The sequence below is a fragment of the Berghia stephanieae genome, chromosome 1 (genome assembly GCF_034508935.2).
Source record: "Berghia stephanieae isolate SIO BIC M18660-M18661 chromosome 1, UCSD_Bste_1.3, whole genome shotgun sequence".
In the NCBI taxonomy this organism is placed as follows: Eukaryota; Metazoa; Mollusca; class Gastropoda; order Nudibranchia; family Aeolidiidae; genus Berghia; species Berghia stephanieae.
The window spans coordinates 87,969,603-88,090,957 of NC_088360.1; the positions used below are offsets into that span (position 1 = coordinate 87,969,603).

General features: G+C 34.1%; 6 protein-coding genes across 16 annotated transcripts; 4 read left to right on the forward strand and 2 right to left on the reverse strand.

Moving 5' to 3' along the window:
* Positions 1 to 6,205: 6,205 nt before the first annotated feature.
* Positions 6,206 to 14,659, reverse strand: LOC144960685 (RRP15-like protein). 3 transcript variants are annotated; one of them, XM_078893970.1, is made up of 5 exons: positions 14,577 to 14,659; positions 9,396 to 9,739; positions 8,776 to 8,861; positions 7,990 to 8,149; positions 6,206 to 6,432 (listed from the first exon to the last, which is right to left on the reverse strand). In XM_078893970.1, the coding sequence occupies exons 1-5, from the start codon at positions 14,608 to 14,610 to the stop codon at positions 6,256 to 6,258; spliced, it is 801 nt and encodes a 266-aa protein (XP_078750096.1). In that variant the 5' UTR covers positions 14,611 to 14,659; the 3' UTR covers positions 6,206 to 6,255. The 3 variants fall into 3 exon arrangements, with proteins under 3 accessions (XP_078750096.1, XP_078750112.1, XP_078750102.1); XM_078893986.1 differs by having other exon boundaries at positions 14,391 to 14,604; XM_078893976.1 differs by lacking the exon at positions 14,577 to 14,659 and adding an exon at positions 12,908 to 13,009.
* A 4-nt stretch (positions 14,660 to 14,663) lies between these two features.
* Positions 14,664 to 49,047, forward strand: LOC144960626 (two pore calcium channel protein 1-like). 7 transcript variants are annotated; one of them, XM_078893879.1, is made up of 21 exons: positions 14,690 to 14,810; positions 22,870 to 23,177; positions 25,175 to 25,234; positions 26,681 to 26,763; positions 27,207 to 27,327; positions 27,874 to 28,002; positions 28,251 to 28,373; positions 28,614 to 28,732; positions 29,129 to 29,230; positions 29,858 to 29,984; positions 31,419 to 31,620; positions 34,653 to 34,797; positions 37,426 to 37,590; positions 37,871 to 37,935; positions 38,447 to 38,528; positions 38,888 to 38,957; positions 39,113 to 39,338; positions 39,991 to 40,081; positions 40,872 to 40,988; positions 42,015 to 42,190; positions 44,385 to 49,047. In XM_078893879.1, the coding sequence occupies exons 2-21, from the start codon at positions 22,935 to 22,937 to the stop codon at positions 44,516 to 44,518; spliced, it is 2,580 nt and encodes an 859-aa protein (XP_078750005.1). In that variant the 5' UTR covers positions 14,690 to 14,810; positions 22,870 to 22,934; the 3' UTR covers positions 44,519 to 49,047. The 7 variants fall into 7 exon arrangements, with proteins under 7 accessions (XP_078750022.1, XP_078750005.1, XP_078750030.1 ...); XM_078893885.1 differs by lacking the exon at positions 14,690 to 14,810 and adding an exon at positions 15,162 to 15,261; XM_078893915.1 differs by lacking the exons at positions 14,690 to 14,810; positions 25,175 to 25,234 and adding exons at positions 15,178 to 15,261; positions 24,520 to 24,543.
* A 1,189-nt stretch (positions 49,048 to 50,236) lies between these two features.
* On the reverse strand, positions 50,237 to 74,583 carry LOC144960653 (uncharacterized). 2 transcript variants are annotated; one of them, XM_078893924.1, is made up of 16 exons: positions 74,445 to 74,580; positions 72,847 to 72,909; positions 71,167 to 71,329; positions 70,719 to 70,862; positions 70,273 to 70,414; positions 69,617 to 69,835; positions 67,477 to 67,630; positions 66,942 to 67,082; positions 66,242 to 66,406; positions 65,443 to 65,590; positions 64,976 to 65,114; positions 64,323 to 64,421; positions 63,719 to 63,848; positions 60,702 to 60,806; positions 60,182 to 60,225; positions 50,237 to 59,084 (listed from the first exon to the last, which is right to left on the reverse strand). In XM_078893924.1, the coding sequence occupies exons 1-16, from the start codon at positions 74,507 to 74,509 to the stop codon at positions 58,978 to 58,980; spliced, it is 2,028 nt and encodes a 675-aa protein (XP_078750050.1). In that variant the 5' UTR covers positions 74,510 to 74,580; the 3' UTR covers positions 50,237 to 58,977. The 2 variants fall into 2 exon arrangements, with proteins under 2 accessions (XP_078750050.1, XP_078750059.1); XM_078893933.1 differs by having other exon boundaries at positions 58,836 to 59,084; positions 69,644 to 69,835; positions 74,445 to 74,583.
* LOC144958061 (uncharacterized) lies at positions 54,935 to 55,252 on the forward strand. The gene has a single exon (XM_078889703.1). It carries the CDS (start codon positions 54,935 to 54,937, stop codon positions 55,250 to 55,252), a length of 318 nt encoding a protein of 105 aa, XP_078745829.1.
* A 166-nt stretch (positions 74,584 to 74,749) lies between the features above and the next one.
* Positions 74,750 to 91,922, forward strand: LOC144960665 (BRISC and BRCA1-A complex member 2-like). 2 transcript variants are annotated; one of them, XM_078893951.1, is made up of 12 exons: positions 74,750 to 74,840; positions 77,139 to 77,272; positions 78,517 to 78,587; positions 82,048 to 82,145; positions 83,713 to 83,895; positions 84,857 to 84,931; positions 85,367 to 85,467; positions 85,804 to 85,903; positions 86,878 to 86,948; positions 89,063 to 89,145; positions 90,072 to 90,222; positions 90,612 to 91,922. In XM_078893951.1, the coding sequence occupies exons 2-12, from the start codon at positions 77,148 to 77,150 to the stop codon at positions 90,673 to 90,675; spliced, it is 1,122 nt and encodes a 373-aa protein (XP_078750077.1). In that variant the 5' UTR covers positions 74,750 to 74,840; positions 77,139 to 77,147; the 3' UTR covers positions 90,676 to 91,922. The 2 variants fall into 2 exon arrangements, with proteins under 2 accessions (XP_078750077.1, XP_078750070.1); XM_078893944.1 differs by lacking the exon at positions 74,750 to 74,840 and adding an exon at positions 74,969 to 75,149.
* A 6,584-nt stretch (positions 91,923 to 98,506) lies between these two features.
* On the forward strand, positions 98,507 to 111,461 carry LOC144958119 (uncharacterized). The gene is made up of 6 exons (XM_078889836.1): positions 98,507 to 98,898; positions 99,230 to 99,404; positions 99,827 to 99,913; positions 101,076 to 101,137; positions 101,955 to 102,171; positions 111,412 to 111,461. The coding sequence occupies exons 2-6, from the start codon at positions 99,341 to 99,343 to the stop codon at positions 111,459 to 111,461; spliced, it is 480 nt and encodes a 159-aa protein (XP_078745962.1). The 5' UTR covers positions 98,507 to 98,898; positions 99,230 to 99,340.
* The last annotated feature ends 9,894 nt before the right edge of the window (positions 111,462 to 121,355 follow it).

A 121,355-nucleotide genomic window follows, 5' to 3' on the forward strand; every position in this document is an offset into this window, starting at 1 on the left:
TAGATCTACAAAATTATGGCTGTTGATTTTCTTATCTTCTTTATTAATGGCACAGAAATGCAAAACAAGCAGCAAGAGTTTTATCATAAAAAGCCTGGTAGTGCAATATCTGATTTGTGGTACACCGCATATCACCCAACATTGATCCCTTTATATAAAATAATACTAATTTCAATCTGTCCCTCCAGGAAAATGCCATTATTCTTCCAAGCTATGCTACAAAAAAATCTTGAAATTATGCCACATTAATGCCCCAAAAAAAACGTTGGGATTTGATGTGTTGTTGTAAGCCATTTGTACGTTATTCACATAAGCCTTGAACAGAACACTAATCTTCTAAGTACAAGCAATATACAAGAAGAGAATATTGAAACGATTTTCACAAACATGGTTACTTGATTAATTTGGAAAAAAATACCAAACACATCTCAGAAAAATGCCAAACTTCTAAGCATCACATATTCCGCTAAGATGCACACATAAAATTTGGCAAAAAATACTGTACATATCTTAGAAAAATGCCAAACTTCTAAGCATCGCATATTCCGCTAACTAAAATGCACACATAAAATTTGAAACATAAATTATAATATTCGTATCTCATTGCCCTAAGTCTGTGTCACTGTCACAATGTGATAGAAATTTAAAGTCTTGCCAATTTAAGGGTGAAACTTTGTATATTTTGTGAAATAAGTGTAGATTTGGTTGTGAAATACAGTGGAACCTCCCCGATTACGAAAATAGCGACAACCTCCTGATAATGACATTGACTCGTGGTCCCGATTTTTTTTCTATTTAAGATCAGTAAAAAAAAACCTCCAAATAGCGACGCACTTTTTTATAAAACCTCAGAATAACGACATTTTGGCGATTTTCGGCAGTTTTCGTAGATATATGATACTAAAAATACCGAGTATGAGTACTCAAAAGTTTATAAAAACGATTCCTGCTTGAACCAATGAGAACGCAGCTTTTTTTGACGAAACTTGGCTGATATGCATTAATAAAAACCAAGGTATAAATGCAAGTGTAAGCAAGTAAACACAAAATCTTGGAAAATGTGATATTATGTGGTGATAGAAGTAGTAGTAGTAGTAGTAGTGTTTTTGTGGGAGGAGGAGGAGGAATTTTATCTAACTCACAGCGTCCAAATTACCTGTATCTGTTTTAAAGGGTTTTACAGCGCTTGTGACACATCTATGTCATATCAGCGCCAGTAAAAAGGAAGAACATTGGATAGTAAAAAACATTCTAGATTTACAATTGAAATGACATAAGAAAAAGTAAGACAAAGGGGAATGGTTTAAATAGGGAACAGATGTAGATTCCAGGAGCAAACTGTCAGTGTACTCAGTTCAGATCACCCAAAAGTCTCATCCAGACACGCGCACAAGAACCCTCTAAGAGGAATACACTACAATGTTTTGTTTGTTTTGTCAATGTTAATAAAAACTGGTCCAGCGGGCCTTACCACGCCCACTTTGTCCACTGTAGGTAAAATTACATGATTTGAATTTTTTTTAATGCAAAAATGCCAGACTCGATTTTTTGTCTTCTTGCCAAACATTCAAGTTTGTTTTTGTTTTTTAAAATTTAGCATTTAAAACACCAAATTGGTAATATTGTTCACAACAAATTAATGGCAGTAAATTTATTTGGATGAGACAATTCGGCTTTGCAAAATACCGATATCTGGTTACTCCCATCGTAAAAATAAAAAAATACAATAAGTATAATAGAACATGCTCTCGACACCTCATAAGCACATTGTTTTATTCTAGGTGACAAATCATCTTTGCCGTCTGCGAATGGTGGAATTTGTGGTAGTTTAGATATTGGTTGTGCGATCATGTTGACAGATGGGGAAGAGGAGGAAAGTCTAGCCATTTCCAATGTTGCATTCTATCTTTCTCTTTCTCTTTCTCTGCTTCTATCTTTGCGAGTTTAATCTTCATTTTTGCTTCTTTTTCTAGCTTCTCTGTTTCCATTTTCATCTTTGCTTCTTGCACTAGCTTCAACTTTTCCATTTCGATTCGTCTTTCTTCAGTTAGTCTTTCTCTTATATACAGTTTTCTCTTCTCCGCCGATAATTCCATCACATCTGCTTCCTTTCCATACCTCGCCAACGTTCTAACATTTCGATATCCAATTCCAATCACAATAATAATCACAATTAATTTTCAATAAATATAACTCACCTTTTTAAAGGTTACGATTATTTTTGTAAATCCAATCTTCGGACGAGCCCTCAAATGTAACGACTCAGCTTAGACTTCGTTAATTCAATTTGTTAATTATCAATTATATGGTAAATTTAAAACACATAGGCCTACATAATACGACCTGCTAGGACGGAGTTCTTTCAGTAACTAACCTAACACAAAACAATTGTCTTACAATGTTTTTAAGTAACAAAAAGTGTTAAAACATTCACGCAGTCAACATTCATACTCACATGCAAAACATGCACAAAGAACTGTAACATAAATAAACACAGCCGAACAACTACATTCACACACATCCAAACAACTCCATATATTACAATACATGCTACACACCTCCCATGGTTCCGGGTTCATTCCCCATTGGTGCCCATATCCGGTGGTCCCAAGTTCACTCCCCAGTGATGTCCACCTCTTATAGCATAGCTCCAGTCTCACTCCCCACTGGAGTCCAAATTCAATCGTTTTGAGTTTACTCACAAGTAGTGTCCACCTCTCATAGCACCCGAGTTCACTCCCCACTGGTGTCCACCTCCCATAGTCCTGGATTCACTCTCCACTTGTGTCCATATTCTATATTCCCAGGTTTACACCCACTGGTGTTCACTTCTCAAAGTTCTGGGTTTACTTTCCACTTGTTATATTAACATCTCTTAATCCCTGGTTCACTTCTTGTCTTACATTCCGTATTCTGGAGTTCATTCCCCACTACTGATGGATTACATCCCCGGGTCTCTTGGTTTCCTCCCTCTAATATTGACGTCTCATTACCCTTGGTATAAACTTCATGGGTGTCCATCTTAAATGGTCCCTTGTTCAATCCTCACTGTAACCTTCCAGAGTCCCAAGGTCAATCCGCAGTCATTTTGATACGTTGTAGTGAAACAACAGATGGGCCACGCTTCTTTATTCTCTGATGAAAAAATGAACAATCTAATGCAGTGTAGAAGTTGGGAGCAGCATGGCGATTATAGAGCTCTTTTCGATAAAAAAAAATTGCTTTGCAATCATTTCATTTGTTGAAAAAATTGCCTTCCTTTTTTTTTGAAAAAGTAAAAAATTGCAGGTCGCGGCCACAACAAACGCAGATGCTAGAATTGTGGACCAGGGAGGTCACTTTAACTAGCTCTTCTGACCACATATATCTAGTCCTTTCCATTCAGCTTTCTGCCTTTGTCCTGTAATGATACCGTACATTTGGTTTTGCCTATTCCATAACTGGGAGTCTTTTTTGTGTCAATGTGGTCTAGAAGAAATGGGATCTGACTCAACAATCTAAATTACGTAGGTTGTTCCAACAAGTATTACAGCACCTCAAAGGTAGACTCTTGGGAAAGGCAGTTTGCCCACAATTTCCTCATCCTATCAGAGATAAATGTTTAATCTGAGATTCCCCTAGTGTGAACAACAGCACTCACCTAATAGGCTGCACGTCTCCTCCTATGAGTTGGAATGTATGCGGTTCTATCATGGAGAGATTTTATAAATAATATGAGCTCTTTATAAAAATTTCTTGTACATTATCTCTTTGTTAAAACATTGTTAGATTTTAGAATTTATTTTGTAAGAAGCTTATATGAGTGAATCCTTTGTGGGGTCACCCTGTGTTTATACAGTGATGACAATGCCAAATTGTCAAAAAGGAGGAAATGTTATTGATCCAGACCGTAAGGTATGTAACATATTTCTATGTCGGCCTACTACTAGTGCACATCCATTAGATATATAACTTTGCTTTTCGTAAATATTCAATGAATCGTCTATTCCACAAAACGAGTTTTAGGGTCTACAATATTTACTTCCACCCACTACATCAAGATATTAATGATGAACTTTTGGCAAAAAGTCTCAAAACATTTATGTCATGACTTTATATATAATGAGAGTTTTTTTATAGCGCAATATCGACCCAAAGCGCTTTACAAGGGGTCCCTGGCCAACAGCAACACGTAACATGTGGAATAAGACATGACGTTTGTTATAATAATATAGTAAGTTACAATTTCTTTGCTAATGCTTTCAATGGGTTATGCAGCTTATTAATGAGACTCATGAACCTTTAGTTAATTTCAAAATATAATCTAACACTAACAAAAGACAAAAAAGTGAATTAAAATCAGCCTTTCAACAATTTCCTTGGTTTCCTTAGTCCATTATCCTTACTTATCGTTATTATTTCTCTATAAATTAATTATAAATTAGATTTAAAAAGTTGTTATGAATTCTATTTTTATTTTTTTATTATGTGTGAATAACAAACAAAACAAAAAGAAAAAAAAACAAGTTCCAGGGAAGCCAAATGATTTTTGAAAAAAAGAGAAGCATCACATCTCACATAAAATGAACCTAGTAAATCAGAAACAAAAACATTTCTCTTAATCTTCTCCTTTCCTTTACAAGTGCATAAAACCTTTGTTGCATCAATTCAAATACATAATATTTATCATAAGAAAAGGGACCTTCTTGGAGACAGGAATAGCTACTGAGGTGTGAAAAAAACAAACCTGGAATAAACATTGAAAATGGGGATGTTCACCAAAATTTGTTTAACTGAGCATATGTTTAAAAATATGACACACAAGACATGATGGTGATTTTATGTGGATTCTTTGCTCCCAGGCATGAGGTTTATCACTTGTATACGTTTGATGTGGCGAAATCAGTAGAAAATCCCCCAAAACAGCAGAAAATTATCATCGCTGGTGACTAACTTAAGTATAAATAATAAAATGTGTAAATTATAATCTTAAAAGAGCCGCTAATGATTAATGATTGTAAGGATTCATACAAGAGAAACAAAACATAACAAGCATTTCAGCATTTGAAATTTGTCAGGGATGAATGACAATTGCAAAAGTACTACAAAATCATTTCATGACTTTTTCTTTTTTTTTTATTTAAAGGTTGATTGGTGTGGAAGGGTGGGGGTACTACAAATGGTATAGTGATTACAAATGAATTATGTGTCCCAAAAAAAAATGAGAGAAACTGAAGTGGCGTCTTGAAAAAATTATTGTAATATAGAAATTACAACAAAAATATTTTTTTATTTAAATTGAAAAAAACAAAAAAACTTAGCTTTCATGTTATATCCATGCTTGTCTTTGACATTTTGAAACTGAGTGTTTTAGTTCATTTTTTTTTTTTAATTGTACTTCTGTAACTGTCTGTCGTCCCCGATTGGCAGAAGTTTGTTTTGTTTTGTTTTGCAGGAGCCCTTGTACATTTTTTAAAAAATGTCAGTGGCTGGGCATGACTGAAATTATTTCTCTTCTCTACTTGGGCAAGTTAATTAGGCCCCTTTGACCTACTATTTCTTGAGTACCTATTAGCGAGGATTAAATATGAACTTATATAGCACAATATCCACTATTGTGAACTAAATGGACTGAGTACTAATGCACAAACACACACAAATTAAATTCTCGGTTACACATACACACAAAAATTAAATCCTATGTTGAGGATCACACAGCATGTCGAATGAGTCAATTAGACCTCTCAGTACAAGGTGGTTCTATTCCTTCTTGTCTTCACTATTAATTCAGTTCATCTGTTGTTTTCATATCTCAATGCATATTTCATTTCTTAAAAAATGATAAACTACCATAAATTGTGATGTTTTGTGCTATACCACTCATCATCAGACCATTGGTCCCTAGTTCGAGTCCCCTTGGGCAGCCCAAAATTGAGTCTTTGGGAAATGCTCTTTATTAAGATTCTCTCACCTCACTCAGGTGTAAAAAATTAGTACCTGGCAGGCAACAGCGTTGTCTCTGTTGAAAAAAAAGTTATAAAACCGCCTTATTCTTTATCTTAAATACTGTTGTTGGCTGGGGACAACTTGTAAAGCACTTTGAGTACATTTAGCTATATTAAAGCTCTTTTTTAAAAGCCATCAGCGGTCAGATTTAAAACTCTCTCTGAGAATGCAATACATCATTTTTTTAATCAAATTTTTTATAAAAAAGAAGCAGAGATAATTTTTTAATTGCATATATACATTGAGTTTATTTAACTCCTTATAAATAGTTCATTCTGACATATCATCATCACTCATGGGTTCCTCTTTGAATTCGTCATCATCACTTTCTGAATCATCTTCTTTATCCCAGTCCTTCATTTTAGCTCCCATCATAAAGTCGTCCTGTAAAATTTTCCATTTAACATCGTCCTTATCATCTTCTTTTTTGACATCATCTGAGTTAGCCTGTGAACAAGACATTTTGAAAATTCAAATTGAATTAAGATACACTATGAACTATTTTACTACAATATTTGATATTTAGAAAGAATTCATTTTACACTGACTTAAAATATACTATAAACAGATCAGAATGAGTGTGGAGCAGGCACTTGTATCAAGGTGTCAGAGAGCCCACCTCGCAGTCCAATTGACACAATACTCTTCATATGGCTAAATGAGAGAGAGAGAGAGAGAGAGAGAGATTGGTGAGCGGTTGCAATAGCCACTGAGCCATCCAACCATACTAATAATATGGTACCCATAATGCAGCCTTTCTAGTCTCAACTGCTAAGGGAACCACAACACATCAATATAGGATGAGTTTTGAATAAATATAAATTTAATATTGCTGTTTAAACTTTAAAAATACCAATCAATTGAATCATGGGTCTTATTATGTGAGGTACATAATCATATACTGAAAAAGAAAAGTGAGTAAATTTTATAAGAATCTGATCCATTTTGACTTGATTTTATGTCAAAAAAAGATATCAAAATTCATTGCCATACACCCAATAAACAAAAACTTTAAAAAATAAATAAAATAAAAATAGAAATAAAATTCCTTTTCTTCATCCCCATGGGGAAATTTGTCTTTAGGGTCTATTCCAAGGGAAGACTGGAATAACCCAGGCATCAGCTGCAACGTGAGCTAGGGCGAGATGACTAGCTCAAGGCCACACAGCGCAACAGCGGGTGATCGAACACTGTAACTTTCGGGTACGAAGCAAAGACCGTACTGCTGAGTCACGCTGTCCCTATGTACCATAATAATGTTATGGTACAACAATCATAAAATAGCAGAAGCTAGAACTTATGACAAACAAATCTTTGATTAATCCGTGATAAGAGCCAGAAAACTTTAACCTTTTGTTTTTTTCAAAAATGTATAACATACATATTTATGAAAGTATTTAGGAAAGCTGTGCTTTCAACAACAGCCAAGGTGACTTTTCTTATAGCATGTTGACTCACCCTTCAATGAAGACATCAACTTATGGGATCACTCCAAGAAAGGGAGATAGTTGACAGCATATCTCTCAGTGTTTTATCTATCAAGTGCCTAAGAATTGTTGTAAATTGAATTGAAAATCATCCCCTTTGAGGGAGGGGGTCTCCTAGCTGATGGGGACTTTTGAAAGTCTAGGACTAGTCAAAAATGCATATCAATGCTGAAATTTAATTCTGTTCTTTATTTAACTAACTGGCAGATCAAAAAGGAAAACTATTCAGCAATCAAGGATCAGCTTCATAGTGCTTTAATTAATTCAAGTTTTGCTGTACCTTTTTCATGCCATTATAAAACAAGAGAATTGATAAGTTATAATCTTTCATAATTACTCTTTAGAGTCAAATGGCTAAGAGGTTTACTGACCCGTGATATTGTAAATTTTATCACACCCTTCCGTCCGATGCCATTGCCTAGGCATTCCATGAAGGAATATAGATAATCCATCAAACAAACATCTGATGTCAACAGGAATCACTCATGTTGTCCAAAGTGGGAAAATTAGGACTTACCTGTGATATACTTTTACTTTTCAACACATCAAGGAATCTCCTCTTTGAAAATTCTGCCATTACTTTGTCTTTTTTCCGATCCGATGAACCAACTGATGCAATTTTTTCATTCATTGCCTTCTGATGGTCATGAACTGATTGAAATAACTGTACCATGCCCCTGGGGGGAAAAAAAATCATATCAAAAATTGGCAATAGTCCATTTTTTACTGAACAGTTTACAAAAGATAATCCTAGCACGGATGTCATTTGACTGCACAGAAGATCTGGTTTTCTCTTTAACATCAAAAATTTTAATTGATGACCTGATATTAGAGTCTGAAATCCAACTTAATGGTTTGTTGAAAGGCATTTTCAAAAATATTTCCAAACAATAGATCTTTCCAATCTTAATCTAAGTTTTAGATTTGTTTAGGCAAATTGGCACAAAATAAGTCAATTAAAAGCTTACCATTTGAGCAGTTAAATAGAAACATAAAATACCAACATCTCTACCAATTTCTCATAAGCATTTGTCAATTACGTCTTTCTTATTCCTAAATTTAAAGCAATGCCAAAAATAATACCGTACTTTTCATATTTCGCAATACCTGTTATAAACAGACTTAGTCACATGTCCTTGTTTATCAAAAAAAAAAAAAATGTCTTGAATCAATAATAATTATCATTAATATACTAACGACAATAATAATAATAAGAAGAAGAAGAAGAATAGTAATACCTATTACTATTATTATTATTTTTATAAACAATAATTTCTTTCTTTTCAAATAATAATAAACTTACTGTGTTGCAATTCTTCTAAGCTTTATCTCTCTGGAGACATCCATTTCAAGCGCTGATTTTCGACTCATTTTATCCCATAATCTCCTCTGTGATTTTGATGAAAAAGAAAAAAAAATGCATGAGAGTGATAGAGAGAAGGAGAGAGAAAGAATGTTTGCCTTGGAGACTGCTTTGCTTGTTTATCTTTCGCCTAAACTACATTCAAAAGAAGAATAGAGATTTTAAAATAAAACGTCAATAATAATATTTTAAAAGATTTCATAAAATAGACATAGAAGGTGGCCTGAAACAAACCCAAATTGAAATCATTGATGGATCTCTGATGTTCTGTACAGAGCACATGTGTGTATTGCAGTATATTATTTTGCAGAATCGACAATGAAGTCTTTATTTTAACAGACATTCATGGCGGCAGCTATAACTTTGTCAAAATTTGACAGAATTAAAATTTTCAACTTTTGGTTTAAAGAGTACATGTGTAAGTTCAATTGAGCCAAATATGACATCGCATGAAAAAGAAATGAACTCAGCAGGACATTTGTCCCATTACTTTTTAACTCACCCTCATATACAATGCTAGTTAGCCTTTAAGAGGATAAGATATAATGTAGATGACAAACCTTTTCCTCTCTAATCCTCTGTTCTGCTATTGAAAGTTCTTGATCGTCAAGTTCTGTTTTAGGGGTTAAAGTACCATCCTGCTCCTTTCTCTGCCTTCTTCTGGTAATGTCATCTTGAATTTCTTTATTCGTTTTCCCTTTTGCCAACAATGCTCTATTACTTTTTGAGGTGTCTTTTGAAAGAATTCTTGAAATCACATTTGCCATGCCTGATTTTCTTGGAATATCAGCATTAGATGTGTTTTTAGACTCATCACCACTTGAGTCCTCATCAGCAAAATCACCATCAGATGATGACTCTGCACTAGACAATCTGTCTTGTAAACTTTCCATATTTTCTTTTGCTGTAGAAAAAAAAAAAAGAAAAAAAAAGATGAGGATAAAAAAGGAATTGGATTTAAGATTTGCATCCATTGAGTTCTCAGTTACTTATCTTCTATCATATATGTGAATCATAGATGTGGCATTAATGACTTCTAAATGCAACATGTAGAAATGATGATATAATAACTCTTTTACCAGAGATATCAGTGTTAAAATGATGCTATGGAGACATAAGTCGTCATTAGAATTTGACAGATGTTGCCTGTGAGTCAGATGTTTTTCCCTTTTGGCACCTCTATTTAAATCATGAAGACCACCAAATAAATGACATCCAATTTTAACAGAATAAACTAGCTGCTCATATATTCAGTGAATATTTTAACACCATCTTAAGCCATCTTAAACACAAAAGTCAGATTAATAATATTTCACTTGAGCCAACACCATGTTTTGCTTTAGATCACATCAGTTCAACCAATTTAAGAAAAATATAAGATTCTTCACCAATTCAAAAGTGCTTTGTTTATTTTTTATTTAAAATCCTGTTTCATAATTTCACAGTTAAAACCTTTCAGTGGTAGACTTGGATTTTAACCAAAACTTTACCAAGCAACAAATGTTGGAAAAAGTTTTTAAAATATAACCCTCTGATTTTCTCTTCATATTTTTGCTTAATAGACGGTCTGGTCAATCAATTCATGAAAAATTCAGAGACTTTTATATGTTTAGTATGTACTGTTATAAAAATTAAACAGTACAAATCACTGGTACTTTCCATCTTACTATATGGCTCTTAGTCATGGACATTAACTGCAGAATTAGAGCGTAGAATCTCTGCTTGAGATGAAAAGTTATTGAAAACTCCTGCGGGTGCTGTCAGAACACAGAACCAATAAAGACGTACTGGAAGAGGTGCAAGATCGTGCAGGACGACATGAACCCCTTATCACCACAGTTAGAGGGAGGAAACTGTCATGGTTTGGCCACAATGAGAGGCATAAAGGTTTGTGTAGAACGGTGATGGAGGGTACCCTTGAAGGAGGAAGACAAAGGAAAGTTTGGATGGAAAATATCAATGAATGATCAGGAATGAAGATGAAGGAACTCTTGGAGAAGGCCAACAATAGAGAAGAATGGCGGAAAGTGGTGAGATCTGTATCCTGTGTATTTTTTTATTTTTTTAACCCAGGCCAGCTTATCTAATGACCCTTTTAATTAGTATCAATTGTATAAGTTAGATTTAATCTCAAGATGTTAGATGTTGTTGGGACTCTCGGGTGACTTCTGTCACTCTATGTCACCACAACATTCTTTTAATATTGTTATTTATTCATTTATTGTAAAAAAAATTTTTTAAAATTATTCCTGAATAAACTTTTGAGGATTGAATAGGTGAATAGATAGAAATATTATGGTGGTTGGGGAGTTCGTGGGAGGGTTAGGGGCTACATGGGCGAATATTAGGGGATATATTGGGCTGGTATTTTGTAATGGTGTTATTCTTATATTCAGATATATAGTAACATGAGAGGTAGGTACGGTTAGATGGGGAGGGGGGGAGGTTGTTGTGTTGTTCTGATTGGTGGGTCGCTGGGAACCAATCAGTTTACCGGTTTATTCCTGTGGAATAGCATAATAGAGGGGCGGGGGGTGGAGATCACTTGGTTTAGTGGGTTTCTGATTGGTGGGGATGTCAGGGGGGTATCACATTGTCGGATTATTCAACGGAGTGTCTACGTACACAGTAACTTTAGGCAGTTTAGTGAGCAGCAGCAGTGGGAGTCAAATTGTGACCCAAACTTGCCCATAAGAAAGTTGTGACTGGAAATTGCCGTTCGCTTTTACTAAAAGTTTTAGGGGGGTTCAATTAAAGATGCAGATATTTTGGTATCATTATTTTCTTTACTGACCGGGCACCTAGCCTCAGGATCTACGTACACGGTAACATTTATACACGGCAACCTTGAATCTCGCCTTTAATGGGTTGAATTGTATTGTCACCCCTACAACACTCAACACAAAGCTCTATGGTGAGGCTGAGGACCTAAAGCGGACCACAGACTTCATAGCAGATATCGGACTGCAGCCATAGATGTCCATCAGAGGAAGGAAGAAGAAGAAGAAGTATTGTTTGATTTTTTAAAATAACACACACACACACACAGGCCTGTAAATGGTTGGTGAAAAAATTGTCGGAACTTTTTGAACACGCGAAAATAGACACAACAGGACAAAATCTTGATTAATTAATAAACACAGTAGCAGGCAGTGAATACATCCACGTCCAGCGGAGCGTGTAGGTGGCATGATAATATTATAGCTAACTGATAGACGGCCTAGTTTTGTTTTGTCTTTGATGCGACAAATAAAAAGATTTTTTGTTTTTGTTTTAAGTCGGCATTTCAGATGGAATAAAATCTGATTTTTCGAGGAATGAAATAAAAGTCTTTTATTTTCTTTTTTATTGGTTCTGTTCTTTGACTTTACGAATTTTATTTTTACTATTAATTTTTAAAAAAATAAATATTAGCACTTATAGAGCAAAATCATACTGTTGGAAATCCGACAATAGTCAGAAGATTTACAGTACAGGCCTGCACACTGCACACATATACATACAGAGCAGGTTCCATCCATTGCTAGTATTGTAGTGGCAAACCTGTTACCCAAGCTACCATGTACGTAGATCCTGAGGCTAGGTGCACGGTTACCGTGTACGTAGACACTGCCTTATTCAAATGACAGAAAGTTTTGGAATTGCAGTTTTTAGAGTATATTACTGGTGGGAAATAATATCGTAGTGCTTTTATGCACCTCCATTGACGATGTATCTTAACGGATTATTATTATTATTATTTCTTCCGAGTCGGCCTCGAGTGTTCCCGGCTGCATCCTGTGTATCTCCACGACGATCATCAGATCATGGGATTAATGAATGAATCAAAACTAGGCCCACAATTGCGTTCGGATGTCGGACTTGCATAATACACGTTGATAGCAGTCAAAGAAATACACAAATGAAAAAATAACTCATATTTATATTACTACACTACACACATCACAAAATGAGAATAATATGTTCTTGTGCAGGCAATAGAGAGCTGAGCCGGTGTTACCAATACTTAGCTTCTATAACCAGGACAAATCATTCGTTTGGACAGGAAAATAAATAAAAACTTACCGCTTACCGTCAAAAGCAGTTTAGATTTGAAGATGCATTTGTTTTCTATCAAAAAACATTCGGTAATGGACAATCCTTGATGAATTTCAAAAGTTGTGTTGAAATTATATCCTAATTGTTTTCATGATTAATTCCTCGCGAAATCGTGTGGGCCCCGTTTCTGTTATCAAGGTTCCGCCTAGCCAGGCAGGGTTGCCAGATCATTTTTGAGTAAGAGACCAAACTAGCTATAGCAAGAAGCCAGATTCCTCTGCAGGAGCCCAAATACCACCAAACCCACCTTAGCCTCGCGAAAACTCTTTAGATTTGTTAAACAATTTAGATAGGATAAGGAAAATTCGTATATATAGAAGCATTAGCAAATGCAATCTGTGGCGTTAGCACGTGTTGCATTTAGATATTTAGATTGCCAAATAAAATAAGTTTTACCGGTACCAGAGTAAAACGATATAACGGGGAAAGTCAGAGGAAGCCAAAAAGTTGGTTACAGGAGGCCAAGTGGCCAAACCAAATTTTGGGAGGCCAAATGGCTTGGGAAAAGGCCAAATTTCTCAAATTTGGCCACCAGGAGGCCAAACTAGCAACCCTGGCCCCAGGTTTAAAAAAAAGTTTATTGGGAAAAAGATACGGAACAAAGTGTCCATAGATAGGTATGCAATTTGGTGAATTAGTGCAGTAAAAAGGCCTTTTTTTTCTTTTATTCAATAAACTTGACTGCTGGTGGACCCTAGGCCTCTCTACAAGTCCAAGAAATAATACTCACTTTTTCTCTGCTCCAACGAAAATATCTACCACCTACCGGTCTAATTATTTGTAGCAGACGACAAATTTCTCAAAACGGTCACGTGACACTGTAAAAACAACACAGGAAGTCCATGAAAGTGAAAGCTTATTTACGGCATTTCCTTTGAACCGTGTAAACAACAAGATTTCGTTTTCATTCGACTCAACGGGTCAGATTGGCCGGTATTTTTTAACGAACTAAAGTTCTGAAAAATCAAAATGTTTCTTAGAAAGGTGAAAGATGCTAGTTTTTGAAACAGAGGTAGGTTTTTAAAAAAAAATCTTTATATTTTACGTGAATGCATGCTCAAGGCGAGTTGGACGTGCAGCGGAGGTTGGTCGGCCAAAGGCGAGGCTCTCTAGTCAAATTCAAATTAGGAAACTTTATTAAACTTTCACTTTCACTTCACAAAATCTAGAGTAGCGTTTTTAAAATGCTTCTACTTCTTAAATTTAAATATGATGACAAATTGAATAAATAAAGACCTGACAAAAGGTTCACGGTGACGGTGGAAATGGAAATACAAATTGAAAGAATTGCTAGAGCGGGGAGATTTCGGAAGGCCTCCCTTTTTTTTTGTAGTATCTTAGATAGATAGAATTGTTAAACTCCCTGTTTTATTATTATTATTATTATTATTATTATTATTATTATTATTATTATTATTATTATTAAGCCCTAAAGCCTTAGAGTTGCCTTGCCTTACACTGAAAAACTGCCACCACTTAGACTTAGGACTTCAAACGATAATTTTCACAGGATTGACCTCTCAACAGTGCCAACATACAGTACAGCTCAGAATAAGGCGACAGGCTTTGCTCAATATTAGCTATAAAAATTAAAGTTGGAAAGAAATACAGTAAATTATTGATGATTCAAATCAAAACACTACCGTCGTTGTTTCTCTCCACGTGAAATGCAGCCATTGTTGTTTACTGGGTTGTATCCAAAAGTTTGACGTGTTTTGGAGCGAAATGTCAATCAGAGTTTTGACACACCCCCTAACCTCATTCAATGGGCGTAGTTCAGACTCAGTTGCTTTCAACTTTACCTTATTTTTTGTTTAGTTGACGTGCTTGTAAATTCAGACTTTATTTGAATCCACAGGATATATTCCGTTATTAAAGTAAGTACAATAATATCTTAAACTTTGTATAGACTAATTTCAATCCTATTGCTTTTTTTGTTATTGTTGTTTCTATTCTCTCCGAGTGAGCATGACGCGTGCTCCGCTCTCAAGCATCTACCAGTAGTATAGTATTTCATGTATCTGACTAAATAAATGAGAGTAAACTAAATCAAATATTGGGTAAATTTTGACTAATCTTGTCTTATTTTTAATTCCATTTCCCCGTGGTTCTAATATATCTCTCACCTTTTCCCCTTCCTCACAAAAAAAAAAAAAAAAAAAAAAAAAAAAAAGTCCCATGTGTGTCGTCGGTAAATCAAAGAAATGAACCGTGACTGCATTGCATTGCTTTAGAAAACCTGTCAATCGAAACAAATGTTTTGAAGTAATAGGCATAGATACATTGTGATTTAAATAAACAAGGATCCATGTTGCTTTAACATAACAAGTAAGAATTATTATTACACCATTATTTCATTACGGTTTTATGAGTAATAGTAATTATATGAATACTTTGAGTCTCTTAACCTCTCTTCCCCTACCCATAGACAGGGATACACAGTAACCCTCTCCATTATCATCAATTACGTAACCCAAGTACCCTTACTTTACGTGAACAGAGAACTCATTGCTCTTACTCCATTAAATCACGCCTATAATAAACACCGTCTTCACGACAGCTCATGCTCGTCTTCTTCTTCTTCTTCTTCTTCTTCTTCTTCTTCTTCTTCTTCTTCTTCTTCTTCTTCTTCTTCTTCTTCGTCGTCGTCGTCGTCATCACCATCACGACTCTGTCATTAATGTGGTAGTTGTGATCGCCGTCGTCGATCTCCTCCTCCTCCTCCTCCTCCTCCTCCTCCTCCTCCTCCTCCTCCTCCTTCTTCTTCTTCTTCTTCTTCTTCTTCAAATAAAACGACGGACTTTATCAGACTAACTATTAATGTCGATGTGCATATCTCAGAGAAAAAAAAATGTTATGGTGCTTTCCTGGTAATATGGAGGATCTCACAAATATGGAGGAATATTAAAAATTTGATACCCCGATTGCCTAGGATGTATTTTGCTCGACTTCGTTTTGTTTTGATCTACTACTCTATGAGGCCATTTTTACCGAGTTGTTATTTTTATCATTAGCTCTTGCCTTAACTTTTACTCCTTGCTAAGGTAACAATCATAACTGTTTCATATGTGCGTCTGTTTTGCATGTATCTAGTCATTTATAAAGTCACTACTTTCTTCTCTTTCCATACTTTTTCCAAAAAATTTATATTTGTTTTTGTTTTGTTTTGTTTTGATTTTTTGTTGTTTTAGTTTTTGTTTTGTTTTGTGTTTGAATGTTAGGGGGGGGGGGGGGTGGTGTTTTTGTTTATATTTGTGTGTGTGTGCGTGCGTGCGTGTGTGTGTGTGTGTGTGTGTGTGTGTGTGTGTGTGTGTAGCTCTGAGACTGAACAACCATTTTCCAGTGTTGGTCTTAACTAGAAGTCACAACCTATTTTTTAAAAATTCCTCTCGTTACCAGTCTGAATACGCTTAACAGCTGTGACGTCACTTCTCCCGTAATGACGCACAGTAACTTAGCAACTGGTTTTAAACTGTCGGAACAATGGCGGATACCCTTATGAAATACTTCTCCAACGAGCATAAATGTGTGTCCAGAGGAGAAAAACAATATAAATCTGATCATGTTTTGACTTTTATACATTCTGATGACATGACACGTGAAAACGGTTTCGCCAGCATGGAGAATAAAAAGTGTCGATTTCTTTGTTTAGAACCAAGCTGCTCGTTACTGGGCGGCGTGACATCAGACTATTGAATCCTATTGAGGGGACAGGGATTACACAAAACGAACCGGTTCTTGGGGAACGTTTTGTTTTGCTTTGTCGAAGCTGCGAAAAAATGTATTTGATCTACATTAGCTCATAATATCCATAGATCAGTTCTTGTCAGCCTTTTTAAAAAAAATGAAATCGCATACATTATCAACTTTAACTTAAGATCTTGAAACCCAAGTCACATGCACTAAAATTGCATTGATCTCAAAGGGGGCAAAAAATCAATATATGGTGTTTCCATTATATGAATTTGCTTTTGTAGAGAGACTGTTGATGCTGTGCGTTTAGGTAAAATACTCATAACCATCCCCCAGTCCAGTATAGATAGTGTTCGCTTGTCTAAGAAACTCACAACGTTGCCATCCGGAAATAAAACGGACCAGCACACAAACCTATGTGTAATCTTGAACGTTTATAATATGGTTAATACAGTTTAGTGAGAATTACTCATAAATATCGATGGCAAAAATTAATAACAAAGACCAGAGTGAGCCCTTCTTCTTCTTCTTCTTCTTCTTCTTCTTCTTCTTCTTCTTCTTCTTCTTCTTCTTCTTCTTCTTCGTCTTCTTCTTCTTCTTCTTCTTCTTCTTCTTCTTCTTCTTCTTCTTCTTCTTCTTCTTCTTCTTCTTCTTCTTCTTCTTCTTCTTCTTCTTCTTCTCTTCTTCTTCTTCTTCTTCTTCTTCTTCTTCTTCTTCTTCTTCTTCTTCTTCTTCTTCTTCTTCTTCTTCTTCTTCTTCTTCTTCTTCTTTCTTCTTCTTCTTCTTCTTCTTCTTTTAAGTGTGTAACTTCAGATAAATTTGAAGATTCCATAGACCACAGTATTATTCTTTCATTGGAGATATGAGAATATTCCACTGCCTTAATAATAAAAATGTCGATGGTATGAACGAGTACAAGTGTGCATCCATTCTTGAGTGAGGAACCATAATCTTGGACTTGGATGACTTCCTCATAATTTGTTGAATATCACCGAGGGGTAATTTAACTTGATCGTTTAGGCCTTTGCAAAATATTGTTACTTTGTCACGCTTTCTTCTCTGTTGTATGTAGTGTTTCGAGATTTAAATCAGTTTCATGTTTTTTTTTTATCTTTGTTGTTTTGCTTTATAAATTCCACTGCTCTGTTTTGTATTTGTTCAATTTCTTGGATTTCTGATTTGTGGTGAGGGTCCCAGACAGAGCTACTATATTATTCCAGTGTAGGTCTAACAAAGGTTTTGTAGCACTTTAACTTTATTTTCCTCCTGCTGTCGTTCAAATTTCTTTTGAGGGAGCCTAATGCAGAGTTTGCTTTTTTTTTATTTTATTTTTTTTGCATATGTTTATAACATGATCTTTCCAATTGTTAGTTATTGTTGCTCCTAAATATTTCGCCTTAGTCGCCTCTTTTAGTGCAGTGTTATGAATTGTGTATGATGAATGTATGATTTTTCTGTTGTTTGTGAATTCTAAAACCTGACACTTCTGAGGATGGAAGTCCGTGCTATTTTCTATTTCCCAGCATTGTAAGCTATCTAGATCGGCTTAAAGAATTTCTGTGTCAAGTTTAGTTCGCATTGTCCGATATAGAAGGCTGTCATCTGCAAACAATCTCAGTTGAGTTCCTGGTGTAAGTCTTTCTGTCATCTCATAAATGTATATTAAGAATAAGATGGGGCCGAGAACTGTGCCCTGAGGAACACCAGACACCGCGTGGGCTGACTCTGATGACTCACCATCCACGACAACTACTTGTCTTCGATTGGTCAAGTAGGACATAATCCATTGGAATGTTATGTTTCGTATTCCATATATCTATAATTTCAGTGCCAATGTATGATGGTGGACTTTGTCGAAAGCTTTGCTGAAGTCTAACAAAATGGCACAGTTTGTAATTTTTTATTTATGCTTTATGCTAGGTCATTGATTGTTGTGATCAGTTGTCTTTCACATGACATTTTTTTCCTAAAACCATGTTGTGATTCTGTTAAAAATTTATTGGCCTCTATAGATAGTATGCAGATGACGTCACTCATGCCTTTGTTATTGTTTTTGCCATCCGCGTTTGTGAGGTGTTCTCACTAAACTGTATTAACCAGACTATAAAAGTTCATGGTTACACAGAGTTTGTGTGTTGGTCCGTTATACTTCCGGATGGTAATGTTGTGAACTCCTTGGCCAAGCGCATTCTATCTATATGATTCATAATGTTAGAAAATATGACATGTTCCAGTATTTTACTGGTGATTGATGTAATAGATACTGGTCTATAATTCTCTACTTTAGTTTTTTCTCCTTTTTTTGTTTTGTTTGTAAATTGGTGTTATTTTTCCTTTTTTTCAAATCACCAGGTACTTTCCCTTGTCTATCTATATTACGTACCAATACACAAAACTGTTTTGAACCTTGAACATTTATAGTCTGATTAATAACCAATCATTAAAGTGGCTGATTAAAAACAAACAAAACGAAAAAAAGCCGAGTGACGTCAATTTCGTTCCTTCTATATTGTTTCATGCCGGTATGTTGTAACCCCGTGTACACCCTATCAAAGTGGTAGACCTTTTTGAAAAATTGGTACAACCGGGGGTGTACTGTGCAATACACCCGATTGAAAAGATATCTTGAAAACAAACCAAACAGCCGACATTGTGGGCCATCCAGATTTTGAACACTTTTTACATTTGTTTTTGTTTGTTTTGATCGACACATGCGTATAGATAGAATGCGCTTGGCCAAGGAGTTCACAACATTGCCATCCGGAAGTATAACGGACCAACACACAAACTCTGTGTAACCATGAACTTTTATAGTCTGGTTAAGACAGTTTTGTGAGAACAACTCACAAACGCGGATGGCAAAAACAATAACAAAGGCATGAGTGACGTCATCTTCGAACTATCAATTGAAAATGCACGGAATCGCAGGCGTTACCTTGCAATTTACGCCTAGCTGTATCAAAAACATTGTGATTAGTGCTCACAAACTGAGAGGCCGTCCAATCCGGCTGGTACGTTTGTACTGAAAATATTATCGGGATTTACTCAGTAAATGTGTGTGGCAATGTCACAGAGAAATCATCGATTTTCGTATACGCTTTATAGAACTTCGATGTACTTTATTCAACTCAGTTTTTTTTATTTTTTTCATACACATTTAGTCGTAACCCTAATGCATTCGTTAACCGTTGCTGATTAAAGAAACGGAAACAATATATGTGTATTATATAAATGAAATGATGTGTACGAGTTGTCACGGGGCATGAAGAAGAGACACAGTTTTGGTGTGTAAGTCTTTGGTCGTCTGGTGAGGTGAATAGGTCACGCATCGCTGAATGAACAGGTCAGGTAAGTATGTTATGTATGATGTGTAGAATAACTGACATTATGTAGTAAAAAAAAAAAAACAAGAGGAAGAAGATTATAGCCGACCTTTTTAGTCCCACTTTTTTGTTTACCTTTTGTGTATTGATTTTCAAAGGAAGAAAATCTGAAGTGTTTCCAAAAGATGACTAAAATATTTTAAACTAAAAAGTTCCAACAGTCGGTTTATTTGAAGAATAAATAAGAGAAGGAGGAGGAGCTGCTGGTGGCGGAGGGGACGGAAGGCGGAAAATAGTGTAGATATGATGTAGTAACCCAGATTACACACCTAGCGGTTCAACCGAGGTGGGCCACACAAATTAGCAGGTCTGATAATCGAGCGCAATTATGGGTCTGATTTAACGTAGTTGTAATGGAGGTTATTTTGCGTTGGTTTGAGAGTATTAAGTGTGTAATCTGGGTTACGGCATCATAGCTACGCTCTTTTCCTTCTTCACTCCCCTCAACATTAGAGCTTCCCTCTCGGGGCCAGGCAGAGTTGCCGTAAAAGTCGGGTCGTGGGAGTGAATCTGCACCGCCGCAAAGTTTTTATTCTCTATTTTCTTCTGGCACTTTTCTACTCACTTCATTTCTTGTTATTATCAACACAAGGGCCTGCTCCACTTTTCTCCCCTCGGGAATATTTTCTGGAATTACTCTGGGTTAAGTTCATCATACTGGGACCTTTCAGTTGCTTCTTCCATTTATTAAGATTGGAATTGGCATTCAATGGCAGGTAAATGATGATTGGTAGATAGCCGGAAGCCTGGGAAATACTAAACGGGAAGATATACGCCACAACTTATGACTTCAAGTGGCAATATATATATATATATATATATATATATATATATATATATATATATATATATATATAAATGAAGCTTTGAGTATGTAAACATGTTAAAAGTTATAAGCATATTTGTCATAACATTTAATAACACGAAATGATCATATACACGATAGAGAGTGCATGTTATAATAGTAGAGGATTATCCCATATTCTCCATTTTACTGGCACTGAATTGATCTAAAATCTAAAGGTGTCGTTGCGTTGTAAAACCAATTTAATAATAATAATAATAATAATAATAACAACAACAACAACAACAACAATAATAATAATAATAATAATAATAATAATAATAATAATAATAATAATAATAATAATAATAATAATAATAATAAATAGATAAATAAATAAAAAACCAACATATTCTACTGGCATGTAATCCCATCCAAATGAAACTCATTACCTGTTGCTCTGCTGGATCTTCAACGCCAGCTGGTCTTTGCACTATTGTGTATTTTTAGTTCTAAAGGCATCAAGAAGGGAAAGCGGTGATTAATTGGGTCGCTTCTAATGGGTATTCTACAATATGTGTCAAATCTTTTCTACATTCATGAACCGTCTTGAACCGACCAGACAGCTGCATCACGACGCAATGCTCAACCTAGATCTCTGCGGTCTCCAGATCGTTATTACGAGAGCAAGTGGGCGACGCCGCCATGCCCCACCAGCAATTGGCTGCCCTTGACTAATGTCTATTGGACAACCACGTACAGAACCCGGGAAGCTTCTCTCTTAATTCAGAGACCCCACCATGCTTTTCCACGTCGACCATAGCAGCGGCGGCTGCAGTTGCAGCATCATTATTATGATCTCCATTTTCACACCCCCTCCCCCCCCCCCCCCCCCCCCACTATCACCACCACAGTCTTCCTCCACCGCCACGACCATCATCAGCACCACCATCCACCACCACCACCATTACCAACTACAATAAAAACAATACGACAACATCACTACCACCACCATCACGACCACCATCTCCACCACCAACAACAATAAAAACAATACGACATCACTACCACCACCATCAAGACCACCATCGCCACCACCACCAATAACAACAACAACAGTAACAACAACAACATCATTCCCATCATCATCTGTAGCAGTAGTTTGCTGTATCTTTGATACATTATATTCTTTGTCTATCGTCGTTCTTATCACCATCACAGCACAATGAATGACATTCCAAATTATCATCGTTAACAAGTCAATAGTCCGAGATATGTGGCCTACTATTTTTAATGAATTATCACAGATCATAAAGGGAGAGAGGAAAAAGCGGCATTCAATAGTGCCGCTACACTGATCAGATTTATGGATTTACGAATCGATGACATGATTTTGACGATAATAATAATAATAATAATAATAATAATAATAATAATAATAATAATAATAATAATAATAATAATGATAATAATAATAATAACAATAATAATGATAATAATAATGATAATAATAATGATAATAATAATGATAATAATAATAACAATAATAACAATAATAATAATAATAATGATGATGATGATGATGATGATGATGATGATGATGATGATGATGATGATGATGGTTATGATGATGATGATGATGATGATAATGATAATAATGATAATAATAATAATAATGATTAATAATAATAATAATAATAATAATAATAATAATAATAATAATAATAATAATAATAATAATAATAATAATAATAATAATAATAATAATAATGATGATGATGATGATGGTGATGGTGGTTGTGATCGATGTGATGGAAGTGATTATGGGGTGTTGATGGTTTGACTACAGTATATGACGCAGATACTAACGAAAAAATATTGTATTGTTCCCATCCGAAGCCTCTCCATGTTCACTCTTTTGTTAGTATTTTCACGATCCCAGGCTACAGGCAGCCCCTCCGCTCTCTACTTATATGAGGCAGACAAATAGTTGATGAAAAGGTACAATATCAGATAAAACCACATAACCACAAACCGCTTAACGTTATTTTTTTTTAACCACACCATTTATTGCAGATAATACTTTATCATGGATTCTCGAGTACTTTGAAAGCACTTGTGTACAAACAACTCCTACCACAATGTCGCATGCTGACGAAGTCATCATTTCCCTGGAAGAGACGAGCAGTCAGGACAACGGGGCACCTAGTAGAGAAAATTCGGCGGGTAATGATGAAATTGAACAGCCCATAAGAGATGGAAGTATGGAAAAGTCAGCAAAAGCCAATGGTAGACATGAAAAGAAATCTGGACCACTCGATAAAGAAACGGCGACTGAATCTTCCACGTATAATAAAACCAAGGACCAACCTTTGAATAATGTCGTAAGTTAATGAAGTGTCATTTAATCGAGTATTCTTTCTTCAAGGTTGCACAAAAGCGTTAACTCCGCAAGATCATTTGATAAGTATGGTATATCAAGTGCTGTTGACTTTATCAGATATCTTCACCAGTGCTCTTTAGATTATATACCTCAATTATTATTGAAGTGGCTATAATATTTTAAAATCACTACGTAATTTCTTATCGATCCCTTTTAATTGAAGTGGAAGGTAATTCAGTAGGCATACATATATGACGCTCATCATAATTAATCCATGAGAAAAAAGATTCACTCCATTTTGTCTACAAGCTTCCTCCTCATCTTCAAATAACACACGACTGACTAAGTCAGACTGTAACTGTCGATATGCATTTCCAATCCAAAAAAAATTACGGTACCTTCATAGAAGTTGGTAGCGCATCTTTAAAGTAGGTACTCAATATTTCAGCATTAGGTTGTTCCCTAAGCGGAAAGAAATTGGAGAAGAAAAAAATGAGTAAAGATGCCCCGAATGCCTAGTTTGTATATGACTTGACTTCATGATTTACAGGTATCTCTATCATCCTGTTGATCTTTAGCTAGTTTTTCACGATGATGTAATAGTCATAAATGTTCCATATATGCATTTAATGAATGAGTAGTAGAAATTTGTAACTTATATGATCTCCTTTCTAATTTTCATTTCTTCTTCTTCTTCTTCTTCTTCTTCTTCTTCTTCTTCTTCTTCTTCTTCTTCTTCTTCTTCTTCTTCTTCTTCTTCTTCTTCTTCTTCTTCTTCTTCTTCTTCTTCGTCCTCATCATCATCATCATCATCATCATCATCATCATCATCATCATCATCATCATCATCATCATCATCATCATCATCATCATCATCATCATCATCATCACTATTATTATTATTATTATTATTATTATTATTATTATTATTATTATTATTATCATTATTATTATTGTTATTATTATTGTTGATCTTGTTGCTGTTGTTGTGGTTGTTTCATATATATTATTATTATTATTATTATTATTTATTATTATTATTATAACCTTGTATTCAATTATTATTATTATTATTATTATTATTATTATTATTATTATTATTATTATTATTATTATTATTATTACTACTACTATTACTATTACTATTATTATTATTATTATTATTATTATTATTATTATTATTATTATTATTATTATTATTATTATTTTCATTATTGTTATTATGATTGTTTTTGTTGATTTTGTTGTAGTAGTGTAGGTGGTGGCGGTATCGGTGGTGGTCGTAGTGCTGTTACTATTAATTTTATTATTACTTATCAAATGAGTCCTTACTTTGTTTGCAGGCTGAATCCTGTACATTTGTATAGGTAACTAATTTGCCTTGTCTTCTTTTAAATGAAAGACCAAATTGCTTATTCTACATGCAGATCCCACGTAAAAAAAATTCCTTTTTTACACTGCAAGTTGCTATTCCTTTGTTTTATGTAATGCTATTATGAAATTTATCCAAAAAGATGAATATGGTAACGTGTGACAAGTGCCTTAATAATGGATAAAACACAAGATCAATAAATGTACGCACTTAAAGTTTCAGCATTCCCAAACATCTTTGTCTTGTTGCTCATTGAAGCTTGAACTTCGCAAAAGTTGATACATTATTATTGGTCATCCACGCTATTGTATTTATTTGCGGCATTTTGTATTTTTTATTGCTTTTTTAAGATCTATTTATTTTTTGTCGCATGCGATTTCCTATTATTTATTTTTCAAAATCAGATGATTGTACTGATTATGTAAAATATATCTCCTGGATCAATGGAGGAAACACCAGGGGAAATTCACATTGTCCCGGGAAATTCTAACTCATATTATAAAAACCTAAACTAAATCGGACCTTATTTGAAAATGAATATTTTTGCAAGATATCAAATTTGAAAATAAAAAAATAGGAAGTAAAAAATATACCATTTTGTGAAGAAATCTGTACCTTTTCTGCAGGATTTCGATTGTTGCTTTCCACTACTCGCAGACGACTTGGATTCTCTGTTGAGTCAAGGGGTTGGACCTTAAACAGTTTCCTTTTATTTATTTATATTTATTTCTCAGTTAATTCACCTAATCTTTATGAAAAACATTTTTGATTTCACTATGTTTGTTAGTTTTGTTACTTTTATTATTTTTCTCCTCAGTTCATTCACTTGAATTTCATTTAAAACTTATTCATGACCGAATTTATTTATTGTCTTTTTTTTTTTTTTTTTTTTTTTTACTTTTTAAATTTTCTTTCCCCTTTCTTTTTGTTTGATTTTTCGTATTGTTTTGTTTTTGTTTTTGATTAAAATAAAAGTTAATTGAACAATTGACATTCAGTTGATACCTGTATACATGAATTAACAGTGCAGAGCAATCATGAAAAATTAGTTCTTTTATTTTCGCTCAACTTTCTTTTTAAATTGCTTTGCATGGTCTTTGCTTTAAACTAACATTATTAGGGTGGGGTCTTAAGACACCCCCCCCCCTCATGCTGTGAGGAGAGTCACTCATATATGTCTTCTATTTCCCTATATCTCTTTTCCCTTTCACGTTACTCTCTGTCTTTGTTCCGGATTGACATTTCTGGGTTTTTCCTGGTCCTTGCAGGGATTCCTAATTTAGAAAAAAACATTTTTTTTTTTTTTGTGCTTTTAACTTCAGGTCTAAAAAGTTTCCCCTATCACTATCATCTCCCTCTTGGTGATGAAATGACATAAAAAGTGCGTAAAACCCCTAAAAGTAAAAACATACAAAACTGAAATTATCATACTGAGTACTGAAGAAAAAAAAAGTATTGATAGAATTATTAGAAATAGAAACAAGTTAAGAAAAGAGTTAATCCCATAAATAAATGGATAGTTGTCTATTTATCTCATTCATTACAGTTATGTGTTTTTTTTTACCATAAAAGAGTCCCATTGCACTCAAGCAAAATATAACTTTTCCACATTATGAAACACGCCATCGTTGTTTTATGATTTTTTGAATGGTTTTTAAAAAGTTAAAATACTTCTTTCTCGTGGATTGCATTTTTGATTGCATTTCCTCAACATCTCTTCTTTTCGACTCGTTCATTTTATTCTAAGTTTTCATGCTTTCTTGTTTCGATGACTAGCATTCAAGTTGTTAATGCATTATTTTTTTCTATTTAATGTGACAACAATGTTACCAAGTTGGTTTACCTATAATATTTATTCGATTAAAAAGTGCATTGCCTGAAGTGGATCCAACATATTTTTTGTAAATTGTGTATATTCAAAATAAATTACAATAGAAATTGTATAATGAAAAATGTGCTAAGTAAAACATATATTTATTTTTTCTGCTCTACAAACTTCTAAATATGCTTCTAATGAATTTTTAAGGTCCATTCTCCAACAATGTTCAAAATTATTTAGTTTACAGTGTTCTAAAGAGATATTTTATAACATTTTACTGACCCGTTTACACTTTTAAAAAATATGTTTACAGCAAATTATGCTTGCCGCAACTCTTATCTTAGATGCAAAGAGAGGGAGGAATCTTGACTACATAATGACAGAAAGACATGTAAGGTAAGCATTGTGATTTAAAAAGTAAATATTTGTGAGAGGTAAAGAAAAGGTGACTTGTGTGTGTATTGTTTTTATATTTCCAATGAGATATTTGAAGCCTTGAAACCAACAATCCACGTAATAGCCTAATTATGTGGTTTATTTAGTGATTTCCATTTTTATCGTGTAAGATATGCTTCTACAGCGACCTAGGTTAAAATTGTTTTAAAAAATAACAATTCGAATTTTACTCTATCTGGAATTTTGTGTACCAATTTTTCCCTTCCAAAAAATCGTTTTTCGAAAATGTATTCCATTAAGTCCTTACAATTGTATATTTCAAATTCTGCAAATTATTCCTTGTTTAGATGTTTAATTCAAGATAACCCGTTATCAAAGTCATATTATACTATGCATGCCTATGTTTCTATTTTTCAGTTTTTACAATTTACTCTTTATTTCAGATTGTATAATTTGTATCATAAACCGTTTCTGAGATGGCTTTTATATTTTGCAATCGTTCTGAATATGTCTCTGGCGCTGTTTGAGAAACCATCCATCCCACATGCATCTGTGCCATATTGGGTACGTCAAACATTCATAAAATTGGTGTTGATTTAATTTGTTTTTGTTGATTTGTTTTATTTTTTGTTTTTGTTTGTTTTCTTTTTGTTTTTGTATTTGTCAAAAAGGGGAATTACTGTATTCATAATTTAAACAGACATTACGTGTGTTGGTATCCATTTTTATTTTATGTCTTAAAAATCCAGACACCTCCATTAATTCCGATTAAGAAATTAAAAAAAAAAAACAGATTAGGGATTTTGAATCAATAAAAGACCTCTGAAATCTTTGCCTTAATTTATTTTCATAGTGAAGAAACCACTGAGTTATATTCAATATGTAATGCGAAGTAATATTGACCCATCAGCTGCCCAGTTATGAAATTTGAGAATAAGGAAATCTAAGGAATTTTTTCTTTCAAACAACGCTTTTTGATCACTAACACATATGTCATTAAGTAAATAGATGTCAAAATGTAAGTTCACACACTCATAGAAATTGCTATGACATTGTTTTAGTTAAAATGCGTGTACATTTAATCTTTTTTTGTTTGTTTGTTTGTTGTAGGGCACAATGATCATTGAGGCTTTTTGTGTTGGATACTTTTCTTTCCGTATCCTCCATGCAATGAGCTTTCAAGAATCAAAAGTGTTTTTCAAGGATCCAAAGAACATAACAGCCTGTGCTGTCATAGTCGTAAGTCGCAAATATTTCTTCATTTGTTTATCGTTAGCTGAAGACAATAATTCAATTTTTACTGGCTACAAATGTTTTTGCTAAATGTCCATAGAAAATATATTGAACTAAAAATGTTCGTCCTTGTTGATTACCAAAAGATCCAAATTTTATCAATCAACCAGATATGCAGGTCATATCCACACTTCTATGTCGCTTTTTGAATAAACATTGTTTGATACAAATATTTCTTTTTATTTTATTTTCAGTTGACACTCTTTGACATGCTTTGTTACACCATTTGGATCAACTTATCCCCCGATTCACATCCTGTGAGATGGTCAAGGCCTCTAAGACCCCTCTTGATTATCAATTTTCCTGATGGAAAACAAGTATTGCATATTATATATCCCGTTTCATGTTTTTAAAAAAATTGAAATAATACATAAAGGTGTTAGACGATTTTACATGGTAGCTTTGATTGAAATTTGCTTTCAAGGTTATTTTATTTTAATGAAAAAGTCCATTTTTGTTGTCATTTTTTATAGGTATGATCAAATACCACATTGATTTGACTATAACCAGGCAAATACTTTTCAGTGTTACATCCTATGCCATTTTTATTTTTACAGATTCGAAGGGCATTTCGTAACATCAGACGCACAATTCCTGACATCATGAATACTCTCGTATTGTTTTTTCTGTGTGTATTCCTTTTTGGTTTGTTAGCACTGAAGCTGTTCTACAAGAGGTAATATATCATTTATCATATATCATTTGTGTGTGTGCGCGTGTGTATGTGCCTATGATTGTGTGTGTATGTGTGATGCCTGCGCTTATCTTTTTCTATTCAACAACTTTGGCCAATTGTTACTTTTTGTTGGAAGGGGGGGGGGGGGGGGGAAGGGTAGTAACAAGACAGAAGATGCTTTGTAACTTGCTAGGTGTACAGTTTGACATGATCAAAAGGGATAATGCTTAATTTATTTTATTTTTCTTATGTGGGTGGGTGGTCATTTCATAAAGACAAACAGTTGAAGGAGTTGGATTTTTAAGAACTTTAGAGGAAGTTTTATGTTTAAATCTGCATAATTGAACATTTTAAAATACTTTTGTGCTAATCATTTTTATATGTAATTCGTTACAGGGGTTTGATGTACCCAAATGGAGACAGCTACTTTTCCAACTATATCGATAGTGTTTGGGACTTGTATGTGTTGGTCACCACTGCAAACAATCCAGATGTCATGTATTTATCATTCTTCTTGACTTCATTTATCTGTTGGAGTTTTTTTTTTTATTATGATATTTTAAATTTTTGTTCTTTTGTTATTTTAAATCATTTACTGTTGAATATTTTATCTAGCTGTTAGTAGTAGAGGATGAGTTATTTGTCCAAATATATGCATGGGTGGGGGTGTTAAAGCAGTGCACTGTGACCCGGAAGGTACTGGGTTCGAGCCCCGCTTCCTTTTTTCTCTCGGGCAAGATTATTAACATCTAATTTGCTAATGGGTGATTCCTGTTGACAACATTATTTGATAGATTATCTATATTCCCTCGTGAAATGCCCAGGCAATATATTTTTTAAAATATATATACATGCATGGTGATATCATGATTATCTACTCTAACATTTTGACTTTGTAAAACACTTTAAAGTCTACATTTTGACATGTTAAAGCAACTACTAGTAAGATTGAAAATTAGTTTAGTGTTGATTTAAATTTTGCCTCCTTGTGTATTCGATATTTCTCATTAATTGATGACAAATTAATTAATTTCTAAGATTTATTTATTTATATATTCATTCATCCTTTTTAAAAATATTTATCCATTTACTTTTTTCTTTTTTTTTTCCCTTGTCCTTCCTCAGGATGCCTGCATACAACAATAACGGCTGGTTTGCCCTTTTCTTCATTATATACCTGATTTTATGTCTCTATATCTTCATGAGTATTGTTCTTGCCACAATTTACACAAACTACAAGAAAAATTTAAAGGTATTCAAGATAGAGAGATCCAGTGTTTATGTTATACTAGCCTATACTTAAATGCAATGTTATATTTGCAGAAAAAACATTGGATAAATACCTTGTTATGAAAGTAAAATTCTATACTACAGAAAGTATTTGTCTCTGAGCACCAGTGTCAGATAAGTGTTTTCCAAATAACTAACAATAACAATAAAATGTATCAAAATGGTATTAGGACTGATTGAAAAGCCCTGCCTCTTGTTCAATATTTTCAAACCCATTCATTTTGAGTCACCAGATTTGGAGATACGCAAGAAGATGTATCGAGAATATGTCCTCTTCACGAAACATGCTTCAAGTATAGCACATGTACAGCTTAGTATAAGAAACTAAAGGATTCTCTTTTTTTTAGCAGGGCTCTACAGTCGAAACTGATCAGCTGTTACTTTTAAGACCAATTGGTTATGAGTAAGAATTAGAAAAACACTATTCTGCCGCATGACATTGATCATGCACACGCCATCCAAAGACACAACATTCCACTAGAGCAGCTTAAATTCCAAGAAGTTTTGTCATATCAGCTTAAGTGATACTAAGCTGCTAGAAGCTTTGGACTAAAAAGTAATAAACAAAAATGAATATAACAGCTTCAAAAAAAAAGAACAAAATACCAAACACGGAACGTTTCAGGCTCAAAATCTTCTTCAGCCAACAACAAAAAACAATAAAAACATAAAACATTACTTAATTCCAGATCTACGACACAGAGACAGAGAATGTCCAAGACATTCCAAGATTTTTCTTCAAGGGAGAGGACCTACCAAATTTCTCTGTCGTAGATCTGGAACTTCGTTATGTATTTATTGTTTTTTGTTGTTGGCTCAAGAAGAGTTTTGAGCCCGAAACATTCTGTGTTTGGCATTTTTGTTCTTTTTTTTTTAAGCTGTTATATTCATTTTTGTTTATTACGTCATTTCTTGCTTATAGTTCATCTTTTTCCTATGCTCAAAGAACATTTAGTAGATTATCAATCTAACCACATTTGGGAAATCAGGGGAACTATGCTTGCCAGTGGTGAAAAGATAATACGTCATTTTTATCATATACAGGATTTAAAGACTTAGGGCTCATTGGTAATTTTTTTTTATTCTTATACATGAGATGGCAATTAAGTTGAAAAAAAGGTAAGATTTTTATGGTGCCATTACAAGAGGTTGTTATGAATAATTATCAAGTTATGATAATGGAGGAAGGACCTGTTAATTGGCCCTCTTATATGCCAATTATAATCTAGTATAATGTGGATGTACTTAATGTACTATAATCCATCTTTCTTTTTTAGTTTCATTTATAACCATTTAAATATCATGACTCATTAAAATAAATATAAAAACAAGTCTGTTCATAATCATCTGATCATAAATTGATTGAAATAAATAATTGTTCTTTATTTAATTGCAGAATGAAATCAGAGAAACTGTTTTTTTGAAAAGGAAACGGCTATTCAGGGCTTTTGAGATTCTCAAAGTAGAAAGAAATGGAAAATTCATTATCACACATTCAAGATGGAAACAGCTTATGAACTACATGATGCCTACAAAATCATCATCTTATATTGATTTGATGATGAAAATACTGGATGACGACAACACCAATGTCTTAAGTAAGTCATTAATGTTGCACGGGTGTGTCATGTTGTAAGAAATAAAATAATCAGTTAATATATACAGTCATGTGCAAAAGTAAGTTCACACTTATTTTCTCCTTTATATCGTTTGCCACAATCCAAGTATTACTAATTGCCAATCCAAAGAATGTAATCATTTTTCTATCTTTACACTTTATCAAAAGCTGCAATGTTCAGAATTTGAATCACCAAAAGTTTGACTTTGCAAAAATATGCGCAGATAATAATTTTCGGGAAAGCAATGCTTCAGGCAACTGGAGGCACTTAAATGATATAATTTTTACACCAATTTGCAAAATCAATAACCTTATTGAAATAAATGTGACTTCACATGATTTGATAAACAAAATATAAACAATACCTTTTTATTTAATAGTAAGTACCCTGTTGTTGTCATACAACAACCTAAAGTTGAAGACCAGAATGAAAGTAGTGGAATCATATGTTTTAAGTACCCTTTTATACGGATGTGAAACATGGATGCTTGACAAAGAATGTACTTGGAGCTTAGAGACATTTGAGATGTGGATGTATAGAAGAATGTTGAGGTTATCATGGACAGACAAGTATACGAACGATGAAGTGTGGCGAAGGTGAGAAAAGGAAGAATATTGATAGATACCATCAGAAAGAGGCAGTTACGGTTTCTGGGACATATGTAGAGAAGAGACAGAATAGAAAGGTTGGTAACATCTGGGATTGTCGAAGGAAAGAGACTAAGACCGAGAATGACATATTTAAATAACCTAAGAATGGCCAAAAGTGATTTTAAAACCAAAACATACTTCATCCGCACCACAGAGGATCGTGATACAAGGAGACAGCTGACTGGCAACATGCTCAAGAGTACAAGCAACAATGGATGATGATTACACCATTGCTAACTAAAATAATGCCTAGACTAAGTGATGAGGATCGTGCCCGTTTGATTGGGCATTTTCAGGTTGTTTGTCAGTAATAGGCAGTGATGCACTGGAGATTTATGACAATATTTTCCCTCATGAAGATGACAATAGAACAGTTGAAGAAGTCATAGAAGCCTTACCAGATTATTTTTTTTGGCAAGAGTAATGAAACTTATGGACGCTTCATATTTAATTTGAGAACTCAAAAAGAGGGTGAAAGCATTGATTCATACCTAACAGAACTAAGGAAGCTGGCCAAAACCTGCAACTATGGTCCTCTGGAGGATAACCTAATAAGGGACAGAGTTGTGATAGGTTTGAGAGAAGAGCATATCTGAAGAAAGCTGTTGAAAACAAGCGATTTAATTCTTCAAAGTGGCATTGACACAGTCCGTGCAATGGAGACAGCAACTTGAAGCATGTGCTGATAACTCAGTTGATAGACTGCAAACATGGCAAAAACCTATGACTATGGGACAAAAAAAAATCACCACAATCATGTGGCAAGGTAGGAAAAACACACCAAGTATATTCAAGTTGTCCTGCAAAGAATGCAAAGTGTCACAAATGCTCGAAAATAGGAGAAGATGAAGAAGATTGGAACTCATCCCTCAACGAGTGGCGAAAGACCAAAAATGAGTAAAGCAATGATAATTGAATGTATAAAAAAGAATATTCACAGATAATGACATCAAATATGCTCACATCATTGATAAAAGCATAAAATCGCTACCAACAATTTGAGAAGTTTGGTATAATTCCGTGATGGAGGGCATCATCAGGACAGTATACGATAAAAACAACAATGACAAATAAAGCTTAATGACAGACAGACAGACAGACAAACAGTTGCCCATCCTGCTAGTCAGACAACAGACACTTATGCCTCTACATGTAGCGGATGACGGCTGCTAGATAGTTGGATACATTAAAAGGTAGATTGATATGTAACCATATTTCGTCTCATACTAAGTAAATGAAAAGGTAGATATTTAGATAGGTATTGCATAGGTAGACAGATAGATAAGTATAGATAGATAGATTAGTAGATAGATAGATAGATAGATAGATATATAGATAGATAGATAGATAGATAGATAGCCAGACAGACAGATAGACAAATATATATATATATATATATATATATATATATATATATATATATATATATATATATATATATATGAGAGAGAGAGAGAGAGAGAGAGAGGAGAGAGAGAGAGAGAGAGAGAGAGAGGAGAGAGAGAGAGAGAGAGAGAGAGAGAGAGAGAGAGAGAGAGAGAGAGAGAGAGAGATAGATAGATAGAAGGCATGAGACAGTGACAGGATAACTACATCAACAACAATGGAGTAGGCCTATATTACTAGCAAATCATCGTTAATAAAGATCATGATAAGTTTGTTATCGTCATAAACAGATTATTACAAGCATTCACTTAATCAGTTAATTAGACTAAGAATTCTTCTCATAATGTATAACAGTTATATATTCGTGTATTCAATTCACTGTCATTACACAATACAAAGGTATAAACAATCCATGTACTTGATATAAAATAAAAGAAATTATGATACCAATAATTATAATAATAATACCAATAATTATAATAATAATAACAATAACAATAATAATAATAATAATAATAATAATAATAATAATAATAATAATAATAATAATAATAATATAATAATAATAATAATAATAATAATAATAACAATAATAATAATAGAGATGATTATAATAAAAGCGACACTTATACCAATGCAAATAATATAAGTTCAAAATACGTGTAAAATAAACTAAAAATAACGCACTATCAAATTTTACTCATAGTAGGAAACACTTTATTGAAATAATTGCACACTCAATGTGAGTCAGGACACAAATGACGTGGAAGCGAGGAGGGCTACTTGTTTTATCTCTCCTCTTAACCTAAATCTGCATGGTATGCCCCACGATGTGCAGCACACTACAATCAGGACAGAGGGAGGTCGCGAAAATAAACCAAAAGTGCCATTCAAAAAAACAAGGAGTATGAAATTATCAGACTACAGACATTTGTTTGAAATAATCATTATTATACTATTTTCCTTTCTCTTTAGGTTTAAAAAACTTTATGAACTTGTCAGATTTACTTCATGTGCAGTTGACAGAGGTGAAAGATAGAAAGACATGGTTAGAAATATTAATCCCACATATCTACAATCACAGATTTAGCGAATTCTTCAAAGTAATTGTGAGGCATAGGTGAGTTCTAAATTTATGAAAGTTTATTTCTTATTTATATATTTGTGTAAGTATGTATGTTTTTTGTGTTTGTATGTAAGTCACCACACCGAAAATTGTGTTGAAACTGAACATTTAGCAAAAAGCCCCGGTTTCTGTGATCTAGCCTGAACGATTACAAGAGATAGGTACAGCTGTCACTGAGTAATTAACTACCGATGCATGCGATTGAGTCAGGGGAGATCACTGAATTGGAAGAAACATGCATAAAATATGCATTTAAAAAATCTTTCCTAACTTAATTATCAAATTATGAGTCAGTTTTCCTTTTAAATGAAGAAATTTCATCCAGAAATAAATTATTAGAGTATGAATTAAAAAGGCACCTATAATTTAGTATTTTACCAAAAGTACATTGAATAAAATATCAATTGCATTAAAATGTCACCGTAAAGATTTGATTTTCTTACATTATATAATAGTTAACACATTCTATTTTATCATGGCGCAAACAGAATTGCTAGTTAAGCAATGGTTATTGAGTTATAGTCATTTTAATTGAAGTCGGCTAAAATCCTTGAAAGTGAAAGAATGTTATGCTACTGACAGAGTTAATAATTTGATTAATGTCTTTATATTGTTACGTATAATCCATATTAGTCTTTTTAAACCATAAATATCCTTAAGCCAATATTTATCACAGGTTCTCTTGCATTTAAAGGACACAAAATTGCTTGTTAATCTTTAATAGGATGATAGTTTATCTCAAGTAATATCAGATCAAACAATCCCAGCTACCAAATCACTGCTCATTGGACAAAAGAATCAGAAAAAAACTTTACTGCACCCACGATAAATATTGGTACTTTAATTTGTTAGATTGGTGCTCTGTCTTAATGCAAGTTAATGATAGTCGAATTCCACATAGATATTTCCACTTGTTGTCCTGTTGATGTCTTTCTATACTATATGTATTACTGGTGATGTGAAGATTATTTCTGGCCCAACCCCTCCCACTCAGTACTTCGAAATAGACTAGTATCCAGTCCACAATGTCAGTAGTGATTACTATGGTAATACTACAGAGACAAGGATAAACTCTGCCTCATGGACCTGGTGGCATTTAATGACTACTATTTTTCTATGTAAATTGAAAAGAAACTCGAATCTCTTGGGTGCTAAAGTAATACCTATATATGTAAAGATTGTCAAATGTAAAAATATTTTCAAACACAAGTATCGCATCATCATGACCGACACTAACATGAGGCTTGGTTTAATATATTAAGGGGGGACCTGTAGTCAAAAATCCATTTTTGATTGTAATGCTAATATTGCTATTCCCTTGTTATTTTCAGGTGGTAGGAGGTCTAATTTGATGATTAAATAAAAGATTATATTTAACCATAATCTTCATTATGCTCCGTAGATTATGCATTAGACTCTAAAACCATTGCATCAGTAACATTGTTTATTTATAATTTACTAAACATTGCAGTTCTCACTTCAGTCGAAACTGCAATATCTATGCATTGCCAGTGGAAGGCATTATTAAGTCAGTCCTGTCACTATACTTTGCACTGTGCTAAAGAGTATTAAAAACAACTCCCTTAACAAACTACTCTGGATTCAATGATCATTTACTATTGATATGAGACAACACTATTCTGCTATATTTAGCCTACTTCCACTGGTAAGTTTATGATGAATGAATATTATTTAACTTTAAAAGCATGTTACTTGGCTTTGGTGACTTTACTGTTGATGAAATAAACTGCCCAATAATCTGCACTCTCTTGTCTTTCTTTTAAGCCAAAAACATATTTGATGTACAGTGACATTATTTAAATACTCCATTCAACAAAATATAACTTTTATATGGTCGTCAAACAATGTTTATGTTTAAACTTGTCTATGGTTTAACAATCAACAGCGAAAATGAGTGTTATGTGTTTAGGATCATGATAAAATTTGATTTCATCTCGTTTTGTTACACACCTAAGACAAATTTTTAACATAATATAATCTTAAAGCGTGCTTGATGAAAGATACCAATAATATTGGTATATTGTTGAAAAAAATGGTCAGTCAAAAGTGCTCAAACAGATAGTACGGGTCAAGCAGGGGTCAGATAGTCGTCGAGGGTGGATGTTTTATGAGTTTTTGGTTTTCAACTAAATGTTCATTTGTTCGGTGCCATGAAGTGTTTACCGGTTTGTTTGACAATGTGTTTTTAACCCTGTAAAAAAAAATGGAGGAGGGCGGGGGGGGGGAGGTCAATGTTACTCCAACTTAGGATTTTATCATTTTTATCAAGAGAACAGTAATAATGATTTGACAAGCTGTTTTGGTGGAAACGATTAGACTTGTAGTTATAGCGAGATAAATAATAGAAGATATTCTTGTTTGAAAGAGATGAGACTCAGTCTTGGCATTAAAGGCTTAAACCTCTAGCAAAAAGGGCTCTTTACTCATATTCTTTCATAATTATAAAGAAAATACAATTCCATGAAGGATTATAGACAAATAGGTGATTTCTTTAATAATGTTAATGCATTACATATAAAATACAGAAAAGAGAATAAAATAAGTCTAGTAGCATATAATGTCATGATAATGATTTACAGATTAATACTTCCTCTTCAACAGGATTTTCCGTTTTGTGTTTGATTTCCTAATTGTGGTTAATGCTGTGTTTATTGCCCTTGATGTTGATCAAGTTGACTGGTTCTTCCTTTCTGTCTTCACCATTGAAATCATCTGTAAGCTTTATGTATTGGGAGGAAAAGAATTCTTCATCCGTTTTTGGAACGTGTGAGTTTTATTGGAATTCTCTTCTCACGATAATATAGTATAGTATAAAATAGTATGCATGGTATAATAGATAGTTATGCTCTTTCCACGTCCTTTACATAGCAATGCTCCAGATCAATGAGGATATAAAATATTGTACGGCAGTATTATTTTGTAAATCACAGAATGAATAGGTTATTAGATATCATCATATAAGTACTTTACTTCTGCAGACACATCTCTATCTTGGTTTTAATTCTCAACAATTGGTTGCTGAATCATTTATTTATTTATTTCCCAGATTTGATTTTTTCATCATTGGAGCTGCATTTATTGCATCCATAATAGAGAAAGCATTGGGAAAGTGTAAGAAAACTTTTGTATTTTTATTTTTTTCATAATTCAAATTGTTCATTGTTTTGTTGAAAATAAAATGTCTATATTTCTTTAATGCTTATTAAATTGAACATCGTCTAACTGTTGTGGCATAATATACAACATCTTCTCTATTTTGTGCTGTCTCCCCCCCCCAAAAAAAAACTTTTTATCTGTTTATATCTATGAAAAGTATCACTCTTTTTTGGGGGGAGCAAATTGATAAAAGCCTCAATTTATCTCAAACGTGTACGCAGTTGATTTTTAAAGATACTCTGTGAATTAGGATTGGTTGGTTCAAAATTGGAAAAACGAATTGTCACAAAATCAATTTTAATCAAATATAGATGTTTAAAGGATTAAGTTGCAAATATAAAAGAAAATGTTCATTTCTCTATAATTTCTTTTTTGAAGGTTTATTTATATCTAACAAGATGTATGTTATATTTGCTCTTGCAGTACTATGCAAATCCAAATATTTTTTTTTCATACATTTTTCCAGCGGATGAAGAATTAAGCACTCTGGACATCTTGCTGGTTCTTAGAGTTATGAGGCTTGTCAAAATTTTTGGAAGCATCAAACGGTAAGAATTTCTTTAAGAAGAATTGTACACCTTGCTTTTGATGTCCTGTGTTGTATGCCGATTCCTGTCATGTCCACAAAGGCTATTATTGTGAGAAATTGTTCCATTGCATCCCATAATTTGCTGTGAATGATTTCTTCTGCCTATATGTTTTTCCTTTGGGCTTCAAGCATTGGAAATTTCTAAAGATTCTTTTTAAGAACCCCATTTGTAATACTCAATTTTCTTTTCTGCTTACCGTATTTATTTTTCCGTGATTCACACCCATACAGTAGATTTATCTTGTTTTCAGATCTTCACCTAGATTTTTATCTTTGAAAATGTTATATTAGTCATTAATCGCATTAATTATTCCACAGATTCAAAGTCATTCTTCAGACTCTTATTAATATTGGTCCGTCAATCGTCACATATGGTGGAGTTATGTTTGTAAGTAGAATTATTCTACCATCTATTTTACCAAAATATAAATATTAAACATCACATTAGAACATTTACTCTATATTAACTTATTCCAAGATTTTAGGCTATTGATTAATATTTGACACCTTATTTACCATCTTTTTTTTTTTTCATCTATTCAGATATTTTATTACTTTTTTGCAATCATCGGTATGGAGCTATTTAGCGGATACATACACTACTATGGATATGATACATCTAAACTGGATAATGATCTTCTTTTCTGTGGCAACAAGAGATTGAATGGCACAATGTTCTACAAATCTCACTACTGCAAGAACAATTTTAATGATCTTGTGAAATCATTAGTGGTCATGTTTGAGCTCACTGTTGTCAACCAATGGCATGATATCCTTTCTAATTAATTAATTATATTAAAAGAGTTCTTTAAAAAAGTTATATAGTGGATTTATACAATTTATGTCTCTAATGTTCAGGCTATTTTGAAATAAATCATAAAATCCTAACATTGTGCTTTTAAATATTTGGAATATGCACATTTTGAAATAAATATATGTGGTAATGAAAATATTGTTGCTTGAAGCTCGAAGAAATAAAATAGGAAATTGAACTGAAACTGCGATTAACAACGCCATTCTCACATCTCTCATTCATCTGCAGTGTTTCATTTCTGTTTTGTTTTTTTTTATATAAAGGAGAAATGTGAAACGTCAATATTATATGTTTTCGTTTATTAAATTGAAGCTTCCATTCAATTCCCTATTGTTAATAAATATAAGGTAATTTCAAAGGTAGAATCTTTTTTTGTTTGTTTTGTTTTGTTTTAAACTTTTGTATATCATAATTGCTGGGTCAAATTAGATCTTTAAAAGTATGAGAGTAGGAAAATGAGTATATCTATAAATAATGCAAATGATTTTAACCACTACACCAACTTTTAAATAAATAAATAGTTAGTAGATGTATTAAATATTTAGTAGAGATCCCAAGTAAGATTAGCATTAATCATTGATACATTATATTCCTTAACCATTCTTACTGATAACGTCTGGATTTGTTCATGTCACAAGCAAAGTCTCCATGCTCTACTTTTTCATCTTTCATCTATGTTGTGTTGTTATAATCCTCAAGTGAGTTTATCATCATGCAATATAAATGTGACCAATTACCTCAAAACGGTATTATGTGAGGGTGAATAAATTGCTGAAAAATTTATTTCAAGTTAAAAGGATCACAAATATGAAAGATTTGTTTGTCGCATTGTAATAAATTACATGTATTCTCCCAAGTAAAAATATGAACTTGGTCCAGCTCTCATACATTTGACTATTTATCTAATTTCCAACATCTAAAGCACCCTATATAATACCGTTTTGAGATGATGGGTCACAAATATGAAAAGCATTTTGAATCAATGGATTGATAAAATTTTTATTTCTTTTTGGATTATATCAAAATTTACAGCCATACACACAAATGATATAGTTGTTAACTTCATTTTGCATATTATAAATAAGAATGGGCACCAGGTGATACTGATAAATATAGAAATAATAGAATTGATTTAATTGGGTGATTCGGTTAAAAAGTAAGCAAGTAGTATTGAAAGTTTTTTGACACCTTGAAAAAATTTGTTGTCAGACCTTGGGGCCATGATACCATGACAACAATTGAATACCAGCAGCATAGGAAGACTTTCTAACTTTCCTCCTCAGTATAGAGAAAATGTATATGATATGAAAGAAATTGACATAGTAATTACACCATTGTGTTATAGGGTGAAAATTACATCTGCAATATAGCAAACATACTTTTCCTGTCTTTTGAAAATTTATCTGGCACCAAAGAGAAAGACGATCAAAATGCCATCTTTTATTCTTTTGATCAATACAATATCTTCCTTATTTTTGTCTGTTGCAGTATTTTTACAGCTTTTATCCTCGAAGCTTTCATCTTGGAGTACAGTCTTCAAACAGTTCCTAAACTTGAGTCATATGTTGAAGCCAAGATTAAAGATTTGGGACTGGGAATTGGCATGTACGTATTTCTAAGAGATAAGGAGTTTCAAATGATACACTGATAATAGCTCTTTAGAATCATAAAGCCCACTATTTATTACGTTAAATGGCAATTAACAATTGTAATTTTTGTTACCCTTTTAATATGATGCAAGTTTATCATAAAATACCTTCAAGCATATCCAATTGCTTGTTGCACGTTCTCTAGTGCTGAAAAGCTACTTTCTACACGCTCTGTGATGTCTTGATGTTTTACAACCAATTTGATTCCTACTGGATTATAATTTTATATGTGAATGTGTATAATTTTACGTGCTTTACAGTGATGAAAATTTTATTGTAACTTTTAAAATGATTTTGTGATAATTCTGGGGTTTTTATCCAATAATTCAAATGAAAATCGAAAATAATTTAGATCTCTGTGTATCGTGAGTTATTTTAACGCTATTCACAACCATTGACACAGGCGCCAACTTACTATGGCCACTATAATGTACGATTGGTCAACACGATTGTACTTACGAAAACAAAACATTCTACCTTACTGGTCACCAATTACATTTTTAGAATACAAACTAACGAGATATTTTTAGAGCAGCAAAAACAACTAAGAAAAGGAAGACAGACTAAAAAGAAAACAAAAACAAAAAGAGGAATTAAGGCTAGTGTGAAGAAATCACTGGGTCGTCAAAATTTGATTTATAATAGGACTGGCGATAATAACTCTGTTCACTGTGACAATGAACACTATGCAAATAGTGATCGAGACAGTTTAGATAATGTTAACCTCTTCGTATTGATATGATACACAGATATATATTATAAATTAGATACATAATACAATGCTACTAAAAATAGACACAATTCTGACCATTAGTATTCAAGGGAAAGGAAAGATATTTGACAATGATTGTTAAAGTTAGTGTCAATGCTGAAGTGTTTTGATATCCTTTTTAAAAAAAAATTATTTACTGTCCCTACACGTTTAACGATAATCTGTTCATGATTAAAAAAGCTTTTTCCAAGCATTCCTCTCCAATTTCAGGAAACCTAGAACCAATACCATTGATGGTCCATCAGGAGACAAGATTGACCTGGTTGATGGTGAAATAGCACCGGATTCACTGCCACATGAAAATGATCAAGACGTTGATTCTGATGATGACAGCTTGCCAGACTTATCAAAAGAAAGAGGCTTAAAGTTCCATTTGAAGAAAGCTAGTGAGTTCTCAAAATTTTGTTATTTATATAAATATGTTGTAATTTCACAGTGTTAAATTATGTTCCAATATGTCAACCATATAAATAGAGTGATGTGGGCATGAGTAACGAATGGGGTGAGAAAGAGATTATAAGTTAGCTATTTAGAGAAATATATTTGAAATTTTAAATATAATATAATATAGAAAACACTTTTAAGTATTATATCATTATTTGAGCCATATAAAAAACTGATGCCATCACAAGAAATGAGTGCAGGTAAGAAAAATTTTAAGGGCATTTCTGTCTTTTGTGTGTGTGTTTATTTTTTTCCACGTTGAATTAGCTTTGCGATACTAAGTTCATTAAAGCAGGCCAATCTCATCCAAAATTCCATTTATATTCTCACATCCTTACAATTTCCATCACTCCCAATAGCCAGATATACTCAAATATTTTGTTTATTTAAAAAAAATAAAAACACAAATATCGCAAGGCAAAAGAAGGTGGGTTTTCGCTTTTAATCACCAACATAGCCACTGGTCAAGCACATTAATTCTTGCCAATCATGTAAGTTGAGGCATGTATTCACTCACACGTTGACTCCACAAAAGTGAGAACATTTTCAGAATGGAACAATAAAATATACATACGGAAAAAACTATCAGTTCAAGTAAGATTCAACATTTTTCTTTATTCATTTGAATGTTAGAAGTTAAGCTTTGAAATCATACACATCATCTTATCATTTTTCTTCTACGAGATTTTTTTTTTCAAATGTTCCACATATCATTCAAATATTATTATATATATATATATATATATATATATATATATATATATATATATATATATTAGCAATGACTATCCCGCACAAATCTTTGGGCCTCTTTTTCGCTCACGAAGTGCCCGAATTCGCGTCAAAATATGGGACGAAGCTGTTTCGTATATGCTATTTTTAAAAATTAATTACGACGCTGGTTATCGGTGAATATGACTGAAAGTTGGCACACAGTTAGAAAAAAGGTCATTATAGATTATGTCAAGCGACAAAACTCGTGCGATTACCAGAAGACCGTTAAAAATAGATTTTTACTCTTTGGAGTAAAATATTTCTAAAACTACCGGGCGTGGAGGTTTTGTCGCTGACAAGGTAATACATGAACATTTCTTCTTTTTGGTTGTAAAATTTCATATGAATATGACGAGTACTTTTCCCGTATTTTACAAAACACCATCCTAATTTGCTCTTCAAGTTTCAATCTTTTAATCCACTTATTACGCAAGATACACCAAAGGTCGAAAAAAATTCCGAAAAAGCGTCCCATATTTTCGCATTTTTTTCCTCATTGCGGGTCATCCAAATAAATGACACCTTTGAAACTGCATAACTTGTTTATTTATGAATGGCTTTTCAAAATTCAAAAACATTTTTACTCAGTGGAGATAGGGCTTTGATTTTAGACAAAAATTTTCCTCAAAAAGAGAAAAAAACATTTTTCATAGTCATTGCTATATATATATATATATGTATATATATATATATATATATATATATATATATATATATATATATATATATTATATATATATATATATATATACATGTTACAATAATTGTAAATTTATTTTTTCAATTTGCTATATCTTTCCGTTACATAATAATCTATTCATTGAACTTCTTTGAAAATGTAAACTAGTAGAAAGGTATTAAAAATTAATTGTGGCAAATTGTCTCACAACAGTATTATGTTGGGATAAATTAGTTGCCAAAAAGGGATTTTAATATAAAAATGACCAGAAATGTAAGATTTTAGTTTTTGTTTGTCACTTTAAGAAATTACATCCATTATCTTCAGTAAGACACACCGTCTGGGATAATTTGCCTTCTGGGGAAACTATACCTCTTTAATTTTGGACCGCTTTGAAATTATCTAATTTTGTGGCAATTAGTTCCTTTGATAAAAAGTTGAGTCTTTAAACCAATAAAATAACAACAAAGCTGACTTTACTCATAATGCTCCAAATTCACAGAGGCAAAGTTAACCCTTGAGGCAAAGTGACACCAGTTGACGATAACCCAAGTTTCTTATTCTTTATAATATATAACATCAATTTTCTGCATATAAAGCACTCCTATTTGAAAAAGTAGGTCATAATTGTTTTCTTTGTTACATTTTATGTCTATTACCTTTGTGTCATTTTTACATTTCAGAACGGAAGAAAGTGGAGGTTCTTCTCCAACAAATGTTTCAAGGAGAGCTCAGTGACTACAATGAAGAAGGAGCAGAGGAAACTTTGGAGAATTATGTGCGGAGAAGGCGGGCAACACTAGATGAAGTCACATAAACAAAATTGTATTGATATTGCCAAAGCTTTTGATCAATTATAGTCGTGAATAATATGTGTTTAATTATCTCCAGCTAAGAGCAGGGTCGCTGAGAAACAAGAAAATGGGCTTTTTGGCGAATTGTGCTCTAGGGTGGATTAAATTTTATGATTTATTTTCTTGTTTCAAATATTTATAATGCAGGAATGAAATATATTTTAAAAAGAAACAAAAAATAAGTAAATAATTTTTTTTAAAACAACAAAACAAAAACCAACTCCTCGGTTTTAATGCTTTACCCAAAGGTAAAGTGCAATTATAAATCTCTAGTTTAAAGGGATATTTCTACACTGACTGGTTTTGCTGTCTTTGTTGCAGAAATATATCTTTTCACTTAATCTGATACAAAACATTATATATATGTATGTATGTCTGTGTGTTCTATGAGGCATGTTTTTATTCCGTATTTGTTATATACTATTATTATTTTTGTTGGTTATTTGTTTTTCGATCATCATTCCTTTGCATTGATCACGTTTAAATAAATTCCAAATTTGATAATTCAGTTTCACCAACATGAACTAAACTCTACATTATGTGTGTAAACCTTTATCTTTTTATTAAAAAAAAAAATAAGGGTATTCTTCTTATTTATTCAAACTCTTTATGTTTGGAAGAAAATCCCTTGGCACTCAACTAATTAATTGTAAATAAAGAGTAAAAAGAATGAGCTTTAAAAATGAAACTTTTCAAAGTATGTATCAAAACTAACAACTACAACAGCAACAATTTGTTTTTTTAAACCATGGAATATGTCTACCTTTTATCATTCAAAGGCAAATTCTTATTGCTGAATCAACATATTTAAAGTTTTAAGTATAATATTCGAGGTTGTTACGGTTTCCTTCTTTTGGAAAACTAATGCAGAGTATTCTCCATTACCATAATTGTAAATTGTAAGCAAGTATCTTGCATCTGGTTATCAAAATATGTTGATATATATTTTGATTTTGGTCCCAGCCATATGTGGTTACAGAAAAAAAAAATTGTTATTTGATTATAATGTCAATTTTTCAATGGAGGGTGACAAAAAAAAAGACTGATTAAAAAAAAAAAATTAATAAATAAAAATATATATAAAAAAAGAAAGGAAACTTAAAAAGAGAATTCGCATATATTTTTTTTCGAGTGATATAATTGGTCAACAAAAATAAATAAGCGCACTTGTGAGCCAGTAATAATACAGTAATACAGGTTAGATAAAATGTAAGTTGGATATGAATAAGATAGAAAACAGTGAACATGTATTTTGTGCAATTCTGAATAAATGTATAGATTTTGTATAAGTATATGGCCAGTATTTCCTAACTTTGGTTACTTAAGGACTATAATCAAATCAGTTTTTATACACACATTCCATTTTTTTTGCGCTAGCATTTGAAAATTTATGACAAGAAAATTGCTGTGATAAATATTTTTTTCCATTCTGTGTTATTATACTGTATCTTAAAGATTTTCTTAAATTCACGTCTTGAAACAACCATGAAGATGCTCGACTATGATATTATAAACGTAAATTAAACACATTCTTTTGATCATGTGCAATAATAGATTAAGACTTTTAGAAAAAGTGTTTGGAATGTTATACACCTAAATACTTCTACAGTGAAAATCAACTTGTATGAAAGTATCAGTATGTGAATTTATATACATATAATTTTTTTCTTGGTTTGTTTGTTTTGTTTTTTTTTTTTTTGTTTTTTTTGTTTTTGGGATGTATAATTTTGTTAATATTTGACCAGTGAGAATTTATTTTTTTGGAGTGGTTAATTTTTTATTTTTTTTAAATGTGTTTTTATTTTTGTTCTGATTATTCAAGGTATCCTTTCTTGCCCTGTGGTTATTTTTAAAAAGTAACCATTACAGTTTCATCTTGTATTATATTTTCTTTAGTTGTTGCTGCTATTATTGAAAATACTCAACAAATTTCATGTTTTATCATTTTTAGATTCATGTTATACCACAGAAATCAAAAAGCTTCAGCCAGTAATTTCATTTCATTTACTCATTATACCAAAACCAAAATTTTGTTATTACTAATGGAATTTATTCCATTGAAATGTAACATTTTAATTGATGTGTATTCCATTTATATTGAATTTAAAAAAAACATTTTTTCATAGTTTCTTGTTATTTAGTCATTTTGCATCATTTGAAAATTGCCAGTATGTTTAAAGAAGTTTGAATGGTAGACAGGAGGTCAATTGTTGTCTTTTATTCCCCTTTATCTGTTTTCCGAGTTGTTTTCTGTCTTTATCTTGTTTGTTGTGCCCCCGGCCAGAGTTCTTGGCTGGGGGAGGGGGAAACAGTGAAATATATTAAGTTAGATTTGGGAGGTGATTTTTTTTCCCCTTGTAAATCATCTATCTGCTATGTACAAATGTATGTTTTGTTTTAAATACATAATAGTTTGTAAACATTTGGGTGTATTTCTCTTTGTGGAATCCTGTGCTTGCTTGCGTGTAAAAATTTGACTATCCCTTTTTCTTCCTTTTTACTAGCGTTGAAATGACCTAAAACTGTCACAAGCGCTGTAAAACCCATAAAAAACAAAGAAGTTTTGAGACAAAAAGTAAGTCAGGATTAGATAATATGATGAACAGAATCAGATGATAGTAATATAACCCAGTAAATAATCTGAGACAAAACTCACTTTCTCGTCCAGATTGCTGCTGAGTATTTTTTTCATCTGAAACGGTGTGTTTTAGACGGTGTTAGACAAAGCAGAAGAAAAATACAAGAAAAAATAACCCCCCAAAAATCAGCCTACCTCTGCGGGGGGTCAAACCTCAGACCCTAGGTGGGGTCCTTTGACCTCCCATGGTGGGCAGAAAGGTCACTTGCTGTGTCTTCTATCACCTTAACTGTTTTCCCTTTCCATGTTGCTATGTCTTTGTTCTGGATTGAGATTGCTTGATTCTTTTCCTGGTCCTCGCGGGATCCTTAGCTGGATGGTGGGGGGAGTCAGTCAAATGTGTAGTTCCTTTTTTGAGAGATATTTTTTTTGCTTGTATATCATTTCTCCATTGTGTAGTATTGTAGTTGTTAGTTTTTAATATATTGTACTCTGTAAGAATTTGAATGTAATATAGCAGTATCCTTTGCTTGTTCCTGGATGGGAATTTCAGGTTTTGTCATAACAGCCTCATTTATGGATTTGTCGTGGAATCCTCTGTTCTCTATTTGAATCACACGGCAACTAAGCCTGATAACTTAGTATACCTACAGCAGAGTTGCTTGCATGCGCCTCTTTGGGTCACGTCATGGTCAATGATTATCAGAACAGGCAAAATTTTACCTGGATAACAGCTTATTTCTTGTATGATGATTGTATTTTTGTCATCAACAACCAGGCAATAATTATATATATTAGACGAATTTTACATATTTATCATCGAAGATATTTCATCAATAAGATTGACTAGGCATACAATTTTCATACTTCTAGAGGCAAGATAACATCACATTTTCACTTCTTAAAAATGGGATATTTGTAAATTGTACTAATTATAAATTGTTTGACAAAAAAATTCATAGTCCAGTTAATTCACCTAACATTCACTTGAGTTTTGATATGACTTTAGACAGATAGATAAAGTATGTAGTAAACTAATCCTTTTTATGATTGAAAGACAAATGAAACTATCACAGCTGTCCATGACAGTTACACTTTTTCCAAGCTAGCTGTCCTAGTCGTATAACATAAAGAAATACTGAGTGTTTTGGTGGTTTGCTCTAAGATAACCTTGTAATAGTTGTGTATATGGATATATTATGGTAGTATATTATTAATATTGTGTGTTATGTTGTTTGTGCATTGAGTGAGTTTGACGAGTGTCATAGATGTTTATCAAGCATACTTGAGTTGGTGAGAAAAAAACCAGATACGTGGTCTTGATAAATTCAGTACTGGACAGAAGAATGACAGATAAAATCTAGGAATTTTGTGTAAGTGTCCACATCTACAATTGATATAAATTGTTCTGTTTATTAGCAATGGCATAGCAACATCAGATTTCTGTGTGAGGAAATGGTTATGGAAGGATTTCTTTTACTTAGATTGTAAAACTTTAGCTCTGGATCTGCTTGTAATAAAGACATTTCCATGATGCAAGCAAGTTTCCTACTCTCTGACCTTAAACCTGATGCCCGTTTTTCTATCTTTGCAATAGTGGAATGCAACATTTCTCCGCCCCCCCCCCTCCCCCCTGCTCCCCATGAAAGCCTATTCCAAAACTATGCCTATCAATCCATGGAATGCAATGTGACTCTAGTATGTGGTGGTTGGGGGGTGACTGTGTACAGGAATATGTGTCTGTAACTGTGCATGTATGCCACCACCGCCCCCTCCGCCTCTTTAATGCCATCAGAAGTCATGGGTTTTCCGTGTGCCAGAGCACAATATGCACAGCTTATTATGTTTATCATTATGATCTATTTCTGAATGTTCCATCATCCTAAAATATTTGATCCTATAAAAAAAAACAAATTAAATAAGTAAATAAATAAACATAAACAACAAAATAAGCACAACACAACGACAAAGTGAACAAAAAAAAAAAAACAAACATCAGAATGTGAATAAATATTTATAATCCTAAAATATATTGCTAAGAGAGACGTATTGATTATAATATGAAAGAAGAACAACATTTTTTTTAAAGGAAATGTGATTATTAGTCATTTCAAATTTATGTGTAAATCAGAGAGGAAACTTTCATCTTTCTAAAGAGAATGATTAAATTACATTTCAAAGTGTACAATTTAATTAAAACACCATGACGTAAGTTACATAAAAAATTCACTCAAGAAATACACTTCTGAATCTGACACATCACAGCATCCTGAGAGAAATGAAAAAGATATCAAGAAATAGCTTAAACATGATTCTCTATACTGATGGGAAATTAAATATTGTTCATTCGTTCAAATTTGAATTATAACTGATTTTGAATCCTGATATAAGAGGAACACAGACTAGAACAGGGAGAGTAACCTCCCTTGACCATCTGTATGGACGATGTGCAAGGTAAGGTTAATTGACCGTGAACAGATGGAATGCTGGATCGTGGATGCACAGTGCTGGCGTGGTCATATCAAAGGAAATCTAAGTGTTATGGAGTAAAGAGGAGAGCTAATTGCCGTGATCAGTCCCCTTTGTCTTACTTGTTCTATGGTGCTTTTAAATTCAGATCTACAACTTTTCCTCTATCATCTTCCTTTTTACTGACACTGAAATGAGTAATAGTGTTGCAAGTGCCATAAATAAAGAGTTGGCTAAAATTCCGGATGGTGGATATAGCAGAAACGAAAGTAGCTTACGAATGAATACAAACAAAAATGACGGGTAACCACCTTCAAAGTTTGGCTTTCCAATTTGGTGCGAGTGCTTCTAGATTTAAAGATAACATGAATTCTGTTTTAGAGAAGGAAATTTCATACTGCAATTGATATTCACGCTACTTTTTAAATGTACAAACAATAATCTACGATGAAGTGATGATGCTGTGTCGTCAGCAGTGTCAGGCAGAGGCAGAGGCCATCATAATTAATCGCCAATCATAAATCACAGCACAGACGCCTTGACAGATAAAATGTGCATCAAATGCCCAAGTCATGGATAAATACCTAAATAAATGGGCATTGGTATAGGAACGAGATCCCAGCTGCCATCTTGCTTTGTTTTTTTTTGTTTTTTTTTTGTTTTTGTTTGGATCCCTGCATTTACGAGTTTCGTGTACATGAATGTGTTATTGTAATGCTTTCATTTATACATTGATCAATACCTCAAGTTGATAAGAGTTCTGTGTTCGGCCGCCATGTGAATACAGTTTGTACAGTGGAGGGAATATCTAAACTATTGATGAATTATTCTGGATTATTTTAGATCTTGTGAATTGTTCTGGATTGATAGATCTGGATTGTGGTATTCTCATCAAGTACAAGTACGAGTACTATTACAAGTACGAGTTGTAACCGGAAGAATAAAAATTTGCCGAGCACCTTCTGAGTATCAACAAGCATCCATTGCAACAAATACACCATAACTGGCAACGAGGTAAATAACTATCTTATTAATCACGGGAAAAAATGCCTAAAACATTTGATTATGATGAGATTGAACCTTTTAGAAATTACAAAGATGCACAGATCACAGCTAACGGTGTGTCAGAAAACAGACTGCTCTGCTTTTGTCATCTATAGGGGCTAAAACATACAATATCCTACGATCTCTGACAGCACCTGATCTTCCTTCATCGAGATCTTACTCAGAGTTGTGTGCATTACTTACCACACACTTTTCGCCTGTCCCATTAGAGATAATGGAGCACTTTAAATTCCATAGGCACAATCAAACAAGCAGTGAATCTGTGTTGGAATACATCGCAGCCATCCGAAGGTTATCTGAACACTGTAACTTTGGTGATGTACTTCTCACAACACTTCGTGACCGTTTTGTCTGCGGCCTCAAGGACGAAACGATTCAAAAGCGCCTTCTTCAAGAGAAAGATCTCAGCTTTGAAACAGCTACCGCCCTAGCGTTGGCTATGGAAACGGCTCACCGCGATGCTGCAGAGCTACACAGGGGCAACACAGGCTCCGAACTTCATCAAGTTAACACAACTAAAATGACAAAATCCTCCAGCAAACAAAAGGCTACACGACTGCCACCATGCCTGTCTTGCAGCAAAACTAATCATCAGAGAAGCGATTGTTTCCTGCGAGATGCCATCTGCAAACAATGTGGAAAGCAAGGTCATACACAGACTGTTTGTAAATCCAAACCAACCAAGACCATCCACAAACCTCCGCAGAGACCTCCAAAAAGGAGGGAAAAATCTGTGCACTCTGTAACAGATGACCAATTCGGCATCAACATATTCAATATTTCCAATAACGGTTCTTCGCCAAAAATCACGACCAACATTCAAATTGACAACACTCCTGTCACAATGGAGATTGATACCGGCTCAGCTTTAACAATCATGTCTTTAGAAGATTGTGTTAATAACTTCGGACGTAAACCAAAGATTCACAACACAGACATCCGACTTAAAACCTACACTGGCGAAATAATCGAACCATTAGGCTCACTCGATGTCATAGTTAAGTCCAACATGCAAGGAAGCACCCAAGAAAATCTAAGAATGTTTATTCTCAAAAAGGGAGGCAACCCAATCTTAGGTCAAGAATGGCTTACAAAACTTAAACTTGATTGGCAAAAAATTAAGAGCCTGACAACTAACATCCAATTTCCTGACCTATTTTCTCCAGGTATTGACACTGTTAAAAACTTAAATGTGTCACTGAAACTAAAGGAAAATTCCAAGCCAAAATTCCTAAAATCAAGGACTGTTCCTTACGCCTTGAAAACCAAAATAGAAAATGAATTAAGAAACCTTGAAGAACAGGACATCCTGACGAAAGTCACTCACAGCGAATGGGCTACATCCATTGTATCAGTCATAAAACGATCCGGTGACATTAGGATATGTTGGGATTTTAAGGTCACAATAAACCCTGCACTCATAGCAGAACAATACACACTACCAAGGATGGAATATATGTTAGCCAACCTGCAGCAAGGTAAAACGTTTTCCAAAATTGTCCTCAGACAGGCTTATCTACAATTAACCCTCGACGACGAATCAAAAAAACTTACAACCATCAACACGCATCAAGGTCTCTACACCTACAACAGGCTCGTATTTGGCATCACTTCAGCGCCTGCAATATGGCAAAGAACTATGGGCCACATACTCAACGGTTTACCTGCTCAGTGTTACCAAGACGACATAATTGTCACTGGGACAGATGATATAGAGCACTGTCAAAATCTTCGAAACGTCCTGAAACGATTACAGGATTTCGGTCTCAAGGTGAATCTCGATAAATGTCACTTTTTCCAAAAAGAAGTCCTCTTCTGTGGCATAAAGATCTCTTCTCAGGGTCTTCACAAAACAAAGGACAAGATTGAAGCCATCGTAGATGCACCTATTCCAACAACCAAAACCCAACTACGTTCATTTCTCTGTCTCGTGAATTACTATCACAAATGGCTCAAGAATATAGCAAATATTGCAAAGCCATTGTATGACCAGCCAGACTTGATACAATTAAAATGAAATCGAAGAGCAATTGTAACAAATGTGACCTTTATCCTGAAGCTAGGAAGTGTCCAGCCTTCGGGACAGTGTGCAAAAACTGTAATAAACCCAACCAGTGGGCAAAAGTATGCAGGTCCAAATCTGACAATCCACGAAGGAATCATGGCAAGAACAACTTCAATTATAAAAAAGAAGTGAACAGGTCAAAAGATAGAGCTTCTAAACCCAGTTATGGTCACAAAAAACTGCACAACCTAAATGTAGATCCTGATAGTAGAGATGAAGAATTTCGATTAAATATTGACACCCTGTCAACTAATAAACAACACAGAAGGGATGAGATTTTTACAAGAATTCCCATAGTTGTCCCTGGGAAAGAGGATGAGACCATGAATCTCAAAGTAAAAGTAGACACAGGAGCTAATGTCAATATTATCACTTGTAGAGCATTAAAACAAATATACCCTGAAAAGTTCCATGGCGACAAACACGATTTGCAGACAATCCTGTCTGCAAGCAAAATTAGTCTATCAGGTTATGGCGGAGCGACAATCAAACAGATGGGATGCCTGGACGTAATGTGCAAAGGCAACATGATTAGTTTCTTGTTGTTGAATCCAATAGTCCTAACATTATTGGCTTGGAAACGTCTCGAGATCTAGGGCTCGTAAAAATAAATTGTGCTATCCAAGCTCAAGGAGAAACCCAGAAATTAACAATCAACCAGTTGAAAGAAGACTACGCAGAGTGCTTTGATACCATTGGAACCTTCAAAGATGAATTCCATATCACATTAAAGGATGGTGCAACACTAGTGATACACTCTCCTAGAAAATGTCCAGTCCACATAAGAGATGAGCTGCTCCAGGTCTTACAAAATTGGAAAATGACGGTGTCATCGAAAAGGTGAGCCAACCAACAGATTGGGTCAACTCCTTGGCTTTCAGCAGAAAATCTAATGGCAAGCTGCGCTTGTGTTTGGATCCAAGAGATTTGAATAAAGTGATAATGCGAGAACATCACAGAACGCCTACTCTCAAAGAAATTTCGCACAAGTTCGCAGGCGCTAAATACTTCTCAAAACTTGATGCTCAGCACGGATATTGGGCTATAAGGCTGGATAAAGAATTGAGCCTATTGACCACCTTTAATTCGCCTTTCAGTCGGTATCAGTTGCTCCATCTTCCCTTTGGTCTTAGTGTCTCTCAAGACATATTCCAGAAAAGAATGGACCAAATATTAGAAAACTGCCCAGGAGTAGAGGGAATCACAGATTATGTGTTCTTGGCCAAAACAATGAAGAACATGACAAAAACCTTATTTACCTGATGGATGTAGCTAAGCAGCATGGACTGGTGTTCAATAGTCAAAAATGTTTTATTGCACAAAACAAGATTACATTCTTTGGTCTTCAATGGACATCTGAAGGCATACAACCAGATCTGGATAAGTGCGATAACATAAAACGAAAAGCTAGCCCAGTGCAAAGCAGACTTACAGTCTAAGTGAAAGAACAACAGCATTCAGAGAACTTTTAAAAAAGGACAGCACATGGCAATGGAATGAATCACACGAGAATTTATATCAGCATTTGAAAGATGACATTCATCCTCAAATATGTTTGTCTTACTTCGACCCATCTAAGGACACAACATTAGAAGTACAGTTCATTAAACGGCCGGGTGGCAGCACTGATACAAGATGGAAAGCCTGTGGCATTTACTTCCAAAAGCCTCTCCAAAACTGAAAAAAGATATGCAAACATTGAGCGAGAAATGCTGGCCGTTGTGTTTGCATGTGAACGATTCCACACCTACATTTATGGGAAAGCAGCTACAATACAGTCTGACCATAAGCCATTGGAAACAATCCAGCTAAAAAACATCTCAAAGGCACCACCTCGTTTGCAAAGAATGCTACTGAAGATCAAGCGTATCAGATTAATATCCAATATAAACCTGGCAAAGAAACAGTATTTGCAGATTTTCTGTCCAGAAATAGACCTACCCCTGGAGACGAAACAGAGCTGGATGCAACTGTTCACTCCATAATGATCAGTAAAGAGAGAAAATATTAGTTACAGGAAGAAACCCTCAATGATGATGAGCTCTCAATGCTCAGAACACAAATTATGAATGGGTGGCCTGAAAACATAAAAGAAGTCCCAAAAACAATGCGACCATACTGGTCCATGAAAGACCTACTATCCATCGATGACGGCATCATACTGAAGGGATCAGCACTGTAATTCCAAAGAAACTACAGAGAATGATCCTGGATAAGCTACATATTAGTCACCAGGGCCAAGAAAAATGCGTACTGGCCGCGAGAGACAATTTGTTTTGGATAGGCATGACTAAAGACATTATTGAAAAGATCAAGTCGTGTGAAACTTGCAATAAGTATGCAAGATGTCAGACACGTCAGCCACTTCTGCAACCAGAACTCCCAGATAGACCATTTGAGAAACTGGCAGCAGACGTATTTCACTTAGGTGGTCAACATTATCTACTAATTGTTGACTACTACAGCAAGATGCCCTTTGTAAAGACACTGACTAGCCTAGCACAACCAGCAGACAAGTGATTGACTACATGCAATCTGTATTTGCAATACATGGTATCCCGATAACAATAATCACCGATAATGCAAAACAATTCACAAGTTATGAATTCAAATAATTTGTGAATGAATGTGACATAGAGCATGTCACATCAAGCCCATATTTCCCACAATCCAACGGTCTGATAGAGAGGATGGTACAGACAGTAAAGTCATGTTTTAAAAAGAGTAGGGAAAACAAAATCTTCAAATGGCCCTCCTACAACTGAGAGCCACACCTATTGACCACTCATAACCTTCCCCATCAGAACTTCTGTTTAAAAGAACAGTGAGAACAATGGTACCAAGCATGGCTAAAAGCAACTAGAATGTGGAGCAGATTAATAGAAGAATGCACCAAAAGCAAATCAAACAGAAACACGATTATGATAAAGTGTCAACAAATCTAAAACCGCTTAAGCCAAACCAACCAGTATACATCCAAGACCCAATTGCAAAGACATGGTCCCTAGCAACTGTCATTCAACAAGATAGTGAGCCCTGAAGTTACTTGGTAATGATCGAGAATGGAACAATCATGCGTAGAAACCGCATTCACCTGAGAGAAAGATTTACTCAGACCCCCCAACCCCTACCACCCTGTGTTCCCCAATAAATTCCCCTCCCCTTGCTGACAACCAAAACACAAGAGATGAAAGCACCCCTACTACTACTATTACAACTGCAACAAATGCAAAAACAAATACTCCAGTGCAGGTTGAGGACACAATTGACACACCTCCAATGGAATACCGTACCAAATCAGGTCGTCAAGGCAACCGTCCCAGTCGGTTCATAGAAAATTAATCTTCAACCCTTGTATCGTCACCTCACTCAATACTATTCAAACTCTTCAGTACCCTCTGAGTTTAAATATCTAAGAGGAAGAGTGAATGTCGGAAATAGTCCACATTGACTATAGGCACAATTGCACTAAACTAGGAAGTGTTTTAGAATGCATACACTACATACCCACAATGCACAAAATTTCAACCACAACTTTTACAATGATTGGAAGGAAATTTATTGAGGTGAACACATGACATAACACTAGGTTAGGGACCAGTGGATAAAGGGACAAAATAATGCCCTCCACTGTAGTGGGATTTGATCTCAATACATGGAACAAATGAATTGGTCGAATTTATATGTGTCGGACTGTATGTCATTTTTGTATTGTGCATTATCTATCTTTTCTTAGGTGATGAATTGAACCAAACAAGACAATCTTTTGAGCATTTCCTTTTTGACAGGAAAAAATTATTGGTGGTAAATAAAACTCGAGCACTTTCAACATCAATGAACTCAATAGTAGTATTTTGCAGTCGTAACAATCGATTTGTTGGTTGAAAACGGTTGCAGTTTTAATTATTTATAATTAATTATGTAAATGAAATATATGGGTTTGTATTTATATTTGCCTCTGGTTTCATTTTGTGGATATTATCCTTCTAATGCTTGATAACGAAGGCAACTTGATCAGCCCAGTGGACCTGAAACAGGCTCCATGCCTCAAGTTGACAGATTCGATAAGAGAGAGGAGAATGAGCAACAATCTAAATTTTTATAAGAAATCAATAAATTAGTTTGCTGTTGTTAGTTGTTTCGTTTTGTTTTGATTTTACGGCGCTTGAACACTTTTGAGTCTTCCAGCACCAATGATGGGGAAAGATGTAGATCTGAAATTAAAAGCACTAAAGAAAACTTAAGACAAATTAGGACTTGTTGTGAAAGGGAACAATATTCTATGAGCAATATATTATGTTGCTGGTTTTTTAATAGGGATTTTACGGCCTTGTGACACGATTACTATTAAGTCATTTCAGTGCCAGTAAAACTGAGGATAATAGAGAGAAACGTAGATCTTAAACACCAAAGAAAAAGCAAGACAAGAGGGCCTGGTTCAAAAAGGGAACAAACGTTTCCACGAGTAATCCACCAATGCGCCCGCTTTGACATTACCTAAAAGTACTAGCCAGCCCAAGCAAAGGTCCCCCTATAAAGTATACACTAAAATGTTTATAAATTAAAAAATAGTAAAACATTTTATATGGGGCAATATCTACTAAATGCACTCAAAGTGATTTACAAGGGGTCTTTAGCTAACAGCAACACTTAGCATGTAGGATGAGAAGTGATGCCTGCTAGGCGATATCACAATTTTTTCCTGACAGAGACAAATTAATAACTATAATAGTACATTAAAGAAAGATAATTTGCAAGGAAAAAAAAATATCATCTCAAAATAAGGTACCATTACTATTACTATATACATTTGTGTGCTTCCCTCCCAGCTGAGGATCGACACCATGACCAGGAAAAAAACTGTGCAATCTTAATGCAGAACAAAAACAAACATGAAAAGGAAAACATATGAGGGATGGAAGCAGCAAGTGACTTCTCTACCCAATTTGGGAGGTAGAAGACCCTACTCAGCATGAGCAATCTATCAATGTACCTATTTTGACATTACCTAAAAGTCCCATCTAGTCAAAAGCAAAGGATCCCGCTATTAAGTACACACTCAGGGAAAAAAATCCTGTCTCAACGAAAAAAAAAAAAAGAAACTAATTATTTAACTGTCTTACTCCCAGCTAATGACCCCACCCCCTCCCCTCCCAACAGCAACACTTAGCATGTAGGATGAGAAGTGATGTCTGCTAGGCGATTTTACAATATTTCCCCGTCAGAGACAATGCTGTTAACAGCCAGGTACTTATTTTGCACCTGAGTATGGTGAGTAAAGAACATTTTTCAAGGATTCAACTATGCGCCGCTCAGAGTGGGACTCGAACCCAAGACCTTCCGATATCAAAGGGTAGTGTCGTACCACAAGTCCACATAGCCACAAATTAACTATAATAGTACATTAAAGTGAGATAATTTGCAAGGAAAAAAATCCCCACCCCCCTTCCATGTTGATGATTTTGTAAATAGATTACAAATGAAACTGGAGTTTTAAAAATTTGAATTGTTTTAGCATAGAACTCAGATCTTGCTGGATGGCATATTTCATAACATAAACAAACATTTAGGGTACAAAACAATATTTCTACATATTTTCAAGAAACTATAAACTCAAATCTATCACAGTGTGCAAAATATACGTGTATGAACAAGATAGATATTAAAAGTGTCTCGTCCATATTAGGTTTCGAAAGAATACAAGAATTGACAGAAAATAAAAATCAATAACTCTTAAAGTACAAGGAACTTAAGCCAATGAAATCGTTTTTGATTTATTGTTTGATTTGTTTGTTTTTTTCTCCAACAATGTCAATGGTTTCAATAACAGTTGACATGTGTCAAACAAAACAAAAAAATGACAACAAACAAACAAAACCCAAAAAAATAGAGGAAAGAAAAAAAGAAGTTGGGGACTTAGAATAAGATCTATGACTATTAAAATCTGGTACAAGCTAAAATCACATATGATTAATATAACTAACGCCAATGAAATCGTTTCTGATTTGGTTACCTATTTGTTTTTCCCTCCCAACAATGTCAATGGTTGACATGTTTAAAAAAAAAAGATAAATAAAATTTTAGAAATTTAAAAAGACGTTGGGGGCTCCGAGTAAGTTCTATGATTATTGTTTGAATCTATAACAATATAACAAGCTAAAATCACAATTGTTTGAGCATAAATCAAAAACTTACATTTTTAAAAATTATATTATATTTACATGAAGGAGAATGAAAAAAAAGGTTCAGTCATAAAAATCAAAGTCATAATTGTCTTCAGCTCGTCTACTGCTACCAAATATTCCAGCATCAACTTCTGTGTCTGTGTCAAGATCAGAACTAATTCTCACTCCTGAAAATAAAGAGGTTTGATGTACTCATCTTTTTATCTTTGTCATGACAAAAATTATAATTTTAAAAATTACATCTATAACATTATTAAAGACTAAAAAAAACAAAACTAGCGAAAAAGAGCAACATTTATGTGTCTTTTTACTGGTGGGAATCTTCCGCCAGTGGTTTTGTGAGACATTTGAAAGATATTTTAGACGACCTAATAATGTTGCAGGCACTGAGCTCTAAATCTGATAAATTGTCATTTGTACCATCTTCATTTTCTTAAAAGTTGAATTTACCTAAAAATTCGCAAGTTCCATATCATTTCTGACACTAAACTTGAAGATAATGTAAATTGTAGATTATCAATATATGCAAAGAAATCTACTTTAAAACTTTATGTAGAAAGTAAGCATTCAATATTCAATGCATTTTACCATCAGAAATAACCACTACTCTACTATAACTACTACTACTACTACTACTACTACTACTACTACTACTACTACTACTACTACTACTATGACTACAAATACTACCACTACTACTACTACTACTACTACTACTACCACTACTACTACTACTACTACTACTACTACTACTACAACTACAACTACTACTGCTACTTCAACAACAAATAAATCACTATGAAAGTACATAAATCATTTCAAAGAATTCTTTTGTACATATTAAATCTTATCCTGTTTTGTTTGCTTGGTTTGTTTTTTTTTGCTTGTTGTCTTCTTTTTTTTTTTTGTTAAAAAAAATTTTTTTTATTTATTTTCTTGGGGGGAGGGAAGAGGTAAATGTTGGTACTTTATTAATCTACATAAATTTGCAGTGAATATTTTTATTATATAAATTCTTTCTTTCCAGTTAAATACCGGCTTGCTAAATTACAAAACTTTCAAATCATAAAACTATTTAAAACTGGTACAATTGAAAGCACAGCCATGTGACTTGAGCTTCAGTGAATATTATATTTTTCTTGGTAAAAATGAATGAAGTCCAGTGCATCAGTTTTACATTTTTGTCAAATAGAATTAGATGTGATGTCAGATTAAAGTAAAATAATACCCCGCTTGCAAAGCATTTCATTTTTATATTTCTTACCCTGGAACTTCTTTTGCGGTGATATTGCTGGTTGCCTTGGTGATCTGAAAGGAATGACAATGAGGTGTTATCTCAAAGCCAGCACAATTTTGAAATCTTAAATTCTTATAATTTTGAATGAATCCTCCCTTATGCAATAGAACTCGTTTTTATCAAGTTCCAAATGATATTATAATTATATAAAAAAAGGAATGAAAGTTGTATTTAAATTAAAACAAAAAAAACAACAACCCCCCAACTCATATAGTGGTTGGAGATCCTTTGATATCGAAGGAAAATTTTTTCCCAACTTAGATTCTTTTGCTGAGAAAGATATCTATATAATTGTATTTTCTGGCAAATCAGCCCTCCATCATAAACATGTTATTGTAAGTTATTAGTATGTATTTTCTAAACATATAAGAGTATTCCATTCTCCGCAGATTCAGTGACTGTGCTAGTATTCTATTTTTTTTTTCTTCAAAAATGAATTACATTTTGAGAGCTAGTATATAAATAATATTAAAACAAACAAACAAACTTTGTGTCCAAAGCTGTTGGAACATAGACATGGGATGTGGTCTGCAAGGTACTTGTCTCAGATGGTTCGTCCACATCAACCTTTTTTCTAGGGGATTGACTCACTCTGAAATACAAACAATACAAAAGTTACTGCTTGAAGTTTGGGAAAGTTTAAATAAAGCATTTATGATAGTCTTTGGCAATTCACAACAAACCCAAATAGTATGATTCGGATTTGTTCCCTATCAACATTACAGGAAACCGATGAAATAAATAGAACAACAAAAAGGAACTAATCCGATAGAATTTTATCGCATCTTATTTATTTTTCTTTTCTATATTTATATTTATAGTTGATAAAATCCTTAAAAACAAGAATCATCTAAATTTATCTTAATGCAGTTTCCTATTTTAAAAGAAGATTAAAGCTTTTGGTTTTTGGAGTTGTTTTTTTTTTTTTAATGGAAACCTGATCATCCCATGATTATAAAAAAACTTTCTATGATTAGTAATTATATATATATATATATATATATATATATATATATATATATATATATATATACAATATAAATGCCGTATACAAGTTAAAAAATTAATTTTATATTAATTACAGTGGGCTGTAGATTAAATTAGTTTAATTGGCCTTTGTAATCAATTGATAATATGAAGAAGAGATAAAATGAGATAGCTCAACATACTCTGTTCAACAGAATATGAAATAAACAACTTGAAAGTCAAATTTGAATGCAGTTTGGCATGTGCTTAAAACGAGGTCAACGCATCACCTTTTTAGAAATCATGTAGAAATTAAATGTGATGTTTTAGCTCATGTAATTTTAATTTGACTAATAGTATAAAGTCAAAATTTACTTTTAAACGCAATTGCAGTATATTACATATCTGATTAAGTTTCATATAGAGTTCTTAAAAGTTGGTGTTGCTTGTGACCAATGGTGTCATCAAACACAGCACAATACTAAGACTCGACACGAAACTTTAAAGCTCGTGTTTAATGTTTATAAAATGTTTTATTATGAGAAAAAAGCATAGATTTACTATCTGAACTCAAATCTTGGAGTAACTGTTTACCGTTTAACCGATATTGAGGTTTATTGGTTTTGGTGTCATTTGTCACAAGCAACACGGCATGCGTGAACACGTGGAAGTTTGTTTCGTTAAATGGCGATTCGCAATTTTGATCCACCCTTCTTACCAGTCTTTGAAGTGCAGCACTTTCATTTGCCTTTCCAGGGTGGCTCCAGGCAGAAAAGGTAAGTTGAACTTTGGTGTCATCGCTATTTTACATTGTCACAAGCAACACTTGATATAGGATATTACAAAGTGCCACCAAAAAATTATGTTTTCAGCTGTTAGTCTATTACAAATATGATATTATGACATCTCACATAAGACTGTGATTTTGACACAATTAATTATTTCCTTGTAATTCTAGTTTTTTATGTTTCAGGGTTGTATCAATCAAGAAAAAGACAAAACTCGAGTTTTTGACGAATCCAGATAAAAGAAGGGTTTTCAAGAAATTTGATTTGATTTACTATTAACAAACTATATTACTACAAACTAGCAGATTTGAGCAGTAGGGCGGATGTTACCGTATGGTTACATGAATTCATTACCATGGCTGATATTTATCTAGTGTTTGTGTGACTTCTGGTACTTTTTGTGACCATTGGTGTCATTGGTTAAAATGTCACAGGTGACACTTAAGTTTGAAGTTTCTAATGTATTTCTGTTTTCATGTTCTTCAAAGCTTGAAATTTCATTGAATTACATTTTAACAGGCTATATTGCGTGTGTTCAGTTGCTATTCTTGATTTATTGAGGCAAAATTGCGTTCTAGTGCCGATTTTGACCAAAGTAATAGCAACAACGGTATTACTTATTTCTAAGTATGTTTCCAATTTGAAAGTATTTAGTTTCTTAAAATATTATTGAATTTCATTTTAGAGTAGGTTATTGTGCTTTTTTGACTGAAAATAATGATATATTATGGACGAAAGTGTGATTTGGTGTTGCTTGTGACATAAGTAATGGTGTCACGGTCTTATGTCACAAGTCACATTCAGATGCTCTAATTTCCATGTATATTTCTATTTTTGAAGTCTTTGGTTTCTGAAATATTATTAAATTCCATATTTAACTGTGGTTATTACACTGGTTTGACTGAAATTAATGATATATTGTCGAAATTGCAATTTGGTATTGCTTGTGACATAAGTAATGGTGTCATCGATCTAATGTCACAAGTGACACAATGTCGCTAAATAAGATATGCTTTGGTCACATTATTTCCCGACATTTTATTCCAAAAGTTTCTGAACATTGCTGGTAATAAGCATATGCAATATTGTTGTTGTTGTTAATGTACAAACATTTTTATGAAATAATATATTTGCATTCTATGTTGCTTGTGACCGATGACACCAAAAAGCAACCGTTTCTCCACTAGTTGGTAACACTATTGCACTATGATTGTTGTTGATTGTGTCTTTTTGATTATAACTTACTAAATAAAGTTTGATACTCAACAAAAATCATTTGGTTATTGAGTTTTTTGTCTCATTTTGGTGTCACCGGTCACAGATGACACCAGCAACCTATAGGTATTGTTGACGATATTATGCTGCGTTAGACCTTAAAGTTATCTAAAGGGCCTTTGATTCATGAAGTACAGGGATTTTGCTACACATATAGAAACATGAATGGACTATTATGTCACTTTTATTTTGAGAAAAAAAATTGGCACCTTTTGACCTTGGCTCATATATATATATATTATTCAAATAGGAGTATAGAAGAATCTATATAAGGATATATACAGTTTGGTAGCTCAAAGATTGTCTTCTCACACATTTTACACAATTTCGAAATGCTTATAATCATTTCATTCACAGCTCTTTTCCACGTGTTCACAGGGGATATCCAAATTTAATACTTTACCCAAAGTTTTATATTATCACCCCCATGGATATTCAGCGTACTTATTTTAACTAAATATTTAAGAAAACATACACAGTGGGATGAGTTAGTGCAGTAGCAATCTGTTTTTCTACATCATCATCTGTGTCTTCTTGTGTAGAGGATTGACGCCTGGGTGGATCACTCCCTCCAGTTGAAATCATACTTTTATATGCAGCAGTTTCTGGTATGAAAATCAAAATTATCATAAAACTTTTTGGGGTCAAATTTTCAAAATTGTACTTTACAAAGTTTTTTAAAATCAAAAATTACAAGACAATTTTTGTATATCATTTACAGTCTTATCATATCGGAAATGAAATATCATTTTAATTATTTAAAATAATTGTAGTATTTTTAACTTAAACTATCAGGGTTTTTTCATTTGCATGAAAGCATTTTGAGACTTTGGCATTTAAAATAAATCTTACATCTTTCACAAAAAGAGTGAAATTGTAAAAAAAAAAAAGAAGAAGAATTCAGAATAGATCTTTCCAGGTTATTTATTTAAAAATAGTATTTGTTTCTGTCTCAATGTTTTACTGGCGAGATGTGCCAAGATTTGCATCAATAATAGATTATAGATTAATGCCTACAATTATAATTTTAAAAGAAAATATAATGCAGAATCACAAGTATAATTTCATGCTAATTTTACCATTGAGTGGTACAGAGTCTCTGGGCAGGCTATGAATAAAACTTGAATCGTCATCACTTAAAGGTCTCTCTAAGAGGCTTCCAAATTTGAGGCGAGGTACTGAAATCAGAAATAATAAAATACATATCTCTTTGTGATTGACAGTTAACTGTAATTAATTCTGAATAAAGGCCATTCAGTAATTTCACTTAAATCACTTTAAAAACTGACCGAAAATAACAATGATACCACTATAATATAAACCTTTAAAGTTTCCTTTTTTGTAAAGACGGAATCTATACCTTTGATTTGGTTATTAATGGATCAGTTGTATATCTTTTATTTGTTATTAATTTAATGCAAACAGTCAGATAGGAAAAGATTAACATAATTCGATGAACTTCATAATATAAAAGCATCTGGCATAACTTAATCATCATCTTTGTCTGACCACTGGTATGAACGAATATCTGGCTATAGACAGTGATGAATATTGAAAGGGTGCTTCAAGAACAATTTTTATTGTATGAAATAGAAATTTGATCCTATGTTTTCTATTGGAGATATACATTAATCATTGTAGAGCACATTAACCTTCATTTATGTGGGCATTCAGTTATTGGATTCAATTTTTTTTATCCAGAAAAATGAAAAGAAAAGGTAAATTTTCATACCTCTCCCATCATCAGCAAAACTTCCAGAACCTTCCATCGTGCCAGCTGGACTCATTGACTTGCCCGTACTTTGAAGGACCATTTTGTCCCCGTTCTGATTCTCCAAACTTTCAAGTAGATGAACAACGAAAGTATGAGCCTAGAAAATTTAAGAAAAAAATCTAAATGAATCTGAACAAATATTTAGTGTATTGAAATCACAATGTATTGTGCTGGAACTGTTTTGAAAAGTCAATAGCTTCTGTGTCAATTTAGGGGCATTTCATTCTTACCATCTATGAAATACTGAAAACTAAATTTGACATATCACTTGTTATGTTTAATTTAGCATTAAATTTACATAGTTTGAATTGCATTCTTGTATTCATATGTTGTAACCTGAAGGCTGGATTATCGCTTGTTTTGCTTTGATAGTGTTCTTTTCATCATATGGGTTGACTGACAATTTGAGTTGTTTTGTTTCTTACCTTATCCTGAGATGCATTATCTGACACCATGCAGGGGGTGAAAATGGCGGAAAGCTCATAAGATTTCATGACCTGTGATCCAACAAGCTTTACAAAATGTGAATACATGGCATTCCATACAACCTGAGCCTCTGGAGATAAATGCTGACTGAAACAAAGAAAAAAGAAAAAAACACTCATCACATGAGTATTTTAAGATCTCTAAAATGAAGACTAAAATCTATTGCTAATGTTGTCATATTTATTTTTTAAATCATGGCCTTTGGAGCATAAAACAGACAGTTGTGAAAATGGAGACATAAATTTTGACACGTAAAAAGACCTTAATTGGTCAAATGATAGGTGAAACATTATCTCAGGCCTCTCTGCTCTCCTAGCATTAAAGAAGTGCTGGTTCGAATTTAATCTGAGAAAGTGCATTGCCTTTAAAGGCTACTTTGTAAAACGAATTTAACATTCAAAATTCTTTGTCTAATTCCATTTTAATTGGATTACAATTTCCAATTTCACAAAAATTGACATGGTTTTGAAAATGAGTACAAGGCCATGAAGTGACTCACTTAATTTGAAGGGAGAGTAATAAATCAGATTTTAAAAACAGACATTCTCTTGCTTTTCTTTTTCTAAATTGATATATAGTACATCAGATGGTTCACTTCATATTTTATATGTGCATACTTCAATTGATATATTGTATTTTGATGGTTTCAAATTAACGTGTGAATCATAAATTTTAGTTATCAAAGAAGACAATAATTCACTTGATAACTGAAAGTCTATCTCAATGACTAAACCAAACCTTAATTTTTGTGGAGTAAGAGTTGATACATCCCCTTGCAAGACGCTTTCAGGAATGAGGCATTTTTCAGCTAAGCTTCGAATGATCAAGGTGATTTGTTCAAGGACTACCATACTGATGAGATTCACATCAATCATACCCAGATCAACATTGCTATTGGCTTTCCTGTTGTGTTAAGGAGATAGAGTCAATACTTCGACTATTAGAAAGATGACTGGAAGTTTATTCAAATTATAATTGCTGCTCAAATAATACCAACATTTCTAATTATACTTTAAATACAATTCATGCACAGATTGAAGCAGAATATTATTTACTCTAGAAATATAGAACAGTATTTTCTGTGTCTTTTTGATTGTTACAATTCAATTTTTATAAGAATTCAAAGGAAAGATATGAACTAAGAAAAATAAATGGAAGTCCCTATTTTAGTAAAATTTTTGACTCACAAATTAATAGTCCCTGGTTCAGTCAAGACTTTTACCTGATCTGTCTATCCACCCAATTTTTAAAGATCTGGTATAAAGTACTTTTTAAAAATAGACTTGCGTCCTGTCTAAAGGGTAGCATTTAATGTGTACTGTCAGATTTACGCTATAAAAACTGAGATAAACCATGGGCCTTCCAACAAATAAAACAAAAACAACAAAAAATATAATATTTAAATTACACATTCAAAAGCAACTATTAAAGACTCTACCTAATAATGTCATTTTTTACACTCGTCTCAGGCCAAGAGGATCGATAGTATCCCTCGGGTGAAAATGCATCAGGAATGTCAAATTCAATCAATCGAAGGAGATTGAGTAATCCATCAATTGATAACTCTGGTTTTATTGTCCTGTAATTATGAATGAAAAATATAGAAGTAAATTTAAACAACAACAACAACAAAAAACACAGAGAAGTTTAATTGTTAATCATTACAACATTTAAGTAAAAAATACTTATCTAAAATTTCTTTCGCATAAATTGGAAAAGCAAAAATATTCAAAAAATTTGAAAGAGCTGGTAAGGGAAAAGGTTGAAGGTTGGCATGCAAAGAAAATTCCATTACTCTTATAACAGACAATACAAACGGGTAAATGAATGTTCAATGATGATATGGAATGATTACTAGAATGAAATATGGAATAGTTCTGATGTCTATATAACCGGTAGTTTCCTGAAATATGTTTTCATAGATATTTGAACAACAATACAGAAAAAAAAAACATAAACAAAATATATAATACCCATATGATTTTGCTGGCACATCTTTAATGTTCTCTTTCAGATCTGTTCTAACAATTGTGTTCTGAGCAGACATTGCCATTGGTATTTCATTATCTGTTCCAAAATCACTATTCCCGTCATCATCATCCTCGTGTGGTGGTGGCTCCATTGAATCTTTGACAAAAATGTTTTAAAAAGAGGTGGAGGGGGGAGGTGTGTGTGCATCAATATATAAGTATTGGTCAGTACTGACCCCCAGACGCTAGTACCTGCGTGTCAGTGCTGACGAACAGGCGCCAGCGCCTGGGGGTCAGCACTGACCAATAACCTGGTGTTATTGGTCAGTATTGAACAACAGGTGCCGCCGCCCACAGACAGCCTCTCTTCGGTCTGTGCCACCGCCCCCCATTAATCAGCACTGACGAACATCGGGCCTGTTCGTCAGTGCAGACAAAGACCTCTTCGCACTTATTCGTCACTTCCTAAAGTAAAAAAAAAACAATTAAAATCCCAGGCTTTCAAGGCCAACTTATCCGATGACACTAAGCAACACTTGGTCACTTAGATAAATTTGATGTCTAACGCGTTAGATCGTGGCCTTCGTAAAGTTATGGCCTGATCGTGGCCTTCGTAACGAAGGTCACGGCCTGATACTTACCAAAAAATGACGTCAAACTGCCAGTCTTTTGCCATAAAAGAAAACAAATCGTCAGTCGTATTCAGTAGTTCAACCAACGAAATAACTTGTTTCCTTGAACTCTACTAACAACTCACTAACCGGTGCAAAAACCAAATAATGACGTCAAACTGCCGGTCCTTTTGGATTTCAGTATCAGGCTATAACATAACGATGGCTACGGTTAGATGCCGTTGGGGCAACGATATGACTGTCGTTGTTTCAAGCCACCATACGATTCTTTTTTATTTTATGTTGTCTTTGTGTGTATGTGTTTTTGTTTTTCTTTTTTTTTTTTCGTATATTTTCGTTATTGCTTAAATTAAAGAAAAATAGAGGAAACGTGTTATAATATAATATTTCTTGTTACGATTCTTTTATAATACATTGTCCATTCTATTGATGAGGTTTTAAAAAAATGTATTTGTTTTGTTTTTGTTTTTTGTCATGCAAAAAAAAAATAATAATAATAATAACGGAAAGGAGGAAAACCTGATAACGAATAGATAATTCCATTTTTTTTTTTTGGGGGGGGGGGGGGGGGGGGCAGCGTGGCTCAGCGCTACGGTCTTTGCTTCGTACCCGAAAGGTACCGAGTTCGATTGCTTCTTTCTTTATAAAAAGAACATTATTTTCCTCCTCATGCCTTTTGATGGCATCAGTTAAAGCCTTCAAGGAGGCAAATTTGTTGCCGACAGTGAGTTCCATAATTTGTAGCTTTCTCCTGTCTCAGTGAGATGCGAGCAAGCCGAATTTCAAATGACTGAATGAAAAAAGACGAGACAATGAAAGAGCTTCACTTTCAGTTCTGGCGTCACGCATCAGTGAGCATGCGCGTTGGAGGAACCGAAATATAAGGTTGCCAGTTTGGCGTTTCAACATCAAATTTGGTATTTTTCTCAGGACTGAGCAATATCATTTGTTTAATTAATTGATAAATTTATTAAACAAATCTCACGTAAACCGATAAAAAAAGGTGAAACCAAGGGACTTCCTTGCGACTAGTATGGGACAGGAAATGCGGATTTATTTGTCGTAGAACAAGTTATTTCAAAAAATGGCATTTTTCCATAATTTTGGCACCGTCAGTACCTACAGGCGCCAGAACTGACCAATAGATACCAGTACGTATTAGTCAGTGCTGACCCCCAGACGCTGGTGCCTGTTCGTCAGTACTGACCCCCAGATGCTAGCGTCTGGGGGTCAGTACTGACGAATAGTCACTCCGATAACAATATATACTATCATTCTTACAACAATATTGTATCTTTTAATTCAAATATATATAAACTTTACAAGAATTATGTATTACATGAAGTCTCAGGCAGTAATTGTGAGGGATGCATCATGCAGTGGAAAGTGGAAAATTTATAGTTCAAAATTTTGAGAGCATCACACCAAAATTATGATGAAAGATTTAAAATAGAAATATATTTAATATGTTGACATAATTTTTACCCCCCAAAAAATGTTTAAGTACTCACAATTAGAGGATTGTTGTATGGTCTGACCTGATTTCTTTGACTGTATTTCAACACTTTGTACTGGCTGCGAAACATTTTCTATTCTTGCACTTGAAGGCATATCATCTGCCTGATATGTCCTATGTTGAGAATCAGAACGTGCACTGGGGAGATTCTGATAAATACCCGATTCTTGAAAACCAAAATAGGAATCAGCTTTTTTCAATTCCTCTGTGTAAACTGGTGACATAAAAAATGAACAAACAGGAAATGATTATAAAACATTTAAAACCTAATTAGATAGTATGTATCTTATTAAAGCAATTGCTTGTTACCATTTTGATAGGACACCTGTCTATCGCACAGTACTTTTCACAAGACCTAACAGATCCAGCTACCTAAACACTGCTGAGTGGCATGAAGGGTAAGTAAACTCTCAACTATATCCAGGCTCGATACAACTCCTTTGCTTATGAAACAAGTGCTCTATCGAGCTATCTAGACCTCCATGCATTTTATCAAAATATATTTAGTTACTTCTTGGTTATAAACACCATCATCTTATCAATAAATAGCTTAAAACAACTATTTTAAAAAAACTTTGTTTTCAAGAAAATGATATTTAAAAAGAGATAAAAACATGAAAATTGATGCACTATCAATCAAAGGCTTCATACCTCCCTGTGGTGCATCTGGTAGAGGTGGACCATTTTGATGTTGGTATACCTGTGTGGAATTTGTGGATATTGCTGTCATTGTTGTAGTAACAGGTGGATGGCTGACTGGAGTGGGTTGGAAGCTGTCTTTTCTTTGTGTTTCCTGTAACAAAACATCAATAATCAAATAGTGTATAGGGTGCAATGTTTGAATTAAATCTATCAAAGATTGGTTGCATGCTGAAGAACACAATAAGAATTCTAACGGAGCAGCACAAATAAAACTGCAAAATCAAGCACATCATTCAAATAATACCTTTATATAGCATTCTAATGTTGCAACATATTTTTTAAAATATGCAAATGACAGTCAAGAGAAGAATAACAAATTTCATAAAAATACATATGGTAAATTAAAGGAAAACATCGATTATTCTTCTTTAGGATGCAACACATTATAAAATTACCTCTATTTGCTTCATTGGCGTTGTTTCCTCTGAAGAATGTAAATCTTCATTAGGTCTTCCATGAGGTGACTGCCTTTGAGGTTTTCCATACATGAGTTCATTCCATTGAGGATATGTTCTCGAGATGTAATCCTCATACTGCTTCTGTAATGAAATTGTGGAATGGGTTAAATAATGAGAATAAAAACAAGAGTTCACAGCATTCTCTAAATTCCTGGAGAGTAGTAATCAAAAGTTAGGTGCATTAAACTACCTAGCTAAAATAAGATTCCTTTTAAATATATATATATATATATATATATATATATATATATATATATATATATATATATATATATATATATATATATATATATATATATATATATATATATATATAAATATATATATATATATATAATACATAAAAAAGACTCCGATAAGAAAGATGACAATATATACCACTCACTTTCATGAATGCAAGACGTTGAGTTCGTGCACTCATTTCATGCATGTGAGCATCAATTCTTTCAAATTCTCGCATTAACGCTTCATTTCTTAATTTAGCTTTCTTTTCATCCTCGCAAATCTTCTTCCAATAGCTGTGCAATCGTGCTGCTTTCATTTTTGAGCTGAAAAAAAATGGAAAGAAAGATAATTATTGGGATATTTAAACCCATTCCATTTTTCTGATAAACAGGAAAGTGACGAACACAAAATTGAACACAATCACAACAACCATCAATACCAAACATGAAATCACAGAATATTGCATCACAAATGAAATACAAAGAAAGCAGGAAAGTGACGAACACAAAATTGAACACAATCACAACAACCATCAATACCAAACATGAAATCACAGAATATTGCATCACAAATGAAATACAAAGAAAGCAGGTAATTATTTATAAGTTAAACATAAGTAAACTGGAATAGTCATATTCATATGGTAATATTGCCATCTTCAACACTGTTCTGATAAATAATATAATAATAAAAATAATATATAAACTTATAGATCTAAGATCACGCAAATGCAAATATTTGCAGGACATGGAAGAATTCTAACAAGTAATGAAATAGGATAAGATAAGATAAAAGATAAGATAAGTTGAACTTTATTTATCCCCTTCTGAATATCTACATTGGGTATTGCCATAGACTAATAAATTTCTAAAAATAATTAAGCAGATAATAACAAAAATGAAATAGACATAGAATTAAAGCAAGAAAAAGCTTAACAAAACAAAGCACTTTAAAAAAATCTCTCATACCTCCCAATTCCACTCGACCTCTCTCTCTCTCTCTCTCTTCTCTCTCTCTCTCTGTGTCTTTTCTCACTCACTCCCTCATACACACCAACACACACACACACACACACATTAACGAACATTCTTCTTCTCTTGTACCACCTTTATTTTGTACCCTATTATTCTCCATAGTTACATATAGTATATTCACACGCACTGTTCATCCATCCACACAGTCCTTGATCTCTATCTTAATGCCACTTCAGGAAAGTCTCCCCCAGGCAGAAGCAATTTTAAAATGTTCTGTTATGGATTTTAAACTCATCACCTTGCCTGATCTACCTGACGGTTTATATTCTAAAAATAGAGGATGTTGCTTATTTTTCAAGATTTTTTAACAATGTGCATGAGCATATTTTGCTATGTTGAAAAGACATTTTAAATTTTAAAACATTTTCCTCAACAAATATTGTTGTAACAGAAAAAGGAGCACAATGCATACTTATATTTGTTGACAGCAATGCAAAAATTTTAACCAGAATACAAATGAAATATAATTTAGACCTGTACTTGAAAATGCACTCTGCGCCATTAGATTATTATGCACTCAACTAATCTCTATTTGATATTGTAATCAGGACAGTCGTGTGATAATAATAATAATAATAATAATAATAATAATAATAATAATAATAATAATAATAATAATAATATCAATGATAATAATAATAATGAGAGGGAGAAGAAGAAGAAGAAGAAGAAGAAGAAGAAGAAGAAGAAGAAGAAGAAGAAGAAGAAGAAGAAGAAGAAGAAGAAGAAGAAGAAGAAGAAGAAGAAGAAGAAGAAGAACAACAACAACAACAACAACAACAACAACAACAACAACAACAACTTACGATGTCTGCCCTGATTGTAAACTCACTCTCAACTGCCTTTCAAGATCCATTCTTTTCTGCTCACTGCAAATTGAAGAAATGAAAGGTAGACAGTAAAAATTGGTATGGTCCAAGCCGTCTTTAAGCACATCATCATTAAGCACATTTTGGATTCAAGCATGTTAATTTTCTCTATCCGAGTTTTTGCTATATAAACAACATGCCTTTAACTTTAAGCATGGAAACTCTGGCTTCAGGTACACTTTGTTCCAAAACCGCATCTGATTCTGATTGTTAATTGTTGTTGTTATCCATTCCTTTTCATGACTATTTAAACAAACGAGTCATTACCACTGTAAAAAGAGAGATGGGAAGAAGGCAAATGAGGGATGATGTAGTCGTGGTGGTTGTAGTAGTAGTGGTAGTGATAATGATTTGGTGGTGGCGGTTGTAGTAGTAGTGGTAGTGATGGTGATGTGCTGGTGGTAGTTGTAGTAATAGCGGTAGTGGTGATGTTGTGGTGGTGGTGGCAGTTGCAGTAGTAGTGATAGTGATGATGATGTGGGGGTGGTTGTAGTAGTAGTGGTAGTGATGATGATGTAGTGGTGGTAGTTGTAGTAGTAGTGGTAGTGATGATGTGGTGATGGGAGTTGAAGTAGTAGTGCTAGTGATGATAATGTGGGGGGAACAATTTGACCTCACCGGAATTTGACAGAAGTTGCCCGTAACCAGGAATTTTTTTCTCCAGATCGGATTTTTTTCAAGAGATTTGGCATCACTGCTTTTGTATCGCTTTGATCAATAAATAGATGAGCTCAAATAAATTAATGCCTCACAGGGACAAAACAGATGCCATGCTCATTGGAAAGCATCAAACTTGAAGAAGGTTGAAAACATCAAACATCACAGAAATGGGAATAGATGGCTTCATTATATTATTCACTAATATGCCAAAAAAATTTGGGATCTTAGGATTTTTCTGGAATGAGTTCAGTGTTGCGGGATAAAACTTTGCCCTGAATTTTATTTTATTAAAAAGTTATGATGTTAAATTGTGTGCCCTAAAAGAAATTTTGATTAACGAATCTCTGATTTTTTTAATTACCTAAAGCTAAATTAAACCCTATTTTATCCTACTCATTTAATTTGGCATTGATTTAAATATCACCAAACGATAGGGTAATAATTCCTCTTGAAGAAAATAAGAGATACATCATTAAAATCCATCCATAAACAAAAAAATCTATGGAATTTTTTTCTGAGATCCATCACTCAAGTCCCCAAAATCGGGTCACAGCTATTTATCAGATCACTGCTGGAGTGCTAAATGGAAGTTTACTACCAAAATCCAAACAAAATAGGCAAGACTCAGATTTGTTTATATTATATTTTTTTTAATCTACAGCGAGACCAAAATCCTCTTGCACTGAACTTGAATATGAAGTTATAGTTTTTAACGGGAGGCCTTCCGAAAACTCCTACATCCCCAGTGTGTCTTGTTTGTAGGGGGTTTGGGAGGGGGGAAACTTTCTAAATTATTTTTTAAAGTTTCCCCGCTCCCAAACCCCCTACAAGAACAGTAATACATATGTTATATGTAAATATAAAGTAAAGCACACCAATTTGTGATTGTTTCCTGCAAATCTTTCTGTTTCTCGTAGTATTGGACACTCGAGGACGCCATGTTTAAACAGGTCTATGGAGACGGGTAAAAACGAAAGTAGAAAACATGGTTTTGCTTGAATATCAAATAATTACAATTCGTCAATCGTTTGCCTTGAATAGTATATTAAACAAAAGAATTCTTGATATGAAATATATACCAATATATAATGCAAAAACTCAATCTAAAATAGATTTTTAAAAATCTAAATCAAAAAGTTTGTTAGGAATGGGAAAGCGAAAGTAATCAGCCAAGACAGGAGGAATAACTCGAAAGTATTTTCTTCCGTGTTCAATCATCTCTGTTTTCAGTTTGATGTGGAATCTTCATCAATTTCTGTTGGGGGTGTAATGTAATAATGGAAGAATTTGTGAAGTTTTTGTTGACATAAAATATTAAATACACTCTTTTTCCTCCCTACAAAGTCACATGATGAGTTCCCAAACTTGGTGTGTGAGTGGAGCGGGGAGTGTTCCTGTACGGTCACTACCACTACCGTCTCCACTGTCGGTGCAGTGTCACTGCCACTGTACTCCACGCCACTTATCTACATTAATGTACCTTTACTATGCAGTGCTAGGGCGTTTAACAAAAAGTCTAAATACAACTCACGCACTTGAAACCAATGCCATATGATAGAGCTGACAATGATTACAAAACAGTTAGAATTTTGTTTCTATCTTGATTAGAAATGTAGTTGAGGCAGTTCAAAGTCTGATCTTAATTTTTAACCCAAAATTACCATTGGAAAGTTGTGGCCTAATCGCGTGCCGTTAATTTTTTTTACATGGTTAAAACAGTCAATACGGAGTTCTCATTAACAGATTGTATACCAAAATGTTCGTCTTATCGAGGACAATGCATTTATATTAATAAAGAGGAAGATACAAATTTTAAAATAACACATGATTACATAATATGACGCAAATGTTACATAATTTAAAAAATCGGCTTGACATAAGAAATATAATTTGCTATATCACTTTTGGATTTATCCCCAATATCTCACTGAAATAATTGCAAATAATTCCCCACTCTGATTCAATACATAGAATAAAGAAGGGTTTGAGACAAAATTTAAATGAAAAGATATAAACATGTTGCATAATGACATAATGAGTTTATTTTTACCTCTGGCAATTTAATTACATAAATAAAATGGCAGAATGAAAAAGTTCATACAACTTGAAAAGGATTCACACAAAGGCAGTTTGTCTATTTCATTTGGAAGGAAAGTTCTGGCTTTTATTTAAAAATTATGTTAAACCGCTTTGGGTTTATTGCTATTACTATTACATCATTTGGATTGACAATATAATTTTATTCTCCCCCCCCCCTTTCTCTCTCTCTCTCTCAATGTATGGGTTGTCAAGATTTATAACATTAGAACTTCTTACCATCATAAGACCTTTAGACTGTGATTACAATTACAAATGATAAGAAATATAACTAAACAGATGGGAAAGAAACTTAATGACTTGATGGCAAAATGAAATAAAATTAAAGCAACTGGTATTTTTTAAATTTGATATTATTATTATCAGATTTTTCAAAGTAAATATACGAAATGTTTAAATAAAAACTATAAAATGCCCATAAAAAAAGTTGGAAAGTATGTATTCAAAATAAAGACATAGTAAATATTAGAACTGAAAATATTATGGACTAAATTAAAAATGATAAATAATTAAATGACAAGATATCGATGAGAAGATAATGAAAACATAGCATTTCGGCGCAGAATTAAAAAGTGTCTGCGCATAGATAGAGAGCCCTGAAATTTTGCATGAATAAAGTTTAGATGTTATTCTAAAAACAAGCTGTAAATAAAATTAAATAAATGCATTTTAAAATTGCCAAATTTTAATTTCATATAACTCCTGAAATTTTTTAATGGATTTTTCGGCACCATTTAAAAGGAACTTGAAAGATGAAAATAATGATACCAAAATATCTGCCACTGCCATATTCCTCTTTATTTATAAGAAGTTATGAATCTTTAATTGAACCCCCCTAAACACGAACAGCAATTTCCAGTCACAACTTTCTGATGGGTGAGTTGGGTCACAATTTGAGTCCCACTCCTGCTGCTCACTAAACTGCCTACCAGTATCACTGGCACTGTACACAATAGTCACCTAATTAGTCAACGATTACCGTTGATAAATTAATATAAATAAGGAGGGACCTCCGCAGTTTCACAGAACGTCTAAAGAGGGTTTTTTTTTAAATTATCGGGGGGCATTATCAAGACTGATACTGATACTGCACTGATGGATAACTTAGTAACTAAATAATAATGACATCGCACGAGTCCTAAACGACAACCGACTCAGCATTTTTGAAATTAGAAAAATCACACCACTAATGAAACTTTTCTTGAATAATGATATTTGTTGGACATCGCAACTAATTGAAAGTCCATAAAAGCTAAAAGATTAAATTTTATATAATGATAAAAGTGCTGTGAAACTGCGGAAGTCCTCTCATAAAGAACTTAAATCTTGTTGGTATTTTTGATAATGCTAAAGTTTGCAGGCTTTTATAAAGCTCAACTGCTGGCGCCTCATGTATTTAAATTAAGATTTTGGTTTTGTAATAAATGATTTAAGTATTTTGGTATTTATCTTTTTTTCATAATTATTTTAAGATACTGAACATGGATTCAGATGAGTACATCCAGTCCTTTGATCCGAGATTGAGGCCTTATCTTCAGTGTCTTATTTCCAAGCAAAGTTTATTTGGACTCCAGGGTCAAATTCAAATTATTCAGGGAGCTTCAGGGTGAGATGGATATTCGATTTACATATATTACAGCTCATTCAGTGTAATTGCGTGCCATTAACAATTAAAATTAATGAATTGATTGAGCAGAATGTTGCTCAGCGGTACAGTCTTTGCTTCGTTTCTGCAACGGTACTGAGTTCGAATACCCCCCCGCACTGTGTGGCCTTGAGCAAATCACCTTGCCCTAGCTCAGTTTGAGATGCTGCACTGCAGCTGATGCCTAGGTTATTCCAGTCTTCCCTTGGAATAGACCCTAAAGACAAATTTCCCCAATGGGATGATTAAAAAGGGATTTTTTTTTTGTCTTTGTTTTTTTTGTTAAGCCAATTTATTCGGAAAATATTTTTTTATTTGAATAAGTGGAGCAATTACACAAAGTTTGTGATTAAATTTGAGTAAGTGAAACAAATTTAGGAACTGTGTGATTATCTATGTGAGCCTTTTTTCAGAGGGTTGATCCCAAATGCATGAAGCTATTCCGATATAGAAAACAGCAATAAATTTGTATTTAATCTTTAAAACTCATCTTTTTTTTTGTTTTTAGCAATACGTTCATCAATCAGTTGAATCTGAATGTTACTTAAAGCCTACTCAATTCTGAGTATTTATTATCAGCTTTGATCATATTGTCAAAAACATTTGCATAAATTGAATTTAAACAAGCTAACAACACACGTTTTCTCAATTATGACCTAACCATAACTAACTCATTTCATAGTGACAAGTGTTGTGGTTAGATATGCTACTGTGGTTTATCTTAGATAGACAAAAAAAATGAACCATTCTTTAATTATTATTTTATTTGATAGAATGTTTTCATTTCCCAAAGGGGAAAATTCATTTGGTCAAGGGATTTAGGTGTTCAAATTAATTCATTGAAAGACAAGAAATGATCTGATATGCATTACTAAGATGAAAATGCCATTAAGAGAGAACTGTATTTCGAATTTCATTCAATTGCACTATATGAATTAAGAACAAATTGAAATACATTCTCCCTAAAATGTACTTCAATTTAATCTAAATTAGTATGAAGTTTCTCAAAGAATAATTATCATTTGGATAATACTCATGAATGATTTATTAAATTACCTCTCCAGTTTTGTTTTGTTTTTGTTTGTTTGTTGTTTTTTTGTTTTTTTTTGTTTTTTGTTTTTTTTAATGTTACTTTATATTGGACTAAAAATGATTAGATTTGTTTTGTTCACAAAAAATTAATCACTTGATTTTTTTTCTTTCAGATATGGATATGCCAGGGAAAATTTTGGTAGATGCCAAATTTTGATTCCTTATGCAATGCAGAATCTCACATGTAAGGGCTTCTGCTATTTGTACTCAATGATAGAACTTGTTCTCTTTGACAACGAATTACCATGTCAATAGCAGATAGTTTTTATCACCATAAAGTGTTTTATATTTATCAGGTATCAAATGAATAATTTTACTCTTGATACTCTTTTACAGTTTTACTCATTCAGCCCATTAATCTTATTAATCAGCCCAGTCTTATAAACCATCAAAGTGTCATCCCAGACATCTCAGACCATGATGCAGTTATAATTGCGATTGACATGAACCCAAAAAAGAATGTACAGAAAAAGAGAAAAATCCCTCTATACAGAAAAGCAGACTGGGAAGATCTGAGAAATGAAATAACTGAAAGAGCCAAAGAGCTTTTAAACATGCCCACAGTGAACACTGAAGAACTTTGGCAAAAATTCAAATAAGTCAATAAGAAAGATGATAAAACAGGATAACTGGTGTTATAAAATGTTTAAAAAGATGAACTATCACAAACGATTATACCTTTTATTACACCAGTCATGCTGTTTTATCATCTATCTTATACAAAAGGAGTTACATCAAAAATATTGGGACTACGCGGAGGACATGTTTAACCATGATGAGAACGGAATCCAATTTACTGGTATGAACAAATTCTGGACATACATTAAACACAGAAAAATGGACAAATGGGATAGCCTCAGTCAATGACAATGAAAAGCTCCTCACCACAGCATTCGACAAAGCAGCAGCCCTAAATGCCCAATTTCAGTCTGTCTTTTCTAAAAAAGCAACCTTTATTCCTCAAACAAATTGCAGAAAATAGCATAGCAGACAGAAGCAGTGACGTCAATGAAAAACAGGCTGTGATAGAAAACATAAATGTTACAGAAGAGGGCATTGCAAAACTTCCTCGAAACTTGGATCCTACAAAGGCTAGTGGACCAGACATCTAAGCAAGAGTTTTGAAAGAGCTTACAGATGACGTAGCACCCTGCCTATGTTGGATTTTTCAGAGATCACTCAACACAGGTGAAGTCCCAGAGGATTGGAGAACAGCTAATGTAGCTCCCATTTATTCTTTCAAATTACCATCCAGTGTCTCCCATTTGTATCTCAAGCAAGCTTATTGAGCACATCATTGTCAGCCAGATAATGAAATACACAGATAGGTATAATATCCTATATGAACTCCAACATGGATTAGGTCCAGGCGCTCATGTGAAACACAATTAATCAGCTTTATTGGTGACATTTCAAAGTCTCTTTACAAGGGCAAACAAACTGATGTACTTATAATGGACTTCTCCAAGGCCTTTGACAAAGTTGACCACAGATATTGTGCCACAAGCTTAAATGGGATAAATGGAAAAATCAACAGATTGATTGACAACTTCCTGAAAGGCTGTACCCAATCATTGATCATCAACGGTTAATCACCCAAGTCTGTCCCAGTTGAATTTGGCGTTCCTCAAGGCTCAGTCCTTGGTCCTGCTCTCTTTCCTTTTTATATTAATGACCTGGCAGATGCTCTTGAATCTAAAGTCTGCCTTTTTGCAGAAGATGGAGCACATCAGCAACACAACCTCAAGATACTGGCGGCTTGAGAACAGCGGTACCGCATGGAGTGTCATCCAAAGAAATGCAATGCCATTTCCAGAAAGAAATCTCCAATCACATGCAATTATAAGCTTCACAACCACACCTTAGAGCACATAACTTTAGAAGGTTTTGTATTAAGTCCCCATTTCGTGTTGTTGTTTTTGTTTTTTTTTTTTGGGGGGGGGGGGGGGGGTTTAATATCGGTGCTGTATTATTAACTTTTTCATTTTTGTCTAGAAACTACAGGGTGTCCAGGGAAGTCGGAAAGTTGGAAATTGGTCGGAAATTTCATACTTGGTCGGAAATGTTGGAAATATGGGATTGAGGGTGAAATTTCCTTTAAAATGGGAAAAATTAGAAATTTCTTGCTTAAAATGCAAGATCAAAAATGTAATAAGGACAACTGCTGTGCACAAAATTATTATTATTTTACTACTACAACTGCCACCACATCATCATCCCTATCACCAACACCACTCATTAATGCAACCACCACCACATCATCATCCCCATCACCACCACTACCACATCCACATCCCATACCATCACTACAACTACTACTACCACATCATCTTACCCACCACTACCACTACTCCAACCACCACCACATCATCATCCTTATCACGTCTACTACTACAACCACCACCACATCATCATCTTTATCACCACTACTACTACAACCCATCATCATCCCAATCACCAACACCACACCACTACTGCAACCACCACCACATCATCATCCCCATCACCACTACTAAAAATGCTACCACATCATCATACCTCCCACTACAACTACTACCACATCATTATCCCAACCACCACCTCTACTATAACTACCGCCATTTATCATGCATCATCCCTACCACCACCACCACACTACCATTGCTACAACTACTACTACATCATCATCTATACCACCAGCACCACTACTACAACCACCACTAATCATCATCCCTACTACCTCCACTACTATAACCACCACCACATCACAACGCCACCACTACTAGAACCACCACCATTACTACAACTATAACAATCACCACATCACTATCCCTAACATCACCACCATTACTACAACCACCATATCATCATCATCACTACCACCACTTCACTATTATAACTGCCATCACATCATCATCATCATCACCACCACCACGACTGCAACCTCTGCAACACCATCCCTACCACCATCTCAATCACCACTACTCCAATCATTACAGCAACTAACACTACACTATCATCTCTACCAAAAGTACGATAACTTACTACCACATCAAACCTACCAACAAATCACATGAGTATTTTTTTAAAGTGAAAATGGGGGAGGGTGGTGGCTTTTGACATTGTATAATCACATGGTACCATTCTATAAGTAGGTAAGATTTTATATGTTGCTATCCGTTTTTAAACTTTTGAAATTCCTCCGAATGTTGTCAAAAATTGCTGCGAGACACATTTTGGGTTGCATCTCCGAAAATGTTAATGAAATTCAAATTTATAGATTATAGTCGCATGGATGGGTCATGATCTGTGCTCTGAGACATTTTTGTGACAGTCATTTTCAACTCTGCTCTTACTTTAAAATATGGATTGTGTTGAGGTAAACCCTATTTTAACAAGGATTGTCTTTTTAAGCATAAAAAAAAAAGAACACTGTGGGTATGGCAAGAATTGATAAAATACCTGGTAGGAAATTTTACATCTAGGTAGGAAATTTTAAGATTGGATTTCCCTGGACACCCTGAACTAGGAGAACTACTTTATACCCATTTTTAAATTTTGCTCCTTGCTCTCAATATATTGTATTTTGTTGTTGTTTGTTTTTTAGTATTGTCACCATTCACACTATTTACTCTTCATTAAATGTCTTTTTCTCCTCTTTCCAGGGGAAATCATCTTTGATCTGTGCAACGTCAAAGAACCACCAGACATTATATTTGATCCAGAGGATGATGATTTCCACCCACCTCTTGAATCTATACATGTTAGTCTGGCATCATAGGACTTGAATTTATTTTTATTACTGTTATTATTTTGTGTCAAAGTTAATTGATATGGCTTATTGGTTTTGAACCCCAGTATTTTAATATTTAAAGTTAATAATGTCTTCAGATATATTTTTTTCTCTGGTTATTTTGTTGATTAATTAGTGATGGAATCTGTTTGAAGTTTGTAGTTTCCAGTACTAAGAGTACAAAATTATTTATTTTTTAAATGAAATATACGTCCATTTGTGAAAATTGTTTTTTTTTATTTATAGATATGCTCAATCCCTTCATTATGATCAGTTCTGTCTAGCTTATGCCTTCTGGTGATCCAATTCCCACTTTTCCATTCAATTATTATTATTATTATTATTATTATTATTATTATTATTATTATTATTATTATTATTATTGTTGTTGTTGTTCTTGTTATTATTGTCTTTTTTCAAATTCCAATTACTCAGCTTAAAATGATGATGGACAAGTCTCGTTTATTTGCTGAAGAAAATAAATGTAATCCACAAATCAAGACCTTAATCTGTCAACTAATAAGTAGGAAATGCATGCCATTAAAACTATCAAATCAAAAGTCATTTAAGTAGTAAATGAGCCTCATAAGATGCTGTATTGTCTAAGTGTCTGTCTCTGTCTGATAAAACAAATCTAATGATTGGCATTTGGTTTTCAGTTTATTTCTTAATTTGACTTTATTTCTTAAATGCTTTTTGTGGAGGTCCCAATAGCTCAGTTTATAGAGCATTCACTTCTCACACAAAGGGACTGAGATCAGTTCTGGGTGAAGTCGACATTTACTTCTCACCCCCCTGTCCACCCAGCAGTGATTTGATAGCTGGGTTTGTTAGATCTGGTGGGACGTACTTTGAGATAGACTAGTACTAGTATCCTATCCGAATAGTAGCAAGCAATTGCTATTGCCTGTTCCACACTATAGAAACTGGAATAATCTCTAGCTCCATGAGCTGGATGGGGTTTCTTGACTTCCCATAGTTGGCAGGAAGGTCATTTTTGTGGCCTTTTTATCCCTACTATATCTGTTTTCCAACTTGCTTTCTGTCTTTGTCTTGGAATGAGATTACTTGGTTTTGTACTTTCCCTGGACAGGGCCCTTGGCTGGGAGGGAAACAGTCAAAGTTATAGTTTTGGAAGATGATATATTTTTTTCGTTGTAAATCATCCTCCTGTTATGTATTGTTATATTTGTTGTTTTGAATGTATAATGTAAACATTCGAGTATGTCCCTCTTTGTTGGATCCTGTGCTTTTATCTAGATGAGACTTTTAGGTGACCTCAAACTAAGTACATTGATGGTATGCTCTTGGAATCTGAATCTGTTCCCTATTTGTACCATTCCCCTTTGTCTTACTTTTCGAGTGTGCTTTTAATTGTATTCTAGAATTGTTTTCGCTATCCCATTTTCTTCCTTTTTACTGGAACTGAAATGACCTAGATGTGTTGCAAGCGCGTAAAACCCTTAAAAACAAAAATAATTGGCTCCATGGGCCTAATGGCTTTGAAGGATTGTTTATGCTTTTTTGTCTTTTCCAGAGCTTCATTTGTTGGGACTGGAGAGACAAGGAAAGCCTTGCTGCATTGATCATGGAACTTATTCAGCATTACCGTGATTATCACTTTCAAAGAGCTTGTGAAAATGGAATCTTGAAACAACATTTGAAGTCTTTGCAGAAGGAAGATCAGCGCAACTACCAAATTATGTTTGATAGAACCGAGGTGATTATTTTTAATTTCCTTTTAATATTAATAATAATAATAATAATAATAATAATAATAATAATAATAATAATAATAATACATGGCATTTATATCACACATTTTCATCACTGTGTGACACTCAATGCACGTTACAAATATTTATACATGTTACGTATCTAAAATATATACCACCATGATATCAATAGCAGCAGTGTATGTTATATCGTATTAATATCATGAAAATGTAATGGTTAAAAGGTAGAGCTTTATCAAAGATTTAAAACTATCTATAGATTTTGCGTCTCCTATCCTTCTGAACAGGTCATTTGAAAATTACATTGTGCTCTACCAATAGATTAGGCAATATTGATTGTTATAGATATGCAATTCAATATTTATTTATTCTGACAATTTAAATGTTTCTTTAGGTTGGGACCTTTGCAATGCTGCTTTGTGTCCCTATTCTGAAATAATATTTTTGAGTTTGCATGTTTTCCTTTTTTTTAATTTAAAGTCTTAGACAGATATATGGATTTGTATTTTGTGGCAGATATTTTTTTTTTAAAAGAATATATTATGCTATCATTACATTAAATATTGATTATTATGGATATCCACTTCAATGTTTATTTATTGTGACAATTTAAGTGTGTCTTTAGGTTGGGACCTTGTATTTGTATATTCTTAAAAGGGTCTCGATTTAGACTCATAAATTTTCTTTTATTCTTTGTTTGAACTATACTTTGAATTCTTTTTCTTGGGTACAGATGTAGTAGTAGTAGTGGTAGTAATCCTTCAGAACTGTTGAGCCCATAGAGCTGGAGTTTATTTCAGTTTCTATAGCACGAAACATATAATAGCAATTGTTCGCTATCCTTTGGATATACTCTAGTCTGTTGCAAAGAACTTTCCATCATCTAATAGACCCAGCTACCCAGTCACTTTTTTTTTGTCATTCATATCTTCCTTTGATTTCCAGAGAGGTGATGGTTGTGCTACTGTGTTGATAGAAATGGATGTGGATATATCTGACTTGCCTCCTTGTTTCACAGAGGTAAACTTGATATCTGATTTGATCACAATGTCTACAAAAACTAAAAGAAAGAACAATAGAGCACTGTCCAATTTTCTCAGAACTTTTAGTCTCCTCCCTATTTCAATGTTATAATGAATGTCACTCGGTGGCCAGGATTAGACTAATTAATGTGCTTGGCATTGAATGGGGTTGATAGCCGATTCTTAACAATTTATCTTGTCATCTGATTATATTGGAATCTGACATTAGAGTAGTCCTTCAAAGCCAATAGGAATATTGGGGTTTCTAATCGCTTTTGGTTTACTGATTTTTTGGGGGTTTTTTTTGTTTTATTTATTTATTTATTTATTGACCATATCTGTTTATTTTGAAGCTTCTTTTTTTTTGCCACTGAGTTGAATATTGTATTGCAATCCCCTTTATAATTCTCGCCCAACTTACATTTTGCTTCAGGAAAATCTTGGCAAGAATTCGGCTGTATTATTGATGTCTGTCCCTTACCCTGAAGCAACTAAGGTCCAGTCTCAGCTTCATCTGTCCCCAGCTGTAGAAAGGTCTTATTTATTTTCTTGATGTTTCATGAATTTGTTTACATTTGTACATCCGATCATTTGTTAGTATTGCTCAACAATTGTTCCATATTTCTTTTTATACTGTCTTCTTCTTCATCATCATCATCATCATCATTATCATTTTTATTAAGGAAAAAAAAAACAATATTTGAGTGGTGTTTTTTTTTTAATGGCAATATATGGTACATCTTCCCAGAGTACAATCACAATTAACCAGTTTTTATTGTTTGTTTTTTTTAATCATATAAACTGATCAGCTGCATTCATACAACAATGTGATCCATGTCACGTCTTTTCTTATTTTTTATTTTACTTCAGAGCCTTTGGAGGATCTACAAATTTGCGAATCCCATCTTTTCAAAGCAACATGTTGATGGGAGATTATTATTCAAATATAAGGCAGCTTTTGAAGAATCAGGTGTGTATGTAAGATTACGTGCTTGCTTCATAATGTCTGGTGGGGGGAAGGGGGGGGGGGGGGTGAGTGAATGTCTATGCACGCATGGTTGTGTTTGGACATGAATGTTGGTTGCACAAATAAGACATTAATGAGCTGGATATTACACTCTCCCCATTTCAATATCAGTTACCATTAATGATCTTCATTCAAATCTGATTATATACATTGATCTTTTCAAATATTAGACCTGTAAATTCTCAGTCAATTAACTGAAATCAGTCAATTCGTCAAATTCAAATGTTTCAAAAAGAGAAAGAAAGAATTCATGAATCGTAGTCGAATCACCGTAAAGTAATTAGGAATGTTCCACACAGCTACGCATAGCTCATGGGCCGTTTATATTAATGGTAGATATATTGCCAAGACTAAGCGACACTTTTTAGAATTGCCGTGTCTGAACACATCCCAGTGTATTTGCACACAGCCTTCTTGAAATTATTTTTTCACTTTCCAAACCTATCATGATCCCAATGGTAGCCAATTTTAACTGAGCCGCTGAGCGATAAATTTCACTGTTTCGTCTAAGCCAAAATTGACCACATTTACCTAGAGGGAAGTAAAAGTATTAAAAAAGTAAAATGCGAAAGCAGGAAGTGCATTATTTAGACACCTTCAAAACGAAAGTTAGGGATTGCTACAGTTCATCTCGATTGCCTCACATTGTAAACAAACTGGTTGACCGTTTCTAGTTTCTTCACTGATTGGATACCTAATTATAAGGAACAATGGTAAGTAGCCTAATTAATTCCCGCGCAATTTAGTTTTCTGCCATTGTTTTGCTCAAGCCTAATTTGATTTATGATATTATCATAGGTATTTTGTGTCATTGCAATAAAAATTATGAAAGACCTACACATTTATATTTTAATCTGGTCATCTTGCAATATTTTACGTTTGCTAAAAGATTGAATATTGATTATTTCTTTTTCCAGGTGCAAGTTATATGTGTTGGTTTTGAGAAGAGAAAAGATTACATATCAGCTTTCCTCAGCCATTTTGAAAGGTGATAATTTCTTTTTTAATATTTCATTTATTCCTTAATACAGTTTTAACTACTGCATTATGCATATATGGCTTTACCTTATCTAAAGTCGTTATCAATTGTTGTGCCTTTTTTTTATGATACCTTTTTTGTTTTTTCATTTTTTTTCATTGAAAAATGAATCAAACCAGACAAATATGTCCTTTGATTTAATCAAAAATCAACAATGTAGACATCAGATATGTCGAAAGAGATAACTGTATTCAGTGCTCAAATATGACCCATACCAGCTTGAGTTACAGATGTGCATCGACAACTTATTGTCTTGAGGTTTGTCTTCAGTTTCTGGCATGTTCATGATGGGTGTGACATAATTCCAAGTATACTAGCAAGTTCATCATAAATATGTTGAATGGGATTAAGTTTTGGAGAACTTGAGGTAATTGTTTTCATTATCTTATATCATGTCCATTGCTATTATAGAGGCATGTGTATTGTCTTGTTGGAAAAGTCCTCCACGACATGCCATAAAAGGTGAGACATGAGTATGATTTCATCAATGATCAATTATGAGTGTGATAATGTCCAGAGATTCCACCCTATACTATGACACTCCCTCCACCAAAACAGTCACCAAAGTTTCAGTTCCCCATATGATATGTTCTTAAGCTCATGCCATACAATTTTGCTATCCACATCTGGACAGATTCCTTACCTTATAAAATGGATTCTCCATCTTATTAAGGTCTAAGAATTATTTGACACGATTTTCTAGTTGCAATGATACTGGACATTTTTTCGAAGTGACAAATAACAACGGCACAATCCATATGGGGAAATGGTGCTCTTGGATCACTACTTCTTTGGCAGTCTTCACTTGCCCAATTCCATTAATCCACTAATTTAAGCATTGTTCATCGTACATCAAAATGCCCTGCAACCATAGAAATTGATAATCCTATATTGCAATCACACTCAGAAAATGTTAACGTCACCATTTTGAAATGAAAAAAAAAAAAGAAGAGAAGAACCAAGAAAAAAAAAGCACTTTTAATATCCATCAGTTTTGTTTACCCACTTGAAATATTGTTGCTAAAAATTAAAAACACTCGATGTGTTTCTATAAATTATGAGGATTTTGTATATGCCACAATGGAGCATTATCAGAAATGTGACCAATGCAATGAATCTTATGAGCTACTACCCCATTGGTGAGCAATCTTATGTCGTTACTTGAACATTGTCAATTAACGTTGTAAAGATATTCAATTCTTATGGCTGTGACATATTTTTGAAACACAGTATGTGTAATAGTAATAGCATAATAGCCATTCACTCAATGTGAAGAGGTAAAAACATGTTGCTGTTTCATAGTTTAACAAAAGAAAGTGGTGGTGAGGCAATACAATTGTTGAGGCAATGTTTTTTTTTCTCTTTAAATGTTATTTCATATTTTACAAACCTCATAATTTATATGCTGATTTCATTTAATAGGTAGAGTAGCTTATTATTCATTCCATTGGGCCCATGGAGTGGGTGTTTATCTCAAATGCTGTAAATGTTTTTAAAAAATGATAACAATAGCCTGCTAGTCTTTGGATATAACACATGTCTATCTCTAAGTAGTTGCCACCAGATCTAACAAAGCCAATCACTGCTGGGAAGATAAGGGGTCAGGAAAAGAAAAAATACGATTGAATCTCCCTTCCCCCCTCATCCCTTTCCCCTTGCTTGTGAAACGAGAGCTCTACAAACAGACCAATAAATGGTACCCTCATTCTGTGTTGAGAAGCAGGAATTCATCTATTCTTATTTTTGCTCAGTTTTGAGAACATTGTTTTTAAAATACACATATTTGTTATTATAGACTATCAATAATGAGCCAACTGTTTTAAATGTGAATAATGCTTATAGGTTGCTATTACAATTGTTTGTTTGTTTTCTGACGGGGACAATATTATTTTTGGACAGGTACTTATTTTACACCTGTGTATGGTGAGAAAATGTTAAGAGCCAAATGTCAAACCACTAGAGCACTATATCATTTATGTTTCTGATGGTTAAATTTTGTTTAAACTTCAATTCCTAATGATTTGAAAGTACATGTCCTATAATAAGTTTATATTATTTTTCAGCTCTGTGTTGGAGTACGATTTCCAAAACTTCAAAAAAATAGTTCTGTTGCTGGAGTGGAATGATTTTTTCTTCACATTCACAGGTAAATACAAACAGTAGATTTTAATACAATCTAAGCATCTTAATTTGGTGCTGCTGATTTGTCAATATTATTCAACATAGGCAGCATCTCAATTTACCAGCAGAATGCACACTTATCTTATAAGGAGAAATAGTAATAACGGGTAAAGAAATCATGAACCCCATGCTGCAACAACAAAAAAGCCCTCTCTCTTTCTCTCCCACCCTCCCTCCCTCTCTCTCTCCCTCTCTCTCTCCCTCCCTCTCTCCCTCCCTCTCTCTCTCTCCCTCTCTCTCTCCCTCCCTCTCTCTCTCTCTCTCTCTCTCTCTCTCCCTCTCCTCTCTCTCCTCTCTCTCTCTCTCTCTCTCTCTCTCTCTCTCTCTCTCTCTCTCTCTCTCTCTCTCTCTCTCTCTCTCTCTTCTAATGTAGTATCTCTTAAACCAAAGCAACGTTTAAAAGATGGAGTAAAACGGCATGGCTTATTGTGTTTAATTCAGAGGAGAGGTTAATAGATCTAGTTTTTGTTGTCAATAGAATTCAATATTCTATTGAAGCTTTGAGGATATCTGTTTGTGTGCTGAGTTTTCTATGCTGATTGATAGGTTCACTTAAATCATTAACTTTATCATGTTTTAGAAAAGTCTCATGAAATAAATAACTCTTTCAAGAATGTTTCATAGAAAGGAAAAAATCAAAACCAGCCTATATATTTAAAGTTTATTTTGATCTAGTTTATCCTTTTTGGATATATAGGTTTTTATAATTGCTGTCTTATTAAGAAGTAGACATTACATCAGAGCTGAGTGAGTTATTTATTTTGACAGTTATAATAATAGGCAATAATTTATGTCGTTCTTAAGTAAGGATGCAGGGATGGTGTCAGGATTACAACGTTTGGAAGGACTATTCATTATAATTGATCATTTACCTTCTTCTTTCTTTTTCAGTCGAACTGCCATTGTACTTTCCAACAGAACATCCCACTTTTGTGTTTAAGTCAGTTTATCATAACCATAATAGAAAGCCATACACGGAGAGACATGTCAATTTCCCTTACAGTCCAAGGTGGAACGGCAATGAGATGGCAAAGAGAGCTGGGTAACTTTTTATTCCTCAGTACCTTAGATATTCACGGCAGCTTCTTAACACTACAGTACTCGCTGGATTCTAGCATGCTGAATTCTAGCACACTCTGCAATACGATACACTGGAGCTTGGTGATCGAATGTATTCGTTGCCTCCCATGAGCATCGGATTTTGGCACACTCAGATTTTAGCACGTTTTTTTGTTTTTTTCCAGAACGTGCTAAAATCCAGTGAGTACTGTAGTAGAATAACATTTTAGTAAGGTTACCTGATCTGTATTCCACTTAAATGATTTTACATTGACACCGTCCATTGAATATAACTTGTAATCTAAAAAGAAATTGGCAGTGTAGAGTCCTTAATTGTAATTTCAGCTGATATCTATCTTTTCTTTTCCTCAGTGCCTACATATTGGAATCCATCAAGAGCTTTCAGATGGCTTCAGTAACAAATGCAGATAAATAGATATGCTGTTTTAAACCTGTTATTTCACAACATCGTATTCGACAAATTATTATAATGTATATTGTCACCACCTGTACCTACTTCTAATATGTACTTCTTAAAATGTTATATATATGTTGTGTCAAATTCATTCATGTGATTTTCAATTTTTTTATAATTATTAACTTGAGCAGTATTTTTTATTTTTATATGTTCATTATAATTGAGAGGGGAATGATAAAATCACATGAAAGCAATGACTATGTTGGGGCCAGAGAAATGTGGCTATAGGTACCACAAGTGAAATTTTATTTCTGGAAGCAATATTTGGTAACTTTACCAAAAAGTGCTTGCAAAAACAAGAAGATAGCAACTTATTTCATCAAAATCGAACAATACTGAACAAAGATATAAAGTTTTGAAATTTTATTATTTCTGCAGTCTTCGACAACTGCCGTTTTCATCAACTTCAACTTGATACAACAAATTTAATTTATACATGAACATAAATCTCTACCCTTTATCACAACACTGGCATAGCAGTCTTTACATAAACAAATTTGCAGAAGTAAGGAAAGTCAATAAATTTTTTTTACGGGAATCGAAAAACGAGAGAAAACCAATATTTTCTAAGGTAATATTCTACGAAAAGTTGCCGAATGGCACACTTGGATGGCAATAAAATCAAAATTTATTGATTTATAACTAGGAAAACTTCATGACATGTTATCCTCAATGCAGTCAACAGCTCAATTTTTTTTCGATGATGTAGGGCATCAAAATAAAAATTTATTAGGGGGGAAACGCGGCTACGAAGCCAAATTTGCTATTTGGCAGAAAATAATTACGAAATCACGTATATTACCATAACTTCATTATTAACAAAGATATCAACATGAAACTCCTGGGTGGGGATCCTGACCTCCCATAGTGGGCAGGGGGGTACATACTGTGTCTTTTATCCCCTTATATCTGTTTTCCAACTTGCTTTCTGTCTTTGTCTTGGCATGAGATTACCTGGTTTTGTCCTGGCCCTGGCTGGAGTCCTAGATGGGAGGGAAACAGTCAAATGCATAGTTATTGTTTTGGGAGATGATATTTTTTTCCTTGTAAATCGTCTCTCTGTAATGTATTATTGTTATTTTAATGTATAATGTAGGCATTTGAGTGTATTTAGGTACCACAAGTGAAAATTTCAAAGTCATTCAATGTTTATCAAAGTACCAGATTCCTTTTCCTCTCACAGAGACAGAGACAACACACAAAAATCATAAAAACCCATTAAGAAACAAGAAAGTTTTGCGTTTTCAAAGTTTTATTAACTTAGAAAAATTATGACATCAGTGCGCTGTAGCGCAAAATGACAAATTTGCGGGGTCATAACTAAAAAACAGAAGAAAAGAATGATAAAACAAACATAAAGTCAAACATAACAACAACTACACTTGAATATCAAATAGTGTCACTTAATTATCTTGTTAATCTTAGGACTTATAACATCTCAAAATTAGCCAAAATTTGAACGTTTTGGTCAAATTATGCATCCACGTTGGCCCGCAGACCATTTTCCATAGCATGCCAAGGGACAAATATTACCCCGAAAGAGCCAATATTAGCAATGAATTTTAACAACAACATATAGATTAAGTCTAATTTTTTTCAGAGGTATGAAGTACAAAATGCGGCAGATACAAGACGTCAAAGAGTGGCAAAAGCCAAAAAACGCACCGCGGAAGATAATTCTTAGCGGTGACAAGGATCGCAAGATCCAACAAGAGAAAAATAATCATACAAAATTAACAAATTAAGCTACAGGGTTGGTTCTTATACCAAATCAAAGGTTATTTTATTGTCTATCTCAACAAATGTAATAAAAGACACTCATTTACCATTTAAACTAATATCCAAACAAATTATGTAACACCAGTAAGCTAAACTGGCTACTGAGAAATGAGGTCGACATAGGGGGAAAAAATCTTATAAAATCATTAAATTAAGCTACAGACTTTGTTATAATACCAAATTAAAGGTTTTTTCAGGGTCTATGTATTCAAATGAATAAAATGCATATATGGACAATTAAAACTAACATTTTTGACAAATTATGTAACAACACGCAATAATGACCACCGCAAAATGAAGACGATATAAAAGGAAAAAATCATATAAAATCAACAAATTATATATTTTTTTAATCAACAAAGTATTAAGCCATAGTCTTGTTTCTCATGCCAAATTGAAGCTTATACTATTCCATGGATTCTCTAATGAAATGGACAAAATGCACTCATTAAGCTTTATTCATTTATCATCGATAGCCTCCAAAAGTTGTTCAAAAAGTTGTTTTTTAGTTCCAGAGATCTTAAGATGTTTCTGATTTAGAAATAACTTCCTGTAATGTATTTGATCCTTATGATCTTCTAATGAACCTGTGTTCCACAAATTGACAATTTCTTCTTTGTTCGTACACACACCTTTCTCTAAAATGGCATCAAGAATACGATTCTTTTGCTTTAAATCTAAGACTATCTTTTCTTTTTTATCTCATTCTTTTCAATGAGTTTAATTATTTTCTGTTTCTCTCTCAATACTGACTCATTGTGCTCTTTTCTTAACAATTTTCCACCCTTATGTGCTGAAGTCAATATCCTTTTATGCTCGCTTTTACCTTTTTTCATTAACCAGGTCAGATGATCATTATGCTTCCACATATTAATTGTCGAGCGGTGATGAGTGGAACAATGTCGTCTTTTATTTATGTTATAGTCAAGGTCTCCAAAGGGACGCTCACCAGTCAGATTATTTAAAGGACACTTATCCAAAATATGTCGAATGTTGTCAGGTATATCACCTGCAAATATCCCATCCCCTAAAAACTCACATAATTGTCTGTTCAGCACTATGTTCATTTCTGTAGCCAATGCTGTAAAGGTCATGACTATGGTATTGTCATCACAGAACTCCCTCAAACTAGCCAGACAGTTAAGAAATGTGTCAGTGTCGGGTAAAAATTCTGCTTCAAATCATGAAGAGAGATTGAAAATTTCGTCAGGGTCTGATAAAATTGACCACGCTGAAAGAGCAGAACTAATGCTCTGTACATAAGGTGGAAAGGAACTGTAAGGCTTTGGACTATTCATTAGTTTCCAATATGGACCTGTTAGAATCAGATTAAAAATGGCTACTGAAATGACAGAAGAAAAGAGCATCTTATTATCAAGTGCGCTTCTAACTCCTACTTTTTTGTTGGTAATTGTGCAACAGTTGTCTAAGAAGTCAATAATTTGATCTCTATGTTGGACTACGGCTGAAGTGTTTTCAAAAACATTATTAAATCTGTTACTTCGAAAGCTACAGAAAAGGTAATCAATGTCATATTTTGGCAATAAGCTAGCCACTGGTGTCGACAACCATTTTTTTCATCCCCTCTTTGACCGAACAGATCAGCAGCAGCTGGGGGGGGGGGGGGGGGGGGGGAACAGAACTCTGTGTGTAGTGTGTGTGTAAGGGGGGGGGGGTGTTATGGAGCTGTAGTATTGATAGGGTTTAATAATAATGATTGTGTGTCAATTAATTAAGATTATAGCCTATCATCTTAGAAAGCAGAAGAGCAGTTGTCTTTTTTTCCCCAAGTAAATCAATTGCAGTTTGTAGTTGTAGTGTATTCCTCTTTGTTGGATTTTGTGCTTGTGTCTGGATGAGACTTATAGGTGATCTCAAACTAGGTGCATTGGTGGTATACTCTTGGAATCTGCATCTGATCCCTATTTGTTCCCAGTTCCCCTATGTCTTACTTTTTCTTGGGTGCTTTAATTGTAATTCTAGAACTTTTTACTGTCCCATTTTCTTCCTTTTTACTGGCGCTGATATAACCTAAATGTGTTGCAAGCGCCGTAAAACCCTTAAAAACAAACATGTAATAATGAAGTCAAATTTAAGATAAAATTGCAAAAAGGTAGTATAACATGACTTTTGAAGTATAAATAATTTGATAATCTGGCCGATCGACCTCGATAGAATAAATTGATTGTTCAAAATGGAAAAATTAATGTCAAATTTCATCCTACAGAGACATAACAATCATTTCACACAGAGCAGAGGAATGCACACAGTGAATAAACTTTTCCATAGTTGAAAACTGTCCACAAAACAGTCATTCTTTTGACACAAAATTGCCTTCAGGGCAAACATCAAAATTCCCAAACGAAAAAAAATATATATATCATAAGACAGAAAGGAACTAAGGTATGCAAGCAATAATACATGATATTACGTCCTGCCTTTGAATTAAAAAAAAAAATACAATATAACCATTTACATTGCAACAGATAATGGTGCAAATTTCAGATACAAAAAGTAAACGTTCGTATAAAATGAAAAGAATCGAAGGTAGATGTCAACTTTATACCAAAATGAATAAAAGTAGACAACCTCCCCAGTAAAATGGCAAAACATGAACTACAATCTTTGTGTTTCATCTAAGCGACAGACCGTCCTGACAACTCAAAAACTAAATAAAAATTTTAAAAGGCAATGAAAAAATTTTTTTTTTAAAACACCTAGGATCTAAATTTCATCACCATCTGACCTATTGTCATTATGGTCCCGCTCCATCCCAATAATGTTAAATAATGATTGATATAGTTCGCTTTTAGTACCAGTCAATCTCACGTGTTTATTATTTTGAAACACTTTCCTGTATACTTTAGTTGTGTCTTCAGTGATTCGACAGCCGAATTCCTGAATAGGTCATCTAACTCTTCCTTTGTCTTGCAGAGGCCACCATCTTTAATAATACCATCAAGGATTGATGATCTCATCTCTGCATCTTTTATTTCCCTCTCCTGCATCTTTTCTCTATTTGCAGCAAGTTTTGACTTAATGATATCTCTCTGACGCCTGACAGATTCCAAATGCTTCTCCCTTAGTACCTTTCTGTGCTTAACAGCAGAATCCATGATTTCTGCCTTCCTCTTTTTGGGCTGGCTCTCCAACCATGCTGCAGTGTTGTTATGCTTCCACATTGTGACAGACGACCGATGATGTGTAGTCGCATGTCTCCGCTTCAGCATATCGTAGTCCAAATCACCAAAGAGGCGTTCTCCAGACAGGTTCGTGAGGGGACAAGTATCTAACAGTTGTTTTGTTTCATAGTCAATGTTGCCATAAACTTCACCCTCAAGGAAGTCCTTTAATTGTCGTCTCAGCACAGATTGGCACTTCATGGCAATAGTTTTTAGGGTTCTTTGCCATACATTTTTCTGGGTAATAAAATTGTTGAACATCAAGTCAATTGTGGCATCATCTTGGATAATAAAGTCCTCGAAAACTGAGGTCACGTCGACTGGACTGTCAATTCCATGAGTGTCAAGTTGATCAAGCTTGGCATCCAATTTTCTGACATTCTGGGGAAATGATCCATAAGGCAGATAGCTGTTCATTAATTTCCAATACGATCCAGTGACAATCGTATTAAACAATGCCACAGCTCCAATCATAGCCAGGACCCTGTCATCAAGAAGGTCAGATGTCACACTCTGTAACTTCAAGTTGGAGTGGAAGTTAGCTTTTGACAAAAAATCTGTCACATGCTGGTGATGATACAAAGTTGCAGAAGCATTTTCAAATATGTTATTAAATCTGTTGTTGCGATAAGATGAGAACTTAGATCTTATTTTTTTTTCATCACAATAGGCCAGCCAATTCGACCTACTACCGCTCTTTTCATCACATCTCGGCCTGAGGCATTCCGATGCAGTTCTAATCAGTCATATTGCTGCAGATTCAGAGGTTGAATTTGAAAATGATGCAAATTTCGACTGCAAATCCCTCCCAAGTCCAGAACAACTTTCCTCTTTGCAAATGTCTTGCTCCATTACATTAAGTGCTTCCTGCGTTGCCTGAGCAAGGCCCAACAAAAAGTGGGCATTGCAATAAATAAAATGAGTGGTGACATTCTCATCCTGTAAGTGCTCTCGTCTAAACTCAGCCATCTTCTTGTTAAATGATTTATTGACTGCTGCTCTGTCCGTCATAAGGCATTTCATTTTCTGTACTAGCTCCTTGAACACATCATCCTTCTTCTCCTCTTCATCTTCGGAATCAATGGAATAAATGCTTGAGAGCTCGTGCAATAATTCGATTGTCTTCTCCAGCAAAGTATTTGCATCATCTGATGCAACCTCCGTGCAGCCTATACTTAGCTGCGTCTTGTCAGCAAGAATGATGTGACGCTCCAGATAGTGTTGCTTTTGACGACTGGTGCCATCAGAGACATAAGTATAATGGTCTGACTTCTTAATCTCATCAACTACTATCATTGTAGAGTGGAAAGGACGAAGTTTCTTTTGATATCAAAGAAATTCGGATATATTAACTGGGGATGTTATTTTCTGAGGAAGGTTCCAAACTGCTCACTCAGTCTCTCATGACGGCCATTCCCTTCTTTGTTTGATATCCAAAGAAAGCTGAGTTATTTCCCTTTCAAATCACATGACTTTCGCCGAGCATCCACCGGTGACGGCGAACAGAAAATGAAAAGACGATGATTTTTCAGATCACTCGCGAAAGCCGAACGCCGAGTGAGATCACGGTGTGTGACCCGTTGAATTTATCAAAACGCCTAGGTTGTTATATGATATATTGTTTTATAATCTATTCATTCTAAAAGAAGAAAACTAAAGCTTTACATTACTTTTTAATTTATTTCAAACAACCCATTGTGTGGAAAAATATTAGAGTGGGAAGATGATGAGTTTTCTACGTTTTCGCGATCAACCATCATTTGGATATTAAACTTTGATTTTTAAAAATTTGTATCAATTGCTCAAATTAAATTGGTGAAAGAATTTTTATTTTACTGAAATATGGCAAAATCTATGTCAAAACTGAACTAAGCTGCAATTAGGGGTTTTTATTGGGGGGGGGGGGGGGGGGAGTTAATTTATAGGCTGCTTATGTCTGTCCTGCCAGTTATGGTATGATAAGTCATTATTTAGATAATATTTGCTGACAGTCATATTTACTGTCATGCACTATTAAGATATAGATCCATTCTCTGTATCATATTATATCCACTTAATGATATCTTTCACTTTGAAATTCTTATATATCTGCTGTTCTGTCAAATTCAGTCATGTTCATTGTCCAGTGACTTTATTAAATTATTTTTTTGAAGATAAGGTTTAGGTAAACATGCTAAACATTCTCATTCAATTTATATATATATATATATATATATATATATATGCGGGTGGTTGGATGGGAGCATCACCCTTGAATCATATACCTATGATGTTCGCATGGGCGTACGATCCGATAGTGATGTCGTTTCTTCTTCTCTTTACTAGCCTATCCTGCTTCTTTGGTTTGTGATTGTATTTTTGACAGGGGATATTTTTTTTTCTGTAAATCTTCTGCCTGTTTGTTCTTGGTTATTTATAATTTAGCTTATGATATCTTTAGGTTATGATTTTGATTTACATTTGTACTATTTTTGTTAGATTGCTTGTTTTTTTGTTTCAGCGGTCTCTCATATAACCTCAATTGTGTTGGAAGAGACCTAAAGCAACAAACAAACAAAACAATATATATATATATATATATATATATATATATATATATATATATATATATATATATATGTATTAATACCGGATAGGGAGACTTTTGGTACCCCTATTAGTTCATTTTACAGTACTTTACCAATAGGGAACCAAAATCCGGTCCCCCTATTGATTTGACCTCTAGCACATTCACTTTTCTATTTTTAGTTTAAAGTTGTCAACCCAACCGTCAAGGATATATAATTGTAAATCATAGTATTGAAGTTATTGTTAAACACCACAGTAAGAAGAGTTATGCCTAAATTTTCACGTTGGTCAATAAGGTGACCGCCTGAAAAAAGTACAATAGGGGTACCAGTGTTTTCATCGATATATTTCAATAGTGAGGCAATATATCTTTCCGAAATTTTCTCTAAAATTCTAGAACATTATATGGATTTTTATAGTAATGAAAACCTAATATAAAATTGTGTGAAAGTTGATGAACTGAGGAATGAACAAGATATACGAATTATAATCTATTTTTAGAAACAGATTTATCGAATCTTGGTCCGGATTCTTATCTTGGTGACAAGAGACAAGCAAACATAGTAACTCTTTTTTTCGTGAAACGTATGTTTAGTCAATTTCGCGCATAAAGAGGCACTCGGCACTCACTCACTCCGCAAGTCAGTAGTAGGTGGTTATCAGTTATCAGCTTTAATTCTTAGTCAAACGCTTCATCAAACCCATTATTGAGTAGCATGTTGATGCCTGATGCCAGTTGAAGCCATCTCGACGTCGTGAAATGGAGCATCTTCTGTCATAGCAGTAGAATCGTCAGATGCCGCATTTAAATCCTCCATTCCAGGCGTTGCTGTTGCCATATCGATCTTCGAAATGATTTGGTCTAGACGTCAAGTTGACCCGTTCTATGTCTGAAGAGATTTTAAAGTGCAATACCTAACATTATATCTTGATCTACAAAAGAGTCTTTTTAAATGAACCGCTGTGTTTCTATATTTTTCAAGAACCAATGATTATCTGATAACAACTGACTTGCGGAGAGAGTGGCCGACGGACGTCCTCTCTATAGCCGCAAGTATTTTTTCGTCACTTGCTGAGTTCCAAACTAGACGTCTATGGCATCGTGGGGTAAATTGATGCTGGAGGCATCATTGAAGAGACACCGAGATAATTTAAATGGTAAGTTATTGGCCATTCTTATTACATCACTGTTGATTTAAGATTTTCAATAGGGTAGACATCACAATCACACACACACCGATTGATGATTGTCACTTGTCAGTCAGTCATTTGGAAGTGGAGTCAGATAATTCGGGAACTTCTGTAGACTGTAGATTCACACTAGTGAGTAAGATCTGTCGTTTACTACTACTACTACTACTACTACCACTACTACTTTTAGTTTTAGCTTTATCCAACTCAACACTTCTCGTGTTTATTTTATTTTGGCAAAACTAGAATGGATTTTTGAAAAGAATATAAAATAATTTAAACTTAAACCTGTCTTTGCATCTTGCTTTATGCATACAGTATGCCATATCACAGCCATCACAAAATCATAGTTTAATGTTGAGAATATGCTATTTCTTTTGTAACTTCAGATCAGAGAGATTTGAGCTTTAAAAATCCTGAAAAATGTCTTGCTGTCAATCCAGACAACCCTTTTGATGTGATCTATGATGTTAATGGTAAGAATGTAATTTGATGAGGAAATGAATAACATTTAGGTACACATAGTTTGCTTTTTTTTTTTTTTTTTTTTGAGTCATGATGTGTAATACTATTACAGTCCACTCCGGATAATTGCAACTCGTTTAATCGCAACTTTCGGTTAATCACAATATTTCCTAAGCAATGGAAATAATTCTATATAAAAGTCACTGGTTAATTGCAACAAACTTCGGTTTTTTAAAAAGTGGTAAATTCAAGAAATCAAACAGTATATCATGATTAAATTTCATCATGGATGAAATCGTGACAGGTTGAAGAATCGAGAGTGAGCAGGATTTAATGCTACAGTAGTGTGTCACCACTCTGTTAGAGTCGAAAGAGGGCGGGGCTCTGCAGTATGGGTTTGTGACGTCATCGGTGGCCATTAAATAGAAGAGGGGTGGGGCTGGTCATAATCTTGACAACAGGTTATAAATGACAGTTATAAAGAGAGACTGAGCGATATCCTTTGTTTTAGGATTAACAACTGTGCATTGTGACCAACGAGTTTGGTGAGAGCTTATTGTCTCTCATTAAGGCTAATCTCTTTAACTCTGACAAATGTTGAATTGTTGAGAAAAAAGATTGAAACTTCTTCCAATCTGAATAAGATATCGGCTTGCTTCATAGCTGCTTTTGGTTGACAAATCTACACGGGGCTGCCATATGGTTTTTGTTTCAATCAAATTGCTCTGTATGTGGTGGACTAAGAATATTATTTACTGGTTTGAGTTGACAATAAATGTGTAAAATGTTGAAATAGTGGACAGGAAACTGAATTTCGGTTAATCCCAACATTTTCGATGATCCCAAGGTATTGCGATTATCCTAAGTGGACTGTACCTGAATCTTGAACGAAAAACTATCATATGGATATGATTATAGACAGATTGGTTTCTGGAATTATATTTCCGTCCTCCCTTGCCAACTCTGACGTTCTTGAAATTTAAAAGAAAATAGCCAGAAGGTTTCGGACTTAATTTTCTTTTTTTTTCCAAAGGACAATAGTCATAAGGTAAATAATTTTTAAAAAATCCTTTTACAGCACAAGATGGCATGATTTTTTGTTTAAGAGTTTAGAGAAAAACTTGCACATGATAGTCTTCAGCTTTTTTTTTGTTGTTTTTATTTTCTATATAGACTCCAACTCAGAGCCTGAAAGTGATGCAGAACAAAGTTCCATATCACATGATTCATTTGTGGTAAGTATGTACATTAAAATAAAATCATAACATTTGTATAGCGTTTATCCACAGTTGGCACCATGCTCAAAATGCTTCACATCAACATATTTTGTGGTGGACAAAACACATTTGCCACAAAAGATGAGACCTGCAGTCTGTTAGGCGCAATACAATATTTCAGGACAAGGACAACACTGTTTTACACCAGTGAGATCTCCTAGTTTTTTGTTGTTAAAAATTTTTCTTTGCAGTGGACTTCGCCAACAATAACACTATTTTAAACCTTCCTCGTTATATTTTGAAGTGATATTCATTGATGAGCCATTCACATTTGAAGTCGTTTGTTTTTTTATTTGACAAAATGTGAAAATGATGCGTTTCCAGGAAAAATTAAAATAGCTTCTGTTGGGATTATACTTTTGATCTCGCATTTTGTCCAAATTCTCTTGCATCGTAATGTTTATCAACTTTTTTTGTTAACTATATTGCAGTTGCAAGGTTAGGAAGTTCATATTGTTGCAATGACAACCGTTTATATGTCCAGAATCGTAGTGATATAAAAAATTGTTTTGTAGTTGTTGGTCCTGGTGTAGGATTTAAAGAGTTGGTTAAAAACGGTTTACTGAAACCCTGGTTGGTGTATCTATATTTATCCAAGCACAGTTGAACATATTAAATACTTAGACAATATGTCTGCCTTTCTCAACTCTTTTTTATTATACTTGCATTATTAACCAGCTAATTGTTTAGTTGGATTATTAAACAATGGCTCTTCATGTTTATTGTCAACATGAATAAATTGATTGATCTGTCATCTTTTCCACAAAATATACAGGGTCCCGATTTTGTTGCTGACTCCGAGTCTGATTCCTCTACGTACTCTGTGAGGTACCCAATGCTGAGTACATCATTGTCTTTGGAACCTAGTGCTCATTCCCCAACTCAGTCAGAGCCTCATCCACAACTATCACAGACTGAACCTCGTTGCCAGTCTGGGACCCAGGTTCAACCCGAATGCTATACACTTGCAAACCAACGTGTTACGTGCAATGGTGAGTCATTTTTTTGTCATTCTTCTCCTTTGATATTTGTGGGATCAATTTTAATTTACCCATTCCTTTTAAAAGAAAACTTCCACCCCCTCCATGGTGCTGCATTTGTGTTATTGCATTTTTTTTCTGTTTTGGCAGTGCTGCGTCGCAAAATACGCTACCATTTACATAACAAGCACAAATCCAAATTTGATAGGGTGGACATCTTAGAATCTGAAACCCCAATGTGTGAGTGATATCAGTGAAACCAGCCATAAAAATGTTCATGTTTATTTTATTGGGGTTTTTTTTTTTGTCTGTAATAGACTTAAATTGCTTGTATTGTAAGTGTTAAAATGGTTTTTTTGTTACAACCCATCTATATATTAAAACTGTTTCTTTGTATTTCTATGATGCTTAAGGCTTTTTTTCACAGACCAGCTGGAAACTTAACGAGAATCAGAGTAGATAACATTTTTATTAATCTTGCAACCTAAACAGTATATGATGATTGGGAGCATTTAAAGAAAAGCACATTTTCTTTTTAATTTGTCGGTACTAAAATTATACTTTGATAATGCCTGCTGTGCTACAAACCCTTTTGACTTCCAGGTTCAATATTTTTCTTTATTCTAAAATTCTTGGGTTTCCTTTCAATGACAACTGAGATCATTAAAATTCAGCTCACAACATGATGTGTGTAGATTTGATGAAAACATATGTTCGAGTTGAGAAGCAGTGTTCACGAACTTGCTGATCGTTTTTACTAGCATTTATTTTCCTAACTTACCTGTATCAATTAACAAAGGCAAGACTCAAATATTTTCTATCTGAACAGTGTGTTTGTTATTGAAATATTTCCGGCATATACATGTCATATTTCATTCCCACAAAATATAAATCAGGATTAAGTTGTCTGGGCATCAGCATCGTTCAGGCAGTTGGGGGGAAGTCTTTAAGGAATTAATGAAGCCGATGCTCAACCGGTCTGGAGGACGTTTGATTGATGTCGGCTGTTTGTTCTGCCAGCCGGTGATGTTTTCTCACTCCCTCAATGACAAAGAAAGTCATTGTTATGACTATGAACTATAGTCTATTATTACTTTTGTTACTATATTAATTGTTACTTATAGCCGCTACTGTTATTATTATTATTATTATTATTATTATTATTATTATTATTATTATTATTATTATTATTATTATTATTATTATTATTATTATTATTATTATTATTATTATTATTATTATTATTATTATTATGATATTGCCTTCATTGCATTCTATTACTATTATTGATATAATTAATTTCTGATTGTTGTAAATAATTTATGTGAATTGAATTTTGTCGATTGGCCAAGGGCCTACAATAAACTTAAATGAAATGTTAGTCTTTGGATAGGACTTGGGTCTATTCTTGATTGCTTTTCCGCCTGGGTCGAGTGAAGCATTTGGAGTAAATTTTGTTGCTCAACGTAAAAAACATGACGCTTACCATTCCGCTGATACTGATACCTCCAAGGGGTGGTTGGGGAAAAACCTAAAATTCTTTTGACATTCTGTCTGATTTTTCGCTGAAACAACAAAGGACAATCTATGTATTCAGATGAGACTTCAATGTGTTACTATTCCGATTTATGTTCATATTTTGATTATAATGAAGAGGGAACCCTGAACCCAGTGAAGTGGGTGGATTGATCTATTTATTTCTATTTCAAAACAAAAATATGGCGTCTTTTCACTGGATTTGTTATGTGGCAGAGGTCTCCCAAAATCTAACATACCTCTTCCAAAGGAATAGATGGTAGAAAAGTATATAACAAGAAGGAATTATGACAGTTACTTGTCCAGGCCTTAAATATTTGGAATGCTATTCCTCTCTATCGCTGTCATGTAGCTGATGTGCATATGATCTGTCTATTGATTTATTTTCATAGTTCATAGCATGATGTGCTTTATTTTCTTCTTTTTTTTCCAGAGAAATACAAAAAGCCAAGGAGACCCTGTCCATACTGTGGACAGTTGCAAACAAAACTCTCAAGGCATTTGATGAGGAAACACAAAGATGAGACAGAAGTTACAGAGGCCATGAAACAGCCTGTAAAGGAAAGGGATAGAACAATGGATTATCTCAAGAAAAAGGGCATTTTTTATTCAAACACTAGAAACAATTCAATAGTTATGCGTGAGAGAGCACAAGGGTCACATGAAGTTGTTATGTGTGCTGGCTGTAAGGGGTTTTACTCTGGACGAAGGGTTTATGAACACAAAAAGAAATGTAGTACTGAGCATGCTCTGTGTACTGGGGTTGTAAAATTTTATCCCGTGGCTCCCAATGCAAGTAAAGAAATAAAGGAGAATATTCTTGACAAATTTCGGAATGATGAAGTGGGAAATTTGTGTCGATCAGACAAAGCTATAGTATTGTTAGGAACAAAATTGTGGAGTAAAAGTTCAAAGAAGGAGAGAAAAGTTATAATGAGTGATTTACGCATCTTAGGAAATTTGATTTTAAAAACTAGGAAGAGAACGAATCAACCTTCTTTCTCTGGAGAGGACGTGGTGAAGCGTTGTAACTTTAATGAAATATCGCAAACCATTTCTGAAATGACTTTGAAAGAGGATGGGACATTGAAAGCAGGCTTGAAGCTTTCAATTGGATTTATATTGAAAAAGTTAATTAATTTCTTAAAAGGGGAATATATAATGCAAAACAAAATGGAAGAATCCGCAGAGATAGATTTGTTCAAAGCTGTCCTGGATTATAATTGGGATAGTATTTTTTTTACAGCCAGAGTTCAATGTGAAGCAAAGAGAACAAATTTGAGAAAACCAAAGAGATGCCATTAGAGAATGATATAAAGAAGCTACGGCAATTTATTACTGAAGAGATGGTCCGTATTTGTGAGGATGATTATCAATTATTTAATTCACATATGTTTGTTAGGCTTCGCAATGTCATCGTAGCTAGGCTTACAATGTTTAATGCGAGGAGAGGCGGAGAACCCGCAAGGATGTTGTTAAAAGACTGGAATGATGCAGATTCAGGTGTATGGGTTGATCCCCAGCTTGTACAACATGTCACTGATCCTCTGGAAAAAGCGTTACTTGAGAAGTATAAGCTGGCCTATCAGTCTGGAAAGGGAAGCAAGATGTTGGTCCCTGTGTTGATACCCAATGACACAATTCAGCCTTTAAGGAAACTTGCACAGGAGCGTAAAGCTGTTGATATTTCAGACAACCATTTCTTTTTCCAAATACAGGAATATCCAAAGATCATGTAAGTGGTTACATTGCCATCAAATATGTCACTTCCTTAGTAAAGGATTTAGAGAAACCCCAGTTGTTAATAGCTGATAAATTCAGGCACCGAGCTTCGACATTATTTGCCTTACTTGATGTCCCACAACACGAGAGAGATGTCTTCTATCGACATATGGGACACAGTGAATCAATCAATCAAAACATTTATCAGTGTCCACTTGCAATACGAGAAATAACAGAAGTTGGTCATTTTTTGGGTCAAATTGATAACTCAGCATCGGTCACTGGGGAAGGAAATTGTAACATTGAAACAAATGACTCTGTAGTGAATAGAGACTCAAATGCAAATTTTGGAACATCCATAGTAACAGCTGCAAATCAAGAAGAAATATTTGATGGTGAAGCAGGAGTGCCAAATCAGCTTACGTGTTCTTCAAAACAAACTGAACCCAAGAGGAATTCAAGCAAAAATCGGAGATACATGTCATGGTCAGATGAGGATACAGATAGAGTCAAGTCATATTTTAAAAACTTTGTCGAAGATGTTTCAGCACATGGTTCAAGGGGATCATTACCTAGAAAGTCTGAAATTATTCTGTTCTTAAAACACCACAGGGTATTTTCACAAAAAGGAATCCCTGAAGGTACACTAATTAGTTTGGTGAAGACAAAGATTTTTAATGAAAGAAATAAATATAGAAGGGAAAGAGCGTTTCAATCGGTGTAATGACAATCATGAATTTGATTTGTATTACATTCATTGTATTGTATAGTGTTATTGACATATTTTGGGGGTTTACAAAAACGTTTTATCTTTATATAGTACAATCTGTTCATCATTGCAATATCCTTTTTTATATTATATGAACATTCATTTGCTCAGCTTGAGAGACAAATGCTTTGTAGAACCATAGCTGCCAACCGTTCTGTTAAAAACGGATTTGTTCCGTATTTGACTTCCTGAGTCCGTAAGTTCTTATTTTTAGTTCAAAATCCGTATTTTGTAATTTTTGACTAATTTGTGGTAAAAAAGCCATGTGAGCCTAATGAATTATTATTATTGATCCATTATTATTACTATTACTACTACTACTATTGTTGTTATTATTATTATCATTATTATTGGTGTCCAGTGAGAGCATAATCTCCATTTGTGTAGCTCTTTAATTTGAATTATGCCTCTAACATAAATGATTTTCAACAATTAAAAAAGTTCCATTCGTTTATATGACGCCTGTATTTTACTCAAACCTTTCATAATGTATTGGAGATTTGCATAGGATATGGATGTTAGCCTCGATATACTTTGAATATTCTAAGACAGTATTGATACTTTCACTATTTGTTACAAATATTATTTTAATTAAGAATAAAATTAAATCCACCTTTTTGATTGGAAGGTATTCAATAAGAAAATCAATTGCTTATATTGATTAAAGATGACAATGATTATTTCCCTTTATTAATTTATGAAATATATAAATTTAATCCCTTTAAAAACATCTTCATCTGATTTTAATTTTTTTTTTTTTCAAGCAAGCTTTTGTAACGGTTTAGGTTCAAGAAAAATAAGTATACTCCATTTTTAGGTGTGTTTATCTTGTCAAAGTAAAGAAGTAGGAATTCTCTAATATTTAGAGGTGCATTTTACTATAACTACTATTATAGTATACTACTTAAAGACCATTATGTTGCATGAAAGAAAACATATATGCAATCGTCTACTTTTTATCTGAACTCACCTAATTTTTACCCCAAAACGCCCTCTCAAGTGATGTACCAGGTTGGTAGTTATGCATTTCTAACCATCTTAAGTTATTTCATTTATTTTACAATCGTGCTTCTTGTGTATTGGTCCTTATCAAAGTTGAGGCAGTTGAATTCTTTCTTTATATTGTCCGTTCTGAATTTTGATCTCATTGTGGAAAGCTCCCATAGCGGGCAGGGAGGTACACACTGTGTCTTCTATCCCCTTATATCTGTTTTCCAACATGCTTTCAGTCTTTGTCTTGGAATGAGATTACTTGTTTTTTTCCTGGCCCTCGCCGGAGTCCTAGCTGGGAGGGAAGCAGTCAAATGCATATTTATTGTTTTGGGAGATGATATTTTTTTCCTTGTAAATCATCTCTCTGTTATGTATTATTACTATATTTGTTATTTTTTAATGTATAATGTAAGCATTTGAGTGTGTTCCTCTTTGTTGGATTTTGTTCTTGTGTCCGGATAAGACTTATAGGTGATCTCAAACTTAGTACATTGGTGATACGCTCTTGGAATCTACATCTGATCCCTATTTGTTCCCAGTTCCCCTATGTCTTACTTTCTCTTGGATGCTTCAACTGTAATTCTAGAACTTTTTACTATCCAATTTTCTTCCTTTTTACTGGCGCTGATATAACCTAAATGTGTTGCAAGCGCCGTAAAACCCTTAAAAACAAAACAACAATCATTGTGGAAAGTGTCATTTTAACGATTCAAATGTGCTGGTACTAAACCCGATAATTGAGCAACATTTGGACTAGCCTCTGTCATCTCAAACTTGTTAGTGTTAGTAATAGTAATTAAAAAGGCTGACTTTTATATGTTGCGATTCGATGAAGGGGGGGGGGGGGGGGGGGGGGGGGCTTCGGCACACATCGCCCTCATCCGGGCAAAATGAGCGTTCCTTATTTTATTTTTGAAAAGTTGGCAGCTATGTAGAACTATCTGAAAGAATCAAATATGGCAGAATAAAAAGTCTTTCTACTAACCCTAACTTAATTGGCCAATGTAGCTTTATGTTCAGCATTTTCTAGATACCTAATGTAAAATTTCACTATTCTTTTTATGATAGTTTTAAGAGTTGCAATCTTTAGAGGTGACTGTCAAGAAATGACACCTCTGTGCATTTAATTTCATTCTTTCTTTATCCCCTCATCCTTAATCAGAATAATAATAATTAATAATGAAAAAAAATGCAGCAACGACAGCTTAGAACGGCATAAAGTGCTTAAGAATTATTTTTTTTGCATTAAACTTTATTCAAACGATTTTCAACACTTTTGCTTCACAGTTTATGCTTTTTAACAAATGCAATTAAGCAACTTACCAGCAACAACATATTGGTTTGTTATCATTTGAGGGTTTTATCAGTAAAACTGTTTCTATCCTTTTATGTTGCACTGTACACATAGCAAACTTCATGCTTTTATTTGGTGACCAAAGACTTATGTGATACAGTGGATGAATGTTTGTGATGGCTTTTGGAACTGAAATAAACCTGCAATATGATTTGTAGACTTCTATCGTTATGTATCATTTTTCGGTCAAATGTAAATGTAATTTTACACGAGCTTGATGTATCATAAAACCCACAATGAGCTCAACGTGCAGCTGGTAGTAGATTTATATGGACACGAACAACGTTGTTACAATTCAGTAACGTACTCCAATTAACACAAGTGAGACTGTAAATGAGACTTTTACAATGACTCTGCATTGCCACAAATATGGATTCGAACCCTGGCAACTCGGGCGTCAGACGAACTGTCTACCACGAAACCAAAGCAAGCATTGTGCAAGTTAAAGTGAATGAGATGTTGATTGAAGCCGTTCATTGTGTCCATCAGATCTGCTGTCCTATCCATCCAACTCCATTCACTCACTGGGTGGGGTTCCCGACTTCCCATAATGGGCAGGGACGTACTCGTTGCGTCTTCTATCCCCCTATGTCTGTTTTCCAACTTGTTTTCTGTCTTTGTCTCGGGATGGGATGGGATTACTTGGTTTTGTCCAGGACCTGGCTGGGAGGGAAACAGTCAATGTATAGTTCGAGTTTTGGGAGATTATATTTTTCCCTTGTAAATCATCTGTCTGTTATGCTCTTTATTGTTTTGTTTACATATTATTTATGCTTTGTAAACATTTGAGTGTATCCCTCTTTGTTGGGACCTGTGCTTGTGTCTGAATGAGACGTTTAGGTGATCTCAAACTAAGTACTTTGATAGTGGGCTCTTGGAATCTACTGTTTCCTATTTGAAACAAATCCCCTTTGCCTTACTTTTTCTTGGGTGCTCTAATTGTAGTTCCAGAACTTTTTACTATCCCATTTTCTTCCTTTTTACTGGCGCTGATATGACCTTAATGTGTTGCAAGCGCCGTAAAACCCTTAAAAACAAACAAAACAAACCAAGTCCATTCAGTGGTATACAACAACAACAAATAAACTCCTCTGCCTGGTCCCTTCTATCTCTGATCTTAACCTGGGTCGTCAGGTTTCTAAAGGGGTCGGGGACTGCAAAAACAATGGCGCACGGAGCAACTGGGAATATTTTTTGCCGTGTTTGAGTCCCAGGTTATTTCCCTGAGCGCCCCTTCTGAGGGATGGACCTTCCCAGGAGTTAGTAAATGCGTTGCTCGGCCACTTCACTCTACGCACACTGGGATAAGCTTCGACACTATGGCCATGAAGCTCTTAATCTTAAGGACTTACTTTATTTTAGACAATTTGGTGGTAGCTCACTTGAAAATGCACTCTTAGGTATACACATATATAAACATATACTGGGCTCCCTAAAAGGGTTTTTTAATGTGGTCTCCCTAAAAACATGTTTTTACCAAATGTCTCCTTAAAGCTACAGAAACACTTAGTAAAACATTAGGGGGACGAGTAATTTTCTATATACCATTGTGATCATCAAGCATCAGAATTGTGTTCATAAATCATTGTAGGGAATCAAACTATACTCATTTGAACAAAGATTGAACAGTTTAATCAATTTGAACAAGACATATGCTTGGTCCTCCAATTGGTGCATTTCACAGTGGTCACCTTAATAGTGGATTGATACTTATATATATATATATATATATATATATATATATATATATATATATATATATATATCGTGTTAAACATTGATCCAAATTTTTTTGTCTTACACACTGTGTTTCTTTTTCATTTCTTTGAAAGAAAAAAGGTCCCATCAAATTAAGATTTGTTTTGAAGCCTACTGAAATATTTTTACCTGCTAGAGATACGTTTCATTTTAATTTTCTGATTAACAGTATAATTTGATCCTTGGGATCTCAATGGTTCAGACGAATAGTTTTGGCCTCATCAGAAAAGTATTTATTCAAACTTGAACCAGGGCACACTCTAACCCAATGGTTTACTTTAATGGTAATGTAAAATTGACTCCGAAATATTGAATATAAAATTATTTATCGCAAAAAAACCTGACAAAGTGACTTTTTACCCCATCTTCCCCTAGTCATATTAATGATAGATTATAAACGTTGAGTTATAGTGTTTATAATGTACAATTTTAAGAACCCTTTGAGAATTAACAAAAGTAGATGAATGAATATCACTCAGATGGATTATTGCCATTATTTTAGTATTTTAGTTTCTTGTTTAGTGATTTATTGATTTTCTAACTGACATGTTTACAGTTAGCACCAGATAAATGGTTGCGTTTTTTTTTTTAGTTGGATTCTCTTCTTCTTCTTCTTCTTTGACTTATTTGTAACCCCCAGTAATGTCTACAGTTAATTTTGTTTTTATTTATACTCAAAAGCGATTACGAATAGCATTGGCAATTATTCTTTGAAACCTTGATTTCATTGAATTCAGGGATGAGAAACAATTCTTTCATTTATTTTTTCCAAAGTGAGAAGTTTCCCATAGACTTTATCTTTCTATTCACAATAAAGAATAAAGTTTAAACAAATTTGATAAGTATGAAGTTTCTGCTAATTCCTACTTGCCAATAATGTAACAGTCATTAAAAGAATGAAAAACCAATGCACCAAAATTAGCTTTTTAAAACATAAACCATTGTAGTGATCGCTTTGTTGACAAAAATTAATTTTTGTGACAGTCCGATCCTATCACAAGAAGCTGATCATTGGCTACTTCTTAATTCTTAATCTAGTTTTAGATAAAGATGAGTGTTGCCTGATTTCATTTTCATTTTTATAAAATTGTTTATTTGTTTTTGTTTTCCATAATTTCAGTTCAATGTCTTGCCTTTGGGTTTGTTCTTTGTATCTATGAAATGAAATAAATTCAATTTAATAAGTGCAATATTTCATATTAAATAAAATGATATTTTCAAAATGCAAAGTATCTTTTTCATTTAATTTGATCTTTTATAGTCATTGGAGTAACTTTTTTCAGCAAAATCATCACATTTAGGCTTGTCGATCGTGATATATAATCTTAATATGAAATTTTCTCTCTTGACATTTTCTCAAGTCCACCTTACAGTTACAGATCCAGTCTGGAATGGATTTATTAGGGTGCTTAACGCACTGATGCAATCCTCTAGGAAATACTGATCAAAATTAAACGATGCTCCCATGGTGAGGGTGGTGGTGGTCTAGCTGTGTCTTCTGTCTAGCCCCCTATATCTAGTTTACCTGTCCAGGTTGCATTCTGTCTTGGAATCAGATTACAACTTGGTTTTGTCCTGGCCATGGCCGCAGTCCTTGGCTAAGTCAGAAACAGTCATTAAACATGATATTATTTTGTGGAGATTTATTTTCCTTGTAAATCATCTCTCTATTTTGTAATACTTAAGTTTTGGTTTTGAATATAATATTTTATAAACTTTTAAGTGTATTCCTCTTGATGGGATCCTGTGCTTCTGTTTGGATGGGTCTTTTAGGTGATTTCAAACTAAGCACATTGATAGTTTGCTCTTGGGATCTACTTTTGTTTCCTGTTCGAACAAGTCTCCTTTGTCTCATTTTTTTATGGAGTCCTTATAATTGTAAATGTAGAATTTTTTTACCATCCCATTTTCTTTACACTGGCAGTAAAATGACCTAAATGTGTCACTAGTGCTGTTGAACCTTGTTAAAAACGAAACCAAGTCAACGATGCAGGTTGCTGGTAAGGTCTTATATTCCCCTTGTCTGTTGTCTCTTTCTCTATGGCTTTCATTATTATGGAGTGAGGTAAATTGACTTTATCCAGACCATGGCTGGAGACCTTTCTGAGAGGGAAATAGATGTGGGTGCGAGCTTGTTTTATTATGGAAGATTTTTTTTTTTTTAACCTGTAAATCACTTCACTGAGTCTGGGTGACTGTGTAATAGTATCAGTAACAATCCGAGGGTCTCCCTCCTAGTTAGGATTTCATGCCATTGTCCAGTGTGATACTTTTAGGGGCTTAAGGCAGAGTCCACGAGTAAAATAGCTACTGGGACCAACTTGTAATTTTCTCTTCCTTTCTTTTTTTTACATGCACATTTGACCCACTAGTGCTGCAGGCGCAGAATGCTAAATCTAACTACTAAATCCCCTTTTGTGTTGTTGACCATCTTCCTTTTCTCTGAAATAACCCTAAAGTATCATAAGTCTTGAACTTATTTCTGAAGCTGAAACCAAAAAGTAAAAACCAACAATATTCAAATTCAATCTGCGCAGTTCAACATTATGTATTTACCCCCCAAAAAGTATTTTACTTTTAAGCAATCACGCCTGTAGTGTTAGATTTATCAATCCCAGCATTTTCGCTAGATTTACCACTCAGTATCAAATTTTTGTTTGTTTGACGAGGACACCAGGAAAAATAAATCTTACCCCATGCAAAAGAAAATCGGCATTATTTGCATTTAGGCTTCAATTTAATTACAAAAACAGATCAAATGAACGTTTCGGGTTTCCCCTTTATCAACAAAACAGGATGAATGGAATCATGAATCATCTCATTCATCTGTGGTGTTTCATTCATCCTGTTTTGTTGATAAAGGGGAAACCCGAAACGTTCATTTGATCTGTTTTTGTAATTAAATTGAAGCTTACATTCAACTTCACGTTATTATTTATTTCTTCGAGCTTCGAGCAGCAACGTTTACACTTTGCATTTAGGGTGGGTCGACAGGATTCTGTGAACAAGTGTGTATGAAAGGTGACAGACAAAGCAAGAAAGAAATATAAAAGAAAAAAAAATCAGTTGGGGATCAAACTAGTCAATCCCCAGTAGAGGTATGTTAAGTTTGACATAATTTAGGATGACACAGGATACTTTTGTAACTATGGTTTTTATTCAAACCCAAAGAACAACATATTAACATGGAGACATCGTGAGTGAATTTCAGTAGGAAGGAGTCAACAGTAAAAGTAAAATGTAAACACCCGGTTATTTATCATAAGAGTGAACGCCCTTGGTTCAAGGGAAATAACCAACAAAGTATTGTAGAGAGACATTATGACACAGTTGTTTCTCTTAGACCATTAGAAATCATAAGATCATATACTAATAGTAATAATACATAGAAATAATTCAACACCCCCACTTGATCTAATGATTCTAATTGAAATTTAAAACTTTTAACGTACATTAATCCATTATAATATATAAATGTTGGTTTATCCATTGAGTAAATAAAACAAGTTACTTACTGAAGAAATTCTATTTGAGATTCTCACAAATTCTCAAATTCTTATACATGTAGTTATAATGTTACAAGTCAAGTCCATATTAATTTTCAAAAGGAAATTAAAAGTGCAAAACATTCCCTAATAATTTTGTATGTCAGATAGAAACAAAATCATAAGACTCATATTCATGTAACATTATCAAGTTGTTTGATAGAACAATAAAAGTAAAAACAAGAATCATAATACATGTATGTGTGTCTCATCAACACAAGTATTCACATTATTATGTGTCAAAATAATACATCCAAAACAATTTTCAAGGCTATCACCATATTTTAGCCAAAAATCAAGGATTTGAATTTCTGCAATTGAAATTTAGTTGAAGGCTTTGTCATAATATCTGCCAACATGTCTGCAGTAGGGCAGTACTTTAAAGTAAACTTTCCATTCCTTAGTTCTGTGCGAATAAAATGGAATTTTATGTCTATGTGTTTAGATCTTTGTCTGTTCACTGGATTGTTCGCTAAAGCGATTGTTCCCTGATTGTCTTCAAAAATCAAAACATTGCCTGATTGATATTCTCTGTCAATGTCTTTCAACAACTGGTCTAAGTAAAGGCTTTCTTGTACTGCAAGTGCAAGAGCCATGTACTCTGCCTCACATGAGGACAAAGCAACACTGGGTTGTCTCCTAGATTTCCAAGAAACTAAAGCTCCATTAGATGTCAGACCAAAACAATAACCTGAAGTGCTTCGCCTATCATCAGGACTTGAAGCCCAATCGGCATCACTATACCCTATCAAAGAAAGGTTGTCAACACTTCTTCGGTAAGTTAATTCATAGTCAATGGTTCCCTTCAAATACCTAAATACATGTTTGACTGTCACCAATGGCATGCCAATGGTCTGGACAAATGTTGAGAAAGTTTTGTAACTATCCAGCAGATGTCAGGCCTAGTGCATATCATAAGATAAATCAAGCTACCAACAGCCTCCCTGTATTTTCTTTCATTTATTGGATCACTATCATTTGACCACTCAAATTTTTGTTCAGAGGGATTTGCTCTTGGTTTGCAATTAGTCATATCTAACCTTTCCAGAATTTTCTGAGTGTATCTTTTCTGGTTCATTTTCACATATCCTTTCCCTTGCTCAAATTGTATACCCAGGAAATAGGATAGATTCCCCAAATCTTTCATCTTAAATCTGTCTTTAAGAACTTTCTTAGTATCAGACATGACATTTACATTATTTGCAGCAATAACAAGGTCATCAACGCATGCTATAATAATGACAGTTTCATTTTCAGTGAACTTGATGTACACCCAATGATCAGACTGGCTCTGCACAAACTTATTTTTAAGTAGATGAGTATGCAGCAGGTTGTTCCAATTTCTCCCTGACTGCTTGAGTCCATACAAAGACTTTTGCAATTTATAAACTAGTTTGTTGTCTTTTGAATCTTTGATTTCAAAGCCTTCTGGTTGCTCCATGTATATTTCTGCATCAATTGGGGCATTCAGATATGCGGATTTACATCCATTTGGTTTAAAATCAAGCCGTACTGACAAGCAAGTTGCATCAATATTCGAATTGATGTAATGTTTGCAGTTGGTGCAAAAGTTTCAGTGTAATCAATACCCTTAATCTGGCTATAACCTTTAGCTACATATCTAGCTTTGTATGACTTTGAGCCTTTTGAGTCTTCTTTCATTGTGTATACCCAACGTCCCCCCACTGCATTTCTGCCTTCTGGAAGCTCTGTTAAAGTAAATGTTTCATTTTCTTTCAAGGCATTAATTTCTTCTGCCACAGCTTCCTTCCAGAAGTCAGAAGCTGGGGATTCAATTGCTTCTTTGTAATTTTTGGGAATACAGTACAACATTTTGTAACAATAATCAACATTTGCATTATCATTATCAACATGTACATCATCATCATAATCAACATTTGTTCTATAACAAGTTTCATAATCATCTAAGTACTTTGGTGGTTTAGTTTCCGCCTAGGATAATGTGAATTTCCCTTTCTTTTGTCAACAACTACAATTGGGGTGCTTTTTTCATCTAGTTCTATTTCTTCATTTTCTTGTCTAGGTCTAAAATCTATTTCATCATCATTTTCATCATTTGGAAAGTTAGTGAAAGATTTCTCTCTTTCATGATTACTGTTTTTGGTGGACAGAAATTTCACAATCCTGTGTCTATGCACCTTTCCAGTGTTTGGAAAATAAACTAAATAAGCAGGACTATTCCTGTCGTAGCCCACAAATATTCCCTTGTGCCTCTGGCATCAAGTTTCTGTTTGTTTTGTACATATGTATAATACTCACTACCAAATGGTCTCATATTTGACAAGTTTGGTCTTCTACCAGTAAATGTATGGTAAGGAGTATCCCCAAGACGATTATTGTAACATCTGTTACGGGTGTATGTAGCTGTGTGGATAGCATATGGCCACATTTCTTTACCTAGTTTAGCCTCTAACAAAAGACATCTACCCATTTCAAATATGGTTCTCCAATTCCGTTCAGCGACACCGTTCTGGTGTGGAGAATAAGGAGCAGAGGTTTCATGCCTTATTTTATTCTCTTGCATCAACCGCTGAAATTCACCCGATGTGAATTCTGTCCCATTATCTGACCTCATACATTTCACTATCCCATAAGGGCTCGAATCCGCCAAAAATCTCATAGTTGCTGAGACTGTGTCACTTTTTTGTTTAAGAAAGTACACAAAGGACATTCCGGAAAAATCATCGGTAAATGCCAAAGCATATTTGAAACCTTCTCTAGAGGTTGGAGTAATTGGTCCAGCCAAATCAGTATGGATCAACTGTAGTGGGACTTCTGAGCGAATGCGTGGAGTTTTATTTTTAACGTTAGTCATTTTCCCCTCAAGAGAAATCTCACATTCAGCTTTCTCATTCTCACCATTTGTTTTATTTACATTCATACCATCAACCACTTGTTCAAGTTTCTTAACATCTTCAAAGTTACAGTGGCCAAGAATTTTATGCCAGTCTTGTAAATCTAAAGTGTAATTCACATCATGCACAGTTTGTTTAACATTAACATCAGTTTGTGTATCACTTTCTGAAACTACTATATTGTTACAAATGTGGAGATAATACAGTCTGCCATGCCTATGAATGTCAAATTTTCGGCCACTTTTGTCCATTAATTCTGCAGAATTTTGTCTGAAATGCACACGTGCTCCATTATCAGCAGCTGCTTGAACTGAAAAAATGTTCTGAGGGAATGTAGGAACATAAAGAACATTGCGGAGTTGTCCACTACACTTGTTGCCTTCGTCGTCAACCATTGTTACTTCCACATGTCCTCTTTTAAGAGCTAGGTTATTTGCTCGGTCGCCATTTGCGAGCCCGATAAAATGTTCACTCGGGTTGAAGTTTTGTTCAAATTCGGTAAACTTTGTCAAGTCGTTGAAAATATGTGATGTTGCACCACAATCCACAAGAAGTTTCTCTTTCTTATTCACATTTAATATATCGAAATGTTCATTCACCTTAAATGCAAAATTATGTTCATTTCCATCAGGTTGGAAGGCTGCATGTGCCTGCGTGTTATTGGTCGTTGAGGTTTTCTTTCGCGATCGACACGTTTTGTCAGTGTGGTTATCTTTGCGACAAAAACTGCACCACAGTCTATTTGCTTTAGTTTTATTGACTGGACAGTCTCTTTTAAAATGTCCATGCTGACCACAGTTAAAACAAAGTATTTCTTTCGAAGGATTTTGTTGTTTCATTTTAGACGCATAGTTGGGCCTAGCCGTCGCCTTGTACTTTAAAACTGAATCTTCTGAAGTTGTAGAGATTACTCTTGATTTTTCTGTTTCCTCAAAGCTTCGCAGAGCTACTTTGAAATCACTGAACGTCGGTTTCTTCTCTGATTGGGTGACAACAGCTACAAAAGCTTGGTATGAGTTAGGTAGCCCTTTCAATACCATTGCGACTAGTAAACTATCAGAAACCTGTTCATCTGCATTTCGTAAAGCTGATGCTGCTGTCTCTGCCCTAATTAAGTACTCTGTTACACTTTCAGTAGGACTCTTGGCTAATGATGTCAATTCAGTGTACAAAGAAATCACTCTTGGAGTGCTTGAGCTGGCATAGTACCCCGCAAAATCCTGAGGGCTTTTCGGCCGTCATCAGCTGCATCTCTCATGACTAAAGACAAGCTTTTGTCGTCCAGGAATTGAATCAACTCAGCATAAGCATCTGCATTCTTTTCAAAGTCTACATCTTCCCCTTCACCCGCAAGGATCACATCTTTCAGTTTCTGTAGCCTGAGGTAGCTCAGAAACTTCATCTCCCATTGTTCATACTTCTGCTCATCCCCATCGAAAACTAATCTTGCATACCTGCTGTTGTTGGCACTGGGCCCATAACCTGTTAAGTTTGACATAATTTAGGATGACACAGGATACTTTTGTAACTATGGTTTTTATTCAAACCCAAAGAACAACATATTAACATGGAGACATCGTGAGTGAATTTCAGTAGGAAGGAGTCAACAGTAAAAGTAAAATGCATAGAATTAAACGAATGAGAATACGTACGAAGCCTAAAAAGTGTCCACCAATGAAAGCATTCAGCGCCATTTTGTTGTTGGCTGAGAATGTAGTAATTACCATTCATTCGGTATCTATGTCAACATAACGACACAAGAAAAACAACAAACAATATCAAAATCCACAATAAAATGTTTCAGGACTGTTGCGTATATTTATGGCACAACGAAGCTGTCAAAAAATGAAGTTAGAGAATGTGTGTAATCATGTATTATAATAACCTGTAATGTGTTTTCCAACCACCACATCATCTACTACTACAACCACCACCACAATATCATCACTAACACTACTACTACAACCACCAGCACATCATCATCACTACCACTACTACAATCACCACAACCACATCGTCATCACTACCACTACTACTGCAACCACCACCACCATATCATCATCATTACCACTACTACCACAACCACCACCACCACTACTACTACAACCACCACCACATCACTACCTCAAGTACTACAACCACCACCACAATAGCATCACTACCACTACTACTACAACCACCACAACCACACCGTCATCACGACCACTACTACTACAACCACCACCATATCATTACCATTACCACTACTACTACAACCACCACTACCACCATATCACTACCATTACCACTACTACTACAACCACCACAACCACATCGTCATCACTACCACTACTACTGCAACCACCACTACCACCATATCATCACCATTACAACTACTACTACAACCACCACAACCACATCATCATCACTACCACTACTACTACAACCACCACCACATCATCATCACTATCACTACTACTACAACTACAACCACCACCACATTATCATCACTACCACTACGGAAGCGAGTGTCATACTACTAGACCACATAGCCGCATCATTACCACTACTACTACAAACACCACCACCACATCATCATCACGACCACTACTACTACAACCACCACCACCACCACCATATCATTACCATTACCACTACTACTACAACCACCACCACATCATCATCACTACCACTACTACTACAACTACAATCATCACCACCACCACATCATCATCACTATTACTACTACAACTACAACCACCACCAACACCACATCACCTCACTAACACTCAGTACTACAATCACTACCATTAGGTTTTGGAGCTTTACTTCATTTGAAATAAGGAAACTTCGGAATTGTATTTGGCATTGTGTTTATATATCATAATATAATTCTAATCAGTTATCTATTTAGAACTAGATACTATACAATATGTGTGCCAAATACCACCCCAATTCCCCTTTCTTGTGTGCGGGAATTCCTCTTTCGGCATTGAAATTGAGTGTGAGAGAGTCATCATTACACACATAAACAACAGAAACAATTTAAAAACAAGACTATGACACGCAACCACTCACACACGAGGCTATACTATTTATCCTTTTCTCTATATAAATAGGACAAGACAAACAATAGCTTGACTCTCGCTACACTTCGCATTGATGTTTGTCGTCTCACGAGTTCAACTCTCGGTCGACCAGTCAATATTCCTTTTTGCCTCGGACGTAATCATTAATAGAATGTTGTGTGGTTTTGACCGTGAAGAAAACCTTAAGAAGTCACATTTATATCATTTTAGAGAGATCGTTTTGAATAATCTTGAGTTAAACGAGCGAGCAGCAACTTGTTTTCATGAACGGCCGATCAGCGCTTGTTTACTATAGTAACGCGATTCCCAGCCAACATCAAAATGGCGGATATTTTTCTCATCGAGGCCGCTGGTTGGTTAGCCAATAAGAGCACCGTACGGTTTCCATTGGGTAAATTCCTTGGTAAAATGTAAACACCCGGTTATTTATCATAAGAGTGAACGCCCTTGGTTCAAGGGAAATAACCAACAAAGTATTGTAGAGAGACATTATGACACAGTTGTTTCTCTTAGACCATTAGAAATCATAAGATCATATACTAATAGTAATAATACATAGAAATAATTCAACAAGGTAGACTGATTTTTTTGGGATGGTTTTTTTTCTTTCTTGCTTTGTCTGTCATCTTCTATACACACTTGTTCAGATATTTATCAAATTATCTTACACTGGTGCCTGCTCCCTAATTTCTCGGTGTTGGAGAAAGAATTTGAATCATCAGAGGTCCTGCCTGATGGCTCAGAGATAGAGTGCTCTTCTCACAAGCAAAAGAACCTGTATAAATTCCAGGTGCAGTCAATATTTAGTTTTTCTTGTCCTCCTCGCTGTGATTGTGTACTTATCAGATAGAAACTACTTTGTGGTAGACTTGAGTCCTTTTCAATTAGGGCCAGAAATTACCACTGTCCATTTAATAGTACAGGAGACTTATGTTTTATCAATCTAATCTCTTTGATTGACTCTGGGTGGGGTTCCTGACCTCCCATAGTGGGCAGGGAGGTACATACTGTGTCTTCTACCCCCCTATGTTATTTTCCAACATGCTTTCTGTCTTTGTCTTGGAATGAGATTACTTGGTTTTGTCCTGGCCCTGACCGGATACCCTGGCTGGGAGGGAAACAGTCAAATGTATAGTTAATTTTGGTGATGATATTTTTTTCCTTGTAAATTATCTCTCTGTTATGCACTGTATTATGTTTTGTTAATGTATTATATATGATTTGTAAACATTTCAGTGTATTCCTCTTAGTAGGGACCTGTGCTTGTGTCTGGATGAGACTTTAGGTGATCTCAAACTGAGTACACTGATAGTGTGCTCTTGGAATCTACATCTGTTCCCTATTTGAACCGATTCCCTTTTGTCTGCCTTATTCTTGGATGCTTTAATTGTAATTCTAGACATTTTTACTATCCCATTTTCTTCCTTTTTACTGGCGCTGATATGACCTTAATGTGTTGCAAGCACTGTAAAACCCTTAAAAACAAAAACAAAACATCTTTGATTGACTGAGTAGAGGACATTTTCCCCTTTATGGACCACTGAGGTCATTTGAACATTTTCTTCTCATCCTCTT

Bases quoted from the DNA above. Each gene is read 5' to 3' on its own strand.
- LOC144958061 (XM_078889703.1), top strand. From the start codon at position 54,935: ATGATCCTGGATAAGCTACATATTAGTCACCAGGGCCAAGAAAAATGC.
- LOC144958119 (XM_078889836.1), top strand. From the start codon at position 99,341: ATGGCATCGTGGGGTAAATTGATGCTGGAGGCATCATTGAAGAGACAC. The intron at 99,914-101,075 runs GTAAGAATGTAA...TTTTCTATATAG, and splicing joins TGTGATCTATGATGTTAATG to ACTCCAACTCAGAGCCTGAA. The intron at 101,138-101,954 runs GTAAGTATGTAC...CAAAATATACAG, and splicing joins TATCACATGATTCATTTGTG to GGTCCCGATTTTGTTGCTGA.
- LOC144960685 (XM_078893970.1), bottom strand. From the start codon at position 14,610: ATGGCTGCATTTCACGTGGAGAGAAACAACGACG. The intron at 9,740-14,576 runs GTAGTGTTTTGA...TTTTTTCTACAG, and splicing joins CGTGGAGAGAAACAACGACG to CAAAAGAAAATATGGAAAGT. The intron at 8,150-8,775 runs GTAAGTTTATTA...TTTTCCCCCCAG, and splicing joins CTTAGAAGAATTGCAACACA to GGGCATGGTACAGTTATTTC.
- LOC144960665 (XM_078893944.1), top strand. From the start codon at position 75,114: ATGCCATATGATAGAGCTGACAATGATTACAAAACA. The intron at 89,146-90,071 runs GTAAATACAAAC...TTTCTTTTTCAG, and splicing joins TTTTTTCTTCACATTCACAG to TCGAACTGCCATTGTACTTT. The intron at 90,223-90,611 runs GTAACTTTTTAT...TCTTTTCCTCAG, and splicing joins GAGATGGCAAAGAGAGCTGG to TGCCTACATATTGGAATCCA.
- LOC144960626 (XM_078893866.1), top strand. The intron at 28,003-28,250 runs GTAAGTCGCAAA...TTTTATTTTCAG, and splicing joins CAGCCTGTGCTGTCATAGTC to TTGACACTCTTTGACATGCT. The intron at 42,191-44,384 runs GTGAGTTCTCAA...TTTACATTTCAG, and splicing joins GTTCCATTTGAAGAAAGCTA to AACGGAAGAAAGTGGAGGTT.
- LOC144960653 (XM_078893924.1), bottom strand. From the start codon at position 74,509: ATGGCGTCCTCGAGTGTCCAATACTACGAGAAACAGAAAGATTTGCAG. The intron at 65,591-66,241 runs GTTTGGTTTAGT...TCTTTGTTTCAG, and splicing joins CTTACTCCACAAAAATTAAG to TCAGCATTTATCTCCAGAGG. The intron at 59,085-60,181 runs GTAAGAAATATA...CTTTATTTTCAG, and splicing joins ACCGCAAAAGAAGTTCCAGG to GAGTGAGAATTAGTTCTGAT.